Source organism: Scophthalmus maximus, chromosome 12 (assembly GCF_022379125.1).
Source record: "Scophthalmus maximus strain ysfricsl-2021 chromosome 12, ASM2237912v1, whole genome shotgun sequence".
NCBI classification, from domain to species: Eukaryota; Metazoa; Chordata; class Actinopteri; order Pleuronectiformes; family Scophthalmidae; genus Scophthalmus; species Scophthalmus maximus.
In genome coordinates this window covers 21,278,745-21,421,981 of record NC_061526.1, presented here as the reverse complement: position 1 = coordinate 21,421,981, position 143,237 = coordinate 21,278,745, and the positions used below count along the sequence as shown (strand labels likewise).

Here is a 143,237-nt window from a genome sequence, read left to right as displayed (position 1 = left end):
AGATGTCTGACGCAGCGTTTGTAATGATCAACTCTGAGGAGGCAGTTGAATACGGTGCTTCTCTCCTACTCCTTTTTCATTCATCTCTCATAATTGTATTTATCACAATCTTTATTAGTTGTAATTTTAATCCTTTTCCAAAGCAGAAGGACTTCTGTCCTCCTTTTCTTTTTTAACTGGTGACTAGTGAATCGGTTACAACTCCCAGACTTTTGCTTGCGGACACTGATACATCTGAGGAGTGACAGGTTTCATAACAGCATCGCAAGTGTAATGTTGCAAAGACTCCCTACATGCGCGTGTTGTGTTGGAAGTGGGAGGCTGATACGTTTTCTTTTTCTTCTTACTTTGTTGCACTGCACTAACATTTGCCAGGGTTACTGGGGAGACTGTCACACATAACCCTAATTGAGAAACACCACGTAACTGGCACGAAAGTTCGAGACCCTACTAGCGCGGTCCCAAAAAAATCCACGGCAAACAATCTTTTATCCAAAATCACTCACTGCCCCTTTAACACGTCCAAGGCCGTTTGATACTAACCACAGTGTTTTTCTTCGCTGAGATTCTGGTACAGTCACTACGTATTTTCGAGCATGACAACCACAAAAGCGTCAATTATTACTGTCCTGTCAAGTGTACTATCTTTGCAGAGAACGTTATTGAACCAGATCAGAAAAATCACTAAAAGAGAGTCAGTAAGAAACTCAGGTTTTATGATATCTATCAGGCATTTGCAGAAATTGTGAGCACAGTTGGAACATAATGTGTCTACCCCCCTCAAAAAAAGGAATTGGTATGACATTAAAAATCAGCCATGTCATCTGTTTTTGAACATTGTACCACCATTCCTTTAAATCAGTCCATGTATCAGGCCATGTCCACGAGGATATTGGTTTACCTCTGCAGCTACAAGCTCGGTTTGTGGTCGAGTTGTGATTCACTGTGGTTGTCCAGCGGATTCCACAGAACACACTTGGCCCAGCTGGCCTGAGTAATACACCCGGTTTCTCGTGTGCTGAGAGACTAAGCCCCCCCCCCCACACACACACACACACACAAAAAAATATTCCTGGCATTTGTAATGAACTCGCTTTCCTCTACTAACTTCCCATCTGCCAAACCTTTCATAGACAGCAGCCTTCATTTCTTAAAAAGCTGCCCTAAACAAAAAAAATAAAGCCCCAGTGCAGGAGAATGAGTCATGTGTGCGTCTCTCTTTGGGGGGGGTCCCCGTGGGGAATAGCATTATTATCAGCTCTTATTTCCATCATTTGTTTTCAGCTGAATAATTACTCCCTGTGGTGAACGACTCCCCTGCCTATCACCCATTGACTTATATATGTCATTACGGCGGCGTCTCTCAGGAAAAACACACACAAACAGTCATTTTCTTTCTCCTGCTCTTGCACAAAACCCCCCCAACAACAACCGAATGGGTGGCTCCGGTCTCCTAGCAACTAGATTAAGTTCCCCCACACCGTGTCTGTTTTTAGATTTGTCTTTTAATCTATATTAGTTTTCAGTTTATTGAGTTACCTTTTTTCAAAACAGCATGTGCTTTTCACCGTTATTATAGGGTAAAAGAGACTGGAATAGCATAGTCATTTGAAAATATGGAGTTGTCACATTATCTTCAGATCATTTTGGGTTATTTAAAGATTGATAAATTCCCACTGTTGCATGTACAAGTCAGATTATGAGTCAGAGGAAATGAGCGGCGACTGATTGCTCAGAAAGTAGTCGGGTTGTAAGATATAGGAAGTTCAGTGACAGCAACTTTAACCGATATACTTTATAAGATAAATATTTCCCGCCACACCTTAGCTGCTTAACCTCTCCATCCATGGTGTCGTGCCCGTTCAATTAACTTATTTAGACTTCTGTTACGGTCGATAAGATCAGCATTTACTGCCTGTCACTTTCGTACCTATCCCCCTGCGTCGCCCCTGAAGCGTGGAGCCATGGTAACGGCTCCCCAGCCCTTTCCGACCTCAGAAAACCGCCCGCGACACTGCTGGATGTTACTCCCCCGGGTGGGACATACAGTAGCTACTCTTTCCTCGGTGACATAATAGCGGGGATCTCGGGAGCCTGCAGGGGCTGGGCCTGCACTGCACAGTGACTCCGAGCGAGCGCCGGGTGTGAATGAATAATTTTTGTGCTGCCGTGTAGATAGGGAGAGAGCAGCCGGACTAGCATTCCTGCAGCCGCTATCCATGGACACGTTAAAGAACGGGGGATCGCAGCCTGTCTACAGCCGCTGGTCGTACAGGTAGAGGCATGCACGCGTACTAAGTATCTTTCTGCTAGAAGCTGTCGCGTGAATATTGCTTCTGTTGTTTGCCCTTTGAGACTTACAACTTGTTTGTCCAAGTAGCTTCCGTCACTGCTCCATCCATTCCATCCAGACTGGTGAATGGTTGACCTGCAGTCAAAGTTGACCTCTTGCTCATGTTTCCGCCACCAATGTCTTTACTTATTCAGAGCATCAGGCTGTGACTGTGTGTGTGTGTGTGTGTGTGTGTGTGCGTGTGTGATGTAACCAGAGTTGTGATCCGTTTAAATCTTTCTAGCATCTTCTTTGTCAAGGCTTCAGTGAAGTCTGGAGTCTGTTGTAAAGACGGTGTTACCAATGTATTAATCTTAAGCTGTTTTCAGACATGAACTCGAAGAACGCAGCAGGACATTGTGCGGGTTGGACATATTCACACCAGCAGGAAGGAGTCATGACATGAGTCGCTCGCTGGGAATCTTCCAGAGATTTTCCTGCTGAATTCCCACATGGGGCTCACTCATACATTTCGCGAACATTTTACCAGGGGACTGGTTCCCGGAAAATGTCAGCGCAGCCACATTTGTGTTCTCACATACCGCCACAGATACTGTTCTCATCCTTCTTTCATGCATGTGTGTTTTGCGATCACAGGGAATTAAGCATTTGATCTTATCAGCTCTCATCTCATTCTACATCCTCCCTATGTTGGAATTGCCTGTGGCAGAAATTATGTTATGCTCGTTCAACTTTCCAATTTTCTTTTTGAAGTGGCAAAGTGTGGGGAAGGCGGCCTCTAATTAAAACAGACAAACGGAAACAAAAATGAATAATAACAATAATAAGATCCCTCTGGTTTAAGTCGTGCAAATTTTTAATTAGTTCCTCCGACAATGCAGTCCGAGAGAAGCCACCGGTCGACTTGACATCTTTTAATTACCGCCTCATCTTTCACAGCTTTCATAACGATAAAGTCATATTTGTTCTGAATATTTGTATTTAGATGTGCAGCTGAAAAACAATCAACCCCCTCCCACCCTCTCCTCTGTTACTCAGTAAATTACAGCTCAGTGCGAAGGTTCCAATTACAATGGAGCTGTACTGGAACTGGCTGCGGATTTTTTAATCAATGCGCTGTTTGACGGAGACACAATCGCCATGGTTACCTTTGGTCTGACACAAGGACGGGGACAACGGCGTGTGTGTTTCTTCGACTGTCACCCAAGCTGTGACGAACTGATGAAACATTGATCACCCACTGCTGTGATGAGGCACCCTGTGTGTGTGTGTGTGTGTGTGTGTGTGTGTGTGTGTGTGTGTGTGTGTGTGTGTGTGTGTGTGTGTGTGTGAAAGAGAGACAGAGAGTACATCATATTGACCCCCAGCAGATTGAAGTCTTAATGATCTCTGAGTGAGCTCATCATTTATTTTACCGTTGACTGAATTGACATCTATCAACCAATAAATCAATAATAAGTGCTCATAGGAATATGGGTTGTAGTTCATATGATCTTAATTTTTTTACTCTTATTTTCCAACATGTTCGCTGCTTCTGCCGGCTGCCTTGGTGCCCACATTGCCGATTTTGCCAGACCCTCCAGCTCTTCCAGCTTCTCCTCAAACCTAACAGCAAGGTAAACAGCAATACACACCCCAAAACACACACACACACACACACACACACACACACACACACACACACACACAAAATGTCTGTCAATTGTAGTTAACACATGGGTTTGCAGATTATCTTGTCAGTTAATGAAGTTCTATATTATGTAAAGTAAAACGGTTACATCTTCAAATGTCGTGTTTGTTTTCAGACTGGTATTGTGATACTGTTGAATATTGGAATTGGAATAGTCATCGCAAATTATGTGAAGAGGCATTTTAGTTGCATATTTAAAAAGGGTATTTAGTCAATAAACACAAACACCAAATTTATCTGTTCATATTTTAATAATCCTAGTGCTTCAGGTGTTTCGCTGCGGAAACAAGTTTCATCAGTAAACTTCAAGTGCTTCCACCAAGTGGCAGGTCTTTATCTGGGAAAACATGAAAATTCCCAGAAGCACAATTTAAATCACAATATTCTTAGGAAAATTCCCTCATGAGTAGTTTAATGTATTATAAATTAGAGTGGTGTGTCCGTCACGCAGTGGAAAATCAAATTAAACATTGTTATCAGAGTTATTTATGCCTTGGGTCTGATTATTGGATCATCACATCAATTTGTAAATCTCCCAGTCCACCCCCTGTGGGAAGTTTCCTCACTTCTCAACCCTCTTCAGCCCACACACACAACAAACCCGTCAAGACTCCTCACAGCTGTTTGCCGTCTGTCAGCAGTGAGCGAAACACGGAGGAGGATTTACAAGTGACGGTGTGAGACACTGGTACGAGGTGATTCATCCTGTCAGGGAGTGAACAGATCATGACTCCGGCCCCGAAAAGGCCGTTGGGCAACAGATGATTAACGAGGGCTGAGAACCAAAAAGTCCACAAGTTACTTTGTGTGTTGATGCCATTTTTAATAATAAAACTCTCACACACATGGATGACAGTATACCTATTAACAGTGTTTTCCCCCCCTTTCCCATTGAATAACTATTCCCTTATCTAATTAATAACATTTCGCCACATTACCAACTGAACATAGGGAAGAGGAGAGAGAGGACAGATACTTGAGCCTCTTCTGAGCTGATCTCTGAACTCACAGACTGTGTTTACGTCAAACCAGCGATGACTAAGTTGCCCGAGCTGAGGAGGGTAGCAACCATAGCAACAGAGATGTAGTTGCGCAGGGCACAGCGACCCGGAGCGTCGCGGAAAAACCTTAGACGGGGTCCAAGGAACGTTTCTGATGCTCACGCTGAAATTTGAAATTTCACGAAAAAGATTACTTTTAGTGTTGCGCTGTGGCCTTTTAGTAAAGCAACGTCGAGTTGTGTATGTCACTACCTATACTCAGATTTTTGATGAGAGGATAAGCGGAACACTTCTCATCCTATACCCTTAATCCCTTTCTATATAAAAAAAAATCATTCAGCCCCAGCAGAACATGTGATATTTAAAGATTTACTCGACCGGGGAAAGATGAAAGATGTGAGAAATGGAGTCCGTGACCTCTACATTCACTCAGCCGATGTGTGACTGACACTGTAGGTCTCCGACTCCCGACACTGACGGTACAGACTGCCGCTGTTGCCCTTTTTCTCTCCTTACTGTAGCTAAGCAACGCGGGCCCGGTCCCTTCAGATAGGTGTCCAGGGTAAAAACGCCCAGAGGACCCGGAGCGCGAGGCATTTCTCTCTGCTGGAGCTTTGTCCTCCGCTTTCTCTTCCTTTGTTTGAACTTGATGTCTCTTTTTTTTCTGGGTGACTTTATTTTAAGTTCAAGTCTATATAAGGTCACCGTTTGCAGTTTTAATCATACTGTGGGCTCGATATTTTTGATTTAATTCTCTTTGCGCTGCTGAGCTACCCTCTTAAAACTGCTGCCACTATTACTAAAACCTTTTTAACACCTTAAAGGAGACATATGCTCATATTCAGGTTCATAATTTTAATGTTGGTTATTATTTGAAAAAGTTTACATGCTGTAATGTTCTGTAAACACATCCGTTTTCCTCAGACTGTCACATTCCTGCAGCTCCTCTCACCAGCCTTTCAGCTGATTAACTTTGCAGACCTTTTACATGCACAAAAAAACCTCTATAACACTGTAGAGGGAAAGAGAAAAACGGAATGATTTATTCCGTTAAAGTCCAAACAGTGGTGCCACATTGAGCAGGACAATCCAACATTCAGTGTAAATGACTTCAGGCGTTGACATGTGTGAAATCTCCCTCACTCTTTCTGATGTTTTTTCTCCTTTGCTCAGCAGCGGCATCGAGGACGACGGCGCCAGTCTAATGCAGCAGAAGCTGGAGAAACAGGTAGGGAACTAAACGTCGAGTCACAAAGGAACAAGGAAACAACTCGCCTTTCACAATTCAATACTTTTTTCTTGTTTCTTCGCATCCTGGTGTATTCTGGTGTCGTTCATCAGCCGTCGTTATGCTGACAAGACCTCCTCTGTTATACGTTGTGAGCACCTGCGAAGGTTTTTCATAAGACTGGTAAATCAAAGGGGCGACCTTGTTCAACGCTTACTACTCACTCCTCAATCGCAAACCGTTCCCTTTTGTCACCCGCTGCGTGACATTACAGTACAGCCTCTTCCTCTGCCACACACACACACACACACACTCTTGTGGTCTTTTGATCCTTCTCCCTCCAAAGCTCTGTGAGACGCTTTTAAACCCCCAAAACCTGCGCCGTGGAGCCGCGCCGTGTGTGTGTGTGTGTGTGTGTGTGTGTGTGTGTGTGTCCCTGTGACTCCATTGTGCTGCACACTCTCCTGTTCTCTTACATAACTCGTGAGGACAAGCACGGCGTGCTCTTGTGCCCAGAGGGGGGATCAGATGAAAGTTTTGAGAATATGAACAAATTTATCAAACAATAAAAAAGTCACATCCACATTTTTTTCTTTTCTTTTCTTTACCGTGTCTGCCCTCAGTTTTTTCAGCGTCTGCCCACGTCAATTTCAAATCACCACTCAGACAGCGATTCCAGGAGCTCTGTGACCGGGAGCGCACAGTATCTCACTTCCCTGCCTCCGTCTCTCTCTCTCTCAGTTTCTGGAGTGCTAATGACGACCGATTCAGTCCGCATCAGTGACTGCGCACACACCACATACACACACACACACACACACACACACACACACTCTCTCGCGGTCAGTATTTGGATGAGAGTCAGACCCCTTTTTCATTTTTTTTGCCAAAGGAGGCTGTTGGTTTATTGATCCTCTAACTCTCAGCTGGATGAGCGACAGGGAGACGGAGTCGTGCTCGGCAGGAATGCCGCCGTTTGCGGGAGGTGTGCTCAGCTCCGTCTGACCTCCGGACAAACGGGACCTGACGTGATGTTTTTTTTGTTGTCCGACAGAGAAACGTGTTTACTTTGTTTCTGCACTCGTTCAGGATGTCAGGGGAGCGGGTTTGTGACTTCTCGTACTTCTTTTCTCTGATGCATTTTCTGAGACAAAGATTCATGACTTTAGCTTTGTTTTCATCTCGTGTCGGTTATGTAATCGCATGTTATCAGATTGTTCGCATGGACACAGACATTGTTATACAGAATGATTAAGTAGACAAAGGAAGGACTGAATGAAATCACATCCTGGTCTGAGTCTTAACAAAAGAAGGGAATATTACAGTAGATTAGCTTAAAAATAGCACAACGTAAGAGAAGACAAACATGAAAAATTGGGTCAAACTTTGATTATATGAATAATTAGTTTGCAGCGCAGGAAATCTCCCTTTTCATTATAAAAACAATTGTTTGGTTTCACTTAATTCTGTAGTCATTATCCTACTAGTTTTGCAAGCTAAATCTAAAAGTGATTATTGATTGTAAGAAATATATGCGGTTTAAATTCATAAATTCAACGTTTGGGAGGAAATGTGGAGCTCATGAAGCATTTCAGGTTTCTTTCTTCCAGGTCTTTTCTTTTTTTTATGCTCTCTAAAACCAGGAAAAAGATACCATGATATTTATGTTTTATTCATTTGTTGAAAAGCGAGCATGCCAGTCCTGCTCCTCTTTTGAAAAGATAACAAATCCAGGTCGTCGTCCCCCCCCCCCCCCCCCAGGATATCTTCTAGCTCACTAGACAAGCAATCGCTGAACGGGACGGGTTGTTGCGCCCCTGATGCCGCGCTAATTAATGCGCTTACGTAATCCGTCGGCTGCTCATCTGACAACAGAGAGAGCGTGGAGACACCAAGAAGTCGTCACGCAACTATATCACAGATAGATGATCAAATCCTCGTGTTATGGACGTGGTCATAAATTAACAACATACAGCAATGCCATCTTCGTTTCTTTCTTTTGTTCTTTTTCCTTTTCTCTTTACGTTTTTGATTTCTGATTTCTGAGTCATCCCCATTTTTTCTCAGGACATCATCTGTCTGCACCGTCCCTGCAGTGCGGCTGTTAAATCACCGAACTCGTGATTTCAATAAAACAATTTCCTGTTTTCTGTCTAAAATACTTGAGTGAGTCACTCACTGTTACTTCCATCATGTGGATCGATGATCCCGCTGCCCGACAGGTCTACACGGGATGTAGGTTTACAAAAAGATGTGCGAGCGGTTTGAACAAAGTACTGAACTGTGTTTCTATGATTAAAATGTGTCCAAAACTTCGGATTATGGCAAAATAACCCCAAGTCTCATTTCCATCTTTCACCTCACAGAGGGCACTGCTAGAGCAAAAGCAGCGGAGGAAGCGCCAGGAGCCTCTGATGGTGCAGCCCAACACGGAGGCGTGGCCCCGGCGCTCCAGGACGCGGCGCGGCGAGGAGCAGGCGCCGCTGGTGGAGTTTCAGCCCAGTGTCGTAAACAATGTCATCATTGACGGTGAGGGGAGAAACGCCGCCCAGCGTCAAATCTGCACAACTCACAAAGTATTTTGTGTAAAAACGCTGTTTTCTCTGACCGTAGGTATCGACGGCCCGGCGGCCTTCATGGGCTCAGAGGGCCCCGATCTGAGAATGAAAATCGAGAATCTTTCGGCGAGCCAGTCCCAGACCAAGTCCCAGACCAAGTTCCAGAACAAGTCCCAGAACATGTCCGAGTCCAGGTCCCAGTCCCAGTCACCGTCTGAGTCTCAGTCACAGTTCCAGGTTCAATCCCAGTCTCGGTCGCCTGCTCCTTCTGAGGAGCCCGAGAGAGACAGAGACACCGAGTCGTTGCTCGAGCCCAAGACGGATATCCATGAGTTACTGCAGAAACAAGGTGAGTCCTGGGAGAGCGTACTACCTGCGCTTTTGATTAAAAAAAATGTTGTTTCTATGAGATTGACATTGTCCAACATATCATATATATTGTCTATATTATTAGAAGATTATCACCTCCTAAATCAGTGGAGGTGAGTGTAGACTTTACTTCAACCGTAGAAAAGATCTTTATATACGAACTTCTTGGATTTTTGTCCAAGTTTTTAGGATTAGCATCCAGACAGACATTTTCTCCATGTATGTGATTGGACAAATGCCGCGCCTCGCCAGACGACGCCATGTTGCGTTGCAGCAAAAAGTTGACTTGTCGACAGCACGGTCGGAGCAGAGTTTGCTTCGTTACCGAGCCACTGCTTCGTGTCCAGTCCCAGCAACAACGAGCTCGGTGTGACACGAGGTGGAGGACGTGAGAAATGTAAACTCTGTAGAGACAAGAGAAAGTTATTCAGGTGAGGATTAACAGCCATTCTGATGATTCTGTATCTACATTCTAACCGCTCTAATTTAAACCATTAAAAAAGGTTGAAACTGTTCAACCGTCGTCATGTAATTACGGTTTTCAAAAAGTTGCTGTAGTTATCATGTAATATTCGATATATCTCACCAAGGAAAATCTATACTTTTGGCTGCCTATGTCTTAATAAGGATCTCGACCTGCTATGTGCTAATTACTATGTGGATGTTATTTGGTTTTAGGTTGTCGGTTGTATGTCCGCTCTGACATTTCCAGATTGTTGATTTCATGAAGCCTCAACATTGTTTGGTATTTTAATTGGAGCCCCCGGAGGAGTCGCCGCTAGAGAGAGGGACGACGTGCGATCTGAATTTTTTTATGCGATGACGGGGACGGCTCGCGTATCCGGGGTTCATCTCCTTCCCACACCGTCCGACCTCCTTTCAAAATCCGCTGACGATCTGTCAAGTCCAGGCGACCGGCACCGGGAGGAAGTGGCTCAGAGAGCTCTTTATTCTGCCAAGTAGAAAAGAAGGCTTTTTTTTGACTTCCAAGCATTTGATTCACACACACGTTACATTAAATCTGTTCTAATAGTACAAACTCCTAACACATCTCAAACACTTTCCCTCTGCTCACTGAGACGTTTTCCATGCCAGTGGCCTCCCGACAGCTACACTCCGACGGGACTGTCGCCGCGGCCAAGAGTCGCATCCCCGGCTAATAAATCCAATGATCAGCGAGGAGGCAGATGTGTCGAGGGGCCTCGAGCGGCCGCCGCAGTCAGCCAGCCAGACTCGCACGGAGGCGGAGGGTCGCCCGCCCCGTCTCTTGACATCAGTCTCGCACCCCTTTGCAGATAATAAAAAAAGATGCATCGCGTCGCCAAATGCGTAACGGGATGAACCGTGGCGGCTCTTTCTTTTTCCTCTTGTGAAAGAAATACAAAAGAAGAAATACACTTCTGACCATTCCGGAGAAATACAAAAGTATTTTTTTGCTCCGACTATTGCTGAAGTGTTTCATCACTTCTTTGAGAATTTCGTCGTCACATATCAAAGCACACAGATGAACCAGAAAAAAACAAACTTTACACCCCTGGGACAATTTTGTACCAAACTCAAAGAAACCCTCCCGGGGGAAGAAACAAACCTTCGTCTTGGAGGTTCTTTTGTAGTCGTGGGATTAAACACACAGAACCTCAGAGACTCATCTTCTCTCCCCACGGCAGCAGGAAAATGGTGAATACATTTAAAGCTCTCTCTCTCTCTCTCTCCCTCACACACTTCTCCCTCCTCTCCTCTCCCACCCCCACCAGGCCTGTGCGGCAGCATGAACTTCGACGAATCCAGCGAGGACGAGGACGACGTGGAGGAAGAACGGACCCGCTCTCTGTCCCCGCGCGCGGATTCCACCAGGCCCGCCTCCGCTGCCAGCAGCAAAGAGGTCTCGGTGAGTACTCGCCCACATTGACGATATAATCCCAATCCCATCCGGACGACTAAACATTCTGCGTCCCGCTCTCCAGGAGGTAGCGACCTCAGGGTCGCCGTCGGCCGAGAGCTCGCTGAGCGACGTGGCCAATCTGGAGGAGTTCGTGCTCTGTCCGGCGCCGCGCGGCGTCACGGTCAAATGTCGAATCAGTCGGGACAAGAAGGGGATGGACCGCGGCCTCTACCCCACCTACTTCATGCACATGGAGAGAGAGGACGGCAAGAAGGTGAGCGAGGGGCCGCGCGGGCGTCGGGAATCTCTGTATCTGTATTCTCACACGGGCTTATTTGGACGTTTTCAGAAAAAGTCCTAGGCCACATTAGACAAATAAAAAAACGTGTTTTCACGCTTAAATACAGTACATGGTGCCTGTTTTGAATTTAAAAGTGTCAATCTCCCATTCCCAGGTGTTTCTGCTGGCGGGCAGGAAGAGGAAGAAGAGCAAGACGTCCAACTACCTGATTTCAGTGGACGCCACGGATCTGTCGCGAGAGGGAGAGAGCTTCATCGGCAAACTGAGGTCAAAACCACACGTCCTCTTATTTTAAAAAAGTGCCATTTGCTGATATTATTTATGAATTAAAATCGAATGATGTGTAAATCCCACAGGTCAAACCTCATGGGCACCAAATTCACGGTGTATGACAACGGCACCAATCCCTGCAAGAACCCCGGAGCTCTGCTGGAGGAGAGCAACACGCGACAGGAGCTGGCCGCCATCTGCTACGTGAGTGACCGGCAAAGCGCCGCCGAGTTCGCCGATTATTACGCGAAGCGCAACTGTCGTAACACTCTTTGTACCGTTTGGCAGGAAACCAACGTGCTGGGATTCAAAGGGCCACGTAAAATGACCGTCGTCATCCCGGGCATGAACATGAACTTCGAGAGAGTCCCCGTGAGACCTCAGAGTGTGAGTCCAGACACCTCTGTTCCACAACACCTACAAACCTGTTGTACAGCTGTTGATATACGCGTGTGTGTGTGTGTGTGTGTGTGTGTGTGTGTGTGACAGGAGCAGGAGAGCCTCCTCAGCAGGTGGCAGAATCACTCCCTGGAAAGCCTGATCGAGCTGCATAACAAGGCGCCCGTGTGGAACGACGACACCCAGTCGTACGTGCTCAACTTCCACGGCCGCGTCACTCAAGCGTCGGTGAAGAACTTTCAAATCGTCCACGACAACGACCGTGAGTAAACGTCCCCTTTTTCACGCCAGATCTTTTGCGTCAGTACTTCAACCTATAAAAGTATATTCACTGTCTGTTTCCCCCGTCACGCCAGCCGACTACATCGTCATGCAGTTCGGCCGAGTGGCCGAAGACATCTTCACGCTGGACTTCAACTACCCCATGTGCGCCCTCCAAGCCTTCGCCATCGGCCTGTCGAGCTTCGACAGCAAGTTGGCCTGCGAATGAGCCGCCGGCCGGTTTCACCGCACGCACCCGCCACCTTTCGCCTGTCGTCTGTCCTCGGATCAAGTTGACGGCAGCACACCGCGGTCGCACATCATCAGAAACCCCCCCCCCCCAGATATGAGACTGAGGAAAAAAAGACGTTTGTCCTCCATTTTACAGTCATCGGTTTTTACCCGCTGTGTACAGTACAGCTTCAGGTAGGTATATGATCACATAAACAAGTTGAAAAGGGAAAAACAAACACTCTCATCAGTGCCAGACAGACGACTTCTGGTGTTTGGCACCGAGCACAAAAAAGATCCAATGTTAAATGAATGGCCGTTTGTAAGAAAACAAAAAAAATCAATCGTGTGTTTTCTGTCGCTTTCGTCGCCTTAAAGTTTCATTTCACTCACTCAAGTGTTTTTTGGACAATCTACACACAACAGGCCTCTCCTCTGGCGACACCTGCTGGTTGAACTGAGAAACGAAGAAAAGCAAAAGTTGTTTTTTTCCCGTCCGGCAGTTTGGCCACCTGTGTGGATATTTTAAAGACTTTTAAATCCTGTTCACGTCTTCACACGTGACCGTGACGACTTCACCTGCCGTCTACTCACACATGTTGATATCCTTCTTCATTATCATGTCGTCGTCCCTCTTGTGTGGAAGGTGCATTATTCAGACTTGTGTCTCATGTATTTGTGTCATTTTGATCATGTGACTGTGATTTTTTTCCCCCTTTGTCTTAAAAATAAGTTGTATTACCATGAGAGAAAAAAGAAGCAGCAGAATTGCACAATTGAAGAGAAACATTTGTACATAAGAGTCGAGGTAATGCCGTCTTATTTGATCGAAGTCCATTTTAAAATGTTCGATGGAAGTTTATCTTTGCTACAAATCATCTTTGACGAAGTTAGAGGACATTTTGTTTTAGTCCGCATCTTGTTCATCTCAACAACTTAAGGCTTAACATCATCTTCATCATCATGAAACGTCTCTTTAATACTTGTGTGTACTGTATGTCCGTGGAGGACACGTGAGAAATAATTGAAAATATATATTTAACACTTAAATAATTCAGGGTTGCAGTTACTTTAATTCGGCTTTATAAGGAAGTAACGTTGCAGATATTTTCAAAATAACTGCCAGCAGTTTATAGAAATCCTTTTTTTCCATTTTGTACTGATATATAACATTTCGAAGAGAGAGAGAGAAAAAGAAGATTTATTAGAGGATAGTTTTAAAAAAAAAACACGTTTACTTTTACAGGAACCTCTGGTGAAACATTCCAGTTTGAAAATTGTACAAAACATACAAATCAGGATATATATATACGTTTGTATTTCAACAGACGAAACTATGACGGTGATCGCGTTCGAACGTGTGAGAGATGGAACAGTTTATTTTCATAGACAATGTCCATTTGATTCAGAACCTTGGAAGAGAAAAGAAAAAAACATCTAAAGTGCTCGTTTCTGTAAATGTAAAAAAAAAAAAGTTTAAATAACTAAAATAAAAGACACTTTGAAAAAGAATTGAAAAAATTAAAGTGCTTAATTTGTGTCGCAACGCTTTTTCAACATTTCCGAGCAATTATCATTGCGCATAATCCATACATTGCACTGTTTATTTTAATTTTGTGAACGCAAACCGAACGTTTGCTGCAACTTCACCTGATGGCATTTGATGAATTCAGTAACACTTTCAGGTCGTCGTGCGACCGCAACACTCTGACGTTTGAACAGTTGCCGCCGCCGCCGCCGCCGCCGCCGCCCATCAAATGTCGATCAGGTTGGGGATGTCCCTGTATTTGATCAGGTAGTACGGGTAGCACTGACAACTGTCGTACACTACAAACATGGTGGGTCTGTCCACGACGTCCACGCAGGTGTCGTAGAGCTTGTGCGGCCTCGCCTTGGACTTGAGCGGCGGCGGGCGCCGGTAGTTGCTCCGTCCCACGCACGCCTTCCCCACCAGCACTTTGGCCAGGAACATGTGGCGGACGTCGTCCAGGTCGCCCTTGGCCGAGTAATTGTTGGAGCGGGCGGCGGCGGTGGCGAAGTAGGAGCCGAAACCGTGCGACACGCCGTTGGCCCCGGCCACGCGCGGGTCGAAGTTGTTGTGGCAGATGCCGTCGGAGGCGCCTCTCGTCGTCCCGTGGAAGAGGTGCCGCTCCAGGGGCTCCTCGGACGCGGCGTGCTGCTTCTGCATGTGCACCTTGTGCCTGCGACGACGACAACAACAATGCACATGTAAGGGCGACAGAACGTTTGGGGAGATTTGCTTTTTTTAAGACAGAGAGACAACAAACGGTACCTTTGGTACTTGTCCCAGAGCAGGGGGTTCTGGACCTGCTGGACGCTGACGATGTCCACCTTGGTCTCCGGCAGGCTCTCGTAGAAGAGGTTTCGGACCTTCCCGTAGGCCCGCGTCCACGCCGGGACGTCCACCAGCCTGAGCTCCTCCTCCGCCTCCCCATCCGGGGGCGGACACCACACGGGAGGGTACCAGGAGCTGAACTCCTCCAGAGGGTCCACGCTGAAGTTCGCCGGCGGCAGACCGCCGGCAGGCTCGACGGGGTCGAGATCGACTCCTGTCCTGGGTGTGTGTGTGTGTGTGTGTGTGTGTGTAGGGGCGGAGGGAGGAAAGGACGTCAGTGTGATGATGAAGAAGAGGGAACGTGGCGGCGGTACGAAGGTCACGTGTTTTTTTAAAACTACTGAACCGTTTTACGAAGTTTTGCCCTCACCCTTTTTTTCTGAATTAAGAGAAATAATTATGTTTTGTATAATAATTCTTTTCATTTGGTCCAAATTCGGTCATCCGAGAGCCGGAAAAACCTTCAGGATGAGTTACGTTTTGGAGAAACGGAGGTGTGTGGGTGCGTGTGTGTGTGTGTGTGTGGATCACTGACTGCAGGTCGGGCTTCATGGATTCGGGGGAGCGGTATTCCGGCCTCCAGCGAACTTCTCTCTGGAACCCGGTGGTGACGTTGGTCTGGTTCATGGCGGTGAAGTCCAGCTTGTACTCCCGCGGGCCGACGCTGAAGCTGCACTCGGGCTCCTTGTCTCGCATCTTCTTCCGCAGCAAGTCGGACACGTCCTTAAGGGAGGGAGGAACACGAGCAGTGAAAACAGGGCAGGGCAAACTAAGTGCAAACTAAGGGGGGGGGGGGAGGAAAAAGAATATTAACTGAGTTGTATTCTTCCCAGGTGAGGTTGTTCCACCAGTAGATTTTCCATCTGTTGGGGAAGTGAGGGTTCCGGATCGGGCTGTCGGTGTTGCTCAGGCGTCTCACCGCGTCGTACTTCGTGACTTTGTCCAGCGCCATCGAGTCAAAGTTCAGAGTGAAGCGCTTTTCTCTGCATGGCGGGGTGGAGAGAGAAAGATCGCCGTGATGGATTCACAGGCAGGAAACCCTTCTGCACAACAACGTGCAACATGCCGTGGAGGTTTCCTCTCACTCACCCGTCCTTGATCTGAGCCGCCTCCTGGTCGACGTCGCAGTAGAGCCGCTCCAGCAGGACCTGGAGGTGCGGGGGGAGGTTGAACCACTGGTGGGCGCGCACCCACCACAGCTGCCAGTGGAACGGGAGCGGCGTGTGGTGCAGCTTGCACTTGGCCCCCGCGCGACACAGGCCCAGGAGGAACCGGTCGCAGATCTCCACGTCGGAGCCCCTCGTGTGGAAATCAACGACCGGCTTGGACGGGGCTGGCGGCGGGCCGCCCCTCTTGGCCGCGGCGCCGGGCTGACGGGGGGGCCGCGGCTGGGCGATCATGAGCGGCAGGGGGACGGAGACGGCCGGGTTCGGAGGGGTCTTCTGGGTGGAGTCGAGCAGGACGCAGGGGGGGGCGCCGCCCCGGGAGGCGCGGCGCCGCTGCGTGATGGGCTGCACGACCATCTGAGGCTGCAGGACGCACAGAGACAGCGCCGGCGGCGCGGCCCGCGCCGGGTCCGGGCCGCTCCCGCGTTCGCCCGGGGCGGAGGTCACGGGGGTCAAGTGCACGCTGACGCTGTAGGGGTTCACGGTCCAGGCGACGTCGACGTACTTCAGCCGCAGGGCGTCCCACACCGGGAGGCTGGTGTCGGCGTCGGCGGGGATCTCCAGGAGGAGGAGGGACGGGCTGAGCAGCGTGACCCTGGACGTCTTGGGCGGGGGCTCGTTCGAGTCCGCCGCCTTGGTCCTCTTCGCTCTTCTGCTGGACGCCGCGTCAGCCATCTTGAAAACGTCCTAAATCAATTTTTGTAACAAAAAGTGAAAGAATGAATATGCAACATTTGAATTTCACAGTTAAGAACTAATCTGATGTTTATCATGAGGGGGAATAATAACATAAATGCAATAATAATAATAAAAAAATTTGCTCTAATTTTCATTATTGTCCATCGACTGGAGCTCATAATTTAAATATACAACTCACCTTGACTCATTTATTTATTTATTTATTTTTCAACACTCTTAATTAGACCATTAGCGTCGTGCAGAGAATTAGCACCGCAGCTAATAAACTACTAATGAACAAGTGGGAGACTTTACCTTTGAGTCCCGCTCAGGCCTCCTCGTGCGGGGGGGGGGGGGGGGGGGGGGTCGAAAAAAAAGCTGCGTCAAACAAAAATGAACACACCGACAATTGATGAACTCATTTAAACTTTAAGATTCGCACAAGGACGAGGAAGAGGAGGAGGAGGAAGAGGAGGAAGAGGAGGAGGAGAACGAGGAGGAGGAGGAAGAGGAGGAGGAGGAAGAGGAGGAGGAAGAGGAGGAGGAGGACGAGGAAGAGGAGGAGGACGAGGAGGAGAAGGAGGAGGAAGAGGAAGAGGAGGAGGAAGAGAAGGAAGAAGAGGAGGAGGAGGTGCCAGCATGCAAGGTTTGGCGGGGCTGGGGGAGGGGGGGGGGGGCATCATCGATATGTTGTAAAAGTGCCAATTATGCAATTAAAGAAAGTTAAAATTAAAAAGAAAATTAAATGAGGAAATACAGTAATCACACTTACATTTGCTTCTGGTAACTCACAGATTTATGTGACATACATTTTATATTTATATGGACTTAATAGACAAATTCTTTTATTTTAATCTTCACTATAAAAACACCCTGAATTTACCCCAAGATTTTGCAACTTTATTTTGACACAGAAAGAACAATGAGGTCGACTGTAATAAGACTAATAAGGCTGATTCGTCATATATATATATATATATATATATATATATATATATTCGTCTTATATATATATATGTTAAAATAAAATGTATAAATGATAAAAGAGGGGGAAAAGGAAACAGTCATCAGTCATATCATATATCACAGTGACAGATATTCAAATAAGGAGATCCATTCTTGAAAAATTAGAAGGAATTTAAGCTCTGTGGTTGATGTCAGAGCTCAACTATTTGCCCTCTTTACTATTTTTTTTTAAACTTTTTTTGCTGTAAAATATCTTTACTATATTTTGGTCTTTAATCTCCGAATTCTGACTTCTGACCCTGAACCTGCCAGACCCGAGATGACGGGAGTAAAGCTCCATGGCCGAATCCTTCTAAATACAACTTTATAACCCAGCGCAAAACAAACCTGACAGGCTTTTATATAGTTTGTTCTTACCGAAGAGGATTACGGGCCACGCGTGGGAGTTTATAATCTCAGAATTCTGACTTTCGACTCAGAATGTTACACGTAAACAATCCCATGCGACCACTTCACTCAACAACTCCACTCGAATGTCTGGTGGCTCTGGACCACGGTGATGTTTGCAAATGATTTTATTTGTGTACGAGTGCCCACAGACCGCGATGACATCATTGGTATTTGCACATAAAAGACAGTGACATCATTGGAATTTGCACATGAAAGCCATTTGGCGTGTGTGTGTGTGTGTGTCACACATAGCCAGTGGTCTCTAAAACAGACGAAGAGAAGAAGAGTTCAGCCCGCGAATGCTGGATTATTATTGATTCGGAATTCATAAACGTGACAATATAAAGATTCTCTGATCAACTTAGACACAGTGGGACGTTAAAAGTGCAAGTTAAAGTAGAATAACTGATTTTTTTCCGTGCACACGTATACTATAGTAAGGCGTCCGTTGTACTTGGTTGAAGGATATTGCACTGGAACGAGAAAAGAAAAGTAGATCAGATTCTCTCCTCATATACAATTTAAAATTCAAAAGAAGCCCCGCCCCGCCCCGCCCCGCCCCGCCCCGCCCCGCCCGCCCCCGCCCCTCTCAGAAATACTCGACGGCCCTCACGGACACCTCCTGCGGCTCCACCGTCAGGGGACACTTCTGGCAGCCCACCCAGAAGTAGGGGAAGACCTTCTCGGTGACGGCGTGCTTGAAGGTGTAGATGTGCGCGTCGTTGTCCTGCGGGCTGTGGAACGACAGGCGGCCCTTGTCGCAGTCCAGCAGCACCCGGATCCGCCGCGGGTTCCCCCTCAGCGGGAGCCGCGTGAGCGGCGAGGTGCCCGCGAAGTACATCTTGTGGTAGAAGTACACGCACAGGTAGCCGTTCTGCAGCACCGAGGACACCTTCTCCTTGCGGCGCACCGACTCCTTGGCCACGCCGACCACCCACGCCTCGTTGTCGCCCACGTGGACGTCCCAGGCGTGCCGGCCCGAGGCGAAGCCGTCGCGGGCCAGCACGGCCGTGTCCGGGTGGAACCGCTCCGGGTTGTCGGGCAGCCGCCGCTTGTCGTCGCTGTCGCAGACGCCGGCGAGGTCGTCGGACAGGACGAGCCACGGGGCGGCGGTGTTGGGGTCAAGGGTCACCGGGGCTGGAAGACAGAATGTCGACGACGTGTGGTTACGCTCTTTTTTTTCCCCGGCTGCGGCGCGTTCACAACCCCCCCCCCCCCGGGGCGTGCACTCACTGTATTTGACGATTCTGTGCATCTTCTCCCACACGTGGAACGACAGAGAGCCGACGTACTTGGCCACGTCGATGAGAGCCGCCGGCGGCATGAGCGGCGGCTCTTCGCCCGGAGAGTCCGCTCTGTGGGACACGGGGGGGGGGGGGGGGGGGGGGGGGGGGGGGGGGGGGGACATTTTTGAGAAAGAAAAGTCTCAAATTTAGAAAAGGCTTTTCCTACCTTTCCAGTGTCCTCTTGCATTTCTGGAAAAAAAAAAGAAAAGAAGACACAGATTCACTTATATATATAGATATATGTATATCTATATATAGAGATTTGAGTATCCGTGCACATGTTCATCCTCATATTCCAACTCACATGCAGGACGGAGATGTCGTCCAGAGCCATCTCCTCCTCCAGGTCCCGGATGCTGGCCGACACGGTGGCGATGCTCCCCTCGATCTCCTCGATCTTCCGCGCCATCGCCCGCCTCTTCTGCTCCTCGTCCGCCCTCAGCTCCTCCATCCGGCCCTCCTCCTCGGCCCGGAGGAAGCCGCGGAGCTTCTCGAACTCCTCGCGGGTCCGCCGCTCCACGAATCGGGCCTGGACCTGAAATTTGGGAGAGAAAAAACCCAGAGTGAGGACTGGCGCGGCCTGCAGATGGATTTCTTTTTGAGAAATCCGCCCGCTGACCTGGATGTGCGCCACGGTGTCCTCGTAGTTCTGCTTCATTCGCTCGAAAGCGTCCCTCTTCTCCTGCAGCGAGCCGAGCGCCGACTTCATCTTCTCCTGAGCGGACGATCGAGGGACACAGATGAACATGAGCAAGAGAAGACGCGGCGACGTTCAACTTCGGTTTGCTTTTTTTTTTTTCAGGATTGACCTTGGCGTCCGCCGCCGCCTCGCCGACGGGGCAGCAGTCGTGCTGCTTGTGCTTCCTCGACGTGTGGCACACCACGCAGATGGGCACCTTGTCCGGCAGGCAGAAGAGCTTCAGCCTCTCGCCGTGCAGCGGGCACATCTCCCCGGGGGCGCCCTGCAGCTCGGCGGCCCGCTCCTCGCCCGGCGCCGCCTCCTCGCCCTCCCGCTCCAGGTAGGACTCGCACAGGTTCCTCAGGGAGAGACTGGGCACGGGGTCGTCCACGCTCTGGCTCCTGCACAGGGGGCAGTCGCGGCCCGACCCCGGCCCCCGCGGCGTCCAGTACTGCTGCAGGCAGGGCGCGCAGAAGCTGTGGCTGCACTTGAGGACCACGGGGTCGCGGAAGATGTCGCAGCATATGGGGCAGGAGAGGTCGACCTCCGGGAGCGAGAGCCTGCCGGCCATCCTGAACGCCTCGGCAACTGGCCTTGTCTGAAAACGAAAGTGAGAGCAAAGGGGGGAGGCTGTGCTCCGACCGCAAACTCTCACAATTTAGCCACAACCACGTGCACTTTGGACGTTCAAACCTCCCCCATGTGAACACTACACATGGCAAACCAGCGTTTTAAAAACCTCAATTCAGAGATCAGCTGAGTATCCGTCGGAGTTAGAGACAAACATACCTGACGAGCCTCCTCCTCCCGTGACAGCAGGACAGTACGCGCTTGGGCCTGTGGCTGTGAATGTGTGTGAGCCACTTCCTACTTCCTGTTATGCTGAGTCACACACACACACACACACACACACACACACACACACACACACACACAGAGAGAGGAGGCGGAGACTCGGGGGCCGAGGCAGGCGGATTGTTAACTCTTGACCAACCGCAGCGACCCTCTCGTTTACAGTGCGGATCCGTGCGGTTGTCAGAGGGATTGAAGGGTCAGGAAATCTATATTTTTAATTTTAATACAAAATATTGTTAATGTTCTGGGTGTGGTTTTTTTTTTGTATTTTTTGCAGTTTTTCAATGTTTATTTACCAACTTTAGGGCCCTAAAAACTCAGAGCAATGAAAATAAAAATAGATGTATTCTTGATTAAACTGCTCATGACTAAAGGGGTCGTACGTAGATTCTGCTTCAGTTTTAAAGATTCACAAGCCAGAGCATTTGGAAACAACTTATGAGAGCCAAAGCCAGATAATCCATCATCGACATTAAATAATAATGAAAGCGAAAACTCGGAACACGCTGTGAATATAAAAGCTTGACAAAGGTAAATAATGCATTACAGTGGAAGTTGGACACAGCTGATGTTTTTGTGCGCTCTTGGCACATGACGCCATCTAGTGGCCAATGGCAGCTAATGATTTTTTTTTCCCCCAAATGGGGGCACATTATTAATCACTTTATAAATTCAGTCTTTGCTTATTATGAAAGATTGCTATTTTTTATTATTACATCGCCTTTAAATGCAGGAAATCAAAATATGGGGAAATAAAGAAATGGGCGGGCGTCTTTTTTTGTGTTCAATCAATTTATTAATTTGTCGCCGTAATCATTTAAATCAGCAGCTTGAGCATTTTAGCTCTAAACAACTTTAGCCTTTAGCTATTAAACTACAATCGTCGTCCCATTGTGACGGTGAGCTTTTCAAGTTTTTGCTGCTTTTTGATTGACATTTTAGATTTAGTGCAGATCCATTGCATTCAATCAGCATAATATCTACGTATAATTCAAATGCAAATATCTAACACTGCATTTACTTTACAGCCGTTGAAGCTGGTGAAATATTGGGACTCAGAGGCTGATTGATTGATTGATTGATTGATTGATTGATGGAGTATAGCCCGAGCTAAATGAAGTCAGTTGCTTTCTATGAGTGAGCTGGATTGCCTTCAGTCGATTCAGGCGTATCGCAGCCTCCAACGCTTCCCTGACACGAGACCGGCAGCACAGATGGTCTCGTCCTTGTCGTCCATAAAGGAGGGATTTTGAGTTTCCACAGCAGATGTTCGGGTTGTTGTTTTTTTTCCTCCCACTTCCTCTGTTGTTTTTTAAAAAGCACGCTGAGCCCATAAATCATTTTGTCGATATCTACATATGATGGCTTTCACGACTCCGTCCACGATGTCACACATTGAGTGAATAGCACAGAGGATATATCCCACTGTCTTAGTCTCAGAACACAGATTGTGAAAGTTCACGATGTACTTCTCGATTTTTTTTTTTTCCCGATTCATGTACTTTCTTCCAACAATTAAAAATGTGCCACAACCTTTGAAACGGATGAGATGAAACCGGTCGACGCGCGTTTCCCCCGCGTTCCGCCACTAGAGGTCAGGATCTACCCACTTTTGGAAAAGTCAAACCGACTCCGAGGCACACGGACACATATCAGCAGGCAAGATTATAATCTGCGTTGTCCGGCCACGGTGAAGGGGCTATTGAAAGCACCTTGCCGCAGACGATGAAGCGGGCTAAACGTGCACATTCACCTGGTTCAACTTGTCACCGTGTCCCTGCAGCCTCCGGCCCCCTTGCCCCTGCAAATTGGTTGTCAGCCACCGTGACCCCGGGCTAATAGGGATTCATTATGGCCGGTGTTCACAGGGCTGCTTCATCGGGGCAGAAGGGGGGGAAAGGGAAGAGGGTGGGGTGGGGGGGGGGGGTTGTGTCAATCTCTCCCCATCTAATGAGGACAGGCAGACCAACACACGGCAGAGACAACCCCAGTCAGACCTGTCTAACCGCCTCATTGGTTTGCAGACAGCGTCAGGAGTCAGGGCCGCTCCGACTGACGCCGCTTGGATGGAGCTCAGCTGCAAATACCATGTGTGCGCGGAGTTGAGGGGAATGTTGAAGACTGCGGCTGAGGGAAGGTTGCATGAAAAAATAAAATAAAAAAAAAACCCTTAACAGTTTCATATATGTGACACCAAAAAGTCAATAGTCTATTACGCTGCCGCGCTGTGTGTAGCATGTGAGTTACGGAGGGCGGCGAGGGGACGGAAACGAGGGAGGACGGAGGAAAGAGAGGTTTACAAAGAAGAGAGGAAGGATTTTCTTTTTTATGGGTTGATGGTGTTTGTAGGTCGCTCTACGCCCTCCACTTCACGACGGGCTGTCACACCTCTTTATGTCTCTATTGCAAAAACAAGGACACGATGTTCTATCGCGGCCATGATGGATTTGTGAAACACTTAGTGCACATTTACAACATTAGATAGATAGAAAGATAGATAGATAGATAGGTAGATAGATAGATGGATAGATAGATAGATAGATAGATAGATAGATAGATAGATACTCTTTTAGCTCCGAATTTGGTCTCCACCAACTCCTCAGGAAAAATATCCATCTTCTGTGGCTGCTGAGAAATACTTTTTTACCTTGAAAACACAGTAAAGTTCCACGAGTCCCTCCATTACCGGTACTGAGTATAAGCAGTACGTAAGCAGCGCTTTCATACTCTTAAGTATGAAAAGAAAACATTTCAAAGATCCCAATCGACAACTCAAGTGTCCTTTTTCTGAGCTTTCTGGACTTGGACAAGCCCTCGGTTCCTCTCAGTGTCTCGGGGACATTTCTTAGATGATAACATTCCAGCGGATATTGAAATTTCTGCAGTAAAAGAGATTACAGTCTGTGGGCAGCGGCTGAGTCAGTGTGCGGAGGACATTACGAGATTAGTCTCCAACGTTTCATAATTGTAATTGCTGCCGGAGAGAGCCAAGAGAACGGGAGAGGGACAAGGGCACCAGAACGGAATTATACCGTGTATCAATATTTGATCTTTTTTCTTCTTCTTTTTTTTCGATTAGAATACTTGTCACGCGTTGACAAATCATTTTCATGCTCTCAACGTCGTGACTCATGAGTCGTCGTCGTCGTCGCCATCGTCGTCAAACTGGCGAAATTCGTTCCCGTCTCCTCTTTCACACATGAATTGAGTGCTCGGCATCAATTGGATTAAATGCACAATTGGATTATGGGTCTGCAAGGCAATCCAAGCGAAGACCAGGTACCTGTTAGGATTCTTTTTTTTTGGGGGGGGGGCGGGGCGGGGCGGGGGTCACATATTGATTTCTCCATTTCATAACGGCTGAGAAACTCTTGATAGCAATCTGCAAGTCATATGTGATTATATATATAATTTTTTTTTATAAAACTGAGCTGCAGTTCCGGTACGGCCTCCTCCGGTGTGTGTTCGGAGGTGTGCGGGAGGGGGTTTGACTGAGAAGGCGCGCTCGCACGTTGCTCACACACACACACACACACACACACACTAACCCACGCACGCCTGTGCATGCAGCAAAAAAGCCTTTTGCATTAAAACACCCCAGCGTTTTTTACTCTGCGGGTAAAAATTTGAATCTCGCTGGAGAGGCTGCTGGAGAAAAAAAAGGCCTCTGGAAGGTCGCCGGGCCGCCAGGCCCTCCAAGATTCACTGGAACCCCACAGTTGTCAGTGTTTCCCTTCCTCTCCCTCTCTCTCTCTCTCTCTCTCCTTTCTCCACACACACACACACACACACACACACACACCTGCACACACAGCGGCCCAGCCCACTGGAGTTTTAAAAGGAGCGACATCCATTCAATAAGCCCGGCCTGACAGGGGACAGAGCAAGACACCAGCAACGCAGCTGCTCCCTCTCCGTCCCTTTCTCCGACCCCTTTGCCCCCTTCCCTGCTTCCTCCCTTCCCCTTTTTTAAACTCCAGCTCAGCAAAGCAGAGTGATGACAATCTTGTTTCAGGCCGGATGAATCTGCTGCCTGCGATGACCCAGATCTTTATTAAGGGGTTCTTTTACTTAAAACGGTATACAGAGAGAGAGAGAGTCAGGAAATGGTTCACAATCATTTCTCCCGCGGGAATCGAGTCGCCTCTCCACGTCTCCTCGGCGTCTCCAGAATTTCGGAAGGGGCAGGACTTTTATCCCGCGTTATCGGAGAGATGAATCTCAATTCCGAATCAGAAGTGGTGAAAGTGATGGCTGCTGCGGCGCCAGGAGGGCGGGCGGCGCATTGACCGCCTCCTATGTGGGTCATCCGGCAGCCGAGGCCGCGGCCGCCTGTCACCATCGATGTGTCAAATCAGCCGCGCCGCGACTCGTGCCGCGGGGGCCCAACGCCACGTTATCGAGCTCGGGGGGGGGGGGGGGAAAGCCCGCGGCGCGTTCGGGGGGCCTCGGCCACAACGTGATCATGGCGGACGTTATCTGGCGTGTCAAAAGTCCACCTCCACGACTACGGCCGAAGCCAGAATGATATTTTTTTCCCTCCTTCTTCTTCTTCCCGGGAACAAGCGCCGGGCCTTGCCCGCTCATTTCGTCCACTGAAGGGAGGTACGCGGCGTCCCTCCAGGGCTCCGATGGATGTGTGCGAGCCCCCCTTGCCAGTACGACACCCAAAGGGGCTCTTTCACGTCATGTTGCACATTAAAAGATCCAGGGTGACGGACCCCCCCCCCCCCCCCCCCCCCCCCCCCCCCCAGGGCCCTCGCGGGCCTCTGCGTCGTGGGGCAAATACAAGACATCGCATTGCTCGGATGGAGGCTTGCGGGAATCCCCCGTTGACCCCTACAAGTCCTCTGTGTGTGTGTCTGTGTGTGTGTGTGTGTGTGTGTGTGTGTTTATCAGTTGGCTGTCCCTGCTGGGGGTCACAGAAGCGCCGGGCATCCAAAGAGTGTGTGATGCACATATTTCTTTGCTTGATAAACGACCCGATAGCCGCGACCCCGGAAAAAACAATAAGCTAGAACACGGACGCCGCATTAAAGATACATGAGGGCCACCCCCCCACCCCACCCCTCCCCCATGTGTGTCTTGGCAGATGAATCAAATGCATCTTCAGCCATTCAAATATTTGCCCTGCGTTTTTCCTGACAGGCCCCTTTTCCATGTGACCCGAGCGTCACTTAACGTTCCCCGGGAGCTGCACACGCGCACACACACACACACACACACACACACATCAGGACGATTTCAGCCAGTGTCAGTCCAGTCGGATTATATCATATATTCTTTTTCCTTCTTTTTAATCCTAGCTGCGAGGAGGATCAGAATGATAAATCCCTATTGCCAGGAACGCGACTGCATCTTCCGCGTGACTTGGAGGTGTCGAAACGGTCAGCGACAGCCAGTAATCCTGCAAGGGATCGGTGCAGTCAGCAGCGCCCGCAAAGGTCCCTGGTACGGTATGTACAACACACACACACACACACACACACACACACACACACACGGTCCGAGAGACACACACACACCGGGCGGATACAGAAACACAGCTGCCACCACCACCCACATCTTGTCTGTCGTCCCCTATCCCACCCATCTTTGCCAAACCCCTCTGTCCGCAGCATCAGCTGACCTCGTGTTGGGACGGCCCACGGCGGTGCAACACGCAATACAACAGTCAGTTCAACGAGGACGAGGAGGAGAGAGCGATCATTTACCACCGACTGAACGGAACGAGGTGCGACGACGAAGCCTCGGCAGAGTCTTCAGGCCCTGCCCTGGCGGCGGGGGACTTTTTTGCGGCCGACGACGAGACGAAAAACTGTAGCAAGCAAACAACCGACAGAAGGTCAGGGGTGAAAACACACAACCTCCTCGGTTAGTCAGGGCGTCGGTCGCATCAGCACCAGGAGGCCCACGCCGACGTATCCTCTGCGCCGTGACCTGTTAAATAAACTGAGTTCTATGCACGTGCGAGTCCTTTTTCCGACACCAATAACAACGGCAGATGAAACTCACATGCCTCTCTCTCTCTCTTTCTCTCTCCCCCCTTTTCCTACACTCCCTCACGTGCAGGTTAGCAGAAAAGATTTAGAGGCCTCGGACAGAGACGCGGGCGTGTTGCTCGGAGACCGGAGGCGACCCCCCCCCCCCCCCCCCCCGGATGAATTGATTGCATCTTTGCCGTGTAAAAGATGTACACTGAATTGGATTACGGTGGCTGTTTGTACCTTATTAGTCTGACATTTCTACGGGAGGAGGAGGAGGAGGAGGAGGAGGAGGAGGGCCGCGTCCCCAGATGACTCACGGAGTTGGCTGCATTCAAATGTCAGACTACGAGGGGCTAATGATTTTTACGTCTTGACATGTGCTTATGAAAGCGGAGGGGGGAAAAAAACAAAAGGGGCTGGTCTAGGAAGAAAGAAAGCTGCCCGATTGCGAAACGAGCGCAGGGGGGGGGGGGGGGGGCCTGACAAGGGAGTTTCTTTCATCGCCGCGGCGAAGAGGAGACCCGACTGAGTGCATTTGATGATGGCAATTGCATAATGCGACTGCGCCGAGGCTCTGCAGCCTCGAAGAATCGCAGGGTTGGGCGTGGGCGAGACGGAACAATGCCGTGTTTGAAGTCTTTGTCGTGGTCCGTCTCCCCGCCCCCCCGTCTCCCCCCTCCATATTCTCAAATATTAATAACATTTGCCGATGGCCTTAATCCAACGAAAGTCACGTCTAGTCAAAGGAGGATTCTCTCCTTACACACACACACACACACACACACAGCAAGAAAAACATGGATTCCTCTGAACAACAGCATGTTTTTAACAGGCTTATGTGCGAAACGAGAGACAATAACTCGACCCATAAGCCTCCACTGCATTAATAAGATCGCTACGAGGTCAAGGAACGGCGCAAAGGAGAAGTCATCGGACATAGGACTGCTCAGAGAGTCCGACTCTCACTGGGCCACGTCATCACGCGACGGCAGGGTGTTGTTGACGCGCGTCTGCCGCGGTCCGAAACACAGCGGACAACGTTTGCGTGGCGGCACCATGGTTCGTGTTCATGTCTCTCGAATCCTGCGCCCAACTTTAAAGCGACGACGGCCGTGCCCTTTACACCCGTCAGACGTGAATCCAGAGATTCTCACTCTCACGCGTGTGAAGACACGGGCAAAGATATTGTTTGATTGACTTTGACGGATAACTAGCCGGAGATGAAGTCGGAATTGATTTCACCATACGGATCGGCGCTCTCCGCCATTCTGATTCAAGGCCCCCCCCCCCCCCCGCCGTGAATGATTTGCACGATCTTGGAGCCAACTGCTGCCCGTCAGTTATTTGCAATCTGTCCGGTCCCCCCCCCCGCCCCCCGTGACTGATGGTTACGGGAAGGGTTAAAGGTCAACAGACGGCTCCTCCGCGAGCGGTCACGTTCTCCTCTGTACGACAGGGGACACTAATGCAGACATCGATGTGGTCAATGCCCCGAATAAAAGATTTTTTTTTTTTTTTTGAAATCAATGCGGCCGCTTCGCTCGGGCGATTTTCCACACGGTGCCGGTCACAAAATCGAACTTAAGAAATGCTTCAGTCAATACTCATCGAACCAGTGCGGGAAGTTTAAAGGGCCCATTGGAAAATAAAACTATTGCGAGAAGTTTTAGGGGCAAAGTAAAAAGTGTGTAAGCGATGCCGTTGCGTTGTAGTTAAACTCACAGACCCGCCCGCCCAGTGACAATAATGGAGACCATTACGGTGGCGGCGTTGTAATGCATCACATTTAAATGCCCGCTAATGAGAGCGCAGCGTTCGGTTATACCTTTTGTTGGCAGAAAGAAACTCTTAAGCGTGTGTATTCAGCGGCAATGCATCGCAGGGGCTAAATCTTTACACTATATCTCTGCAAGCATCTCTCCATCTCCCTCCATGACAACTTGTTCACTGGAGCACATTTCCATGCTGCGGCGTCGTGACGATCAAAATGGGATTCAAAGTCCCCATTTGAACATTAGTTAAGTTTGCCTCGTCTGTAATTCGAGCTGGACGTCCCGATCGAGCGTCGCCGACTTGATGAATGCGCCTCTCATTCGCAAACAGGCCCTGAGTCACGTTCAATCAGGATCGATCGCTTTTCCGTCACCCCCCCCCCCCCGCCCCAAAAAAGGACTCCATCGATTTTTCTGTTGTTCTGCAAAACCTTAACTTGCAAGGTAGCAACCCTCCACTTTAATTAGGAGGCCGATTTGCTCGCTGTCGTCAATAATGTTCTTTTACGTGACGGGGCGCGAGCGCTATAGTGTGAGTGTAACCGAGGGGCCGGGTAACATAAACCCTGCGGTCTCTGCAGATGGTTCGGGCAGTTGTTGTTGTTGTTGTTGTCGGACGCACTTTTATTATTGACTTTACCCCCCTCCTGGATTGCAAAGGGCAGGAGCCGTCGCTCCGCTAAGCCGATGTGTGTGTTTACACGCTCGGCTGGCTCGGAGAGAGAAGCATCCAGCGACTGGATCGAGGAACGAGGCCTGGGGGGCTCAGGTGCCAATCACACGCACTTTCGGCCGTGTCGCTAAAAGAGGCAGGAGTCTAAATTTTTTACAAGATCCACTGCTGTCTCTTTGCTGAAAGTACTTCTCAGTTTTTTTTGTGTGTGGAAGGCCTCTCTTCCTCTCGCTTGCCGGCGGTAATTTATTTTCTTATCGATCGGGGGGGGTGTGAAGGCCCCTTCCAAAGGCCGATACACTGGTGATCGGCTGGAGTGAGACAGAGGTGTTTTATTATGAAGATATCGACTCCTATCTAAATTCACTTAAGTACCGCGGGTGGGCCGTCCGCGCAAAGCGTTTCGGAAAATGGGGATTGTTTGAATCCGCCCAGTCCCGACAGGAACATCTCCTGTCGTCATCACACAGGCGGCAGGTACGACCTTATGACCCCTCGGGTCAATATGAAATCTGGAAGGTTGCAACCACAGAGCCAATACCCTAAGGGGGAGGAGCAAGAGAATCCAAGCACAACGCCAAGTGTGTTAGACTTCCGGACAATTCTACTTCTCAACGAAGCCTCATCGCTCAGATATGACAGCAGTTTGTCGTCCCCCCCCCCCCCCCCAACAGCTGTGGATGTTTTTCCATCACCGCTGACAAAGTGCAGCCACGAATCCCTCGCCCCCCGTGAACCCTTTTGGCCCCCTGACCGTCAGTGTCTTTCACAAACTCCCCAACTTCTGCCTGAACCACGACTCGCTCTACGCCCCCCCCCCCACACACACACACACGCACCCAGACCCAGGTTTGTAATCTTCGCTTCTGCCTCTCATAGCGTTAAGATTGAAAAATCCATTAATGGGAACATGCGCAGGCCACACCGGCAACACGGAATTTAAGCCATTAGAGATTGATGAGTTTTTTTGGTGGGGGGGTGGGAGCGTATGGAGGCAGATAAACGGTGGGCGGCGGGGCCAGACTGTTGGCTGGGAGATGAATCGGGCTGGTGCTGTTTTTTCGCCAACGCGGCCACGCACCGCTGGCCACGCCGGAGTGTTTTTTCTTCCCGCTCCTTCAGATTAATTGTCAGCCATAAATTAAGTTCCGTGGCATCGAAACAGGGGGCAGGGGGGGCCTCTCGCTGACACGGTTATAGATGAGTATAGGAGGGGACATGTTTGATTTATCCGCTCGCCGTCGCGTTAAAATTCAAAACCGAGGCGCCGAACCCTGCGCCGGATCCAAATTTCCATTGGTTTGAGGATCCCGGCTCCTCCGACGGGAGCGAGCGGCCCGACTAATAAATCAGCATTCGTTAATTTTCAGTCTGATTATCCGGCCAATCAATAGGTTTCTCACTGCCGCGCTGCTGACTCTCAAAGTGTATGATGACTAATTAGCATCAAATGGGTTTTAAATGGAGATTAAATACTGCATTAAGGCCTGAATAACAAATGCGGCAGCAGCAGCTCGCGGACGCAGCGGAGGTAAACCGTCGCTTCTTACTTTGCTTCATCCACAAAAAAATAAAAGTCTCGCCTGAAGAAGCTCGCCATTCGATAGCAGCAGAGAGAGACAACATGCCGATTGTATTCCGTGGGGAAGGGGGGGGGGGGACGGGGACTCCGAGGATGGTCTTGTGGAAAAGTGAAAATCTCTTTACTTTTTATTAGCTGGGGCACAGGCACATCAATATTAATATTCGGCGAGGAGCTTATGCTTTATTAATGAAACTGAGCTTCTCGTGGAATGAAAGGGGGCATAATGGGACACTGTTCATTACCTCATACGGAATAGATGGGAGCCATAAACTTCATCAGGAGATAAAGATTGCGCTTTCATGAGGATTGGATTCGTGATAAGAATCCACTTTGCCGAGGTGTGTGTGTTTGTGTGTGTGTGTGTTGTGCGTCTGTCTAGTTGGAGTTATATAAGAGTGCTTGCCATTGTTTGCATTGATCGCCTTCGCTGAAAAATGGTCCCGAGTCAAAAGACACTTTTTAAATTGTTAAAGCCGCTCTAATCAGCGTTTTTTACAATAACAATGGATCCACGGATCCAAAGTGGCCCAGGGAGAGATTAGTGTTCCTTTCGCTGCTCTCGTCAACTCGGTGTCTGCAGCCACAGTACGAAGCCACAGCCTTCATTAAACGTCCGACAGGTAATGTTGGTGAATAAATGGTCAACATAGCGGGGGCGTCTAGCAGCTAAAGAGCCAGATGCCTGGTGGTGGAGACCAAACCAGGGCAAAAAATCTTAATAATTATTGGACTTCCAATCTTCGGATGCCTAAAAAATGACTAAAAAATAAATCCTAATGGTGCTCTGCGTCGGCTGGGTCCGTGTAGCCCTGGCTAAAATACATGTAGACTTTTAGATATAAAAAATTGATGTGGACACATCAGCATGTAAATAGTGAGGTTAAAATTTTATAATTATGGTTAAAAATACATTGATATAAATAAGGTTAAAAATGTACCTGGAAAGGGTTAAAAAAAAAAGAATTCTAATCTTTACAGTTCATAAGTCAAAGGTTGGAGTTCATGTAAAGTAACATAGTTTGGTTGATATGCACCTGAGCCTGCACCTGTATTTACCATTACAGCCTAACTTGTTTCACCACCTCAGTTGTCAATCTTGGGTTTCCTTTATTTTAATTTGAAGATCCTAAAACAAACAGCCAACCCAATTCCATTATCAGGTAGAGGGGCGGGGCTTAGTCGTAGCTGCTGGGTCCAGACGGAGAAGAAGCCAATCACCGTCGAGTGTACAGAGCTACCGAAGGAAAGCGTTAATGTTCATAACTCCGTGGTTGACGACCAGTTATCCGAAGGGGTTTGGACTGTTATCATCTCCGAGAGGTAAATGCCAGTTCGTGTGTATGTTTATATACTGCGGCTAAATGTTGTATTGCAAAAAAAACGGAGTGTATTGCTAATCGCGACTAGCCGTTAGCCTAGCATCATTGTCAATAGCTTTGCTTTCCGTGTTGATAGCTTTGCAGTGATTGGTTAAGACACGCTTCTGCTAAGTGGACTTGTTGCTTAGCTGATTTATGTGATTCAGGACTTGTTTTGACTGTGAGAGGACTGGGAAAAGCTCCTCTTGGACCACGGTGGAGAACTGCACCCGCGCACCTTGGAATGTTACCGGATTTTGTGAGTACCAAAATTGACCTTGCACGTGCCTTTATATTTTACTGCTTGTGCAAACAAGTTTTTATCGAAATAAAAATCGAGGGTGTTTGAATAGACGGTCTCGTGATTAAGGTCGGGATAAATAAACGTCGCTTGACTCGTTTTTATTTGGTGCGCGACAAACATCTGGATACAGTTTCCCTAATGGGGGGTCATGGCCCCACAGATGTTCACTGTGTGTGTGTGTGTGTGTGTGTTTTGCCTGATATGACTCGGTACATGCCGGGTACATCCTGTGAGTTACACTGTCAGAGACATTCTGTTCCTGCATTTTTGTCCTCATGTGATGAGACTGAAATTGACTGATGACTGAGGAAAGTGCACATCTGTCCACCCAACTCTGGAATATGATATTACAGGGGCGTCCTGTAGAGGACCATATATGTCTGTGTGATTATCTTATACATCCACATCTTGACTGATTCGAGTGGCTGAGACGGAGCAATTTTTCTCTAATTTCCTCACGGCCATAAATTCCATTTCCCATTTCCCCTCGCGACACGTTGCACAAATTGAATACTTCCTTTAAGAAAAAAAATAATAATAAAGGTGTGACTCTCATCTGTGTTCTTGAGACAGAGCGACGGGGATGGAGGTTCAGAGCCGCCGCGACTGACATCGATGGGGGTGATTTCATTTGGTTTCATCAGACTCTCGCCGCAGACGCGGGCCCAGTCGCTGCTGCTGCCACTGGACGTACACTCCACCAACAAGGCTAGTGGGGCTTTTTACCGCTCGGGCTCGCGATGAAGGGAGTGGAAAATAACCAGGGGCGCTCTTGAAAAGATTCCAATTTCGCTCAAACTCCTTTTGTATATATCCGCTGTGCAGAAACTCTTTGGGAGCGGGCCAATCGGAGATGCTGCTTCGTCTTTACTTTTTTCTTTTTGTTCCAATAGTTTGTCGAATCCCGTTTAATCAAATGAGGGGAAATGATGTCATTGGAGAAGCTCCTGGTGGAAGGCAGTAAAGCGTATCGCACACTTAGGGGGAGGGGGGGGGGTGTGCAAATGGATGAACTGTATTATTAATGAGTTGAATATGAGACGGCAGTGGAGGAGTGGTATATATATCGTTATCAGAAGGGGGGGGGGGGTATGAGTCATGCTGATTACTGGCCATCACTGGGGGCCGATGCTGAAAATCCCCCAACCATCAGAAAACATCTGGACCAGAAGGACCTTCACAGGCCGACTTCTGAAAACGTCACGGCCGTTGTTGACGTCTCTCGATTTAGTTCATCTCCTCAAAATCAATGCCTTCATTTCTAGTATTCCATACCTCAGTTTGACGTGCTGTACCTTTCTGGGGCAGATGACCAAACAGCCCGAAGGCTCCATTCATAACTAATACATTATTTTTTTGCTTGCCGGGGCCGATTGCTCAACGCTATTTTTTTCCCTTTCTTTATTGACTTTCAAAACGAGCCTTTCAGTTGCGAGGAGAAAAAGGCGCTTGAGTCTTTTCTGAACTCGACTTGAACTTGTTTCAAACCGTAAGACGTTGCAGTGAAAAGATGATTTCTTTCTTTTTCTTTTCCTTGAGACAGACTTGTTGCATCAGAGAAACAAAAAATAGGTACCGACTCGGCAAACCTATTGTCAACTTTCTCACTTTCATGGTTCTTTTTAAAGAATAAGTGTCATGTCTTTTCATGGGCAATCGTTCAGAGAGACTTGAGAAGATTGACCATCAATGTACGAATTTTGAACTAGGATTGTTGATCCTCAAACTTAATAAATGGCCATTAAAGTACTGGAATAAAGCATTGTAATGTCATTGTGAGTACACAAGTACCACAAGTAAAAAAATAAGAAAATGAAGTGAATTAATGAAGGTAGGCGAATGATTTTCGGACATTATTTAATCAGATGTCGTTCACATGACACAGTAAATGTTTTCTTTTTTTCAGTCCCCCCAACGCTGGCCCACGTGAAAAAAAAGCTGGAAAACAAACCCTGAGTCCGGCTGGTGTCCGTCAATATTTTATTGATCGCGGTGGCTGCACTCCCTTTTCCACGGATCAAACACGATCATTTATATAACCCTCGTCTGGTTCGACTCTCTCTCCTGCCCGTACGGTTGTCTCCCCCCCCGCTCTCTCTCTCTGCCACGCATCCCTGTCTTTGTTTTTATGTATTTCCGTTTGTCGCCCCCCCCGTCCCCACGGATCTCCCGGGCACTTTGGATCTCAAACCGGCTCCCTCCCCTCATCCCCTCTATCTCACATCCCTCTCTCTGGTGTCTCGGAGAGTACCAGGCAAGGGGCGTCCCTGGAGTGACCTTGGGGGTAATGAGCTCCTGATCACGAGTCAGGAAACCCGGCGTTCAACAACACCCACCCACCCTCCCCTCACCCCGTGCTACGCACACACGCACACACACACACACACACACACACACACACACACACACACACACACACAAACACTACACGGCTATCGCATGCTCAGCCCACAAAGAGAAATAGCACTGAAGAGGCAGGGCAGCGGGGCAGAGGTGCAGATGAAAAGAGTCTAGAGAACTTACTTCTTTGAGCTCTCACACACAACTACCAGACCTCCGAAACTAAAGTAAGTGGATTTTGCACTCGTACTGATGCATGTCTTGTTTTGTAGGTTGGGGAAGGTGTTATGGGATCATAAGGTGGTCACAGGGAGAAAATTTTGTGGAGTTTGAACCGTCTGCCGGGGGGAGAAATGGATGCTACACGGACACGAAGGCCATTTATTTTTTTGGCGTGTGTTTCAAGAACCGCCAATGTCAATCCCACTCGTGTTCGAGTTCCTCCCGACAAGAAAACTTTGGGTGAAAATAAGTGAAACTTAAATTTTCATTTTGATTACACACATTGTTTTTGCACTCGCCAATTTTTCAAGCCACTTTTGCCTTTTGGTTAAATGTGAAACGGTAAAAAGTGAAAAGGCTTCTGTTGACATGGTCCTAATCGCCTCTTTGTGGCTCTTCCACCCCCGAGGCTGTTGATGGGAGATAATAAACATATGAAAAACACAAAAGACTTATTAAAGCTTGCAATGCTTGAGAATTACAAGCGCAGATGGGAAAGTGGCTTGTAGACATTTTGGGTAAACAATTGTAAAGTCCCAACAATCCCACGGCCCCGAGGCTGTGGACTGTGGCGTTTAATCACGAAGGGAGCCTGTTTTTTTTTTTTTGTCCCTCCGTGATTAGACTTCAAACATCTATACGCTTTGTTTGTTATCGCTATCAGCCACATATAGCCCGATTAACTATGTCTGTGCATGTGTGCGCTGGTTGGAGTGGGCCACCTTTTTTTTCCCAGGATGTAGTCATTTGGGTCAGGCCTGACTGGAATGACAAACCCCCGGGCGGCCGTATTGTATCGGCGCTATGTGGTCCGTCAGGCCTTCTGCTTCCGTTGCCATGGCTTTCTCCATCCCCGGTGTAGCAACCCGAGTCAGACCAAACAGTGTTCCCCTCTTGTGTTATGGGCATTCCTTGCCACGGACAAAAGCTCCCCCCCCCCCGGCTCATTCTTGCTCGAAATGAGGTGTCCGCTTCATTTCTTTAGAACCAACACATGGTGTGGTCCTAATGAAAGCGCTGGGGGAGATTAAACATGAGGTGGAGATGAGCTTGAGAAAAAAAACAGCAATGGTCCCGCAGGAAGTCGGAACACAATGCGGATTAGGCTGGAGGACGGCCAGCCGAGGGCCCGACTCATAACGCCACTTCATTTCTGCAGACCCTTGGCATTTTGCTTCCATGACGGCCACTTTTTACACATTCTGCCCTTTCCTCTTGTCAAACACTTGCCCCGCAGACGCCACCACGTGATCCGTGCCTATATGTCAAGACCAAGCACAAAAGCCAGTTCATTTCCCCTCTGTGTCTCCACAAATGCCTTGACGAGAATGTTCTCCGCAGAGGAGCCGGAGCAATAAGGCATAGAATTGCGCTGTTAGGGCCCTGAGAAGTCCACTCTGGGGGGGAGGGAAGCGCCGTGAATGGAGCCAATTCTCATCTATAGGGCACAAGTAAGTGAGGGGAGAAAAGGGGAGAAAGAGGTTTAGGGGGGGATAGACACAAAGATCCTCACATTGAGTGGCTGGTTTATTCTCGCGGGGTACGCGCTGACCCCTCACATGTGGGATGAACAGAATGAGCCCGCGATGGGGTCCAGAGGGCCTCCCCAGGGAAGGGAGGACGGGATAAAAGAGAGGAGTGGAAGAAAAGAGGAGGGGAGGGATGCCAGGAGAGAGGCCTGTCAAGGCGACATCCTTCATTACGTCCAGCTCCCGAAAAACATCAGCGCGCGGAATCTGCCGGATTTCAGAGCTGGAAAAAAAACACCTAAAGATGGGACCCGTTCAAGGGTGATCCAGGTTGTAAAGCAGCTCCAAAAAAACACCGGGTCCTACCTCTCCCAGAATGCAACTTGATGGTATTTTTTGTTTAACCTTTCCCTATTATCGTACACTTGGAGACTATAAAGCTCTTTTCAACGGCCAACTGGTACAATCCAATGAAAAGTACATTGTCAGACTTTTGCAGACTGACAAATTTGACCTCTCTTTCTTGCCATAGTTGTATGCATATGCATATTTCCGGGTATTACCCTAATTATTTTGGGGGGGGGTATTCAGTTTAAGTATTGATCCTGTGAAGTTGTCAGCCTGTCTACAGTCTTCCTGATCATCATGATCGACACTTAAATTTAGTACTGTCTGTACTATCTTTCCATTTAGGATTCCTTGTTTTTACATACGTGTTTAATACGATTTCAATGTGTTTTCTTAGTCTAGAAGGTTTTAATTATATCTATCCATCTATCGCCAATCTAAAAATTAGTTGTGACGCACGTACAGTCACATTGCCTGAGCCTGCCCCTGAAATCTCCACCTATTTTTTTTTTAATTTCTTTTATTCACCTGAGGCGGTGAGCAGTGAGTGCAGCGGGACCAGCTCCCGCGAGGCTCTTGGGTTAATAGCCATGTGTGGAAATGCACATAAGTTCTCATGGAGACGTCAAGGAAGCAGCCATCTCATTACAGGCATGGGCGAGACAATCAAAGCTGTCCGGGGGGGGGAAAAAACACTAAGCTGGTGATCAGAGAATGTTCCTCTTGTGTGGCGTTGGCCCCCATTGTGCGAGGGAGCCCACTGCTAATACCCTTTGTGAGGGATTTTCGAATACACAAGTCAGGGTTTGTTCTCCCTGCACAAGTGACAATGCGTGTTTTTTGATCACCATCCGGCTTTGCAGTGTAAATACTGTAAAGATGAAAAAAATAAAGTGCAAAGTTCTTCCTCTTTCCTCAAATTCGAACAGATTTCCAGTGGAAAAACAAATATCTAATCGTGGCCCTCGTGTCTCTCCGCTCCGCTGTTGACTCGATCTGATGTTTGATCCTCAGAGAGCTAGCGAAAACCCGAGGCGTTCCGCAGTAATCAGTCAGCTCATTAGTGTCCCACTCGGTCACACGGCCGTCCCACACACACTCACACACACGTGCACAGATGCGCTGGGACCGTCCGCGGGCCCGCCGGCGTAGGTGACAAGAGGCCAAAGGTCATGAGGCTGGAACTTGGAGTTCTACCGAGAAAGCAAACATTCGGTAATGTAAGACGATTAATTGGATGTGTATGATTGAGTTTCTTAGGCAAGTTTTCCACCTCATTTACGAAAAATTCCCTTCACATCACAACGGAGCATTTTGCAAACCGTATCGATACGTTTTGGAAATTGTTTCTACTTCTATGGTTTGTGTCATTCATTATGAGAAATGAATAGTACTTGCATCTTGAAATGGGTGCTCTCCATCACGGTGCACATTCATTTTTCATTTGTTTTTGTCAAACTTGCGTTGTTGCCGCCAGCATTTTAAATTAACTTCTGCTTAATCTCCACTAATGAAAACGATAATGTAACGTCTGAAGTGGGCTTAACACAACATGAGCGCATTATCACCTCTTGAAGCTAAATAGGCAACGGTCAACTTTCGTACCCCTAGTGGTTGCAGGTGGTATTGTTGTTTTTTTACTGTCGTAAAGACGTTGCTGTAGCAAGACGCCGATAAAGACGCAGGTACTTGTCCTCAGAGCTCTTTTTTCTTGTGAAGTTGGAGTTGCTTTTGTTGATTCGGCTGTTCCATCGTCTGCCATATCCAGTCACTGAGATTGAAATACTGGGATACCGGGAGAACCCTATTCTCTCCCTTGTTTTGGATACGCAATGGGCAATGCAGTTCCTTTGCGCCGTAAATGGAGTCGTCATTTAACATGGTGACAGTAAGACTTATAGGAGACCAACATTTGTGCTTAATGTCATTTTTCTATCACCATAAGACCTGGGAGGAACTGTAGGGTTGGGTAATAACCCCCTGTGGGTTTTGCTCCTATAAGCAACTCCCTTCGCGTTACGCTGAGAAAAATATAGAGCAGTTTTATGTGTCCATGACATGTGATATCAGGAACTAAAACATTGGCACATTTGCTTAGCTGCCACTAAATAGGTTGTGCAGTAGTGTATGATAGAAACTTTGCACAGAGAGACGGCAGTTGTGTATCTTTAGCAAATGTCATACGGGGGAATACAGGTCCCCAAGGGTGCTCCCCTTCCTCTAGTGTGTGTGTGTGTGTGTGTGTGTGTGTGTGTGTGTGTGTGTGTGTGTGTGTGTGTGTGTGTGTGTGTGTGTGTGTGTGTGTGTGTGTGTGTGTGTGTGTGTGTGTGTGTGTGTGTGTGTGTGTGTGTGTGTGTGTGTGTGTGTGTGTGTGTGTGTGAAGCACAAGGGAGAGGGTAGTGTTTGTATTCCTCTAATGAACTGAGGGATGACTTTCGTCGGAGAGGGAGAGAGAATAAGCTAGAAAGTCAGGCAAAGAGGAGAGTTGTTCAAACAAACCATACAGAGAAAAGATCTCTGTCTGCTTATGAGCATTAGCCAATATAAATGTTGTCTTGTTTTTTTTTGACTAATGAACATCTGCTCATTCTTCTTTGACTCGTTCGCCCGGTGATTACTGCCGCAGGAGTAATAAAAGTGAGCTAAGTTATCGACTTGGAAAAACTTTCTCCCCAATGCGGACCCTTGTTAGATGTAAACCCTGAGGGGACTATTAAGTAACGTAGCCAATAGGCTGCCAAAGCTCCCATCTAAATGCTGTAATCTATTGGCGCAATCAATGCAACCTCATTTTATTCAGAGCCGCCTGCTTTGTAGCCGGCAGCGGATTCCACCTGGCCAATAAGAGTTATTAACAATATAATAATAATTTCTAAGGGGTGATTTTTGATCCTTGCGAGGCAAAAACACTGTCGGATTTAAAAGGAACAAAAAAAGTTTTGTTGCAGGTTGCTCGTACTCCCAGGGATGCAAGGATCTGATGTGTTGTTGCTGCCGATTCTGAAGGGAAGGTTAAAACGAGGGGTGAGCATCGCTGCGGAACCCCCATCGGCCACTTAGCGTCGCTATTCTAATCACATTGCTTATTCGATTGCTAACGGTATTGTTGCACCGATGTAACTCCACTGATTAGAAAAGGCTTGTGTTGTTCATTGTGCTATCTAGTCATGTTTGAAGTGCAGTGATCACACGATGAAATGAGATCAAGTGTCTTCAACACTACACTCTTAGAACACCTCTTAACGGCTCATTTTAATTGGCCAAACGATGGTTACCAGGCTGCTTAAAGGGCCAAATCTTCAATACTTAATACCAAAATAATGTTAAACAGTTTATACAGCCCCCTTATGCGAAAGGGGGCGTCTAATCCTTGGTTAAATCTCTGCAGGTTCTAATCTGGTCCAACTGAAGAGTTCCTGCATCTCCTGTTCCTCCGTCAAGGCAAGAGATTACTGAAAAAGCATAATTTGGAAAATTAAACACCTATAAAGGGTGTGGAGAGGATTAGATTAGGGCCCACTCTGTAGTTGCAAACACCAAAGATGGTTTTATGTCCACCCACCAATAAGTGATTAGAGACCAGGATCAGTAAGGGTGTGTTTAAAGCCCCAAGGAAGAAATCTTTCTTTCAGGCGCTTGTTATTTGCCCCGAATTCTCTGAGATGTGTCCATGTCATCATGCCCTCATGTCAGTTGTAAAATGAATTATGCATTTTGAATCCTTGACTGGCGAGATGAAAGTTTCATCCACACAGAGGCAAAGGAAGAAGTGGAATCTTAGTGGGAAGGAATCTGGAGAGGAGGGAGAGAGGCGTGAGAGAATCATTAGTCGTATCCATTAGTATTCCATCCACAGCTTGTGCTGCGAGACAGCCGGTCCGTCCAAATAAACAACCAGCCGAGGGGGGAAGCCTCATTATAACTTGCCCCCTTTTTTCTCACCCGGGGGTTCACATTCCGTCTGACCATAAACACCGGGGCCAGGGCGGTGGACTTTGCCCTCGGCCTCCGCTGGAGTTTAGAGTTGTTAGTGGGGTTACTAAAGCAACATCTCACACGCTGTTCGGTCCAAGACGCGGACAACGCTGCACAAGGCGGCGTCCTGGGAGACGGAACACGAAAAACACAATGTGAATTCATATTGTTAAGTCCCCGAGGGTTTTGGATTTAAGCGCCCAACAACCTGATGTATTGTCTGGTTCAAGAGGCGCCTCTGCACCCTTGAGATGTCTTCACACCACTTCCACAGTCCCCTTCCCAACAGTTTATCAAAGAAAGACCCCAACGCTCCAAGAAGGAGGCACTTGTACTCAGCTGGCGCACACACCTATAAACTACGGAACCTAAAGAGCCATTGACACAGTCTTTCATCCAAGTTTCCTTTAAAGTGTTGCCTAATGCATCAGATACCTTCATGTAAAAAACACGAGGACATCAATCTTATATGATTAATGGAGCATAAGAAACTTGTACATTAAGACACATCACTGCTGTTTCTCAATTATGATCGAACATCTTTGTGATGAGATGGAGTCATGCAAAATTGGGTTGGCCATGAGGTAAATTCAAAAGAAGCGGGCACGTATTGTAACCACAAGGTGTATTTGAAGTTCCCACCACTAGAAATTCTTCTGCATTGGTTCCATTTTCTCGACACAGACGAGGACTCAAATGCAGAGGCAAGAGTTTTCAATCAAACAGTGTACACAGAAGAGCAGGAGTCCTAATCGCGCAGGTTGAAGGCAAAGCTCAATAAACGAAACTGTGTCAATACACAGAGTTAACACGGGGAATAACTGGGGGAAACTCACAGAGAACTGAAGAGAGGAACTTGGCAGAGACTGAGGGGGGCACACATACTAAATACACAAAGGGGAGCAGATAATGACAGGTTAAACTCATCCAGGCGGGTCAGGTAATCAGTGCAGGAAACCAAAGAAAAGACAGGAAGTGGAGATCTGGAACGAGAGACAGTGGTGGCTAGAAAATAAACATGACAAAACCCAGGGACTAGACGTTACAGTGTCACTGTTCCCCACTTGACCAAGTATAAGTCCCCGGGGCGGCATCCTAACAAGTCCCCTTTCAAGTTTGCTCCTCCAACCAATTGTACCTTGAAAGTTCAATTATGCACCAGAGTGACCTTTACACATCGTCAGTGGGGGATATAGAGAAAGTCAGAACTCTGCCTTATTCTGAATGGACAATTTTCCTCCTACACTGCATTTTCTTTCTTTTTTTGCGGGGGGGGGCTCTTACTCTTGGCATAAGGAGGCTGTTGGCAGGACCAGCCAGAAGGACAAGAGGGTGTTCAGACATGATCCCTCACCAGCAATCCACCTGCCAACACTGCCAGTCGGGGGCAAAAGAATTGCACCACCCTGGGAAATGAACCCTCTGTACAGTGGACAATTTACCTTCACTGTACTTCATAGTGACTTGCCCCAATTTTTTTACTCCAAAGTATCGGACTGCTTTGTTGCTATGTGCTAGATTCAAGTCAATGATACAAATAATAGAGGATTTGTTGTATGTTTGTCATGTTGTCCACCAAATTCAGGGGGTGTCTCCTTCGGAGAGCGTGGTCTACGCCTTCGTCGGTCGAGTAGCAGATTGGTCTACGGCAGATTTTCCTATTTACCGTCCCCACGGTGTTCCGCCCTCGCCACTGTCAGTTGACAAACAGTACAAGCAAGTTTGTCACTGACGCCCAATGAAACCTGAGATGGGTTGGGCCGGGAAGGATCCAGCCGATTCGCGCCGCTGTGATGCAATCGGTCTTGAATTCCAACCCTCCGTAAAGGATGGTGGGCCCTGAATTGGGACACAGCTCTTGCGATGTTTTGCAGTAGCCGTCACAAATCAGTGCCAGTAAAGCTAAACACACAATGGTACTTTCCCTTTTTTCAGACCGTGTCTGCTCCGCAGGGACCCACGGCTCCGAAGTTGATTTATCAAGTGAACTGTGTGTCAGTTGGATGCTCCTGTCACCCAAGGTGAAACTACTTTGACTGCAGTGTGGCTTGTGTGACACACATCGAAGTGAAATATGGCGTGGGAGGAGGAGGAGGCGGCGGTGGCGGCCCCGCCACACTGTGCGACGTTGGTACACGAGGATCCGCCGTCTCCCCTTGACTGTTCTAATGCTCAGTGGCAAGTTGAAAGGTCGTGTTTGTGGCCCGGGGCCGTGACCGCGGGCAAGAGACACTTCCGCCCCTCCCACCTCCACCTCTTAACCCTATGCCCACCCCGCAGCTGAACACAGCTACTGGCTTTTCGCACAGCGGCACTGAGTTGTGTTTTCATTTTGAACTGGAATGATTGGATCTGTCCGCGCAGCAAAAATGGGCTCCCTTATTTATTTGGAAATTGGGTCACATATAGTATCTCCACAGTTATGATTTGGTAAATAAAGCCGAGGGGCCAGCAGTGTTTTGTGCAGATGGTTGTAGACAATGACAGCATGGAAAATCTGCTGGGTTGTTTTTCCTGATGGATGGAAATGGCTTATTGCAGAGGAAAGGTGATGGCGGATGGGATGGATCTGCGAGGTGGACTGTGTGCGAGAGGCAGGACCAAATGATTTTCGGTTGGAAAATGGGTTTGTGTTTTAAAAGGAGTGAAGAAACGAGAACATTTTCTCTCTTTATTATCACGCAGCATCCTTCGCGGTGCAAAGAGACACTTCCTCTCTCTCTTTAGCGTACATGACTTATTCGATTATTGGATCTCTAAATGTCCGACTTCAACAGCCACTTCGTCAGACAACACAGCAAAGCGGTCATTTGTGTCTCGAATCAATGGCTGTTCCCAAGGGGGCGTTCAGCACTTTAGCTCCGGAATCTCTGGTGAACTTTTTTTTTTGCCCGCCATCAACGGAGCCGGAGACAAACAAGCCGCGGCCGATTTTTTTATTGTGGAATAAATTAGGCGGTTGTGAATGCGGTGTATCGAATTCCCATCAGCCTCCCCGGCTGACGTCAGAGGACCTCAGGCGGCGGGTCTCCGCGGCGCTGCCGCACATGCCCCCCTCTCTCCCTTGACTGCTCTCCACGTAAAACACTCACACTGTTCTGTCACCCCCTGGGACCTGGATGCCAATTATATGCCAATTATTATCTCCCCCCCCCCCCCCCCCTTCCAAGTCAAGGACATCACATATACAAAGTTATTCACATGTTTATTAAGTTTGGCGTTGAGGCGAGATTCGCGAGGACTCTTTGGGAAAACAGGTGTTCAATTAACTTCCAGCCAGCTGGTATCAGAGATGTCTTAAAGCTGACTGATTAAGTTTTTTGCTTCCTTTTTTTCCTTCAAAATTTTAGCTCCTAAGTGACTGATGCCCAGTCGATGCATAATTTTTCACCGGCTGCTCTTAATGATTGTTAGTCCCAGATCAGCAGGGCCAGACTTTGTGGAGAAAACCGCTTTAGCGTTTTTACGGACTCTGCAGGTTTTTCTTTAGATTGGACTTTGTCTCTGTCCGGGAAACTTGGGACAGTGGAGGACGTTGCTGGATGAAAGCAATGCACCGCGTTCGCCTTCCAATCCCATCTCCCCCGTGCCAAATGGCCCCAAAGACAATGCAATAAAGGGTGACGGATTTGCCTCGGCCAAAAGTCATGTCCTTGACAGATCGGGGATGTCCAATCTCCCTCCGTCCACCGCTCTCGGTAAATAACTCCCCATCCCCCCATCCCCCCATCCCTGCTTCCTCGATGGCTGGAAATAAGACTGTCACCGGGGTCGCGGGATGTAGTGCGTCGCAAGCTGTGTTTGATTCATTGAGGGTCGCGTGGAGCCTGGCAGCGCGGGGCCTGAGCAACACTATCATTGCGAACCGGAGTAAACAAGTTAAAAAATAGGGTTTCAGTGCCGCTCTCCCCACAGACTGCACGGAGAGAGGCGAGCCGAGCGGGCGATTATATTCTAACCGCAAAATATTAACGACACAAAGAACGTACAAAAATATTTGTACAGTGCCATGATAATTAGTTGAAGCCCCTCTCGTCTTAATTAGCTCGTGTAACTCCTCTGCCTCTCATTGGGGCTCCTCCTTATCTCCTATGTTGCAGAAACCATGAAAATGAACGAAGGAGAACGACTTTAGCCCGAATTCTTTCTAATTTCACGAGAGGCCGAATCTACAAATATCATTCGTGCCTTAATAAGCTAAAGCAAAAACAATTGAAAAAAAAAGGTATCTCTTGCAGATTATCTCTGATAAGAGAGACCTGAGCAGTAAGTGAGAATAAAAGGCTGTGAACACAGACACGGAACAACATGGTTGGACATTATTAACCTGTGTGAGTTGAGTTTCTGGCCCCCATGGCAAATCCAGAAAACTTCAATATCAACTCTTTTTTTAATCACTCGGATTCCGCTCTTCACCGGCTCCGGCCAGAAATGTTTGGCTGTTTGTCTGCCGGACACTCCGGGCGCCAGGTAGGAGGCAAACAATGGGCTCGCTGATTGGAAGCGGTTTTCGGGGGAGGTTAGACCTTGAGGGCAGAACCTGAGGGCAGAACCGAAGAGTCTGGTGATAATCCGTCCCTCTCGACGCGCGTGCAGTCGTGACACACGACTTGTAAACCTTCCGTTTCCTTTTTTCGTTTTGCGGAGTAAAGTGGAGTAAAGTTCTCATATGCAAAGTGTACGTCTTTACGAACTGTTTCACTGAATGAATTTGGATGTGCCGCCGCGGACCGGGCTTCTTTAACAGGCCCGACGAGCCCTTGTGGCTTTCTGTTGCATCAACTTCTTACATATTTGAACAATTTAGGCAGGGATGAGTGCCAAAGTGATCCAAAGTGCGCCAAAGGAGTGTGTCTTTTAAAAATGAATCACTAATGCACTGTCGTATCTCCTCCGAAAGCATCGCTGTCCCTTTCCTTCAGCCTGCGGAGGCCGGTTGACGGGGGTCGTTCCCTCGGCGCGACATCTGCAGTGGGGAAATAAAGGCTCTCGATCACCTTTTCCGCGCGGAGGTCGCGCTGAAGAGAGCGAACCGTTGGATGCCACTTTATTCAGGCCCGAAGGGGAGAATTGAGCGGATGGGAAACAAAGACACAACGTGGTGGTTTTGACGGCGAGTGTGAGGGCAATCGGCCCCTATTGTTTGAGCGGAAAAGAGAAAACCACCCGGTTCAATATTGCCATGAAAGGATGTTGAGGGCGGGGGTGATTGAATGCGGTTACGGCGTCGGAATGCAGATGAGAGGTCACGGCCACTGTGGATAGATCATGAGAGCCCTCTGCTGACAGCTGACTCAAAACGAAAAAAACAACATCGCCCTGAAAAACAAAACGTCTCCTGTTTCCAATCCCCGGCAAAACATTATAAAAATAAAAATCTGACTTCACCGAATAAGCCTGATTATTTTTCTGTGGTTGAGTTCATTAGAAAGCTGCTTTTTTCTTTTCTTTTCTTCACCCTTCATGAAGTAGAATTGGCAAATTCTAATCATCATTTAGCACTGATTTCTTATTTCAAACAGCCACCTCCCGCTGTACAGGAAATGAAGCAGGCATCCAAAGTGGAGGAGATGGAAGATAACGGTGTTATCAGCTTTCAGGAGTGACTGCTGAGTTATATTTAGATTCACTCATTTAATAATGATGACAACAAGAATAATAAACTTTTTTTTATTTGGCACTTTTCAAAACCAGGTTTACAGTGCCTCACAGACTCCAAAACAGAGAAAATGCACAACCGTTTCGATGCAATTAAGAAATGGAAACCAAATATGAATTATAGAACAAAAAGAAAAACTCTAATCAAAAGTGTCGTCCATGTCCGAGGAGAGGACACTTCAGGAGCTTGGGCCGATTCCCGAGGGAAGATTTATTCAACAGTTTTTGTCGGACAAGGCTGCAGCGATATTTAATTCAGAATTTTAAATTTGAAAGTAAATTTGGCTTCGCTGGATTCGAGAGAACTTTTCTCATCACATTAAATAGAAGTGGGTTTTTTTTGTTTTTTTCAGAAATTCAAGAAAAGTTTGATCCGGACATTTTCAATTAACAATTTAAGAAACTTATTCGTAGTTGTTGTTTTACAACCGCTGGCCATTTCATCTGAAGAGCCGTAAATCTGCCATTATCTCGCTCTAATGACGAAGCGACCATCTCTATGATTTCGTCCGCAGATTTTGCGAATAGCGCCGGGAAGAAATAACTTCCCCCTCTGCTCCGAGTTCGCCTCAAATCTGTCGGACCGTCTTTCAGCTTCAGACGGGCATCTGGGCTGTACTTGAACCCGAGTGAATATCAATCAAACATGAGGGTTTGTGTGTTCGCCGATGAGCGGTGCATCCACACCTGCCCCCCTGCGTTTTTCAGGGCGCGCACACGGTGCGAAACCGAAGGGGTCACCGACCTGTGCAGACAAATAGCGGGGGGAAAAATGACCGTCGATGATTGCCTTGCGCCGAATCACGCAGGCCAGTGATTAAAAATGGCCCCCGAACTCGCTCGGCTGCAGTCAAGCCTGAAATTGGACGGATATATGGAGGTAATGCCGCCTGTAGAGTCCAACGATTACTGTTATTTTAAGAGTCGAGGGCGTGTGACGTGTGTCTCGTAGATGCTGGACTGTGTTCCTCTCCGATCTGAGGTGCAGCTTCGGCCTGGAGGGAACTTTTACCCGCCGTTTTCCCTCTGTGAGGCTTTTTCTCTATGAGCTTTGTCTCCACCACCACCGAGGCCGCAGGGGGAAACCAACAGGACAGCCCGTGCCTCGGCGAAACAGAGGCGCCGCACTGTATCTCTTTTATTCCGCATCAGGCACCACGCAGACCTGCGACACCCTATTTCAAGACGGCACACAAAAAAACGCACAACGAAAGCGCCGGTGATTCATAAGCGCGTGGGCTCGGGAGGAGAGCACTGGTTTAAATGCGGTGGGTGAATATGTATCATGAAAGTACTGTACTTATTCTCCAGGATCTGTTCCAGCGAGTGTGACACTGATACTGTAAACCTGCCTTCCGGATGTCGGACGGATGGACGCTGTCTCGTCGGGCGTGCGTCCCCCGTGTCGACGGCTCGCATCTTGTGCCGCGGCCGTCGCGCGGCATCTTCAGGATAGTGGAAACACAAATGCTATCGAATGCATGAAAGCAATGTATGACTGCAGGGATCAGCACATGTACTGCATCCACGGCACTTGTACATTTCCAACCGCTGACCTTGAAGCTCCATGGTATTAAATTAGGTGGGAGAGTGGCGTCGATCCTCGGACCTTGTGCGCTTCACACCTTTTCCTTGGCTCACAGGGGTCACACAAACATCCGGCGTTGGTTTCACATTCCGCCTGCGATTGCTGCGTTGAAGGCCCAGTTATACATCCCCAGTGTTTTTCTCAACAAGCTCTTCGCGCAGGGGTCACGCCCTCCTGTGCAACTTCGGCTTTTTGCGGCTGCTGTTTCATATATTTTATGAAACCCAGACTCACTATGCCACACGTAAACGCGTGTACATTTGTACCCTGATGTATTTATCATAAACCCAGGGGGATTTATGATAAATACATCAGGCGGCACCGGGGGGAAATAAACAAAGCTCCTCGCAGCACGTGCGTGCGTGTACAAAATGCGGACAAAATAATAAACTGTGAAATTTGCATATAAACACGTTCTCTGTCGTCCCGTGCGTATGGCTCCTGGGAGCAGACGTGTTGCTCTCTGCTTGCAGATAGTCAGATACGGTACGTCGGTTGCCCGGGAAGGAATCCAAACAGGTTAAACAATAATAGTGCGAGTCTGGTGTTAAACCAGGTCCCAAACTCGTCGTGGGAGTACAGGTAACCGCAGTCGCGCTACGTCTCAGGCTTCGCCACGTGACGCGCCTGCTTTGGCGGGAGGGTGAGTGAGAGAAAAACCTCTGTGGGGGAAATGTTGGTGTGTGTGTAGGTTACAGTACGTCTCCCAGACTGGAATTGTGTGTGTGTGTGTGCGCGTGCGTGTGCGTGCGTGCGCGCAATGTGGAGCCCCGTGCCGGGTGTGAGGTCCTACACTGTTTTTCAAATGAGCACCAGAGCCCCGAACAACCAGGGATGTGTCGGCGCAGAGTAAAGCCCGGCCACCAGGGGGCTCCAGGATCAGGTTCTTATTCCCCCGGACACTTCTGTCACAAGTGAAGTAGTTGTGGACAAATGGGATTGGATCACTGCAAAGCAGGAAAAAATATAATAAGGGATAGTGACAAATACTACACTGAGGTCATAATACCAGTTTTAAAAAAATTGCTTGCACAAATCTGTTGATTAAAATCATTTGGATGGTGATAAAAGAACATTGCGAGACATGAGGGCACAATAACAAACAGTTATTACACCAAATTAAAGCATTTTTGAGATTACGAAAAAATGTCTGGATCCACCAAAGCAAAATGTGGAATTCGGCTGTAACAAGTCTGATGTTTTAAAAAAGACAATATAGAATAGTTTGGAATTATATTTAACACTTTTTCGGGATTCAGTGTCACCATAACACTTTTAAGATCATAGCAAATAACAGTGTGTGTGTGTTTGTGTGTGTGTGTGTGTGTGTGTGTGTGTGTGTGTGGGAGCTAAAACAAATGTTACTGCCAAACTAAATATTGTAACTAGGCAGCAAAACTTTTTTTTAGATCATGAAGTGCTTTGCCAAATTTCGAGATATTTGAAAAGTTTCATGATATTTTGGATCAAAATCCACTGAAATAACATATTAATAATGTTGTAGAACGGTAGTCACTCAGTTATTCATCAGTTTTTCTTCAGAAAATAGAAATACATTTTTTTTTTTGCTGAACTGACTTAAATAAGCAACATTGCTTCCTACTCCGCTGTGAGAAAGAGACTGCAAACTATTTGCAGTCATGTTTAAACTTACCAGGAAGGAGGAATATCATCACTTTTACACCTAGGGGGGAAAAATAAATCAGTAATCAATGCACGTCTTTCTTATTGACTGCTTAATCATGTGCAGATTGCAGGTTTTTCACGCGGTTGAAATAAACCCTTAAAAGAAGCTGTCAATTACGTTTAACTTTATAAATCAACATTTTCAATTTCATGTATAAATACAATTTCTCCTGTAATATTTTCCTGAATTATTCATGGGGGTTGTGTCAATGATTGGCAGGCGTATATCTGCCACGGCATTATTCTCCGTAGTTCACGGCACATTAGGGGCATTCTCGATTTCCAGAAGACTGTGATTTCAGGGCTTATTTTTCTTTTCTTTTCTTTTAATAAGCTGTCACTGCCTTTCCCCTATACCCTATAAGAATTAAAATGAAATTCCACAGTGTTGTTTACAAGCGAAATTAACACAGGCACAGAGGAATGCGTCAAGTGGACAGAAATACAAATTCTCTCCATGTCTTTCGGCTAAATGCACTGAAGAAGAAGAAGAAGTGGTGAGAAGGACAAACGAGAGAGAGAGAAAAAAAGGAGGGCAGGACGGCTTAATCAAAAGGCGAACGAAACTGCCCACGCTGTGTGCAAAGGGCCTCCTCGTTCAGCATCCTTTAATGAACAAGTGGCTCAAGGTGCTTTCAGTGAGTTCCACACACACATAAGATAAATGTTGCCCATTAAATTGGACACACACCTCTAAGTTGGGGCCTTTTGGAGAGGAGGCGGGAGGGGGGGCGTCGCAGAAACCTTGTAGCCAATGCGGAAGTGCCTGAAGCCTGTATTCTCTGGGATGAACAGCAGAGGGCGACTTCACTGGTTGCGAAAACATTTTCTTATCTGTTTCAAAGTCGCGGAGAAAATGATTCGTCTTGTGACCTGATTTATAATGTCGGTCAGGAGTTTCTGGTTCAATCGCTTGTTTCAAATTTTTTATTTGGTGACTTTCTTTTTGTAAAAGATTCTATAAAAACACGGTAGGGTTTGGGGACATGGAGTTTGTGTTATTGACAGCTAGTACCGTCCAATGGGTGCAGGTCATAGGTGGAGGTGGACGGGCTGTCAGTCAGGCCCCACCCACCCCGCTCCTCCAAATATGGTTACGTCTGGTTTAAAAAAACAAACAAGATGGAGCTTGACAACATGTCAAACTCGAGGTCAAACCTCAAGGTCAAATTCACTTTGTCACGGCAAAAGACTCACCCTCGAAGGAAAAGTTCAAAATAACTTTTCAGAAAGTTTAAATAGTTGGCAACAGTGGTTCGTTTCCACACGATGGAACAACTGAATCCACTCGAGATAAAACTTTCACGAACCTTATTCCCCCCCTTTTAATTTAATACCAGCAATCTCCCAAACTTCTGCGTTATCGCGTCCGCGTCCTCAGTTTGAACAGTCTTTAATATTTGTTTGAAATGTTTACCCCTTGAGCCAGTGATTAAAAACATGTTGTCTTTTTTTAATACCTGTCTCCACGGAGGTGTTGAAAATGTAATCCTCTCGCGTCCCCCCCCCCCGGCTCTCTTTCTGCGGCCTTTAAATATATATTTTTTTCAGGTGAAAAAAATGGCTCAGATATTACAATGAGCAGACTGAATGGAGATAAAGAGACGAGAGGCAAAGGGCGCTCTTTGCTCTGCCTTTACTCGTGGCATTGCAGTTTTATAATCCTTATAAAGGGGATGGGTAATTGATAACTCCTGGAGTACACTGTAGCGGTGACAGCATGGGGGGGGGCTTATAATGTCCTCATACGTGTCCTACGAGGCAGAGGGGGCGCGGAGTGGCTTGTGTGGAGTCGTGGATGTAATGTGATCAGTGTAATGGAGGAATTCATGTGTACATTTTAAGACTTCGATTTCGCTCCTACAAAGCTTTTTGTTTGTCATCCGTTTATTATTGTGTGTTTTTTTTTATTATCATTAAACAAGCCCGTCATCTTTGCACCGCTGTTCTCGAAACCGAGCGGCGCTGTTCCCCGAGACTTGGCCTCAAACAGGACACACACACATCACACACACTCACTAACACACACACACACTCACTAACACACACACACACACAGTACCACGCATCATGCTGCCTTTGTTCCGGAGCGTGGCTCCCTGGGGTCTCCTCCAGGGGCTGTTATGAGAGATAGCGGGGACACTCTCCACACACACACACACACACACACACACACACACACTCTCTCTCTCCCTCCCCCACCGTCTGACCTTTTTGCAAAAACACAAGTCAGAGAATGTGTGGCACTTCCCTCTGATCATCGGCACCTAAGCACGTGAGAAAATGGCGCCTCCATTACGACGTCCCGCCGTCCCTTTCAATGGCGGTCGTTATCTGGCCCGCAGGTGTTATTGCCCTCGGCGGGAACTTCCTCCGCTGTCCGTCGTGCCATTCGGCTCGCAGTTCTCCATATTCCTGCTCGTGACCCTTTCGACGCAGCCCATTTTACGCTTTACATTCCACAAGCTACAGTTTTATTCGTGGCGGCATTCCGCCGTGATAGGTGCTTGACTTTCCACGCCCGGCGTCTCCCCTGCCTGCCTGCTGTCTCTTTTCAAAAGGCCTCCCTCCCTCCCTCCCTCCCTCCGTCCTCCAGTCGATACACTTCTCATTTCATCTGCGCCGGAATCTCTCAGAAACTAACAGAGCCAGAAAAAGAACCCTAAATAATTCCTTTCAATATGCTCGGTGTCGAGGTGAGCCGTCCGGATTTTCTCTGCCCCCCGACTTTCTTCCCAAGGACACACACCGCTCTGTTCTCCGTCCACAGCTGGCGGTAAACGAAACAGTGAACCCGAGGGAAAAAGGACATTTGTGAATAAAAGCGTTTGCTTTTGAATATTTTAGAAAATGACTCGATGGGAACAGAAGTAATCGTCAAGACATTTTCTCTTTTGCCTTTATTCGATGTGAACTTATTCAAGCGAAAGGTCGGCGATTCTACAGCGAGGACAGACGTGCTGTGATCGAGGCAGCAAGATGAAACTGAAATATTAAAATACTGCAACCTCTTAACGTCAACGACTTACAGAGAGTCCAGCCACGTGTTTTGTTATCGTGCCCAGCTACAGTCACACCTTCAGCAAGGTAATAACTTCTTCTACCACTGGAGGGCAGCAAAAAGGGAAAATAGATGCGTGCGCTTATCCTCTGCATATTGCTAAGAGTGCAGTCCAACAGTGCATGCTCCAGTATGCATTTGTGAATCTGGCTCAAAGCGGGAAGGTCAAACAGCTTGATGGACATGAACGTGAGGGTTCATGAATATTACGTGAATACTGCGAGTCATTATGAAGTGTTTCATAATCAAAGTGCAGGGCACGAAAACATGACGAGCCCTGATCGTTAAAAAAAACACCAGGCATCATCATTCCATTCCATAACCCAAATATTAAGCTGTGGCTACTTTATCACAGCAACTACTATGATGATAACCAAACTTATACTATGTGTGTACTTTACCGGTAAATAACTCTTTTTACTGTAAAAAAAAACAGTAAAAAATCGAAATGTGAAACAATCATTAACAGACGCCAGGAGTTGTGTAACTTAAGAGTCACTCAGGCAGGAGATGATAAGTAAAATTAATAAATTAGATGAAAAACAAACAAACAAACAAGACCCCTCTCATTATCTCTAAACAGAGCCGGAGAAGACTTGACTTGGGGGGAAACTTGCAAGTCTTTGATTTGCGATATGCCTCCAGGGGGCAGAGTTTTTAAAAGACATGTATAATTCATGTACAGCTAAGTGATATTAAAAGCGTACATGTGTCTTATGGAAATGTTTGTGCTTCGCCATTAACACGACTGCAGAGGAGCCGCCGCTTAGCGACGTGCTGTATTTTTAGTTCTCTGATTAAAGAATGGTTGTGTTTCTTTTAAATCAGAGGTTAATTGTTTGATTCAAAGAAACCTGAAATCCATTCTCCTCAGAGCGGTAACGTTGGAAATCTATTTTTCTTTTCTTCTCTCCACCTCTGCCAAGACACAGCTAATAACCCAAGTGACCCCCCCCCCCTTTTCACCTCATAATCGATCCATTAAACCGGTTTCTCTCTTATTGCAGCACCGTCGACTCCCGTCACCTCGTGCCTCTGTATTAGACGCAGGCGGGAGCATCCGACTGTAGAAATAGATTCCCTTCCTTATGTACTCGGGGATTACGTCGGTCCTTAATGAGACCTAGAAGAGAGATGGAGGAGGGATTTGCATGTTGGTGGAGGGTCCTGTGTGTGTGTGTGTGTGTGTGTGTGTGTGTGTGTGTGTGTGTGTGTGTGTGTGTGTGTGTGTGTGTGTGTGTGTGTGTGTGTGTGTGTGTGTGTGTGTGTGTGTGTGTGTGTGTGTGTGTGTGTGTGTGTGTGTGTGTGTGTGTGTGTGTGTGTGTGTGTGCGTGCGACACAGCCACGAGGGTCCATTGATTTGTGGCCAGTATTGGCCTTCATCCTCCTACTCCTCATCCTCCTCCTCTTCTTCCTCCTCCTCTTCCTCATCCTCCTCCTCCTCGTCCTCCTCCTCCTCCTCTCCCCTCACCAGGAACCCACTGATGTGTCTGATACCATGAGGCAAATGGTCGGTTTGATAAGATGTCCCAACTAAAGTTACTCCCTCCAGTGAGAGGTTTGCTGCTGACCCCATCACGGCTCCAAGGGGAGGCAACTGCACTTTACTTTTCCCTATGTCCATCCCAGTCACAAAGCAGTTGCTCACTGCGATCATATTTGACTCCAGACATTCGTCTGACCCTTCAGCGGCCGGCCGGGAGGCTTCCGACCGCTCCTCGCTACCCACCGGTCGGCGGCGGGACAGACAACTCGCGGTGAAGCTGGAATCCAGTCCGACTCTAAAACTCATCGCGCGTCTTAGACGTAAGTCGTACGCCGTGTTCCCACGGTTGACTAAGTTTGTTTTTTGTTCTTGTTGTTGTCTGAGGACCCTCCATTCAAATCATTGAACACAAAAACAATGTATTTTCTCCCCAGGGTTGTTGTTTGTACGGTCCATTATTGAATTGGCTTTTATATTCTGAATTTGTGACACGTCTGGAAATTTATAAAAATTGAGAACATAAAAACTAAAATGTAAAGTCTCCCCATCATCCCCCTGGACCTGCCGTCCTGTTCTCACACACCAGATGTTCCTCTGACTTCTCCTACGCTTTCCTGGTTCACCTGAATGCTCCAGCCCGTCCGTCCACTAGGCTGCATGTTCCCTCTTGTCCCGAGCGCTCCCCAATCTGCACCTCATTCATCAATCCCCCTGCTCTAAATATATAAGGTCACTTCTCTTTTGTTCCTCGTCGGTTCCGTCTCGTCGTCCTGTTTCGGCTTTTTTCTTTTGTGTTCCCTGCACACCAATCTTTTCATTTTTGTCCGTTTGTTGTAAGCCAGATTTTTTTTTTTTTTAAATAATTAAACCATCTCGGACTTCAGAGTTTTTGGAACCAACCTGCCGGTGTGTGTGATACCAGACTTTTGGCAAGCGCACGGAAACACGTCCAGGAATATTACGGGATTCTAAGAGAGCCAGAAACACAAAACCCCTCCTCTTGAAAATGAAAAAAAGGACTTACAGTGAACGGAGCAGGTATAAAAGAGACTGACTCGTGGTCAGGTTGCCCGGGGGGCTGAGAGTTTGGCCCCGAAAAACGGCAGTGATTTATTATTGCTACTGATTTTTCAAAGCTTCTTTTATAATGGTAAGAGAGAGAGAGAGAGAGAGAGCGAGAGAGAGAGAGAGACAGAGGGGGTCGGGGGGGATGCATTTATGGAAAAGCATAAGTGGACGTCCTTTAGGTTGTTCAATCCCCAAGCGTTGGAACAGGCGACGCACATCCCGCCAGCTGAACGACACTCGTCCATTAACAGGCGCCGGAAATAGGAGCGCTTCGCCGTTTCGTTTAGTGACCGCAGGACAGCGAAAAGGAACCTGTCGCCTGGCGTCAAAAGGGAAATTTAGTTTAATCCCGAGGTCTTTAAACATACCGTGCGGAGAAACTCATTCAGAGATCATCCACCCTGTCCCCCACCTGCACTCCTGTGACTCACCGAGGGCGAAAAGGCTTTCTTATCTTTTTGAAAAGGCCGCGACGCCCTTTCTTCTCTGGGGAAAAGAAAGGATCCTTATCGCGACGCTTCCACTCTCTCGGAACTCTTAGGACTCATTGTTGTGCGCTGCTCGCAGTTTTGGATTCAACGATTTATTTCTGATGAATAGTTTTCGGAATCTCTTAAAGAGTCAACATTCAAAACTGGGTTCGTGCCACAGTCTGAAAAGTATTATTAAAAAAAGAAATCGTGCGTAGAGATTCAGACAACGTTGCCGCGCCGACAGACTGTGCGGCCGCTGCCTCCAGGCTCATTATGAGTCTCGGAAAAGTAATGAACCACATTAAGTCCCAGATAAAACGCTGCACCACAACTATCTCATGATTGAACACAAAGGTTGCGGAAAACCTGATTTGAATTTCAGAAGGCGTTCGCCGTCCTCCGGCCCCGATCCAGACTCCAACTTTGTGTGCGCCAAGTCTCAAGTTGGGATGAAATCATCGCACATCGGGGACGGAGGTTTTCCGAGGAGCCGGCTCGCAGTTAATTAACAAATGACAAACACCTATTATTTTCCCTGCCAGACCTTTCCAAGAGAATTTGAAACACAGAGGATTATTGTTTTTCCCCCCCGCACACATCAGTGTGTTCTTAAAGCTACAGTGTGTAATATTTAGAAGAATTATTCGCCGAAATGGAATAGATTGTCCATTACTATGTGTTCATATATGTATAATCACGATGTTTTTCGTCCCTCTGAATGAGTTAAATGTAGCTACATGGGGTGGACCCGACCTCCGTGTGAGTCGCCATGTTTACTACGTTGTGTGGAATGCGGTAGTCACGTAGAATTCTCAGACGCTGTCCGAAACCGGAAAATGGAATCCGCCATAAAGTGTCCCCGGTCGGTCGCTCGGCCGGTTGCGGTTTTGCAAACATTCTCTGTTTCAATTAGAGATCCACAGATCCAACTCATCTCTCCAAGATACCCGATACCAGGTCGCTCTTTTCCTATAATCTGAAATCAGTCAATTCCTGTGTCACAGTAAAGGTTGGTCTAAGAGGCCGGGAATTGCTCCGCTGTGCCTCGGGCAATCCAACACCTTCATCTCTGAGAAAATTATCTAAACGCATGTTACAAGCAAAGAATGAGAGAGCAAGGGCTTCTTAAGAGACTTCTTCTTTTTTTTTTTTATCGCTCCCCAAAGCGACGCCCATCCGGGTCGAGGCAGACGGTCTTCATGGAGTTCTTCTCTTTTGCAGAATGAATGGACAGAAGCTGTGGACGCGGGTGGCTCTGATGGCTCTCCTGGTGCTGGCGGCGATGGCCGCCGAAGGAGGCAAAGCGGAGAAACAAGGTGAATGCGCGGACGATGAAGGGGAACGCGCTTCCTGTCATTCTACCTCTTCGGCATGCAGCACAATGCAATCTGTCCTCGCAGGCTGCTCCGTTGACAATGTCCCTCGCGACAACTTATTTTACTGGACACAACTTTTTCAAAAAACATATATATACATATATATATATATATATATATATATATATAAATAAATAAGGAAAATGCCTGTGAGGTTAAAATGATTCGGCTCCTTTGAGAATTTACCAGAAACAAATGACAATATCTCGCAAAAAAAAGAGAAGAATAAGTCTGATAAATCCCTCTCGGGTAAAAGAAAACAACACTTAGCCTCATTTAAATTCAATGGGGGGGAGACAAAATAAGAATAAGTTCATTTGCATTGGAAATTTTGTGCAAGCACCAAAACCAATTACAACTGCCTCGAAATATTATTAAAAAAAAGTCCCAAGAATAAATGCTTTTACAGACATTGCGTGTAGCACTTAATGTTTTATAATTAAAACATTGTTGGGTTTTTTTTTTTGCCCGAGCCGAAGATGTGAGGCCTATAAGACATGAGTGTGTGTGTGTGTGTGTGTGTGTGTGTGTGTGTGTGTGTGTGTGTGTGTGTGTGTGTGTGTGTGTGTGTGTGTGTGTGTGTGTGTGTGTGTGTGTGTGTGTGTGTGTGTGTGTGTGTGTGTGTGTGTGTGTGTGTGTGTGTGTGTGTGTTTGGCTGTGCAGGAAAGAAGGAGCGCAAGTCGGACTGCGGCGAGTGGCAGTGGAGCGTGTGCGTGGCCAACGAGGGCGACTGCGGTCTCGGCACCCGGGAGGGGACGCGCACCGGCACCGACTGCAAGCAGACCATCAAGACCCAGCGCTGCAAGATCCCGTGCAACTGGAAGAAGAAGTTCGGAGGTCGGAGTTGCTTTCAAACTTGAGTCTTCGGTCGGGTAGAAATGGTTTCCACAGGCTTTTCCAGATTATCCCTCAGAGACGCCGTGACATGACCAATGTAAAACGTTGACCTTTGATTAGAATATACATAATCGACGCCCACTAACCCAGAAAAACTTCCCCCTTTTTTTCCCGTGCGAGCGCCTGTCGCCCGTCCACCTCGCCCCACCACCTGCACGTGATGCACGGCGGCCTGTCGCCTGTCGCCCGCACAAACAATGGCCCCCATTTCCCCACAATGGGGGGGGGGGGTGAGAAAGCTCGCTAATCAGACAGAAACCGTCTGCCGAAGACTTGATACGTGGTCGTCGGAGAACAAGGGGGTGGGGAATAATTGTCATTTGCCTTTTTTCAGGGGTGGGGGGGCTGGGGTTTGTGAAATGTCTCGCGGTGACAAGCCTGAGGGACTTTTGTTCCCCGCAGTAAGGCCTGTCAGGCGGCGCCGCAATGAGCCTGTCACGAGTGATGAACACGCTCGCAGGAAGTAACGGTCTGGCCGACTGGCTGTATAGATTATGGCGGCCTTTAAAGTTATGGAAAGTTCCTCGAGTAAAGAAAAGACTGAAAAGTAAAACAAGAGACCTGATTGACCTTCCTAAATTTTAGAGGAGGGGGATTCTTGCAGCCTGGATCCAGCGTCTTTTTCGAGGAGTTTGGTTCAGGTTTGACAAGTTTGAAGTCGGACGGATGAGCGGACAGACAGACACACAGATTTGTGCATTAATGATGTGAGGTGGATACAAAATTTGCAGCCTTATTTGGACTAACGGATGATAATAATCCAACTGCCGGTGGAAGACGCTTTCATCGTCTTCAGCGAAGGCGTCGAAACTTAGTTTCTACATTAGTCATCATCAAATTCGTAGCGGAATCGGGCTGGACGTGGGGATTGTGGATTGTGTTCACAGTTGTGCGACCATTGTTTTCTCTCTCTGACCTACTTGTGTGTGACACCTTGAAGAAGACGTTGGCAGGACGCTCCGTCTCTCTCTCAGAGATAAATTGCGGAGGCAATTATCCAATAACTAAAAATCTTCACTTAAATATTCTCATCAAAAGCACATAAATGTATTTATTATTATTATCACTGATGCCTCATGATGTGAGCAGCATTTTAAGGGATGCTCATGAAGTCCCCTGTAGGATTCTTCGCGACAATGGCTCCTGTCACTCCCTCTCGCCGCTCCCTCCGTCCCTCCATCCCCTCCACCCTGGGATCTCAGAGGAGGCAGTGACAGGGCGTCCCGACGCTTTCATGCGAGAGGAAGCCGGGGCGAATGAGTGTCGCAGCCCCGAGGGAGCCCCGGCTCCAGAGTGGCAACAAAATAATGGCCGGGGGGGGGGGGGGGTATGGGAGACATGGGCAATACAGTGTACACAAACACACACACACACACACACACACACACACATACGTGCACACTGGGGAGCAATCCGGCCCTCCTCCGGGGTCCGAGTTAAAGATGGATTCAATTCAATATCGAACGGCAGCATTTATTGCAGTTGCTGCTCACAGAGCTTTCACTCCCCTGCTCCCTGAGATTCTACCCGTCCCGTTACTTTCCAGGGGCCCGAAACCAGCAGCCGCGCTCTGTGCTTTTTTTCCGATTGCACTCATCCGCGTGGCGCGCTTCATCCGACAGGAGGTGTGAGATCGATGAATGAACACGCCATCTGCTCCCTGTTGGCAAACGCCCAATCAGCTATTTTAATTTTGTCGTTAATAGGAGCAGCTTGAGCAGGACTGTTGATCCTGGACAAATATATAACGGCTCGTCAAACGGCCATTCAAATGTAGAAGCTGCAATGTTTTGACCAGGTTTTCTGAACAAAGGCGTTCTAATTAGGTATCTGCTCTCTCTCTCTCTGTGCGCTCGTACAGGGGAATGCAAGTATGACTTCCAGGCGTGGGGGGAGTGCGACCTGGCGACGGGCAAGAAGAACAGGACGGGCGTGCTGAAGCGGGCGCTCATGGACGCCACCTGTGCCAACACGGTCACGGCCACCAAGCCCTGCGGGAAGACCCCCAAGACCAAGCTGCAAGGTGAGCAGAGCGGAATCGTCACGAGATAAAGTGCAACTCTCGACGGCCGCGGTCGATTTCGTAACGCCAGTTAACATTATCCTGAGGAGTTTATGGTTCGATCAGTGGTTTCAAGGCTTCATTTTTGTAAATCGTGGTCCCATTAAGCGTCAAATAGACGATAAAGCACCGTAGGCGTTTGGCCCTAGATCAGTCAGGCCCCGCCCCCTGCTCCTCCTCCGAAATATGGTTACCTCTGGTTTCCAACGAACAAAGATGGCGCCGGCCAAAATGCTTAATGCTTCAAAACGGAAGTTCACAAACCAATGGGTGACGTGTCGGTGGGTCGCCACTTGGTAGGTAGTGAGCACAGTTTATTCAGATTGACCGATGAATTGTCATCACGTGGTTTAGATAGATGACGTCACGATGACGTCATCATGAAATGGAATGGGTGCAATACGAAAAAGTTAGCGTTGCCTGATTGGGCTACACTAAATAAAGGTTAAGCGTCGCCCCCTCTGGCGCTTTTCTCTCACAATTTTATTCTCATCGACACAGATTTAAAAATGTACAACGTGATTAGCGCAATGCATCACGGACTAACACTGATCGCCAAGTCAGCACTCGTTTGGATTGACGAGGGCGAGGGGCTTCTCCCGCCGAAACACATCTCGCCGCAATAACATTTATTAAAAGGAATCCATCACACTGTCCCGAACCCAACCTCAATAAAATTTTAATGGAATCAAATCAAGCCGAGACAAACACACAAAGAATTTTATTTTATTTTTTTTTCACAATCCAAAGTTGAATTACATTCCAGACAGGAAAGAGGTTCAGAGCCGTGCAGGGACTGGAAACGTTTCTATTCACTCTCCCGTGACATCAGATTGATTTGGATCCCCCCCCCAACAAAAGTTAAGCAAACTGTTGATTTAAGAGGGGAATTATTCCAGCACTGTCGAATTATTGTAAACAGTTGCCTGGGGAAAATTAGATTAGTGGGTTTGTTTATTTGATCACGGCTGCGGGGATGTTTACCAGTCGGCCGCCTCCGTCTCTCTGCAGCTGAACTGCTCGTCTTCCCGCCGACGAGCGCGCGTACCTCGCAGCGTTTGATTTTTTCTTCATAATAATCATAATAATAATAATATAACACTGGTCGAAACAGAAACAGAAAGAAGAGAATTTCAATTGAACTCTGACAAATCAACCGCCGCCGCGACCTTTCTCTCTGCTCCACAATTATGACTGTGCCCCCCCCCCTTTCACAAATGATTTTAATCTTGGGCCATGATTCGAATTCACATTCAAGACGCAAGTCGGCGGGACGGAAATCCAACCTACTTACGTGCCAAGTGGAAGCCGGTGAGCGACGGCGTCGAGGCCGGCGGGGTCAAGAGGTCAACTCGCTATTCAGCTGTAATTACACGCTTTCACCTTTTTCCCCCCGGCTTGTCAGAGGCACTGGAGTCAGGGGGCTTTTTTTCTTTGTCTTCCCTGGGAAATGGGAAGCTGTCAGAGCTGACACAAGAGTTTGTGCCAACGGGAGAGGCAGCGAATGACCATGCGGACGCCAAAGTGGAACATATCGCGGCGTTGCCCTCGGTGGGATCGGTGTTGAGATTTCATCCCGAGCGAGTCAATCCAACCCCACCCCCCCCTCTCTTTTTGTTCATTTTTGTTGCAAACACGGATGTGGCAGACCTCGCGGCGGGCGTCCCGTTGTCCAAACAGGATGATGATGAGTGCATGAAAATGCTGCCAACGGTCGTAAAACCGCGGCCTCTTATCGCGCCCCGGCAGATGACATGCACGCGTGGGGGGGGTTTGCGCTCGCGGTTTGCTTAACCTCGCTGTCACTTCGTCAAACAACCGCAGTCGGCCGAAGCCCCCAAATTAGAAGATAAGCACTTTTTTCCGGACGGGCCTCCAGGATGTCATGCAGTGCGACTGGAACACCTGTCCGCCTGCTCCACCTTTTGTCTTGAGGGTTTTTATGTGGCCCCGTTAGTCGAGGGAGCGCCGCCCGTCCGTGCCATCTGCGAGACGGCCGTGGATTTATGGGTCAAACATGTGCAGGGGTGGCGGGCCAGTGTCCTTTCATTTTGTGTGACAAGTATTTGCTTGAACGTGAGACGGTCCTCTCGAGAAACCAACGCGTGTTTAGGAGTTTTAGAGGCAGAGCAAAGGGGGCACAATCCATCCACATTGATTTAAGTTGTTTCTGAGCTGTGGGGGATGCAACCTGTTCCCACTATGCAACGCGTGAGAGTGACAGGTTATCCAATCTATCGGCGTCCATCACACTCAAACTCAACACCCACAGCCAATTTACTCCACCCGGCTGCCACGTCTCTGGAAAAGGCATACAAGCATTAAATTATATATTTGTTTGCTTCTTAGCAAATGTATAGAATCTCATCTGAAATGTATTGATTTAACCCCTCAGACACTTTCAGTTTCCACTGTATGGCCTAAATGTAAAAATATATAGATATCCCCGAAGAGAGCTACGGGCGGTTATTCAGCTTTTTCGAATTTAATTCAGTGTCGTGATGCAGGTGCATGTGTGGGTCGTGAGCTCTCTGTGTCGGAATATGTGAATAAATATTCCCAAGTGCGAGAAAATGTGTTTTGGTCCACGGCCGTACCTGCGCGCCTCCGCTCTGATGAAGGCCGGATTGCCCGGATGCGGAGTGACAGCCGGAGAGGCGAAGGTGCAAAAGGAAGAAGGGGGATGACAGCGGCAGAGACGCAGTCAGGATCAAGGGGGCTTATGGGAGCAAAACAACACCAAACAAATGTTTGGCTTCGGAGGGACTGAGACGGAGAGAGGAGAGGAGGGGGGAGAGGCTACCTAAGCCCCGGGCTGGGAGGCTGAGACGTGCCCCGGTCAAATCTGCAATTCCGAGCAGCATCCTCAGGTGGGGTCCAGGATGGGGGGGGGTCGCTGTCTGTCGTTTGAAGATTTTTCCAGGAGTGAGACAATGGCGAGAAGCACCGCCGGGAGAGCGATTGGAGAGATTCAGAGATGCGTGTCTTGGCTGTCTGGTCCAGGTGATCCACACAGACAACACCCCCCCCCCCCCCCCCCCCCCCCCCCCCCCAACCCCCCCCCCCACCCCCCCACCACCACCACCACCACCACCCCACCACCCCCCCGCAGGAGGCGGAGGAGAGAACAAAGAGTGACAGAACTGAGACATCGTGAATGCCTGTAGAAAAAACCTCAAGGTCCCCCGTCTTCTCTTTCAGCGGCGGGTGTTTGGGAGACGCCAGAGTTGATTTTCAGCCTCAACGAAAGGCTCAGGTCCAACGTATTACATATTTATGAAAATGTACTTGAAGTATCAAAAGTACTAATTAAGGTGATTTGTTCTTATTTTATGAGCTGTTTGGGAGTTCAATTGATGGCGGGAGCAACAATTTTTATAACGGATCCAAGGTTTCGAATGTCGGACCCTGCGAAAGTAACATGGGAGAAGCGTTTTTTCTCTACTCCACATTCGACTCGTCTGAACCACGTTCAGCAGTGAATGTGAACCGAGGCGAGGGATGTGGGAGGATCTGAATTTAGCAGCGAGCGCAGTTGCTCTGGACCACGTCGAAAACAAAAAAAGGGGTGTGGGATTAGCCGGGGATGACGTCTCTCTCTCCATCGTGTCATAAGACGAAGAGCTTGCCGCTGCCAAACATCTAGATATTTATATATTCTTTTTTAATACATGAGAAGTGCAGAAATTGTGAGCATCCTTTTTTTCCCAACAGAAACTGAGGCGGATTCATAAATTGGACCATGTGTAATATATGATATATTTTATTATTAATGAGAGATGATAAGATAGCATTTTTCCCTTCCTGACACACACACACGCACACGCACGCACGCACGCACGCACACACACAGTATAAAAACAGTATAAAAACACAAATATAGCTCCAGTGAATCATCGGCGGTCGATGTCTGTGAGACGGTTGCTCTTTCATTTCTTCTTTCTTTTCCGACCACACCGGGCGTTTGACCGAGACGATCAAAAGCACGAGCAGATGTCAACTTATGCAACAACAACGTGCATCCCACTGCGAGCGCAGGAGGGCGGGAAGTTACGAGACCAATTCGGTCACGGATGCTTGGGTATTTTTTCCCTCTTCGTCCCGCGAAGAATTTCAAAGGCCCGTTTCTTATTTCACCACCGCTGCACATTTGTAAAGACGGAAAAAGATACAGAGACGAGACGGTCGGACTGAGAGACGAAGACGTCTGGTCGGGAAGAAACCGCTGCGCCAGAAAGTCTGCAGGTCGAGAGAAAGGGGACGCAGCTGGTTTGCGGGAGGTTGCTGAATCATTTTTTTACACGTCGCGCAAAAACTCTGCATGTCTTTTGTCTTTCCTGCAGATGCAAAGAAGCAAAAGAAGGAGGGCAAGAAGCGAGATCGCACCCAAATGGACTGAGGAGGTCGTGGTCCGCGAGGGAGGAAGAGGATAAAAACATGGCCGCCGCCGCCGCCGCCCCTATTTCAACACAGCTCCTCCTTTGCGTGTCCTTGTAGGTTGAACAGGAAACCCAGTGGAAATACGACTTCTAGTGACGACGCGTACTCTTCCCCCCCTTTCTTCTCTTTCTAGCAGCTGATGAGATGCGACTTGTACGAAATAAATACAGTAGGAGATGATAATGCACAGCGGTGTAGGGACAAATAATGAATACGGAGATTTGTTTACTAGTGTTCTCACCTAATGATGTTATTGCTAGCGAGGAATTCTTTTTTTTTTTCTTTTTCCGTTCTTTCTTTTTCCCCAGGAACAAATTGGACGGGATTTGTTTCACAGATGCGTTGGTCTCACTCTAATTTGGGAGGGGGGAAAAAAAAGAAGCTCATTGGTCCGTGCGGCGACATAATGAGGCAGTTTGTGAAAAGTGAAGCTGGGAAACATCTTCACTTCATTAATTTGAGCAACAACAACAACAAGTCGAAAAAGAAAAATAAGTTGTCGTCCTTAGCAATTTTTTCCGCAAAGTGACTCGAGTTAATTATTACTCTTTCTCTTCCGATGTGCTATGATATATTATTTCCCCCCCCCGTTTCCAATAAGAATAAACCAGCTCGTTCTGTCTGGAGGCTGCATGACGTACCCGCTCCACGTGTTTGTGTAACTGTTTTTTTAGTTTGTCTTTTTCCTCCTGCTGCTCTGTTGTACCTCAATTTATACACTGATTTTTACTCTCCAGCCTCCTGGCTGTAAAAAGGAATTATTAAAAACCCCTCACAATTGTAGTCCTCAGTTGGACGTATAACCTTTGCCCCTTTGTTACATTTCAAAAAGTAAAAAAAAAATGAAATAAAATCGTAGAGATCCCCACAACGTGCTTCTCTTTCTATCTCGTGCACTGTAAAAAAAAAAAAAACAAGCCCTGCCACCATTTCAAACACATTTCATATATTTTTTTATTTGAATTTCCATTCTGAAGAGAATATGGCACAACGTCACCAACCTCACGGTCCCCCGTCTCACAGCGTCGTACACTGCGGGCGGTCGGTGATATTAACACTCATTGTCCCGGACCAAGAATCAATAATCCATTTAAAAAAAAGAAGAAGAAAAAAAGGAAAGGAAATCAATACGGTTGTTACTGTACGGGGGAAGTATCATAGTGGGAGAGAAGGGAATAAGTGGGGGAACATTCAGATAAGTAGCTATTAAACACGTGTATGTACATTTCAAATGTACGGCATCCGAATTACATATAATGTATTATCGTATATATATACAGTGCAAACAATAGACTGTTCAAATGTCGTTCTTTTTTTTCCTATTGCGAGAGAAGCCACAAGCCACAGTGGATGAATAATACACAATGGACATCTACGTACAGAAGTAAATGAAAAATGAACACTGTTGTATGTACATTGAACACTTGCAGCAGGCTACTGAGTAGAATTATTTATTTTTTTCTTCATTTTGTTTCAAAAATCCATAACGTTTATCGTGACCCCCTAAGAGTTCAGATCAGGTCAAAGAGCTTAACCTCCACAGAAAGAGAGAGAGAGAGAGAGAGAGAAAAGAAAAACCATCTTCTCCCCCGGATGTTAAGAATGTCAACGGCGACCAGCCTCCCTCCGAGGTGAGGCGGAAAGCCTCGCAACAAATGTACAGGTGAAATCAAAAATCCAGCTTCCCGCTTCCTGAACAAACTTTTGAGTTTCTCTGTTTCTTCCTGGCAACAAAAGTCTGCTCCCGAGGTTAAAACCTGTGGATCCCGGGGGGGGGGGGGGGGGTCTCTGCAAATCGATTCCTCCAGAAAAACACATTTATACTTTCTACTTTTATAATCACTTTTCGAATCCCATTAATATTTTATATTCATCTTCATAGACTGTTTTTTTAAAATCCCCCCCCCCCCCCCCCAAAAAGGAAAACTCTCTGGCTGTACACTGATAATATTCTGATTTATAATCATACATTTGTACTTTATACAATGATAGAGAGGAAAGAAAACAAACAGATTTTTATAAAAAAAAATGTACAATATAATAATAATAACGTATTTGTATGAAAACCATGTGGCACGCAAGGCCGCAGTGTCTTGTGAGAGTGAGTCTTTGGAAGCTTGTCGCTAAAGAAAGAGATTTTTTTTTTCCGAAAAGAGGAGAGGAGCGATGATGACGGAGAGAAACACAGACAGTCGGAACACGTGTGTGTGTGTGTGTGTGTGTGTGTGCATCTTCCCCTGATGTGTGCAACAATAGCAATAGTTTCATGATGTCTTCACGCTGAGGATGCCATTGAAAAAAACACAGCAAGACGCACGCACGCACGCACACACACAAATGATGGGACTGATCTCAATATAATGACAGAAGGTTTTCAGGGAATAGCACAATTTCCCATATGATGAATATGAAAACACACACACACACACACACACAAACGTCACACATACACATTTGTGAGAAGAAGAAGGAAAAAAAATAGTGCAACGCCGTTTCTGTCGGATCTTTAAAAACTGTGACTGTACAGTTTTTGAGAAATTGAGAGAGAGAGAGAAAAAAAAAAGGGCGCAGAGACGATGATTGTGCATCGTTCGGTCCAAACTTTTATTACTTCTGCAATCAGGCGGTGGCTGTTAAGATGGACATTAGGAGCCGAGAGCTGAGGAAAGCGCATTATCTTTGACAAAAAAAAAGAAAGAACGAACGAAAGAAAGAAAAGAGCAACTTGGAAAGGCTGTGTCGCACGCACACACACACACACACACACACACACACACACACACACACACACACTAAAGTTGGGACAGGGGGTTGGAGGATAAAAGAGCAATTTGTTTATGTCACTAAGTAAGGCACTGCAAATTGCTCTGTACAATCTGGCGATATACTGTGTATATATATAGATATATATCTATATATATATCTATATCTATATACTTTTCCGCCCCACAGCGTCTACTCGGCTGCTGCGTTCTCAAGATTTGTTGGGATCCTTCTCAGCGAGAGAGAGAGAAGCCCGGAGAGAGAAAAAACCTTGAATTCCTTTTTCGAGGCGAGTCTCTGATTCAACGTTCACGCGTCATGCGTGTGTAACTCCGTAGAAGGAGCGTATAGCCCTTTGACGTAAGCCGTGTGAAGAGGGAGCCCAGCTAGCTCTGACGGCACGTGGTGACCGCGTGGAGTCACGCGATGGAGACGGTGGTCGCCCGGGACGGACGGACGGACGGAAGGAACACGACGCGCACAGGTTTTGTGATCGCGTGTAAACAAAGGAGAGCCGTGGAAGATGAGATGCGGTGAGAGAAACGGCGCCACGCTGTGTCCACGACCCGGCGGCAGGTTTGGTCTGGGACGCTCGGGGCCCCTAGGCTGACCTTCGCCGAGCGGCTGTGACTTCTCCAAACATGGTGCACGCGCAAAGAGCAGGATCCTGTAGCTCCTCCATCATCCCCCCCGGTAACCATGACTACAAAGACAAGCTTATCTGTTTCACATGTACAAAGTGTTCACCTTGGGGCTCCCATCAGCCGGCTTCCTCCCTCGCATGCATGTGACAGCCACTCTCTAAGCCCCCCCCCACCCCCCACCCCCTTGCGCCACGAGAGAAACACCTGATACACGAACAAACGTTTTGTTCTCGTCTCTCTCTCAAGAGGGAAAGGGCTCGACGGGAACTTTGCTCCTGTTGCTGAAAGTGAACGGCGCGGAGATAAACACGCCACGTCCCCCCTTCTCCCAGCAGGTGATAAACTGCCATCACCTTCTCGTCAGACACCCAGGCAGCTGCTCAGACCCGGGACCCCCCCCCGCTGGACCACCGCCTCGAGCCACTCACTCCGCTGCTGGTATCACTCAAACGACAGCTTTAGCGAAAGATTAATCCGATATTCCGAGAGGCTCTTAACTGCCGCTGAGATGCGAGACAGATGTCGGACAGACGCGGCTCTCCACTTATCGGCGCGACGGATTGGTGGGACGCCCGAGTTCCCGTCCAAGCTGCTCGGGTAGATGAAAAAATATGGGGCCGTCCATGTGACAGTGGCGGAACGAAACGAACAAGCGCTGTACTTATTACTTAGATGTTTCACTTCCTTCATACCCGTGCTTCTGTAGAGAGTTTGGAAAGAGTGACAATCACTTACGGTTTGATTTCTCAATAAATTGCCAGAAAATTGGGAGAGGAATCAAAAATTCACCTCGAGATGAAGTCGGCCAACTTCATCTCCGCGTCATGTCTTGTCCTGTCGAACCAACCAAACCTCAAAGATGTTCAGTTTATGATATAATAATCAGAGGGAAGCAACAGATATTCCTCATTCTGCACTTCTAAAATGTTGTGTGGGAGTCAAATTAGACAAAAAGGTACGGAGAATATTTATGCAGCAAAGGACGAAATATCACGAATTGAAGTCCATTCACAGGATTCAGGCTTTTAAAAATCCTATAAAGTTTTTGAATTCTTTTTTTTTTAATCCTATTGTGAGCAATGGAAGAAACAATAAATAAGTTCCCATGAGAAACTTTCTTTTGTTTCTTCCCTCGTGGCGTGCAGACTGTTTGCAGGGGCTCAAAACTTCCCTTGCTGCCGCGAGTGTGATTTTCTCAGCCTTGACAAATCTGTCGAGTTAAAACTTCGCAGGACCTTTTGGAAAATGTGTGATTTTTTTTTTTCAATTTAACTTAACTGAGGACCTGAACGCTTCTTCCGTCAGCGATGCGCAGCTACACGCCGGAGCTACTGTACGTGGAGGAACCATCCAGAGCTTCAGGATATCTGCTATTTTAATAAAGCATGTACCATTTAGCTGAAACCTAAATGCCAGCGTGCGAAACAGCTATGACATTTGAATGCCAGGATGTTTATCCTGGCATATAAGTTATCCTCGCCAGTTAGTGCAGGACAAAGGAAAAGAGAGAGAATTAATTATAGAACAAGCTAATGAGTGCATATGTCATATTTACATTTCATGACCTCAAATGAGGCAGAAATGGGGGGGGGGGGGGGGGGGGGGGGGTCGTCCCGTCATCTGATCATGAGCCTCACGGGGAGTTTTCATTGCAGGGATCCGTCCCACATCTCGCTGTGAAGGCGGCAGGCCTTGAGGAGCTCCTCGGTGCAGGCCCCTCCCCCTCACGAGGCACCGCTGGAGACCTCCCGGTGGCAAATGCACATCTCCTGCATATTCATAAATCCAGCTGGGGAGCACACTGTACGACGGAGAGTTGTCTAATAGTGCGAAATGATGACATGACGCGCGCGAGCAGACAGAACGGTGGATTGATGTTCTTTTTCTTCTAATTGAAATATAAGCACAGCTATTTATTACTTTTAATCTAAGAATATGGACTTAACTCATACTGATTGTTGTTTTTGCTTTTTGAAATAGAAATGAGATGGTTTACAAAAGATGTAGAGACGCAGAAGTAGCCCTTATTGAAATCACTAAGGTAGAAACCTGTGATCAGAAGTTAACTCCACTCTTGGAGCACACACACACACACACACACACACACACACAGGCCTTCAGTCACCATCAGTACACTACGGCACACGCTGTGGCATCACACCGTTAATCTCTCCCACACACACACACACACACACACACACACACACACACACAACCTCCCCAAAATAATTCATAAAGGAAACAGTATGACTGAAACAACGCTTTCCCACAGCTCTGAGCTCCGACCACCTGTTTCACTCGCTGCAGTAGGAGGCGCCTTCCTCGCAGCGGCCAACGACTTGACAGCGAAACATTAACATCTGAACAGCCACCGTAACAAACAAGCCGGCGTCCCGTCGGCGGACGGACGAGCTGAGGCGATGATGTGGAAGTCATCATTATCGAGAGAAGTGAACAATCGCATTTCCCAAAATGGTGAAATGCTCCTTTAAATTCAAGCTGGGACAGATTTCATCTGAGGGTATTCACGGCACACCTCCACCCAACGGACACATCTGTGCCCCTCCTACTTGATGGCAACATATGGATCGGCATCCTGTATTCATGTCAAATTTAGTCGTACATGGTTCGAAAAACAAACAAAAATGAATTTTCTCACTGCCAACTGAGAAGAAAAGGTTGTACCAATGCATGTGCTCAGTGAGGTTACGTAACCGGGACACCGTTAGGATCGGCTGCTGAGGATATTTTGTCTTTTCTTAAATGTCATATTTTGATTCCACCCAATTGTTCTGGAGGCGGAAGCAGAAAGTTGTTGACAGATTTAGTTGTTTTTTTTTTGTGCGATTTTGGCAAAACACTCTGAATTCAAATTCATCCCTGGTGGCCTGATCGTCCCACAGCTTTTATAACTCCTAGGCTTCGTCCACGTCGGCGGCAAAACCACCACACGAGGCCCGGTTTTAATTCTACATGCTGCTGGTTGGGAAGTGCCAGGGTGATGATCGCAGACGGACGGAGAGACAGGGGGCACACACACACGCACACACACACACGCACACACACACACACACACACACACACACACACAGATCAGAGGATACACAGTTATGTACAGTTATGTACAGGTATCTTCACTGAACTTCAAACTTTGGAGGTTTGTAAATTCAGTCAGCCCTATTGTCCCCAGTTTGAAGTTGTCTTGTTTTTTGTACGGCATAGATCTTGTTCCGCTTTTTTAAAATATATTTTGTCCTTTCACTCAGTGTCACTCTGAAGTGCTCTCCGCTATACACAAGCTTGATTTGGTTCTTTTTTTTAGTTTAAAACTCCACCGAATCTTCCACAACCTTCCTGCTTCTGCACAGCGCACCTCAACGCAACCGGTGTCGAGTGCTGCAAGCGGTTATTGAGAGAAAATCTGAAAAATTATAGTAAAATGAATGGACAGTCATTTCAAATATACTCTTACGGTCCTCTACCATGCACACAAACGTCTTTCACACGCACATAAACATAAACATGGACGGCACACACACACACACACACACACACACACACACACACACACACACACACACACACACACACGCGCGCACAGACACTCGTACTTCAGGCTCTTCCGTGTCTATCTGGCCGATCTGATGTTCTTATATTGGCAGAGGAGCAGGTGCTTGAATGTCTTCTTGAACGTGACATTGCACAGGGCGTAGCAGGCCGGGTTGATGGTGCTGTTGATGTAGCACAGCCAGTAACCGATAGTCCACACCGTGTTGGGGATGCAGCTGGAGCAGAAGGTGTTGATGAGCACCATCACGTTGTACGGAGTCCAGGTGGCCACGAAGGCGACCAGGATGGCCATTATGGTGCGGGTGACCTTCTTCTCCCGCGACGGCGGCCCCTTCTTCTTCTTGACGGGCGGCTGCTTGGTCATCTTCACGATCTTCCGCGCCACTTGGTTCTGCCGCTCCGACGCCGGCACGATCTCGACGGTGGCGTTGGACGGCGTGTAGCAGTCGCCCTTGGGCGACTTCGTCTTGATCTTGATGCAGGTCAGCTTGGAGGCGCCCGCCTTGGCGCGCTGACGCGCCGGCGGCTGACTCGTCCCGAGGCTGGAGTTGGCGGCGGACGGCACCGTCTCCTCTTCCTTCTGGTTGGACGCAGCCGCGCTGCCAGACGTGGAGTCGTTGGAGCTCTCCTTCTCTTCCCCGGCCGCACAGTTCTCCCTCGCTGCGTCGTCGCCTTCGGCTTCTCCCTCGGCGTTTGACGAGGGGCCCTTGCCGTTTTGCAGTTTCCCGTCGTGCTCGTTGGCCCCGGCGTCGGCGCTCTGGCTCTGGGAATGCCCGGCGTCCTCCCCGGGCACGTTGTTGTTGCTAGGTTTGGGCGTGTTGTTCCTCCTCTGGACGGGCGACAGGGGCTCCGGGTTGGCTCCCGACGGTTTGCGGGGGTCCTTCTTCACGCGGCTCTTGCTCGCCCTGGAGATCTGCCAGTAGAGCTGGATCATGATGATGACGGGCAGGTAAAAGGCGGCGATGGCGGTGCCAAACGTGACGGCAGCGTTGGAGAAGAACTGGATGTAGCACTCCCTCTCGGGAACCGTCCGCCCGCCGACGATGAACTGCCAGAAGAGAATGGCCGGCGCCCAGAGGACGAAAGACAGGACCCAGGCCGCCGCAATCATCATGCCTGCCATCTTGGTGGTCCGTTTGACGGGGTAGCTGAGGGGCTTGGTGACGCAGAAGTACCTGTCGAAGCTTATGATGAGGAGGTTCATGACGGACGCGTTGCTGACGACATAGTCCAGGGCGAGCCACAGATCGCACACCACCGGCCCCAGGGGCCAGTAGCCTATCACTATGTAGACCGTGTACAAGTTCATGGAGCACAGTCCGATAATCAGGTCGGCGCACGCGAGGCTGAACAAAAAGTAGTTGTTGACGGTCTGTAGGTTCCTGTTGACTTTGATGGAAAGCATGACCAGGATATTCCCAATGACCGTGACCAAGCTGAGGGAGCCGGCCACCAACACGATGAACACCACCTCCACGGTCTTGTAGGCGCTCTCGCTCTCGCCCGCCGCGTCCGTGCCGTTGCCTTCGGAGGCGTTCCAGTAGGTGAAATTGAATACGTCCATGGCATTTGGTCTTTTTCGTTTGCCACCGCCTACTCAGATGGCACCTACAAAGGAGAGAAGAACAAAACAGAAAGAGGGGAATTAGAATGAGGACTGTGTCATGATGTGAGTCATTTTTTATACATCTTTAGTGGCAAACAGAAAGTTAGAGTCTCATTCTGGACTATTCTTCACGACTCACAAAAGATCTCCCCACTCTTTGCACAGACGCACATCCAAGAGGATGATTCAAAGGATAAAATCCTTTAATATGCATTCATTCATTTTAGCCACATTCAATAAAAAGATATTCAATATGCCAAAAAAAATGCAAAGTTCTTCATGATGTGATTCGGGGGAAAGACTATTAATGATCCAGTGGTAGATTATAAAATATAAATACATGCCAGGACGCCCTTTTCTGCGTAACGTCAGCTTTTAGTCTAAAAACGAAAACGGTGGCAAATTTGAATATACACTAATTACATTGGTAATTAGAAGCACAGATATCTGGCACAGATGTGTTTTTTCGTAATCAGTGCGTGTTTAATAATTTCCCCATTAAACACCTACTGTACTTCATTAGGGGCAGAAGAAAACATTAAAAAGGGAGCTGCGCATTAGTGCCTGATAGTGTCACACAACCGCAGCCCTCAACGCGGATAAAAGCACAACTTCCAATTTCCAACCAATCGCTGTTAGGAAGATGTTGTTTTGCAGAACGGACAAAGCCCGTTTTTTCCGTGACATGATCCATTGGTTTTTTTTCTCAAATGCAGAGTTTGAACCCGTGACGGCAAACAAATGAATCTCCCCAAGGTTCAAATACCGCGTGATGCATATGAAAAAGGTCTTTGCCGTCAGCCCAAAGCATGTTGCGTCTCCACTGATGTCTATCTCAAAGCTCGCCCGTTGTCCCAGGCTCCTGCCACACAGCGCCTCAAGAGAGGCTTGTGGCTCCAGTTACTGTCTTTCCATTTCTTTCTGTCTGGTGCATGTGTTTTTCTTTCAAAAGCGTGTTAAGATCAATCTTCCTCCCACCACACGAACGAGAGAGAGAAAAAAAATCTTTAAAAGGAATTATTGACAAAATTGGAGCGGACACTTTATCTTCAAAAGGGTCTATTTCCAACTCGCACTTAAACATTCTCCTCGTGCGGCGGGTTGTGGAAGAGTTCTTTTGATCCCGGAGTGGCCCGCCAGTCCTCGCCTCGCTCTTAACCGCGCTTTGATTCACAAACCGGCCTCGGTCTGGGCGCCTGGCGGCCCTTTGATATCAGGAGCGGTGTGGTCCCACCGCTCTGCGTCCCGCGGACGGATACTGCCCACCTGGTGCCTTCGGCACTCCTCGGTTCGGACATGACGGGCGCGCGCGGCCTTTTTTCCCCCTCGGGCTCCTTTTATGCACAAATCAGACTCACGCTCGACCCCCCGTAGGTTTTTTCGAAAAAGATGTCGATGCTGACTCATGTTGTCACTTGAAGGGGAAATCTGTTCAGGTAAGATGCGGAGTTCAACCATGTCCAATAGGATTTTAGGAGATGGATACTAAATTTGAAAAAGTGTAGACACACTGAATACATTAGTTTGACTCATTTGCCTAAAAGCACATACCTGTGAAGATTATATCTATATCTATATCTATATATATTATTCCAATAGAAAGTAGAATTCTATTGGAATATTACATCACCATGGAGAAGTACATATATATATATATATATATATCGTTTTTCATGTACTTCTCCATGGTGACGTAATATTCCAATAGAATTCTACTTTTTCTTCCGTTCTTCTAAATTCTCACAAGGTTTTTTCGGACAATCTCCATCGTCGCATTGTGAAAAGTTCAAAAGTTGGGTTCTTCCGTGAAACATCGCAGCGAACAATCAACGGCGGGCGCTGCACGGGGGACGCACCGCGCTCGCTCCGAGACTTTGGCCTTCTTCCGGCTTGCGTCGCTGCGTAGACCGGGGGAACATTCACTTATCTGCCGCGCCCAGAAAAAAATCCCCTAATCAGTGCATTAGGCATGGAGCTAAGCGGGCCCCTAATCCCCATAAACACGCTCAAGTCCACCATTTCACATTCAAAAGCACCAACAGGGCCGATGGGACACGCTCGCCGCTCACTCGGGACCAGTGGATTAGAGAGGCGCAGTGGATCGGTGCTCTTCGTCCACCTCCGGCCGCCGTAAGCCTCGTCCCGCACCGGCGATCTCGCAGCGGGGCCCGGCCCGGCCCCTCGAGGTCGACTGCAGCACAGCGTGGACAGCTGGGGTTTCAGCCTCGTGACGTGCCTCCTTTTCCACCAACCGGCCGTCATCTCCTACAGCCTCTAGCAGGAGTCCCGCTGAAACGTTTTGATGGCATCGTCCAGGACATGGTCCCGGAAGTTCTTTTTGCCATGTGAGAATACGGTGCCGAACGGATTTATCCTCATGTCCTCCCCCCTGCATGCTCTTAACCCAGACGCCACACAATGTTCTGGAACTTTGTTTGAATGCTCAGACAACCTCCTGCCGCGCACGCTGCCCGATAAGTCAGTGCCGACATCGCGGTTTCACAGTTTTCCCGTCGCCACCGCCTCAAACTCTTTTGTTGTGCGTCACTGGATCCCTCGATCCGGACGTTTGCCCCCTTCTTTGAGTTCGGCGTGTTAGAAAAAATAGAACGAAAACCAGAGACACGCCGGCTGCTGCCGCGGGAGGAGGTGAACAAATGGGCTCGAGCATTGTCGAGTGCTCAGACGCAGGTCTTCACGGAGCTGGCTCGCTAGAGCTGAAAATTGCTTATGCCCTCGTGGGAAGCAGCGCGGGGGCGAAACCCCCTCACCCCCTCACCACAACTTCCGTCCTCACTCTGTCTTTTGCAGGCGCCTCGGAGGGGGTCAGACGTCGACGGGGCAAAGGCAAACAACAGAAATAAAGTTAAAAGGAAACGGAATGACAATAGCCGCTGTGGCCCAACCTGGAGGGGTCAGCACTTCCGCCCAGGGACAGTCCGCAGGTGCGTCCTTCTTTTCTGCCGATGTTGCCTCGGGAATAAATATGAGGAACATTGTTTTCAGATGTGGCAGCTGTGTGCTTGGACGCCGACGCCTTCGGCCGCCTGAAACCCATTCCCCACACTTTGAGCACTGGTCCAAGGTAAAGCCCAGGGCACCTGGCATCCAGGTCAAAAACAACTGGCTCCCTTCAGCTGAAAAAGTGCAGGCGGTCTACTGCCCCCCCCCCCACGCTTTCATGGTCTGTGTCGATGTCAGTGAACAGGAGAAGGAGCAGATATTCCCATGCAGGTGCAATGTGACTCTGCATAAAGGCTGCAGATCAGCAGGTACATTTGGAGCTTAACCTCCACTCGGGTGCAACAGTCCAGTGTTAATCTCTCGCTCTGTTTGACCCTTTGGAGAACCAAACACACTTGTGCCGCTTCACTCGAGGGCAGCACGTTTCCCCGTGGAGGCACAGCCGGCTCCAGCTCATCGAGAGCAGGCGGGCTCTCGGTGAGGTCTCTGAGATTTACTGTGAGCATCTTCACACGTCGCTCACGCCTGTCGCCCTTTTGCAACTCGAGCACCGTCCAACATGAGCGTACGATTCAAGAGAAAGTCGAACCCAACGGCGTTCCGCATGGAAGGATGTGACCACTGTCAAGACCTCTCTCTCTCTCTCTCTCGCTCTCCCTCTCTCTTTCTCTCTCTTTCTCTCCCTCTCTCTCTCTCTCTCTCTCTCTCTCTCCCTGTGTGCAGGTGTGACAGCGCCACACTCAAACCCAGGGCTCTCGCGTTCAGTTGGGCGCCAAGCGGGAGCCGCTGGTGGCGGGCTAACGAGCAGGAAGTGTTGCCTCCGAGCGGGGCGGAAAAAAACAGCTGCGATAACCTGCTGAGAGCCGACGGCTCGGGGGGGGAGCCTGTGGGTGGCCACGTGTCCCTACTGCAGAGATGTGGGGAGTGGGTGCGAGTACAGGTATCGGCTGGACACTCTCCCGTCTCCCGAGTTAAAGAAACCTCCCTCCCCTCCCTCCCTCCCTCCCTCCCTCCCTATTCCTGATGCGGAGGACTTGTCTGGAGCCTTGACAGCAGGAGCCCCTTCGCGGCTCTTCTCATGGTGACCCTTCGCACGCCACTTGGCAGAATTTATATACATGCTGATTTACCGCAAATTGTCTTCAGCGTTGCAGGAGTGTCATGTTGAGGTGCCCTCTATCCATCTACCCACCCCACCACCACCTCCTCCTCCTCCATCCTCCCCACCGCCACATAGAGATCGGCCCATTGACACCGCAGCGGCTCCCATCAGAGCTGGCAGTCGAGAGAGCCGCACTGTCTGGACTAAATCGCCTGGCTTTCTCTCGGGGGCGCGGAAAAAAAAGAGAAGAAGAACACTGGCGCTCAGCCAGCAGTCAATGGGAAAGAAGAAGTCCTCAAGCAGACTGGCGAAGGTGAGGCAGACGAGGCAATTTCCTCCCGTCATGCGGAGACGCCCCGCGGCGGCGTCCAGTTGACGATCACGCTCACCTTCGTCTTTGCCTTTGCCGCTCACTTCACGTTGAAAAACGTTTTCCTCTCTTTCCGACAAATTATTTACCGGAGACTGCGGTCGCCGATGTTTTCCGATATCAGCGCAAAAATGGGCCATTATCTTCGGCCTCCATCTGCCGGGGAAAAGAAATCATGGTTCTTTAACTCGAATTTAAACTAGGAAACAGTACGGCTTGTGACACAGCTTCACTTTTGTTCGCTCTTCCCCCTCGTGGACATTGTCCCATTTGTTTGTTAGCTGACACAAATCTGTTTTTCCTCCGCCGGCCTCCGAGGACGGGCAATAATCAACACACAGACATGTAAGGCAACATCTGGTCGGCGAGCGATTGCTCCGGTGAATAATGCAATAAGACTATCGCCAGCTCACGACAGATGCGTGTGTGTGTGTGTGTGTGTGTGTGTGTGTGTGTGTGTGTGTGTGGGGGCTGAATGTTGTTCAAGGAGTGATGTGAATGTGTCCTATGGACACGAAGAACTCCTTTGAGCTCGTGGAAGTGTGTATTGACATTTTTTTTTTTTAAGAAATACGCTCACTTTTTGGATTATCTAATCTGTGTCTCATGTGGGGCAAAAATAGAACACCGGGTCGTGGCTGTTGTTCCTGCGCGCGACACGAGTGCATGCCTTCTCCCTCCACGCCTCGTCTTCCACGGACCTGCCGCATTCCACTTCTCTGATTCAGATAACGCCGGGGAAATGGAGCCACCGCTAAAGCTTTCGCTTGGCCGGCGACTCCATAATGCACCGCGTTGTATCTGGCAATGTTGTGCCGCATTGTTGCCGGAGCATCTCCCAAGTAATGTACACTATAGCCTGTTTCCTTTTTCTATATTGCCTCTGGGACTCCCCCCCCCCCCCCCTCCCCTCCCGCCGTCCCTGCTTCTTCATACCATGCATGGGAATGAGGTGAACCGCTCGTCTCTCCTGGCTGGCACTTGCCGGCTCATTACCGAATTCACACAGAGCATAGACATGGATGCGCTCTCTCTCTCTCTCTCCAGCGAGCCTCCGCATTCACAGTGGCTCGGTAATCGCCTCACGCAGGTGCGGCGGAGCTCCGCTGGCGCTGCTCTGGGACTCTACTCTCTCCGGCTTTGTTCAATTAAACCCCGCTCTCGGCCGCCACCGCCGAAGACAAGTGTGCAGTGTCACACTTATGGAAATTAGTTGAAGTATGGAAATTGAACGGATCGAGTGTTAGAGAAATATACACACTTCAGGTCTGATCGAGTTGGACGAGAGGACTTGGAGATAGAATGCGCGGCAGGAAAAACAAATGGAGAGGTCACCTGTTAATGTGGCACAACGGCGCCTTTGAATAATGAGATTGTGTTATGCAATCGGGGCTCTCAAGGCTTTTGTACGTTGAGTGGTTCCGATCGTGCCCCCGGCTCCGCGTAGACTGACTTTTTTTAACGACCAGACATTTTAACTCAGGCCAACGAGCAATTATAACTGAACCTTTGGACCGGAGTGTGTTTAGTGGTGATAACAGAAGCCTCCGTGTGAAATACTTTCAATGTGAAATACTCAAAGAGGTTTAAAGGTGTCAAGCACAGTTGAGGATCGGTCAACTAAAAGTCACATTACACACCCTCAGTTGTAGTACTTGTTAGTTGGCTTTATTTAAGTGGTTCAACTGTAAAAACCCATTGATATGTTGAATAGGTTTCATGTCCTTGTCTTTGAAATTATTCTGATGTTGCCAATTTATTTCAGTTTTCCTCTCCTGACCCATTTTGGACAACTGGATTTAGTTTTGGAGCTCTTTCAAAGAAGTCTTGACAACTGCTCTGCATGTGCGCCAAAAAATTTCAACAATTTAAAAAATCCACCAAACGTTTTCATCTCGAAGAGATGACGGATGCTTTCTGCCATTTCCCCCACAGCGTGACGGTGCTATTTTTTTGCTCACAACTCTCTGAATCAGCATGTCAGCCCCTAATCGCTCTGCCTGCATCCCCGTCACCCTGCCACCGTCCTGTCCTCGTTCCCCCTGTATAGTTCCCGCCTGTGATGTAATCACGTCGCTGCTGCTGCCGCCGCCGCCATCCCTCGATAGAAAGCTGTGGCGCTCATTAAGATGGAGAAAGATAGGAGAAAAAAGAAGAAGAAAAAATGAAGGGAATGAGATAAGTGTGCCTGTTGGATTTGTTCCACTTCATTGTTTCTGTGTTTCACCGCACATCCCCCCACACACTCGCCCGTCTTTCTCCTATGAATCAGAGTTTGGTGATTAAAAAGCAGAGCTATGTTGCCCTTGGACAGGTTGTTCTATTTACAGTACCTGTTCCATTTTTCATGTTTCAGTAAACCAGAAAATTATGCAACACACATTATAAAGCAGCATCCAGTGAGGACAATGGTAGACTTTATGCTATGCAGATGATACCCAACTATACCTGTCCCACCAGATGATCTTTGGCACTTTCTCTGAGACATGTCCTGATCGATAAATGGCCGCTACCTTCAACTTAACACGTCTTAGACTGAACTCTTGGTCATCCAAGGTTGATCGATCTCAATATCAACATCAGAATCTTCATTTCTCATCCCAACCAAGGATGTGAGAAACATGGCTGTAATGTCATGTCCGATCAGTCCACAATTTGGCAGAACGCCTGGTTTCCAATCAACCTAAAAGGGCACATGTCATTACGCTGCCAGTCTCACGCCAGAGTGTTACTATTTGTGGTTTTAGAAATTGAGGGGAACTGTGCTTCCTCCAAGGATGAATCTCAAGTGTTTTCCCTCACTTGTAAGTCACTTGCGATAAAAGTGTGCCAAATGAGAAAATGGGAGAAAACTTATGTAAATTCTTTTTTGCTGGTTTAGAAGCATTCCTCATCTGCAAACTCTGCTCTCCCGTGTTCTTTAAATGCAACCCTCCGAACCAAAAGCCAGGAGACTGTAACAAACTGTCTAATGCAAGTGCAGTGTTGTGGGACTCGCGGTCCGAGGACCACTGATGTATGAAGGCTCTCCGTGGCCGCTCACTTGCAGAGGGTATCTGTCTCACTTGCATAGAGGCAACTTCAGCCGTGTCAGATAAGACGGGAACGCAATGTGCCGCAGCCACAGTCACAAGTGGCCGCCAGCGTCCCCCCCGGCAGTAATCTGCGCTCTTGGAACCCGGTGGTGTCGCCGAAAATAAAGCCGACAGAGGCTAATCCACGGAAGTCAACCTTGATCCAAATGACAGATGCGCCAAGACCAAAAATCCAAAGCATTCAAACCTGACAGCCTGTCGAGGCCATCTTGTTACGGAGACGGGCGATTTCGACAGGGCCCACTCGTGTGGCTCTTCCCCGATTTGATTACCTTGTCACTGCTTCTCATTTTCTTCCCCTCATCTTTTATTAGTTCACCTCAGTGGCCCCGCCGACGGGGGTCTGCGATGATTTAGACAGTTTTCACAGAACTCCTGATAAGGGTAGTTAAAGGCTTAAATTTATGTAATATTCTCACAGATAGGCCACAACTAAGCTCTTTTCAAGGGTAAAATTAAATAAGCTTCCACCGTCCAAATCTTAACTTTACTTCGCAGCCATTATCATCAATTATACATGTTGCACTGTGTATTAAATACTCCCGCTTCGCTATCTGCCCTCCCCTTATTTGCATTGCCTCGAGAGGCTGTCCCGCCTGGAATAACCGTTCCGTAATGGCGAATGCTTAGTCAAATTATGTTTGTGAATATGACAGGGTTTAATTTTTCTGAAAAAGGGCGAACACACAAGAAGAGCCGCCGGTCGGGCCGTGAGAGGAGTTTTTTTTATTCTGCTGCTGGAAAAAATGCACGAGGCGTCGCGAGACACAAGAGGCGTGCTCCTGCATCGCATTTGATTTATTTAAGCCATCTGTCTTTCCTCGTAGGCCCACGGCACACGTAAACTGATCGCACCGTCGGAATGAAACAAACAACACCGCGTCTCGCTCATTGCGATAAAGAAGAAATGTCCTTTAAAAAGGAGCTGAAAAAAGAGTTTTGAAGGCGAGAGGTGTCAACTATGTAATTAGCCTCTTTACGTCTGTCCTCCCCTCGCTTTCAATATGTCATTCCCTCGTGCGCTGACTGACAGCTTCATATTTCAAGAGGAAGCATGTGACTAGTCTTTTTGTGCTAACGCCATCTCTACCATTAAAAATGTGACTAATTGCTGTTTCACGTTTGCTGGAGCAACAACAGTGCACCTGACCCAACATCTCGTCAAAACATTGTGCCCGGAGTCCATCGGATCCCTCCGACTACACGTTCATTAGCAGACCTGGCACTAATGATGACTATTTCGCTGACATTAGGAGCGCGCAAAGGGAAAATCGGCCCGAGGGGAACTCGCTGTCATTTCTGATTCTGGTAATTGGTACATTTTTGATGTCATTTTGGCTTGTGGCCTACATCCGTTACAAAGGCCAATCTCTGACCCAATGTTTAACGGGTCAAAGACTGTGTGTTTTTTTTGTGGTACAATTACCCCAGTAGCTGGTTCCTCTGATCAAACCTATTGCAAAACCCGATCAAAAGCAAAGACTTATTCATGGTGAATAGTCTGAATTTTGCTCTAGTATAAATGACTGACAGTTGGCTTAGTGTAACTGACAACTAGGTGATAACAGGAGCTCTGTTGTGGAGTTCTAAGAAGGTCTGTGACAGCATGGATCATCTGTTACCGTTTTAGAGTTGGTAGAAAATGATCATGAGAGAAATGTTTTACTTTCAGACAAAAACACTGCAGGGGTACCTCAAGGAACCTGCATCTGTTTTTACATTGTTCTCAATCCATGATTTCGTATAATGTCTGCATTTGTGCACTGATGTACTTTCTGTAAGGCTAGTTCTTCAACTGCTTACTTAGATATCAAATCTGTGAATAAAAAACATTCTTGACCTTTCATTTATTTGGTATATGGTTGAATTTGTCATTTACAGATATGTAATCTTGATATAAATTAAAGGAACAAGGACAAGATACCAATTAGGATGTAAGTCCTTGTCTCAAAATTGGTCAGTAAGGTTAAAACCAATAGGAATACAATAAATCATTATGCAAATGGTCTATTTTGATAGATTTGACCAAATCCTAGATTCTATACTGCATCTGTGGACATGCATGTTAACGCCATAGTAGCATGGTGGCACACACACACCAAGCGTTAATGTAATAATAATAATAATAATACATTTTATTTATGGGCGCCTTTCAGGCTACTCAAAGACACCTTAGAAGATAAAAACAGATGCAGTACAGTATCAATGTAGTAATTTCAAGAACAATTTCCATATTATCTGAAATGGTAATTTGCGATATTCATATTTCAGCACCTTTTAATCACATTGTTTTTGCAGATCGGCTCCAAACAAGGTTATGTTTCACTAGACATGATATACACACCGACAATTCCAACAATTGCTGTACATGTAACTACCCCAGGAAACCCTGCAACACCACCAACCCTACATCTAAATTTCACCAGTGTGCAGAAGTTTACACTCAACGGGCGACCGAGTTTCAAAGTGCAACTTTGCACTATGAAATCAGCAAAAGTTAAGGTGCCAACCTCACCCCCACTGCCCCCACCATGTCGGCCCCCCATGAGCATTTGTCACTCTTCTTGATGAGCCGTCACTTTTTCCACACAGTATTCACACATTACTCCGTCTGCAGCTGAGGTGACATCATCTGCACCGCAGGCCGGAGAAGAAGCTTACAGAGAATTTAGTCAATTTGGGGTGAAAAAAAATAATAAATTCATGTTCGGAGAGTCCCTGCTGCCAGATTACAGCAACATTCATTCAACATAGCCGACAGCAACTTGGAATATTTTGACATTTACGTAGGAAGATTGATAGATAACACTAGATCGGGTTTTATTTAAGTAAAAATAAGAATACTTTCTCTAGATTGATAAAAACTGATCTAGTAAAGGCAACCCGTGATCATAAAACTTAATTTGGCACATGATAAGTTTACACAGTGATTACCACACTGCAAGAGAGCACGGGCGTTGTTTGCAGTGCTCCCATGTTAGTTTGCATTGTTTTGTTTCCCCTCGGTGCAATTCCCCTTATCGTGATTGGAAACGTGCCAGTTAATGAAGCCGGCGTGGATACATGGAAGGGATTATTTGCCCACAGGCGGAGGATAAAACACTGTGGCAATCAGCCAACGGCAGGTAACAAAAGCCATTAAGTCGCGCAAGGCAAGACGGCGCCGGTAGCTAGATCGGTACCACCGCGGATGTATTATAGGACTCGTGACATGTATACGCGGTAAATGATGCTTTGCAGTGGATCAGCAGGGACGCTCAGCGGTAGCATGCAATGCAAGCAGCGGGCCGGCAGCTGATCCAACAAGTGCCATCACCTGGAGGCGCCGCGGAAGCTTTAGTTTGCACGTGGTCCACCTTCATTCAAATTCCGATCAGGGTGCTCTTGATGCCAAATTTCTACTTAGTACAATTTGCTCCAATGAATGAATCGCTGGGACAAGTTGTTCCTGAGTGAACGACGGCGGAGCAGGAGGGATGGTCGCCAAGACCAACTGAGATACTAAAATGGAGATTTATTCCGAGTGATTCTTTTTACAAATGGGATAAAGCTTCCCCCTTTTCCAGTCTAAAGGGGGAAATCAGATCTTAAAAAAAAATACAAAAGGGAACTTCTTCAAAATGCTTTTTCAAATTGTGTCTTTTTTACAGAGACCGGAGCTGCAGGTTCTGGGTGTTCTAGTGCCCGCGACAGTGACGACGATGAATTCCGATTAATTCCGATGAAATTCATCGCACACTCCTGCTCAAACTTTGTCACGGCCCTATAATTTACAGGAAAATGGCAAATTCCGATCCCCCCCCCCCCTGTAATTCGATTCAGACGACTGCCGGTTTACACGGCGGGGGGATAATTGACCGGCGTGAAAGGGTGCGAACATGCTTGTCTCTGGAGAATAGATTAAAATCTGCCTCGGCTCATCATTATTCCGCAATCACGGTGTCAGTCAGCCCAAGGAGGTGAGAGTATAGGAGAGCAGAAGAGGAGGAAGAAGAAGAGGATGAAGACGCCGCGGCTCATTATGTAAAACGGGAAAGACATGTGCAATGTGCTGCAGAGCTACTCTGATAGAATCCTGTTTCCTGCACTTGTTTAACCCGAGTGACGAGTGCAGCATTTCCCTCCACGCTGACCACAAAGAACATTTTCACCCCCTTTCAGTGTGACTCACTTCTTCAAATCTTGTTTCGATCTTTGCTTTTCACGCCACGTGCACCCGTACGCTCATTCAACAAATTGCACAATCTGCACACGGACTACTACCGGGCAATAAGACAGAGCGAAGGGGGTCTTCAGACGGCGCGGCGTAATAGAACTGTGTCAGTGTTGCAGGCCGTTTCCTTCAAAAAGCCACGAGCCATAATTGTCTCGGTTTGGTTTAGGAGGGAAGAAAAAAACGTTCGCGGCGAAAAAGACATGATGAAATCCTGGGAAAGGGAGGATTGCACTACTCTCAGGCCGGTGAAAATGTTCCGTGAATATTCATCTTTTCCTTCTTTTAATCAAAAATCAAGCGCAATGCAATAAGTGAGCCCTCAAAAATCGGGTCACGTCAACCTCTGCCGCAAATGGAGCCCGTTGATTTTCTGTGATGATCCGTATTATCGTCTTTCTAAATGTACTTCTCAGTTCCTATGCACCATCCCGAAAGCACTGGGGGCTTTTTTCTTGCCTATTTTTAGACGGCAACCTTCGCGATTTCTATGGCCACTTTCTATCCATTCAGCTGAAATGTCAGCGTGGACTTTGCACTCGCTCAGAGAGATTTCACGCGGAGGCTCGCAGGGCACCGGTCAACGCCGACTGGAAGTTTCACAGGAGATTGTGATGGATGCGGTGTGGTGCTCCGGTGAAGCAATGGAGAGGAATTATAAGGGGGGGGGGGGGACTAAAAGGACGTACAACAAGGGCCCCAGAACGCCTTGCGTCGAGTGAATCAGACTAAACAGTGTGCCGCCCAAAAGCAAAAAGAAATTGGTCTTACACTCCCACATGGTTTCGACATTGTTGTGAGCAAAGGCTGGCGGCTTCTTCAGCGTGCAAGATGGCTCACCTTTGACCTGCAGGCTGCAGACACTCGGTCTCAATTAGAAGATAAACGCTACCGGAGGCAATCTTGTGGTTATTTAGAACAAATACACACAGCTATGAATTCGCCGCATCTCCACTTTTATGCGTCTCGGTGTGATTATTTTTGGCGATGGATTATTTAATGATCTGGAAAGATGCAAAACAAATTTGAGGGATTATTGAGCTCACAACAAAAGCATGCCCTTTACTAAATTATCTGCAGACAGCTGCCACCCGACACACTGGGTAAAAATGTTTACCTGTCACAGTGGAAAGTGGCGCGGCGAAAGAGCTGGATCGCATTCGCGAAAATGATTTACAGATGGGCATTTCCAAAATAGCTCACTTGAGCACTGGAGAAGGTCAGATTTAATGGCAGGAATTACTCTTAGTTATGAATAATTACGGAGTAAAGGAACAGGTTCTGTGACATTTTATGAAAGAAATAAATTGTGGGAATGATTTGGTTTGATTCGGTATTTAGACAGATAGTAGTTTGGTCCACATTTTGGACTGTCAACATTTTATGCAGATAATATAGACCAAAAAGTAACAACATGGCCTTGGGAGTGGCCTGTTATTTCATAATTATATTCATACTGTCTGCAAATTATACTGATGGATGATTCTGCTACCAGGGGCTAAAATGAAATGTCAAAGCCGTAGTCTGGTGGTAGCATTCCACTTCCATGAAGCTGGTGGACTCATGGTGGGAGAGGCAAATCTGATAATCATTTTTTTTTTAGCAAAAAATATATATCGCAAAAACAGAGCCATAGCTTCTTTGAGCTGCTAGCATGTGCAAGACTAAAACAAAAGGTGGATCCTGGCAAATCTGATGTCACAAGATATTATCTTAAAACAGCTATGTAGGCCGTTACTGATACTTAAATCTGATAAGTATTCGAGTGCAAAAATGAACCATATTTGCTCAACAAATGCTGTATTGACATGTTAGCGTTAGCAAAACTGCACACCCAGTTAAACGTTACCAGTGGCGGAGGTGGTGTAAAGTAGAATCTAGTTGGACTTGGACTTGAAAGGAATGCTTGGACCTTTTTTTGGAAATATAAATTAGCTTTCTTGTCAATTAAGCTAATTAGAAGATTGATGCGGCGGCCATGTCTATTCATCACGCTAGGGCCCGGCCTGTTAGCTGAGCTGGGCGTAGCTTAGCAAAGAGGACCAGGCGGAGGGAAACTGCTCCACAGCAAATAACCTGTCAAACAAAATCATTTATATACTTCTGTATTTGCACAGGTTAAACTAATAAGATATAAAATGAGTTGAACAAGGAGATTAAGGGGGGCTAGCTATAGCCAGACGGACTGGCTCCGGGCTGCCGGCCGCAGTTATATATTTACGTTACAGATGTACAGTAAGAAAAAAAAAGAAAAGCATAATTCCCAAAATGCTGAGCTAATACTCGACCGACTAAACAACGTTGTATTTCATTTAAATGATTTAAATTGATTTAAAATGCCAGTGTGAGCCGGGACTTTGTCTGCGCCTGTAACCCAGGCTGTTGCAGACGGTGACCCCCAGCCTGATATAAGCAGCAACGTACGGCCGTAGCCTACTTGTATTTCCGCTGCGTATGCGTGCTTGTGCAATCTCATCTGTGCATGCAAATCTGCGATGTGACGACTCCCCTTTTCCTGAGTGAAGTTTGGCGCGGGTCGACGTAGTCGCCGTGGCTCCTCTTTGCCCTCCAGGCGGCCTGCAGCATCTAATGGGATCATCTGAAGACCGAGTGCCTGCAGCTGTGAGCCGGTGGGCGTGGTTCTACTGGGTAAATTTAGCCCGCAGGAGTTGAGACGCACGTCGAGATGACGCGTTTGTGAAGAAAGGTTGCAAAAGGGAAAGCATTTCGGCGCCCTGTTTTAAATCCCGCCGATAAAAATGTGAAGCACATTATTGGGGGGGGGGGAGTAAATACTGAAGAACTGCTACTTTTGGGGGTTAATTCTCCATAAGAAATGAGAAGAGGTTTCGATAAGATTAAATGAGATTAAAGTTAATACCCAGTCTATCTTCTTTTTAAGCTGCCGCCACTATTGGCAGCCAGGTTGTTTATTCGCTTCTGCAAAACCTGTGCTCACCACGGTCATACCCTCTTACAGAATGAGAGGAGTCTACTAAAGAAGACATTTAATTTAAGGTGGATAATGGAGGTTTAACGACCCATTTAGAAAAAAAAACCCTCCTATGTTGTGTTTGATTGGTTTAATGCTTTTGATTTGTTTGTTTATTCCCTCTGTGTGTGATTTCCCCTGGCTCCCCCGTGGAGCAGTGCTAAATGAAGTGTGATACACACACACACACACGGCCCCCAGCCCCAAAGTGGCACTGTTGTCTCGCAGCAGGCCGGGGGGTGGTATCCATCACCGCGGGGTTTCATCCCAGAGGAAGTGATTGATTTTGGGTTAGCCGGGATCATTAGGTACATTTTCCGAAGCCAATGTGCTCTTATTTTGTCTCTACCGTTTCTTTCAAGAGTGGGAAGATGTATTTATTTTTTCTCCCCATGTACAGCAACCCATAATCCAAACAGCACTGCTCAGGGCATTCACATGAAGAAACACAAATTGTCCTCAAATCAGGGCAACGGTGGATTTGAATAATTAGTCGTCCCCCCCCCCCCCCCCATCTCAACTGAATTGAGAACTAAACAGACCTGGTTGTATGCCGTTGCTAGATATGGTGTTTACAGTAAATGACTAAACATAGTATCCGTCTAATCAGCTTCTTTCTTCTTTTTTTTTTACTCCGATTTGCAAATGAGGCAATGTAGGCCAGTAATTGCGGATTACTTTCTCGAGTACCTGTGCACGCTGCCAGTTCTCTGCAATTCAGCCCTTCAGATACACGCACGGAGAAAACCCTCCCATCTCTATTAGCCTGTTCCCTCTTACCGTCCATTCTGTCCCTCTCCAGCTCAGCTGTGTCCATCTCTTAATCTGATTAGGACCTCAGGTTGTTGGCATTAATCCACGCAATAAAGGGTCTCTGAGAGCATTTCTGCCCATTAGTGTCATTAGGCCGCAGCTGAAAGGAGAGGCTTTGTAGGATCTGCTTGATCACTGCTGCTCGGAGGAGGTGTCCATTCATCTCTCAGGTGCGTCTATTGATCTGTTTACTCCCCGTGCGAGCTCGCGGGACTCGAAGGCGAATGGCCGCCGCACAGGAGCTGAAAGGGTTGTGTTCTCTCCTGTTGCATCATCCCAGCTGCTTCTCTCTGGTTAAGGGAAGCAACACAGTGCTGCTGTAGGGAATGCTCCGCTTAATAAATGTCCCGCGGGTACATTTTTAAAAGGACCCATTTGTCAGAATAAATATCACTACATCGCCAAAAGCTTGAGCCGTTCACAATAAAAGATTATCATGCACCTTCTGCTCGGCCGCAACGGTGACTTGGTGTTCGAAAGTGAGGACAAGTGATGGGCCGCACCGGGACTATAGCAAACGTCACATGAAATACAAGATGAACTTGAAGAGGTGAGGTAACGTTTCCTGGAAACGCTTCTGCTCTTGTTTGTGCATTTAGTTGTGTTGTAAGTATTGGCCCATGCATTTGTCTATTCAGTTGTGACATCACATTGATGAAGATGTGTTTGTTTCGTCTATTTGAATTGTGTTTTCCTAAGTTGCAGCAGTGCATTGAGCTCTCAAGGCCACTGTAGACAAATAGGACTGTCTGGATCTGCTCCGCTTTTGTATGTAATGAGTGGATGTGTGTTATTGTTTAATCAGGGATTGCGAGATCCAACAGCCGGGACCAAAACTCAGCAAATTTGGATGAGCCGTCGGTGCTCGGGGAGTGAATATCATTATTTATTTTTTCCCCCCAACATATGCAAACAGAATGGACATGATAAGTTCATCAGGCCGCGATGCGGAGCTGTGACTATTTGTCAAATCTGTTGTCAAAATGTGTTGTGCGTTTCTTCGAGCAGCGACAGAGAGACGAGTGGTTTTAATCCGCGGGCCTCACGCTGTCACGCTTTCATGTCACAGTGGGTTTGATAAACCACTGCTAAGCACCGTGTGCCGAACAGAGGCACTGCTAGGCGTCGGTCCAGCTGGACGGTCGCAGCTAGACTCCAGGGGCTGGCATCAGTATGCTGCACTGAGCTACACCGCCTTTACGTGGCGAGGCTGAGAGGGAGTGCCTTTGCCAATTTGATTTATAGCCCCAGATTAGCAGCTGCATAGGAGGCTGGAGGTTGTCATCCTTTTGTGCATATACGGAGACATGCTCTTGGGGAAAAGGGGAAGGTCTTGAGCAAATTTCCATATTGAAATTCATCGAGGAACCAGTGTGTGTGTGTGTGTGTGTGTGTGTAGAACCTCCATTATGCACATCAAATTCCTCCTGTGTATCAATATGTGTATGGAAATTCACAACCATATGGTCTGTGGGCACCGGGCAGCTCTGTGCTCTCGGAGACAGTCATCAAAGTACCATTATCAGTGACCCCTGCTGTAATAAAATCAGCAGCTGTATCCGTGAGAGACGTACTGGGGAAGCTGCAGCGAGCAGCCACAGAGGCCAGTCTTCAGTAACGGGTCACTGCACACCCTTAGCGGAGAGCTCCGTCAAGTCTTTTTTTCCGCTGCCAGCCTCGAACCATCCAAGGATGTGATTCAAGTTTTCCTCTGTTCAGATTTCACTGATGTAATTGCAGGAAGTTCAGCAGTTCCCATTTTGCAAGTTGTTGGGCCGGGTCTAAGGGGTTTTGGATAAAAAGGATATTTACAGCATATGTCTCAGGTCGCTTACTTTGTAGGCTAACGCTACGGTATTTGTTGGTGTGATAACGACTTGACTCCTGCTTGCTATATTATCTGCTGGTCAAAGAGTTCTGGCTCTGGTAAATGAATTCTGAAGCAAACAATGATTGGTATTGATAAAGTGCCAATCAGAAACAATTATTCAAAAATAAATGTCCTTCCTCCTTTAAATATCGATCAGATTTGAAAATGGTGGCCTTCGCCCTTTCTGTGATGAATGGGACTGTGGGGTAATGGCTAGAGTAACAGAGTAATTGTGTCATTATGCCAGAGTCAAAGTGAAGGGAGGGAGGGCGTCCGAGGAATGAAAAATATGGGCAATGTTGATCCCATCCAATTAACTCAAAGAGCTTAACTCTCTTGGCAATGCCTGCATTGGACAAACCCCAATAATCCAGGAAACATGGACTGCACCAAGCAGCTCCCAACAGTTCCTGGTATTCATGCCGTCTTCTCGTCATTCTGTGATGTTATTACATTGTATAATGTCCAGGAAGTATTGTCGTCTAAAATATTCCAGTTAACCCTCTGGGGGATGTAAGATATAGGAGCTATACTAGCCTCATACCTATCCGTTGAATGATGTTGGTTAGCTCAGCATGAAGGGAAACTGGATACTTAGGCTCTGGTCAATAGGTTACCACTGCTAGGTGACCTGCCATTACAGAACGTCAACCTGTCACAACTGTGATCCTCAGATTGTTTCATGAGATTCAACTGGGAGATTCCATTCTCCACCTTCACCGGCACCCAGAGTCCTGAGTGATCCAAGTCCAATCTCTGTGAAATGACTTCATTACATGCAGGCCCATGAAGACATTTCACGCTTATGGGGTTCAAGTCCTTCCTTGTGGCTGCTTCAATATTGCTACATTTACAGTTGATCCCTCGATATTCAAATGCAATATGAGGCTTCTGGTCCAGAAACACAGAGCATTAGCTTCACGGGGGGGAAGTTAAGCTGTGAATTGTATTCTGGAGTGGATTAGTCATTTCTTTCCAGCTCTGTATTCAGCTCATTGAATGACTACAAATTGTGACTCAAGCTAACAAGTCCCTCAGACCAGATCAAGGTGAACTGACATTCAGTAGTAAGAAAGAGAAAATTTGTACGGTGGAACAGAGATATGTCTGGCCTGCTGCCAGCCTAAGCATCTATGAAAAAGTTCTTGAACAATGTCCTCCTGCTACAATTCAGTCATGGGATTACTTAATACGATTACCAGTGCCGGTAAATCAAGCGTGGTGAATGCAGCCCATAATTACACTCGGAAGATGGAGAAGGTGTACGACGGAGATTAGAAAAGGTAAACTCCAGTGAGCCATAGCAACACAATACAACACACTCACCGGGTTTACAGCTAGAATGTTGCTTAATTACCAGACCCCTTCTTTATGCCCCTGGCCCCACTGGTTTTCAGTCACGGATCACTGCATCCCAGTTTCAGTCATTCCCTTGTACTGTAAGACATTAGGTAAAACTACAGACCATCTCACAATGACATCACCAATCGGATGCCTGTCAACAAGTTGATGTTCCCCCATTTTGACTATTTAAGTAATCTGATTAATTCACTTCTTTTGGTCACTTGTTAACGGTTTGTGAAGTATCTATCTACTGACACATCTAGCAAACACGGATCAGAATCGAGTGTTTACTTGGAGTACATGATTGTGTCCACCCAAATAATGCCCAATATTATCTATACTTTTAACATTTATTATCCTTTTGGCTCTATTTTGGACTCCTCCACCTGCTGATGGGAAACAGCTGGCTTTTAAATTGCCATAAGCACACGGATGCACTGGGAAAAAATGTAAACTTAATAAGGCAAGATGTGAAATGTGTGTCGGTGATATGGACGACCTGTCTGAGAGCACAGAGTGGATTTTACTTTAATCAGTGAAGTCCTCTCTCACCAAACATGACAGCCAACTAGGCTGAATTTACTTTTACCCCTTACTGTCTCGCCTCGCATATAGGGTACCATTAATATTCATCGCGTCACATAGATCTTGACATTTCATTTACTCGAATCCACTGGGAATCAACTCAAATCAATCGCGTCCATCTAGAAGATATGGTAAATCTTCCTAACAGGCGTGCCCTTATGGTAAATTAAATTGAATGTGAAAAGCCTCTTGAGATAAATTTCCAGAGACTGTAACATGTTGAACATGCACATGGAAATGAGACCCAGGAGATGTTGATTTTATTGGTGGGAACAGTATTCTCTTAATGAAACATGAACTTTCCTCCCAGGTGCTGGGTGCTTCCAAAGCCAGTGCACTGGGAGGTGAGAAGAAATATGGTAATCTGTTGTCTGTACACTTCCAAGTGTTCGGGCCTGGTGCACATGTAATTGATCACCAGTCCACTTGCCGGGGCTGTCCTAATCATCATCCATCTAAAGTATTGATTAGGTTCTATGAATACAATCGACGACTGTGATTTAGATGACACATATGTCTTAACTGTCAGTATCGAGGAAGTAGTTCATCAGGGTAAGTATGTGTTTATTAAATACCTTTCAACATGAGTTTCTATTCGTCAAAACCTGTGTTGTACAACGCATATGTTATAGTCTCTTTAATTTCTATGAAATTTCATTCGTGTCTGTGTTGTCGTTGTTTTTTTGCTCATAAATAAACCATAGGTAAACCGAACAACACTCATCCCTGAGGGGAAATTGATTCTGACACCTAAATGTTAGAGCGACCAATGTTTCGTGTGACGCAAACAAACTGATTAATCATTAATGTGCCCATGTGGTACCTTTGAGGCCCCACTGCACACCAGGTTGCCACTTAAATGAGATATCACGTGTGTCTCAGTATCTGGCATCTTATCATTTGGCTCACTTGCAAGAAACGCTTGTTGGCCTAGAAAGCTTTTCTATTCCTTAGGCCAAAGTCCGAGCCCACTTCATCAAAAAAGTGCACAAAGTCAAGTCTATCTTGTTGCACTTGGTCGACTACCTAAAGACGGTAATGAGATCCTCAATGTGATATAGACAAGGTCTTTAATGTCAAAATAGAAATCTGTCGTTTTTGTATTGCCTATAGTCCCAAGGAGAGAAACAAGCCTTATCTCGGAGGAAGGTGGCCATCCATCAGCGATTTCTCTCAGTTTATCAGCCAAGAGTCGAAACGCACAGTGGTGTCAGACATTAATCAAATGCTGACACCTCACATTCAGGACTTAGACATGTACCCTTTTCTCCCCTGCCCAAACCTGGTCATTATCCCGATGGGGCTCTCTGGCTGCAGATTCAAACGCTTCATCTGTTGCTTTGTGCCAACATCAGGGAGCTGGAGGATTGTGTGGGAGTCATGTTGACAGAAGATGTGTAAAGGGCAGTGAAAATAGTCAGAAAATGCCCACAAAATGTGGAAAAACTCTCGTACCTCAGCCCCCTTCGTTACGGTTTCATTCTCACAATAGTGTTGCAGAAGTGCTCTTAGAGGCTTCCCCCCCCTTGCTAAGAGCGATGACAGAGCACGTTACATGCACAATCCTGTCACTGGAAATACAGCGGGACAAGGAGAAGGAGCTTCTTGCCGCGGACTTTGTAGTCTCTCCTTCTAGACTCCCCGCTGACCGTTCATCCATTCTGTTTCGAAATTCCTGAGAGCTATTGATGTACTGAAATCGAAAAATCCTCACAGGGGCGAGCCTTGAGGTAAATTGAACATCTTAGACAGTGTGGCTGTCTGAAACTCTCTATGGGGTTATATTCTTGTCAAGGCATTGATCCAACACAGGCACCCAAAGGTTTGTCTTTGTAGCGCAAAAAGGTAGGGAGAGTCGGTCACTGATTTAAGTGCCTGATTCATCCTCGGAGAGGAAATTAACTCCTGCCGTTGATCATGAGACCCCTTTTTTTGGAGGATTTGAAGTTTTCAGACGGATTAATATCTGGATACATAACGACGGGGAGCCAGATGCGACCCTGGAACGCACATTCCCTCAGTACGGTACGAGAAATAAGATGAATGTTTTGGATTCACTATTGGTTGAACTTGATTCCTCCACCTTTTTTGTTGAACTCATCGACTGACAAAGAGGGGATCCGAGGTTATACTTCACAAACAGAGTTGGCATCTGTCCTGCTGTACATACCTTCTGCGTATGTTTTGATTTGTTTGTTCGGCATCAGATTTCACCCACTGATGGCACCGCCATCCAATGAGATGGATGATATCCTTAATGAGCTAATATCAAGCTTCAATTATGTTCATCACTCTGCGTACAGTAAATTGTTTCGTTAACTTTGTGATATACTATACATAGCAAACGTCGCGTTCGGTATGAACGCAGCATAAACTCAATCATCACACAAGAAGGATATTATACGATTTGTGGAAAAACTCCGGATTGCACGATTCAAACTTTAAGGGAAATTACCATATGATTGATTATAGGGAAAGATTGAGGTTATGGTTAATAAAAATGCAATCCATAATTGCAGGTCTGTCAGACATCCTACACACCCATCCACCACCACAACCTCAACACCTCAACCATGGTGCACACATGGCAACCTAATAAGTTAACGTTGCATGTTTCAACTGGGCACAAAGAGTGTGGAATTGTCTGACACAAAACAAAATTTCTACGAATACTGGGCTGTGTCGTATCGGCAGCCAATACTCTAGCAGATAACTGATATATTGCAAAAACTGAGGCCATGTTCTTACTTTAAAGACTGCCATGAGCATTTTAAGGAAAGAAAGACAGTTACCGTAAAGTATTTCTCTTACTGACATTAGACCCTTTTCAATAGCGGTAACTTTAAAACCTTTTGCACCAGCAGTCAAATTCATGAAAAGTGTCAACAGCGGTGCCATTACAGGTGGAACACACTCTCTCTCTCTCTCTCTCTCTCTCTCTCTCACACACAGCTGCCAACCTGAAGAGTGGGAAGTCATGCAGAAAATTGCATTTTCCATGTTACCCACACGCAGACCGGCCGCACCACGTATGCAAATTCTGGCGTCTGAGAATTCTTTCCGTCGCTGCAACGTGAAATGGCTCGTAATGGAAGATTATGCGCAGTGTATAATGTCTATGCACCGAGGGGGTAATGTCTAGCTTTTATGAGAGTATCTATTCTCCGGACAATAGCTGTGGTGAACGGTAATGACGCGAGAAAGCAGCCCTTATCGTGTTGTGCACGTTCCCATTGCTATCGTCACATGACCGGCCTGCTGTTTACAATGTCCCCCCCCCCTCGCAGATAAACAGTGCACGCAGATAATTCAATACCTTTTCGTCAGTGCGGTACGACAGGGGTGCTGTTTAAAGATTGACACAATGCTAATGTGCTTCCGCGGTTGTTGTAACATAACCCTACCCCCCCCCCCCCCCCCCCCCCCCCCCCCCAAAGACAATCGAGAGACTTGGAATAGGAGAGTGTCCCCTGCGCAGTTAAATTAGAAGCTCTTTAGGGCAAAGCCATGTTAGATTCCCCCTCTGTGAAAACAGCTGTGACTTGAGGGCCAATATTAACAGTTAGGATATACAAGCACGGACTCCGATGTCAAAATCACATTTAGTTTGAGATCTTCTTCTCGAGGTTTAAGACGTTTAGGAGCTTTGAGGGTGAAAATCACAGGAACATACTGATATGAGGAAGGTGCAGGGGAAGTCTAATCTGGACCTTGAAGAGACGACAAACGCAAAAATGACGATGCGCGTCACGATTTAGTCCAATGCCTGTGTCAAGCAGGGAGTGGTTTGCCCTACGTGTTGTAAAGGTAGACGTAGAGGAGACGGGGTTGGGTTTGATGGATGAGTTTGTAGCGGGAACAGAGAGCAGAGGTCAAATCCCGCTCACAGGCTCAGCGTTAACATTTGTCTTTGTTTGATTAACCACGTGCCACGACCTTTCCTTAACCTTAACGTGTTCGGGTTGCCTTACCTCGATCATTATCTCTTTGATTTGCCACTACCACAATCTGGCCATGTGCAGTGATGTGGAAAGAAATTTAAATGTTGGACGGTGATTTGCATCCGTCTAACAAACATCCGTCTAGCAAAACTAATTTCCAGCAATTGGAATGAACATCCAACGGTTCCAAAGGTCTCATACAACTCGTGAACATCCAACGGTTCCAAAGGTCTCATACAACTCGTGAACATCCAACGGTTCCAAAGGTCTCATACAACTCGTGAACATCCAACGGTTCCAAAGGTCTCATACAACTCGTGAACATCCAACGGTTCCAAAGGTCTCATACAACTCGTGAACATCCAACGGTTCCAAAGGTCTCATACAACTCGTGAACATCCAACGGTTCCAAAGGTCTCATACAACTCGTGAACATCCAAACGAACACACACTTCCCCCCTGTGTTGTTGACCCACTGGGACCGACCCCCTCGCTCTCGGTTCGCGCTTTCAGTTGTGTTGCAGATTTTTCGGAATAACTTCCCATGCTTGATCTCCGCCTAACGCACCGGCAGCTTGCGCGGTCATGTCTCTCCCTACGTCTTCACACGGGAGGTGAATCCATACGACATGCATTATTCACGCCGCCGACACGGGCACCACGAAGACATTAGTGATCGATAAATGATGGAGTGTGAATATATCCTTAGTGAGGAGGAGTCGCGATCAATCACCGGGGGCCTGAATAGAACTGGATTCGGGCAACATGCGTGCGGTCATAAGCGGCATGAATAATACTCGATGCAAATTCGGCCGAGATACAATTGATTTCGTAGCAAGCCAAGAAGGTCACATGTTGCTATCAAGTACATATTTGGAGATGTTTCTGTGCTTACGAATCCCCCCGCGGGACCAGTCAAGAGACGGAAGTGTAATCAATGACCTGGCTTCAGTAATTACTGTTTACTTCAGCTCATTATTCTCTGAGCTTTGATTAAGCAATAGGCCCTCGTGTCAAGGATACATGGCCTTAATTGGTGGTTGCCGGGACGCTTCATCTCCCACGTCTGTTGTGAAGCTATTCGTGTCTCTGCCTTTGAGCCATTCACATTCTCTAATTGTCCGACGAGTCAACAACATACGACAAAAGATGCACAGCGCTCGTGATCAGCGGCCGACAGAAAAAAAACCCTTTTCAAACATGCCTCGAGCATGTCGACATTTACAACCTAATGAAAACCAAGATCCACTCGCCGTCAGATGCTCATTACACGCAGGCGGCAGAACACAAAACATACACAAGTATACAAGCGTGCGCACACACACACACGCACGCACACACACACACACACACAGACACACACACACACACACACACACACAGCCCGATCTTACATACATTTCAGCTAAGCACTGCTAATCCCTCACAGCTGGAAAAAGCTGGTCATCCGAAATCACTGAAATCCTCGGGTGATTAAAATATATTACCATGTCGGAGAAATCCATACTCATAATATTAAAAATGTATGTATGCACATAAATTCCCCACTGGCTCTTGTGGAGTTTTTTGTTTTTTTTTATTGGAAGCTGAGAGAATAACGTAGGTAACAAATTACGTTCATCAATGATGGACTTTTAAACAGGACAAAGTTTCTTGTTTGAATACATTTGCACATCCCTGCATTTATGTTGTTCCAAACGCGCACCCAAGGCTGAGCAGAGTCAGCTGCCACATCGAACTTATCAAGCGGGGACGTGCCTCTCAGCCACTCGCTTCAGTCTCGCTGGCGAGAGTGGACATAAGCTGAGTTATGGTCTTCAGGGTGAGGCGCCTCTTTTTTTTGGTTTATGCGGAGAGCATGAAACGCACGGTTGTGTTTTGCTCATATGAAACTTAAATTTGTGTACAACTTGCAAGTCGACTAGGAAAAAAAAAAGATATTAAAACTTTGAAATGAATGTAATTTATCAAATAGAGATCCACATCAGAAGCAATATATATTTGGCCTCATGCTGTGACGGCCCGTCCCACTGAAGTCCCCAAACTCAAATTCATTAAAGTGTCCTTCGAGTCCCTTCCCTGCAAGGAACAACTCATCTAGAAGATTCGGTTTCCCTCCCGCACCACCGCCACCACCGCCGACCACATGCGCAAAAAAGACCCCTAGCACGCTGTGCAGACTCTCCCGTTATGACACTCGGGTAAAGTAAAAAATAAAAAAATCATCCAATAAACCCGCTCCACGGTTCATTGCTGCTCGTGTGTTGTCACACGTAACGCGATATTAGGTGAGGCGCAAAAAGAAAATGTGTTGCTTTGATTAAATGCTGTTATATGACACAGTAATATTAAAAAAGCTTCAGCCCCCTGAAACAAATATACCAATAAGCCCCGTTAAAGGAAAAAACTGATATTGAACTACATTTGTCTTTTCAGTGGAGTTTCCTGCATTTTTTGCTTCTCAATCCAATCGTTGTTCGGTGTGTGTGTGTGTGTGTTTATCACTTGCAACTGCCCCCCCCCCTTAGTTTCATGTGTAATTGGCTATGCTGCGCACACATAGACCTGCAGGCGACACACAGGAAAGTAGAAGACTGGAATAAACTGAGATCACTGGAGCAATGATGAACCCTTTTTTTCTCTCCCTCCCCTCTATCCTCCGTTCAATTACTGTATCTTGTTGTGTACTTATTTATTTTGTACTCCGCCCCCCCCTCCCCTCCACGACGTACTTCATGAACCATACTCTCCACAACCATCTCATATATTTTTTTTTCAGATTTCAATATATCCATCTTGAGCTATGCAGGCCTTTCTTCCATCTTTCTTGCCCCCCCCCCCCCCACCCCCCCCCCCCCCCCCCCCCCCACCTCCTCATTCTCGCTGCTGCTCGGGTCCGTGAGTGCGCCCGGCCTGTGCAATTTCCTGGAAGATTATTTTGATGGATTTACACCATATCAATCAGAGGAAAAATGTGTGGCTCGAAATAGCCCCCGCGCTATTGGCAAGAGACATATTTTTAGCAGGGGTCCTGGAGAAACGTGGGTGATGTGAATGCGTTTCATAGACTTTTACGCGCGGGCAGAACGAGCACGTAGGTCGTCTGCGCGGGCATCTTGAGTGGCGACTCGCCGCGACGTCAGCCGTTGGTTGGTGGAGAGGTACGTCTGCGACAGAGGACACGGTACCGAAGACCAGACCAGAATGAGCTCGTTCATTGGTCCACCGCTTGCGCATGCATGTTGTCACGTCTCCTGGAATTCAACAGATGGTGGGCAACAACGTAACGTCTCACGGATTTTCTTTGATTTTACACTTTGAAAGAATTTGAATGCAGCGTTTGATTTGGTTAGAAGAAGGTTCCTTCTAACCAAAGAATGCGCCTATGAAGCTGGTTGCCAACTGCCATTAAAAAAGACGAAGGAGCGCGTACAACCGATCGCGTTGCGATCTCTTAGCTGGTTGTGGCCCAAGAACACGGCATTTGGGCCAGCGCCATTTTGTTTTAGTTCCAAAAAACAAAAACAAAAGTAACCATATGTGGACGAGCAGAGGGGTGTGGCCTGACTGAGAAATCGTCCACTGCACGTCTTACCTACATCTTTGAGTTATTGGACGGTACTCAATGTACAATCACACAGTATCCACGCCCTGAAGTAAGTACGACGGTAAAAGTATTAGAGTATAATCCTGGTGACAATAACTGTGTTTGTTATTGTTACTGTCACACTCCTGTGGGCTGTACTGTATGTGAGGGTCGGCACAATAGACATGTAAGATTGTATTTATGGAAGAGGCCAAATTTTATGATCACTAACATCATTGCGGTGCAAATTACATGTTTTCAATTACGGCGCTTTCAAAACAGACATCACAGCGGACGTAATGCCTGACCGCCGGCGCCCCCGCCCCCCCCCCCCCCAGATGAAGACGAACCATTCTCCCCCGGTGACTCCTCGTCTAATGTGACCAGTATTTCACTTGCCCCCGTTCACCGAGCCGCTCCGAATGAGGTCACATTCCTCTGACCTCGGGGGCGTTATTACACTGTAATCATGTGTTGCTCTGCATGGCTACATTTGTTATTCCCCCTTGACGGCCCTAATGTTAGGAGAAGAAGAAAAAAATAGAAGCAATTCTACCTGATGGACGACCATAAGAGGGGGAGAGGTTATATCAGCTTTCCTCGCCTTCGCCCCTAGTGAATTATGCAAAACAAAATCCCACTGATGCCCCGAAACCGGTTGTCCGCAATACCTGCCTGCTGGAACACACCACCAGTCCGCGTCGCCGGGTTATTACTGCCAGAGCTGCGAGGACTCCCCCCCCCCCCGTCCCCCCGTCCTGTCAGAATGTGCATGAAGCCTATTCATTACCGCAGTATTTACTTGTCCTCTTAAATCAAATGGGCTGTCGGTCCGTACATTACCGCAGTGCCATGAAAAATTGTTGACTTATCTCCGGGGCAGCGCAGCTCGGACAACTGATTCATAGGTCTGGGGGCCCCCTTCATGATCACGAAAGAAGAAGAAGAAAAAAAATCAATCGGCGTCGCTCCTCTGGCCCCGCACTCTGTCTGTTGGCGGCAACAGGGATAACGTGTCAAAGTGGGCCTCCTCAATCTTGTCACTTTAAGTGCAATCGATACTGCTTCCCAGCCAAACGCCTCTGAACACCAGCGCCCCCCCCCCTCTCTCGTCACACCGGGCTGAACATTTCAGTCAATATCTCACCGGAGGCTAAAAACATCTGCACAAGCAACGGCGAAAAAAACAGAATGAAATGCTTTTGCAACAATGTACAGAAGACGACAACGCGCTGCAGGAGCGTCTCTGCGAGTCTCTCTGTCCGTTAAGCCCTGTTTGTTTTTCGCGCTGTAAATGTCAAAATTGTTCACGACTCAACAGAAATACATGTATATGTTTTTTCTGAACACAGACGCACGCTTCGCAGAGCCGAATGTGCGTTATCTAAAAAAAAAAAAAAGGGGACAGTTCGGTGATTTTGAGGTGGGGATGTATGAGTTACTGATGCATAGTCGACATGTGACCTAATGGAGATGGTGATCAGTGATGTCATTTAACGGAGTTTGGAGGAGAAGTGCGGCCAGCGTAAGTGGGAGTCCCACTGCTGCAGAGGGGACCACCCTCTTTTTCCGCCACATTTTTTAAATGCTTACCTAAAAATTCAATTGGACGCCAAAGGATGTATTTTTTTCACTGCTTCAGTTTTCCGCCGGACAGCTGTTTTAAAATGTGGCGAAAAAGACTCTTCCACTTCCACTTCTCCTCCAAGCTCCGTTACATGACGTCGCTGATCACCATCTGCATAAAGGTGACAAATTAACCATGCATAAGAAACTCATTCAACCCCACTTCGATATCCCTCTAAGCGCAGCTTTTTTCCCGGGCGGGGTTTTCCACGGCCAATGTATTGGCCCCATACATCGACGTGGACAATTGTCAACGTACAAGGCTGCAGCCGCTGTCGACTCCCCCCCCCCCCCGATGGCTCCGATCCATAAAAGCGAGCCTCCGGCCAGTGTACCTGTACATTAGTCCCACCTTAAAAAAAATTCAACAAGCCGGCTCGGGGAGAGGTTTTCATGTGAGCATCTAGGAGCTTAGCCCCGGAAAAAAACGATGGTGTTAATTGCCTGGAGGATTAGACACAGACCTCCACTCCCTCATGCATATTTGACACTTCGAGCAGCGCGCTCGGGCCCCTGGTTGCAGCTAATGGACGGTGTTTGGCGCGGCGTTGCATATGCATTAGGTTCCCAAGTTATGAGTGGGTGTGCGGAGAGTGCGTGCCCCGCCGCGTACGCCCGTGCCTATCTGTCTGAGCATGTGTGCGCGCGCGCGTCGACTCTGTTATCTCGAGCCAGCCGGGGTTGGAGCGCGCGGCGCTGGGTGGTCGAGGTTGTCGGCTGTTCTAATTGGTGCGACCGCTGCCGCTACCCTCGCCTCTCAAAGGCTGGCGCTGCCCTCTCCTGTGGAATCTGTGCCAGGGATTTGGCGCCGGCATGACACAGATCTGACCGGACCGTCCGTTGGCGGTGTTCTGCGAGCAAACCACGATGAAAGAAAAAAAAAGGAGAGCAAAAAGTGGACGGATGAATATGCAGTCGATTTAGCACAAGGACAAGAGTATCGAGTATGCAGCTTGGCGGAGATACGCGCACACACACACACACACACACTCATTGGCACAATCTCAGTTCAAAGAGCCAAAATTCCTTTTGAGAAATGGTTCTGGACAGCGTCGCTGTGATGAGGAGGGAGAGCACTTGACGGCGTTGTCGGCGGAACAGCGCCAAACACTGTTGTGTGTGTGTGTGTGTGTTTGCAGTTGCCATGTCTGCTGATAATGTTAGCGCACACACACACACACACACACACACACACACACACTCCCCGGGTGAATAGCGAGGTCGTTGACTTTGGGCGCTCCCGCGTTTGCTTTGCATGACGCCCTTTTTGTTTGTCTGCAGGGATTGTGTGGCAGCAAAAAAAAAAAGGCTCAATCCAAGACTGAGATGAAGACGGACAGGAGCGCTGTCCCAACCCCTAATCAGGGGGTGGCGTCGAGAGCAGGGACGCATTTGCTCGCCAAAGTGTTTACTACACTAATGCGCATTCGAACGGCATTCAGTCATTTGGAGGCTGAGAGCTGCATTAATAGATTTTCTCGGGGGCCAGGGGAATAATCTGCAAACACAACATTGACATATCACCACTTTACAAATGGCTGCTTGTTATTTACACGTCCAGGACATTCGTTCGGGGAGGGGGGGGGGGGGGGTTCTGTTTATGGCGTCCTCAAACTCCCCCGGGGGGGGGGGGGGGGGGGGGGGTATTATCTTGCTCTTTAGCTGCTAAATGTTGCGCCATGATCACCAGCTAGAATTTATTTGAGCGTTTTTTCAAAACAGCCACTTACCGCTGCTGAGGAACTGCCGAGGTTGAAATGGAAAAGTAGGGAGTAAAACAGAAAAACGATAAACTCGCAGAAGCTTAAATGCTCTGACGGTCAAGTAGGCGCTGTTGTAGTGTATCACTGCAGCGTTTAAAGAGACAAATATTGATTAGAGCGGATTTGTTTTTAAAATATAAAAGCACATCTTAAATATCTTTGAACTAAAGTGGATGAAAGTATTCAAACCAGCAAAGTGAACATTCACTCTTCTAGAAGGCGCAATATTGTAAATGCAGTGCTGTAAAGTTCAACTGATAACCAGTATATACTATATATATATAACCTATCTTAAGGCAGTTCAGTGCGCATTGCCATGACGACTACTTACCTGCGATTATTAGAATTTGCCTCGTGTAATTATCTCCGACCGACTGGCGCTCGAGCCTCCCGACTGTGTCTACGCTCGAGGTCTCGGCGTGACGGTGGTCACTTGGCTGATATATTAGAGGAAAAATTACCGTGCCGAGGATACAACCATTAAAAAAATTAAATTGTAAAAAGAAACTACCAGATTTAAAATGACAGTTTACAACGCATTCGGCAAAAATCGCCTGTGTGCATAACGAGCACATTATTCCACGCGGTGCGATGAATACATTTTAGAATAATTAATGCTACCTGCCAGACTCGGCGAGGTGCTTCTGCTTTTTGGAGGAGCTAACGCAATATATGCAGATATATCATTTGCGGCGCGCATAAATTTCGATCCGCCATAAAGATTCCGGAGACAAATTGAAACTCATTACAGGCAATAACCCGCACAGCAGGGGCGGGTAATAAATCAGCGTCAGACGTTAACTGTTTTCAAATAAAACCTGTGATCCATGTGTGCAGAGAGGAAGTGCGATACCTCACGACGGTTTTGGGAATGAGTCTTTCAGAAAATCAGGGCGGGTGATGATGAGTTTCTCTTGTGGCGTTTGACTTGATGCGATGTGTCAAAGCAGTGAAGCCGGCGGAGTCGGAGAGCGGTCGGTACTCACAGCAGGTGCTAAGCAGTCCGTCGGGCCCGCTCGCACTCGGGTGGCATATTTCGGCGAGCGTGTGTTCGATGTAGCGCCGGCGAGGCTCTTTCTGACCGAGGGAAGCGATGGGAATGTTAGGCTCCAGCTTCATGGTTAATAGCCATGGCCACTGTACGGAAAGGGGAGAAAAAGGGTAAATGTGAATGAGACATGGACACATGGGTGGTGAAGCGCTGCCTTCGTGCCCCTGCAAAGAAATTACAGCATGGTTAAAAGTCTTTGTTAAATAATCAGTGAAATAAATGTACTTTTAGTTCTTGCCAAGATTTAGATATGAGGATATCATTGTTGTCAGTTATGTATTTGTCTGTTGAAAACATAGACTGTATATAAAAATGGACGTAGTCACCAGGTTTCTGAAAAAGGAAGCCAAAGTGAAAGTGCCTGAAGGCTGTATTCTCTGCATTGACCAGCAGAGGGCGACTCACTGGTTGCAAAAATAAGTCAGTCCCTCTAGAAGTCTATGAGAAAATGACTTATCGCTCGATTTAAAGCGTCAGTTAACACTTTCCTGAGGAGTTAATCGTCGTATCCAGCCTCCTGCATGCTCTCTACCCACACGCCGCAGAACCTTCTGGACATTTTGCTGCTGATGTCCGGCGTTCGGCGAACTCCCGAAAATATCCGGGGGCGCAATCGTGAGATCATGTCGGAAAACGGCTTTGGTCTGCACATGAAACTAATGCGGACCAAATCACCGTCCGTTAAAAAAAACATGTGACGTAAACTAGGGACACCTAATTTCCTGCATAGCAACTGAACGTCGACGTCAGGTGATGTAAATCGTGCAAGGTGGAATCCTCCATCGCTACGCTCCGTGATCACAAACCCGCGATTCCGTTTCAAGGGCATGGAGGCGTCTCGGCGCTGGCCTGGGATTTCAGTTTCAGTCCTCACGTCATGAATTATACAGTCCTCCGTCCCTGGAGGACCTGTAACCAGCAGCTGCTGGGAGGGATGAAACCCCCGAGGCTCCGGTGTTGTGTACACTGGGCCGGCCTGCGCCGGCGAAGGAGATGTAGTGTCATGATAACGACTCGTGTTTATGGCGCGCGGTCTCTCGCACTCGCCGACGCGTCATCCGCTGTTATGACTAATCACAGAACGGAAAAGAGGGCGGCGGAGGGGGGGGGGGGAAAGGAGCACCCTTCTGAAACGCACACGCAGCTGGCTCGAAGGAGCGAAGGTCGTTCTGCAAACGCGAGCGGGGGCTTCGTCGCGAGTGAAAGGGGTTGTGGGAAAGCCGTGGGTTGAAAACACGCGCGTGTGGCGCGCCGTTGTCGTCTCGCATAGTCGGACGATGCGTTGTCCAAACGATTCGTCAGGCCTATACTGTATATGTGTGTGTGTGTGTGTGACAGTGAAAGAAATGTCCATCAAGGTAATAAGGAGCGGTGCACGCTCTCTCCCTGGGCACAGCTTGACCCGTGCCGGCTGCCTTTTGTCCGCACTCCATCACCTCGATCTCCGCAGAATGACCCCTTATCAAATGAAGCGGCCGAACCTGCGCGGGGACGCTGTCGTCGCCGTCTAAGCTCACGCAGTAAAGACATATGGGAACGATGCATTGTTCCGGAAATGATTTGCGATGAACAGTATTATTGTCATTTTGAGACCATTTTTTTTTTGATACCGAATCACGCGAGTCCTAAACGATTTGTTGGTGGCGCGGCCGAGGGAAATGTCACCCAAAGTTTGGACTTTTGCGTTCAGGCCGAACAACAAGCGATTTGAAATAGGAGAAAAATATTAAGAAATCCATATTTTCTGTCATTTCTAGACCAAACCATGAAACACACGACGAGAACGGACGAGAGGACAGAAGCGGCGACGCTTCGCTCTCACGTCGACAAACACGCACGTAGACACAACGGCCGTTAGCGAGGTCAATGAAAATGATTGAGTTCACATTCATCTATCGCACGATGAGTCGACAATGGAATTAGCGTGACAGGCCTGGTTTCTACTTCAATCTTTAGCCGCATAAATATCCCAAACTTCATGTTTTGTGTCTGCCGTCTCAGAGCTGAGCAAATGTATTCCAATAATTTTTGTGGATAATTTTATTTTCTCTTTATCCACGCAGGTACCTTCAAGATACATATCAAATTAGATGCCTCAGAGCTTCGCCGGGCGGCCGACTAAATTATAGTTTTCATCTGATTACACTACAACAAATTTGAATACATATTTTGTTGCTGCAGCCCAGGATGATCTGTCTTATCTTGAAATGCATCTCCCAGATTTATGCATTGTTTAGCCAGAAATTGTGAAATCTTGGTTTTTCTTCTCCGTCTGATGCATTTCCTTTGTCTGAAAGAGGCTAAATAGACAAGTCTATCAATTGATAAGTGGACTGACAGAAAACTAATACGTTGTTCTGACCATTTATTCATGATTTCGCGAATTTTTGAAGCGACTGTGCCAAAAAAACTTTTCCAAGTTGTGAAGATTCTGAGCTTTCCTTTGTCTCGTGTGATGACAAACTGAATATCTCTGAGTTTTCATGCAAAAAACACGAGACATTTGAAGACGTCGCCTCGGTTTTGTAGCGGTCTATAGATCAAACAGTCAATCAACTTATCTGGAACACAATTCCAGTTATTTAACCTATAGCAGCAAGCGTTTAGCCATTAGGGGCGCCACTGATGGATCGCTTTCTCTTATGATGAATATGATTCTCTGAGGGTCACCTCTGCATAGCAATATGAAGAAAAGAAGAAAACAAACGGAAGACGCGGCATCAAGCCGACGGAAAATGAGAAGAGGGTCCTTGCCAGGGAAGATTTGATATCCCCCCGAGATTAAAGCGTTCATATCGCATTTTTCTCTTATCACAACTTCACCTCACAACGCCCCCCCCCCCCTCTTTTTTTACGTCTGACGAGTCCTGCGCCGTGGAGAGAGACCCCGTGGAAAAGCGTAAGCGACAACACGGCCCCTTCCAGCGTTTCCATTTTTAAATACTCCAAGGGGAGAGTCGGTAATGCAATTTCCTAGTACTTGGTGTTCCCTGACTGCGACGCCCCCCCCCCCCCCCTCCTCCTCCTCCTCAAAGCGTGGGCTGCTGCTGCTTTGCTGCAACATCAGCGTTATGGCCTCAAGGAGGGAGGAGATGCTCCTCCCAAGTTCGAACCTGGTTGTAGATCTCAGCGGACACGCACACTGACTCTTCGTTATCCAACATCCCAGCAGGGAGGCGGGGGGGGGGGGGAGGGGCATGTGCCTGGATACATTTTTTTTTTTTTAAAAAGAAGCCTCGGTTATGTAACCGTCTGCAAGGCTGGCAGGCCGACACCATCAATCTCCCTCCACCGACTCTCCAGCGTCTCTTTTGAGAATATCTGCGACTCGTGCTTCCAAACGAGACGCTACGCGGTCGGATCCATACGCTCCATTGACCATTGTGTCCAAGTGGCAGATTTATCCATTGATGAGATCTATAGTAACAATCTGCCCAATGTGTTAAGCCTGAGACAGCGGAATTCACCAACAAGGCCGAGCGATCAGTGGGGGGATGTCCCACCTCCGGGAAGAGGAGGGGTCGTGCTATTATTACCAGAGAGTTGACTTTAGACGTATTTGCACCGCCCGGCTCGCTGCGTCCCCGACACTGTCCCGCTCAAGAGCCGACAGCGCTGATTAGGGCTTCTTCTAATAAAGTGCACGAGGGGCTTGGCCACTGCGATGTCTGTCACGGCCGCTTTGTTCCAAACCGACGAGCGCCGCCGTGATCGCAAAGCGGGGAGACGTATTTACGACAACCTGCAGAAGTTCGGCACCAATAAATACTTTTGATGCGTCAGAGATTTAAAAGGGATTTAAAATGACTATTCATCTGTATTCATGCATCCATTCGATCTACCGTTCAAATCTATGGTGTCTGTGATATGCTTTTACACCAGTTCTGTGGAATACGATCAGAATTGTACAAAACGGATGAAAAAGACTTGGGGCTTTCGGATCGCAGGGAGGTTTTTCAGAGAGAATTAAGCAAAGGTTACAGAGGACGCGATTTGAATAGATGGCGGCGAGGATCGTGCAAAGGTTAGCTTTGCACATTACAGCCCAATGGGGAGCTCTGAAAAAGATTCCCTCGTCGGGGAGATTGGATGAAATTCCGCCGCACTTTGATTCAACGGTGATCTAAAGCTCGAGTCAAGAGGCGGAACAGGAAGTGTCACAGGGCCGGCCTTTATTAGAGGCGTCAGCGGCCTCCCTCTTCACTGTACCATAGAAGACAGGGGGGGGGGCGACAGGATATTCCGCCGAGACCCATAATTAAATTCACAATGGATGGTTTTTCGTCGGGGAGACTTACTTGAATTACCAATTCCTTTTTTCACGGCAAGCGAAAACAGCGGGGAGTGTGTCTGCGGAGAAGAGGCACAGAACTGTCGGCTAAGGGAAGTTGTATTTGCTCTTTCTGGGGGAAAGAATCCTGTTGGTGGCTCACAGAGAAGCAGGGATTTCATTTGTCGTCCCTTTTGTAATTGTGTCGCCCGTACGTGCACATCGCGCTCACATGAATATTTGTGGGACATTCAGTTGGCTTTTAGGACAGCTGAAAGGTACATCTACGTCCCATTCTTGGTCGGAGGATTATGAATATAAATGTTGAATTGGTCTGAACTTGACGTGATGTCCGGGGCTTTTCAAACCAAGCCGACGAATCCCTTCATCACACGTTATAGTATTTGCTTTTGCAGACATTCTATCTAACGGCAGGCAGTAAAATCCTTCCATATTTTTGCTGCATATGCAGCGAAGGACAGGGAGGATTAGATTACTTCTTCCTCCCATGAGGGAAAGACACAAGCACTTTTATGTGCACTCCTTCTTGAACAAGCGTGGATAAGGGAAAAATCTGTTCCGCCAAAATTCGGGACTGTGCCCGATTGAAAATGGTCAACCAGGTTTGACAAGAGAGAAGCAGAAGTAATTAAAGAACTCGTGCAGCGTGACTATGACAGATTGAAAGTCGGGAGTGCTTTCATTTTCCTAGAAGTTACGGCTGATCATTTTAATTCTAATAATGAAAAAATAAGAATACTAAAATAATAATAATATACAGGAGACTTCATTTTACGGGATCCTTATGCCTGTACACAGAAGTGTGTCCACGTATCGCAGCGGCGCACCGATGGCGAATAACTCATCGCCGTTGCAGACGATTTGACTTCATAATTGTGAGCAGAGCCCCCAGGTTGCGCATAATCGTTATACAGATTAAACAATGAATCAAAAAACACGATAGGATATTGTGCTTTTTTTAAAAAAATAAAATATTGGTATATCATTTTCTCACAGGCGGTGAATTTATCCGCTAAATCCCGCTGCAAATCATCTCACGGCCCTCGGGGAGGCAGCCTGCTCTAGATTAATACCCAGGCATTTCTATGGAATTGATTATTCAACTTGTTTTCTCTTTGGGTGTTATGTTTTATCTCAGCCCGGCAGAATGGCCCGGCGCCGTTACAGGCCAATTGAAATCCTTCGGTGCAGGTGTGGGGTGAAGAGGCCCCTTCGCTCCTGCACTCGACTGATAACTTGAACGTTTGACCAAGCATTGTGTTCCGGCAGCTGGTCTCATGAAGGCACGCGGCGACGCTTTTTACCCCTTCAAAACAGATTCACCTGTTTGTTCTCACTCGACTTGGACTTTTCAAAAAGGAAGGGGGGGGGACGGGGGACTCTCGAGAGGGAGAGATAGACGGCGCGCGGCCTCAATCGCTGCAAGGACGTGATTGATGAGCATTCCTTATCGGCAATCTGCTCATTCCGTCGTGCTGAGTCGCGAAAAGTTTGGCGGCGGCTTCAGACGAACGGAGCCTGCTCCCGCCGAGCAGGCGGCGAGGTGAACTTCCTAACAGCAACAACAAAAAATGCCATTTTGCAATTACCTCCGATGTGGTCAGGTTTATTTTGGAACACTCAGCTGTCCCTCTCAGGTGCAGCCTGTAACAATGGACAGCGGCGACACTTAAATGGCTCCACAACGAATGAGTCAAGCTTGCAAATGAAAACTTCGGCTGTCAGCCGGTTCGCAGTCAGACCTGCTCTCACAGAAGAAGCTGATTTCGTAACTAGGTTATGGGTCCCCCCCCCGTCCCCCCTCCCTCCTCTCACTCTTCTTCTTCTTCTCTGCCATACTGTAAGTCTGTTAGCGTTTGCTGGATGTCAAGTTTATCAAGTGCTTTCATATTTCCAAAAGAAACTTTGAAATGATAATGATAAACACATTCTCTTGATGGGAACATGACATCTTTCGTTTTCCCTCCATCCTCCATGACCTTGCTCTTGCACTTGCTTTCGCTGGTTACATACACAACCAATGAACCATTTCCATGCAACCCTCCGTTTCTTCCCCCCTCCCTCCCTCCCTGCGTCGACGATTCCCGTCTTCACACCGCAGACATTTTCCAAAGCGATTTCAGGGGATAATAGCACTCACAAATCATCCGCCGGGCAGTGGAGCCTGTGAAATTGATGTGCCTTCATTTCAAAACAATGGAGGTGCCTTATGAGGGGCCTCATGATGTCATAACTTTCGCCAGCTGACAGGCCGGGGCAGGTGTATTGTGGCCCCGGGACGGGGCGACGGGGCCAATGAAAACCGAGTTGAGACAACTTAATCAATCGACGCATCGAGGAGGGGGGGGGGGGGGGACGGCAAGACTGTGGTGTGAGCGGCCCCCAGACACGCTCAATCACCTTCTCCACATACTGAGCAAACGGACAGTTCTTACTTTGGAGAGCCAGGCCTCCTTATCTCCCCAGAGTTGAGCGATGCTTCACTGTCTGTCCGGGACTATCGCTCCGCGGCCCGAGCAATAAAACTACCCAGAGACAATGAAGACAAGAAAAGTTCAATCGAAATCGACACAATAGTTGCATGAGAGAGATTGAGTAATGAATTATTAACGTGGCCCAAGTGACATGACACTATAAATCTGTGAAATGGAACCGTGAATGAGCGCGTTCGGTGTCAATGGAAAAGCCATTCTGTTTTTTAAACGCAGATTAGATTAAAATGAATGAAGCTTTTTTTTTTTCCCCCCCCCCCACTGGGAAAATCCTTTTCCCATCCGACACATTGCCTCCGTTTATTAATTTCCTCCTGCCGCCGTTGACGTTTCCTAAGGACTTTGCACGGGTTAAGCACACCTCCTGTATGAAAAGATTAAAAAAGCCACTTAAATGCTACAGAAAAAAAAAAAAAGAATTATCGATGACCGAGAAGCAATTTAATTAGAAATTGATTGACTTGGCCGCGTTGCGCCTGGTCTCCTCACACTTCACATCCCTCACGCGCAAAACCATTCCTCCAAGAGGCGGCTCTGCGGCAGCAGAACCTGCTCACGCTGGTGTCTCTCTGCGGCTGTTTCCGCTCACCGGAACTCCTCCCTTTTCCACTATGGACGCCTGGTGTCATTCTGCGGAGAAGCACCGAAGAGAATCTTCACATTTCACATACGATAGGTAAGTATTTGCACATTGCTCAATTCCCTCTCTCCTGACGACAAACCGGCACACTTGCGGCACATGACGCCAGCGCGCACTAATCTCCAATTTACGAGCAACAGTCACTCGTGAGACGGAGACCAGATGTTTTTGGTCTGATTCTTTCCCGCCAGCTGTTTCGGCAGTTTCAGCGGCGAATGCGAGACGCGGGGGTTAAGACATTTCCCGCAGCAGATGTCTTTCAGAGGGATGAGCACACAAGGAGCTGAAACGCAACAGGACTGGCGCGCCAATACATAACAAATCCATTCGCCGGAGGTTGTCAAACTGCATGCGGCGTGCCCGTTTTTCAACTTGGGCAGACACAGAAGGACCGGAAGAGGCGAAAGCTCCGAGGAGAAACCACGACGGCCATTTTTAAATATTTCCGGAAGCCTCCATAATGCTCCCAAACATAGGATCATTGAGGAATAACCCAGATGGCCTCGATTAATCTGCATATCATTTGATTTGCAACATGGCCTGCTCATTTTAAAACAAATGGCATATTTGGGATCCGAGCATCAGCACAAATGGCTAATTCATCTGTAATTTGCGAGAGATTCATTTGTGAATCCCGGGGCTGCAGACTGATACTGGGGCCTTGGAACTTTTGCGGTTTGGCTGAAGGGAAGTTGCTGTTTCAGCATGAAAATGTGACTTTCCTCACCCAACAGTAAACGACCCAGCGTCAACTGAAACGTCCTGTCAGACGTCCATGGGACTGGAGAGGTCACAGGCGGTTTCTACAGCCAGCGTCCATATCCGATCTCGTTCATCTTCTTTTATCAGCGGATCTAAGCGGACAAACCAGGTTTGCTTTTACATACAAGCATCCTTTACACCAGGGTTCACCCTAGGAGAAGAGCGGGACTAACATAGTTTGCGAGGTTCCTTAAACGGATTACACATCGAGCTGCGGGAGCACGAGCGGTCACGGCAGACAGGAGGCCGTCTTCGTGACGGAGGGGAGGGAAGGGAGGGGATGGGGGGCACGCATGGCTGCTCCCCAGGACTCCAGACAGCCAGAGACTGACAGGAGAAACGTGGGGGGGGGGGGGGGGGGGGGGGCTGGGACGGCAGCCAGGGGGAAACTCCTCTCGCCTGCCCGCATGTACGTCAGCCAGGGTCAGCGGCGCAGCAATCCTCGGATGTAAGCGCTGTGCACACCTCTCTCGGCGAACGGAGCCACGTCTCCGTCTGTCAGACCGCAAGCAAAGGAGGTTAAGGGGGGTCGGGGCGGCGGAGCAGGCGCGGGCCGACAGCTCGTCGAGGCTGTCGACAGTCCGGCGGATGAGCCAATACGTCGGGGAGCCGCACTACTCTACTTCTCCTGTTTATCAACACATCACACTACTGTACTGAGACATGGCCCCAAAATGCTGAGCCCTCTTTCACAACGAGTGCACGCTGCATACAAGAGCTCCCTAGGACGTTCTCCGGAGAGCACATTTGAATTTTTTATTCATATCCGTAATCTGTCTGCAGAGCATCTCTGCTCCCGGTTTCTCGCTTCTGCTGTTTATTGAGCTTGGTCGGCTCACACTGACACGTTCATTTGTCACCGCCGTGTGTGTGCGTGTGTGTGCGTGGGTGTGCGTGGGTGTGCGTGGGTGTGCGTGTGTGTGTGTGTGTGTGTGTGTCTTGGAGCAGCGGCTGATCCCAGAGTCAACATTAACACGGCTTTTCTAGGGCAGCAGCTTCATTATTGAGCCGCAGCAGGGTGGACCAGACCATTACTGCTCTGGAGAGAGAGAGAGAGAGAGAGAGAGAGAGAGCACTGAGAAGGAAGGAGGAGCGGAGATGGACAGATGAGAGGTGCTGACGATATAGGATAAGCAGAATGATGAAGTGAGGAGGAGGGGCGTGTGAATGACGAATGCTGGTATGAGGACGGAAGGGGAAAACAAGTGACCAAATAAATCACCGGCCTGCAGATAATTGGAGGAGCCGCACTCGAGAGACAGTCGCCGCGCCGCAAAAAGTGACACCGTGATTCGCAATTAACTCCGGGAGAATAAAATGGGGGGGGGGGGGGGGGCGGGGATTCGGTTCCCTTTGGATTAATTCCGGGGGAATGCGATGCCTGCGACAAGACGGTCGGCGTGATGAATGTGTTGGGCCGCGGCAATCATTATCGTCATTTAGCTTGTATGATGGCGCCGCCTCTCCGGGGAACAAGTCGTCTCGGATCCGGAGAGGCGGCGGTCATATTTGAGAATTGCACCTACGGGAAGAAGCTGGACGCTTGATGAGCCAGAGCAATTAACACGTACGACCGTGACAGGGCCTCATTCGGGGGGTGAAGTGTTTTATGTTTGTTTGGCGAGCACTTTTCACAGCTCGCGGCTCTCACACTGAGGTCTTGTCCTTCTCCCCCCCCCTCCCTCCTGCCCCCGTGCAGAAAGCGAAGTGACCTCAAGGGCGAGATGATTCAGCCGGGCTCCGAGGCGACATTTAGCCCCTCCGCGTCCGGCCCACCTCTGAGCAGAGGCTCTTTTGACGGGGCCATAATTACGCCGAACACGCGGCCGCTCGCTCACGCACAATTGGGAGAGCAATTTCAAGATAAGCAAAGGCGTGCGTTCGTTCAGCCACGGATTGAAAATGGAATTCCTGGCGACTCTGAAAAAGCGCGACGCCATTCCTTTCGCACAACGGAAATACAAAGAGAAGTTGACGAGGGGCCGTGAGTGTTGATTGCTTCCCCTAATATCGAGGTTGCATCACTTATCTATTGTATTTGAGTCTTCTCTCTCATTGCATTTGCAGATTTCAGTGCAAAGGCTCACACCATTATGAATCATGGAGACAGAGGGGGAGACATAAGTGCAATGCCCGATATTTTTCAGCGTTTTCAAATCTGGAAAAAGTTTGAATTTGACCTTCTCTCGTGTCTTATTGGATATTACCTGGACCTAATTGAACATGGATTAGTCCTTAATCACTCTGATTAGGCACCTGCGGAAACAAACCGTCTCGCGGCGAGTGCACTCGCAAGCCGGTGCTTTCAGCAAACTGCCTGACCTTTCCGGAGCGCGTCCCTTTTAATAAAGCGCTGATTACCGCAGGAGCCTCATCAGGATCCTGAGAGCGACGGTCCCTGTAAATATGAAAGCAGACGCGCAGCGCCGCTCGACGGAGGCAATGGGTCGGGTCGCGGCGCCCCCCCCCAAAGAAGTTTGAGAGGTGAAAGTTCTTCTTACAGAGGAGATTTCTCCTCAAATGGAAAAAAAAGAAGAAAAGAATCAAATGATCGTTATTCTCCCTTTAAGCGCAGTGAGTATAGTTTTAATGTGTGTGCCCCTCGGCGACGTGAAAACTCCGCCAACTCCCTCTGCGATTTTCCTATTCAAGGGGGTTTTTTTTGTAAGTCTGTGACGAACCAAAGTGGAGGATGAGAAAGTGGCGCTTTCGCTTAGAACATCCAACGCTGCAGCTCTAGTTTTTTGGCATAAACCAAATCGCTCTCAGTCTGGTTTTCCTTAAAAAAAAAAGAGAAGAAGAAGCAAAGATGGCCGAATCCAATTGATACCCCCGTCCCGTCTTCTATGCTAACGGCTTCCAATCATCAGGCAAACGGGGCAATGAGACCTCTCTGATCCAGCAGTGTTGGGCAGTATCGATTGGACTGGGAAACTGTGTAAAACTGGAGAGGAGTGGGATGACCTTGTCTCTGGTACTCATCCCCTGATTGACAAACAGAGTCCAGACAGCCGCGGAGGCGTACCTGCATGGCAATGCTCCCCTGCTCGAGTTGTCACACTGTCAAGTTGAACAGTGAACCGACGGGGCACTTTCACGTGTCTTCGGGCCCTAGACCGTCTTTAACAACCCCAATGGGACGTACATCGGCACGAATGCGCAGGCAGGTTATAACTTTGACAATTCTATGCCATCTTGGTATTCGGGGATTCCAGTTCAGCACTCCGAAGGGCGCGACTTGGCCGCATCGATTCCCTGGAGAACCGCGGCCATTTGAAGTTGTCGGCGACTTTGACACTACCCGCCCCTCCCCGGAGCGCACCATTACATCGAGGGGCTGAGATTATAGAGCGCGACTGCGCTGCACACCTCGGCGAAAGACACGGACACAATTCCGAAAAAAAACAATGACGGTCAGCAAAAACAAGCAGTGCAGCAAGTACAGAAAAGAGCAATCCTGCATATACAATGCTCAGAAATGCTATCTGACGCACGCTAAGTGAGAGCCAAACAGTTTTCAGCAAGCTTGGAAAAGGATTATTTCTTATTTCACTGTGTCTTTAAGCTGCTTCATATGATCGGACATGTCTTTTCTCCGCCATGACTGTCAGAGAGGGCCGTCAGAGAGTTTGAACGCAGGGGCGAGGGGGGGGGGGGGGTTTCGCCGCACACAGGGAACCCATCCCACAGTCTGTTTGTGTTCCGCTGACACACAGTGCGGTCTCTGGACTCTGTCGGCAGGCCTGTTCCTGTCAAGGCGAATAACGGCATTTCAAACGGGGCTCCTCGCTCTGACACTCGCGCGCCGGCTCCACGGGGACGCCACACGAGGCACGAAAATATAACAATTTGACAAACGTGGTGGGGAACGTGGTACGGAGCTCGGCCCGCGTGCCCCTGCGTGCAGAATGCAGAAGAAGCCCCACGACACATAAACCCAAGAAGTGGCCAATTTCCCTTCTCTCGCTGGCATTTCTTCCAAATGTCAAATCGCTCACCTGAACGAGTTCACGCAGACCTTCAAGGGGCTTCTTTCGATAACGTCAAACAGAAAACCGAACCAGACCAAAGCTTTGGATTTGGTTCAGTGTCCACCGTCTCATAGTGAAGCCTGAGGGGGAGGAAGTAGGTCCAGGTCTCAGACGCCTCAGTCACGCTGCACTGATCAAGTGAACGTGTAATCTCGGGCTATGTTTTGTCTCTTGGATAACCCGGTCATGTTTATACTATGGAAGTAACACATGACCCCGTTTCCTGTGCAACTTGGAATAACAGTGCATTCTCCAGTAATTTCCTGTACCGTCCCCCAAGGTGCAGAAAAAAACAAGACAGTTTGGGGGCGGAAAGAAAAGACAGCAAATGCCATCAAATGACACAGTGGTATTTACTACAACTATCTGGGCTCCGTCACACAATTTACTTTAAAAAAAGGAGACAGTGTCAGACAGAGTCCGTAAATTAAACTGGCAGACCAGAAGAAAACTGCCATTTAACAAGGCCTCGGGGCATTGGAAGCAGCACAGGACGAACCCGCTGAACACCTGAGGCGATAAACAGATCTTGACTCGCAAAGGAGCAGAAATGAACCGACACAGAATTCAAAAGCGATAACAGGCCGATGATTGTCACCGGCTCGAGGTCGGGATGAATAGCAGCCACCAATCTTTCAGATTTTCCTAACAAGCTTATGATCTCAATCGCTAGTTTCAGGTCTTCTTCAATAAAGCATGATGTTCATTTTGTAAATTATGTTCCAATTTAGAGTAAAATAGACAATGAAGTACAGCTGTCAATCCCACTGTGGATACAGTGGGATTGACAGCTAGTACCGTCCAGTGGGCGTACACGCATTAGACAAGCTCTCGATCAGGCCACACCCCCAGCACCTCCAAATATGGTCACTTCTGCTTTCAAAAAAACCCAAAACAAGATGGCGCTGGCCAAATTGCTTAAATTTGAGGCTGCAAAATGGCAGCTCAGAAACCAATGGCTGATGTCATGGTGGGCTGCCACTTTGGGTAGAAGACGTCCTCCATAGTTGGTCACGTTTTTTACTCCACAAATAACGTCCAGAGCTGAGGATTAGTGTTTACCTGCCGATGAATGCTAGCCGGAACAGTCGCGCACCATTGCGCACTCCCGAAACTGCGCATTGACATGCGTCCCTGGCCACCTCCGGAGGACCAATCGGGTCGCAGTCCGTCCTCCTCGCGTCGTCGGCGCGCTATCCGGCCGCGATCCGGTCACCCAAAATGCATTTCAGTGCCTTGCTGTGAACCGGGCCACAGTCGCTCTCCTGCCGCGGAGAGCAGCGTGTTTACCTTTTGATTTGATCCGCAATATCCAGGGTCAAGACCAGGGTTTATCTGTTGAGAGTGTACACAGGCGCTGAGCTTTGTGTCGCGCCATCTGTCTTGGAGGCAGCTGTAATTCCGCTTTGATTTCACACACAGGGTTTTTTTTTTTTTCTTTCCCTCTGGGGGAATGTGACGAGGATAATCCTTTCATACGGTTCTGACAACGTGTAGACTGCCTGGACAAATTTTTCCCCTATTGTCGCCGTGCGGAGGAGACGTTCGCCGAACCTTAGAAAAACCCCTTCAACCCTTTGAGTAAATGTTTTTCTTAAATGAGCGACGTCTGGTGAGGAGGACAGTCAGCGAACTTGTGGTTTCGAATGGCCTCCCTTTTGTTGGCATGGAGTCGAACTGTTGGTTACATTAGAGCCGATTTCTTAAATTCACAGCTAAATGTGTTTGCAAAGTGTGAGCGAACGATAATCAACCGCGACCCCGGGGCTAAATGTGAACTTTAGAAAAAACCTTCCGCGCGTTTTCCAAAAAGGAAATTACAAAGCATTTTCCTTTTCTCTTTTTCCCTGCAACGGCTATATCTTCCGGCTCGAGCGAACGATAAGGCAGAACTTAATGCTGAATAATGGGATCTGCAATACAGGTATAATCGTGCAAAGATGCAATTTTTAAAGTTATGATCCCGTTGGAAAACCTGCACCCAAAAACATAAAGCAACAATCTGTGCCGAGCTATTTCAGTGTGGACCAAAGTGGTCCAATTGGACATAAAGTGTACGCGGGCAAAAACAACAGAATGACCACAACAAGAGGGGGCAGTGATTCATAACTGACATGAAGTACATGGTTCCCCCCGTTTGGCGATCATTCCCGTTTATCAGCTCCGGGCAGGTTTGTAATTAGGACAGCAATGCCTCCAGGGGTACACTTTGACTTTTATGGCCCATTGAAATAGAAGTCCGCTGCTGGCAGCTCATTGACTTGCGCCTAAAAAGTGGACAGATTGATGCTCGGCGGCTTCTAATGCATCACACGTACACTGTAGCGCAATCTGTGGCCGAATCTACAGAACTCGCTCTGCGGGATATGGACGGCCTTTTTCCTGACGTGCGTCCACATCTGGTGCTTTGGCCACTATCTGCTTCAGGTGTAGAAAAAAGAGAAAAGGTTCAGACGTTCCACCCCCCCCCCCCCCGCGCCCTTTCTAGTCGGTCGGAATGATTTTTAAGCCTCTTTGGTATCTGCGGCGGCAGATTTGTTTCCCGGAACAAGCAAATCCTCCCGTTTAAAGAGAGAAAGGAGAAAAGGAGACAGCGGTCTGAGACTTTGTAAGCTCGGATTTTCCGTCCCCCTGAAATGCCGAGCGCTCTTCCTGTCGGCTAATTGCTTGTTAGTGCCTCCGACCCGCGAGGAGCAAAAAGTCACACAGGGCTACTTGAAGAAACACCCACACGAGCAGCATCTGCAGCATCTGCAGCAGCACAGTGAGATATTAAGATGCCCTGTTGTGTTGGCACCGATTACAAGAACGTGACGCACCGGCCTGGGCTGTTTCCCCCCCCCCCCCCCCCCCCGGATGCTGAAGTTGCCCGCACCTCTTCGTCCACGTCGCCCAAACTCTCTGCTCACAATGTCAGCATTCCTCTGTATGGCACCCTAACTTGTGTGTGAATGTGAACGCTATAGTTCAGAAGGAAAGCTTGATTCAGCCTTTTTTCTTCTTCTTCATCTCGCAATCTCCCGTCGTGGAGGAGAATTGGGCCCCGCTGGCAATTACAGTGACTCCTCCCCGCCAAGGTCCAATAAGAGCAAACGGGCGAAAATGAATGTTTCATGGAGCCGATGATAACGGCGGAGCCAGGGTTTGAAGTGGCTGGCTTGGAATTATCTGGTACTGAGGCTTAGAGTAATTAAGAGCAGGGAATGGTTTCGCCCCGACATTATTGCTGGATGAGCGGCAAGGACTGGAGAACACCTGGGGCTTTTGGAAGCGGAACACACTCCAAGTGGGATCTCCAGAGATTGTGGGAGTCGTACTAAAACTGCTGCTGCTGCTGCTGCAACTCAGCTGCTGCTCAGATTTTCTGCTGGCATTAAAAATCCAATAGTGTAAAGTTGGAACCCGCCAAAAGGCAATTTTTTTTACAGCTTCCAGGCTCCTCTGCCGTGGCACCAGGTGAACCAGGTCCATGACGCAGACGGGCCCCTCTACGACACAGTTCTGGCTCAGGCTCGCCCTCAACCATCCCTAAGCCGCGTTGCTGTAGGCCTAGGCGGCCGGGTGAACTTCCCATGATGCACCGAGCTCCTCTCCTCTCCCTTTTCATCTGCACACATTCATATCCCATTAATGCATGATACCAATTTTGCATCTTCTCTGTCCCATCATTTTGTACCTTATTATCACTATCATACATCTCTATACGGAGCTGGCGCCGTGCTCTGTTACAGCCACAGTAACCAGTTTCAATGCTGCGGCCTATCAAGTGCGTATGATCAATATTTTAGCTTTAACGCGATGCTGTAAGTGTATAGCGCCTAGCCAGCATCGATCCCAAAGCCTTTTGTTACGAATGCAATTACGCCCGTTTGTTTCGTCCCACTCTCTCTCTGTCTGCTAGATAACGACCCTCAAGGAGGAATCCCCCCTCATCCTCCTCCCATCCTTTCCCAATCAATGCCTCTTCACGCGGTGGTTTTGGTGGCACTTCATATTGTAAAACCTCTGCAATCACTCAGCATCTGCTAAGTGTGCACACTAGCCATTTGTCGCCACCGTAGTGGGGATTCAGTATCAGCATGTGAGAATGTGTGGGTACTATTACACCACGTGGACAATCTTATAGTCAACGACATCTTCATCCCGACATCTTTGTCCATACACACACTTGTACACGACGTGTTCACTGCTATGCATATAAAAAAAAAACAACCTCCACAGAATCTATTTTCATCTCTTCCGGAACATTTCCACACATTAGCAGAACCATTCGGCTGTTTCCGCTCAGTCCTGCGATGCCGCGTCGGACTTCCTGCCTCGTCGGCACGGAGCAGAAAAATAACATTTTAATTGCGGCGGAAAAAATTAAATAAATAAGTGGGCGCACAGTGACAGCATAAGGAAGCGATTCGGAGCAGTGGCTCAGTGCAAGTGTAGGAGCCCACTGTGGTTGAAAGCGTGATAATTAGACATTCCTTTCTGCGCGTGCCAGCTACACAGATTCACTAATGTGCACTGTGCAGTCGGCTCTTCGACTGCGGAGCTCTATGTCCACGGAACAAGGCGCCCCACCGGCTAAATTTAACTTTTCAAAAGCAACCTCGTCTCTAGCACAGTTTCCACCGCTGCCGGGAAACATAGATTTAGCGTGTGTGCAATGTGCATTTCGTGGTAAACACTGTCATGATTCCGACGTGAACGCAAACAGCACGCGAGGTTCGTACCTGCGCACGTCCGGCTCTCACCACAAGGGGCAACGAGCGTCACCTACAGACACGACAGCGACAAAATGAGTCCAGTTGACCGGCTCTGGGAAATCCAGTAACCCCAATAATCAAGTTTCTCCCCCGACACATCATTTCACTCTCATCGGCATTAACCAACGTGCCAATAATGGATAATATTCATGCATAATCGCTGGCAGCCTGCAATGCACGAATCAATGCGCGCCATCCCCTTATATAACAGTCAAGTGCTTCGACAGCTGCGCTGAAAATTATGCACGCTGTATAATATCTGCATCTATAATGTAATATCAATAGTTAGGGAAGGACATGTTAAAAAAAAAAAAGCCACAAGTCTGACCTCGATGATCCCTGGGGCTGGCAGAAATTGGGAAAACCCATCGAAAAGAAACAAACTGTTCAGTCCCAGTTCATCCAAACCTCATCCATCATCATCTGGATGTCGGACGGGATGATGAGTGGAAATTGGACGGCAACAAGTCAGACGAGAGAAACTTCTGAGAAGTTGCACGGAGAGAGTAGCAGACAGGTGGAGTACAGAAGATGATGTCTGAAAATATGTACGTTCCCTGAAGAGCCTTAAGATTCTCACAAACATGCTTCGGTTCTTGTAATAATATACCAAAAACATTATGTCAAGGTAAATCTAATGTACTGTGAAAGTTGTAGTTGCACCACAACACGTGAGGAGCAGAGCATTGTCACATCAAAAGAATGGACTGTTTTCCCCCGGCTGCACTTGATAATCACATTCTCTACCATAAAACAGGATCATAATGTGATTACTGAGTAAAAAAAGAAAAAAAAAATATGACTCCAGAGCGTCTTTGCTTTCCGAATAGAAACTATTAACCGTGAGTTCACAGACGTTACAAGAGGAGCAGTTCTTCATTCTCCGCTGCGGGTTTTAAAAGGTTTTTCTGTGATTGTGCCGAGTGATTTATGAAACCTGAAAGGGGGGTTTCTTTTTTCTCTTCTCCTTGTGGCCGCACAAATTGTTGTTTTTCTTTAGTGACATAATAGGCTGTCAAAAAGCTTTATCTGCGGGTAAACAGATGGCTCTTCTGCAACGCCTTTGGTTCAGGTGTTGGAGCAGAAAGTCATGATGAAGTATCCAGCACAAAAAAAAATGAACATTAACTGAAAATACACCAAATTGTTTTTCTTCTCTCTCTCTCAAGGTGGAAATTCTATCTGTGGCCACTGGTTCTATCACTTTTTCATGTGCAGTTGTTCCCCTGCAGGGTTATTTCAAAAACAACAACAACAACTTCAAGTCTGAAGGAAGAGAAACTTTCTAATCCATGACTGGAGCAGAAATGCTAATCCCTGTCTCTCTCTCTATCTATTCATTTTTTTTTGGGCAAGACACCAAATCAAATTTTCAGTTGGAGCTGTGCATGACCGTGCAAGAACTAAAGCAGCAGCATCGACCCCGGAGGAACAGACTTCAACAATAACAGAAACCGAAGGCGACGTTTGTCCCTTTTTCCTTTTTGTTTACCTGCCACCTCTTCAAACAAAACCAATTACTGCCGGCGACTAAATCAAGGTGAAGGCGCAGCGCTCGTTCATACGCTGCACCAGGCGGCACAATGCCAAACGACTACATAGTCTGCACAGATGCTGGTGCATACGTATTAGCTCTATCTCATCATAAAGCCTTCATAGAGAGAGCACACACTTCTCTCTGCTCCAGTGCACCACCCACATCCCTCCCCCCAAAATTTAGAGGACTCTAATGATCCATATCTAGAAGCTCATAAGAAGACCGTTGTTCCACTGCACTGATTGAAACTGACAAATAATAGGTGGACTAAAAGACTAAAACGTTGAAATTGTCATTTTCATTCTGATTTTGCTTTTTTTTATGCAGCCCACAGGTGCAGCATGGTTCCATAAATAACAGTTTTACCTCTCAATATCGTTTTCCTCTATGTGGATTCTGGGCAAGAAATAAATTAAAATCACTGCACGCCGTTCAGAGCACGACGTGGAGGATCAGCTCTGTGCGTAAAAGACCCACAGTCCGACACAGTCCGACACAAACCTGCGCAACCATCTCAAGTCTCCTCTGCGCTTTTACGCACGTATACAGGCGTTTGGCTGCGATCCCGGATCACCTCTCATTCAAGGTTGGCAGAGCTTAATCTACATTTATGATTACATCACGTTGCTGTTTTGTTGACAAAAAACCCGTCGGGAACATAGAAACGTGTATTTTTTTTTCATTTTCCTTCTCGCGATCGGACACGCTGACATCAAGCGCGGGTTGATCGAATCGAGGAGACGGCAGAGGGAAGCGCTTCTGGGCAAATGTGCGCGCACACAGATCTGCAGCCGCCGAAACGCGCAAGCAGACATCACTGGTTTCAGAACAGACGAGGGGGGAACCTTTCATTCTGTAGTGATTCGCTCGATGTTAAGACGCCGAGGACCAAAGCTCGATGGAGCGCGACGGGTTGCAGAAATCACTAGTTTAACCACTTTTGGCATTGACTTGGAAGAACATAACCAAAACCCACATTTGTTGGAAGCGTTTAATGGTTGAGGGAGAACAAAAATCCAGAGTAGGGAGGGAAGGTTAACGGCGCGTAATTCACCGGATATTTGTCGAGGCTGCGCGCAAGCTGCACACTTTCTACTGTAGATGTTGGAACGTTTTCGGTTGGTGATGACATTACACTGAGACGAATTCACCGTGTGGAACAAACCGACAATAAAGTTCCGCGCTCCGTCAAGGATGCGCCATATGGCACAAACAATCCGACGTGGCGCGCTTCGTTCGCCCTCGTTCTCGCCATGCAAAAGCTTCCCCACCAGCACATATTTTCCGGACACATTTCGTGCAATTTGCATTATTGCCACGCAGAATTCTGTAGGTCAAACATCTTTTTCTCCCATTTGCTGATTTAAAATAAACATTAGAGTCTAAAAGAAAAAAAAAAACACTGATTGTCTACTTTTCGCGTTTTGGCGCTTTTTACGCACTGGTTTTCGTGAGCAACAGTTACAAGGACACAGTCCCCGTATATCTGAGCAATCTCAAGTTCGATCCCCGGTTACGAGCTGCCATCCTCCAAGTGTCCTTTAGGAGCAAGACGTCTCCACTTACAAGCTGCTTTGAAAACGAACGCTCGATCTCCTGGTCAGGGAGCTTTAGGTAGGTAAACCCGCTTGGGGGAATAAAATATCTGTACACTTCTTGGGTGCAGCAGGAGGACACATTTGCCCAAAAGGACAAACGCCATTCATTCATTCATTCATTCATTCATTCATTCATTCATTCATCCATCCATCCATTCACTCGGTGTCCGGTCTTACCTGCTTTCATGCGGTCATGCTGGTGGCGTCTCTCGGTCCACTTCATCGCACCGCGGCTGCGTGTCTGGGGACATGCTCCTGGAGACGGGCTGTGTGGAGGCGAGGAGCGCCTCGGCTGCACGAGGGGAAGTGGGGAGGAAAGAGGGAGGGAGGGAGGGGGGTGTGAGTGCGCGTGGATGTGAGAGAGAGAGAGAGAGAGAGAGAGAGAGAGAGCAAAGAAAGAAGTGGGCTGTCGTTTCTTTTGACGCTAATGACCGTCGTTATTTGCCTTTTTTACAGTTGGGGGGGGGGGGGGGGGGGGGCAGCTCGAGCGCATGCAAAATTGGTATCACTCGTCAATGCGCCAATTAAACCATGAACCAGACATAAACTGTACCACCGGGCGATCAGAGGAAATCAATTCGATTCAATTGAGCACATTGGGACTTGCATGGTCGAATGGCACGTTGGAATTTGTGATAAACTGCACATTAATGGAAATCACCGCAGCTTTACGCGCACTGTCAGGTTTCAGCACCGAGGAGAGAGCTAATCTGGAATCTGGGGGAGGGGGGGGGGTCCCATTATTAGTCGCAATTGATTCAATAGCCAACATTTTAAAACTGTAATTTAAGAAAGAAAAAAAAAGAGTGCAACTCAATCTTCTCCTTTCATCCAAAGCTCAGTGCAAATACGCCGAATGGAAAATGTCTGCGGAAATTCAATATTCATTCTTAAAAAGCCCCATTGCCAGTGAAATGGGGGAGGGGGAGGGGGATGATGGTGGGGGGCGGCAAATCATGTTTTCGGAATATCTTGCAGCAAGACAAGAATACATCTCTAAACATTGACGCTCAATTGAACACACATTTGATGAGACTAACTCAAACTGGATTCTTAAAAGAAGACACGAAAAACTACCCCCACAAAAAAACTCTCACATTTGTGTTTTACATGCCAAGATCTGTTCCATGAACTCGTTCCCTGCTGAGCAACACGTGCTTCGAGAAGAAGCTGCTCTTTGTCATGTTGTGTATAAATTGTACGCCCCCCCATGCCCCCGGCCCCTCACTCTCCCTCCCTGCTCCTGAAGCAGAGTGACTCCCTTTTATCATGACTGATTTGCACTCATTGAGATTTACCCGCCCGCTTCGAGTCTTGTTTGACAGGAGAATTCTTGTCTGATTCATTTACGACGCGGCCACTAGAAAACTGGGGCTGCCGAGTGGTATTAAAGGCTTAGTGCGGTTTGACATCGTTCCATATCTATTTTTTAAAAAAAAGAAGAAATACCTGCCATATAGAGAGAGCAAAGATTGTTTGGGGGGAAAACAAACAGATGATGGGGATGTTTTTACTGACATCTACTGGGGAAGTAATCTCAGAAGACCTGCTCTCTCTCTGTGTGTGTGTGTGTGTGTGTGTGTGTGTGTGTGTGTGTGTGTGTGTGTGTGTGTGTGTGTGTGTGTCAGGAGGCAGAGTTAAAGCATAAACCAATCAGCCGTCTTCCATCAGGTCCACTCACCACACTGATGGACAGGTAACACACCAACTGCGCTCTAATGGCTATGCTTCCATAAGTAATAAAATATATATTGCAGCTTCCAACTCTCTTCACTCCAGATTCCATCCCATCACCGATTAGACTTTGTTATTAGAGAAGAAGCCATTAGGCCCAGTTTGAACGAGCGCCATTCTGAACTTTGACTGCCAATTAAAATGTATCAAGTTTGGGACACACACACACACACACACACACACACACACACTTAACGTAACTGTACTTGAATTATTTAACAATGTGTCTCCTGTAGGAGCATAAATTGGTGCGCTGGAATGTGGAGACGTTGCATACAAAGCAGCCGCAGGCTCTGTGAAAGAAAATTTGTAAAAAAAAAGGACACAGGGCTCGTTCTCAGCTAGTGACAGTTGTCCGACAGTTTTACATATTAGGTATACGGCGATATATTATCAGCATGGCCCATCTGATGGGACATGTTGGGTGAGGGTAAAATCCACCACCACATGTTACAGCTATTCCTGTTCGCAGTGCATCATTCTCAAACACATGACTCACACAATATGCACTCATGATGCTCATTGCTCGTGTGTGTGCATGTGTGTGTGTGTGTGTGCGTGTGCATGTGACTGTTAACAGGCACCTAAATGGCGAGGGGCGGATCAAGTGTAGCATATGCACCTGTGTCGTGCCGCTGGTGAACAGCAGAGCCTCAAAGGCTGGTCTTGAGTGCACCGCAATTAGTTGAGGTGGAAATCACCGCTTTTAATGGACTCGCTCCTGCCAAAGTAAAAGAGAGGGGCACAGTGAACAAAAAGGCGTCCAATGCGGCACCAGCCTGTTAAATGGAAAATACTTTAAAGTGTGGATATATAAGATTGAACACGGACGTGCTTGTGCCCTTTTGTCACCTGTAGCAGCTGAAATCCTTCTTCGTGCATTCCCGGTTGTGGTGCTCGTGACGAAAACGCTCGTCTCATCTGCTGCCGCGAGTGAGTTCATCTCTCGCCGTCCGCGAGCCTTTTGTTTATATCTGCTGGACGAAGTGTTTGTGTGTTCTGCAGGACGGTTGGGTTTTTTTTTTTTTGCACATCTGGGTCGGATCAAGTGAATCACTGAAAAACAACAGAGACAATTCAAAAATGATTTTCATAACACTTTGAAATTAGTAGTGGAACAGATTGGGTTCTTATAAAAACACAATAAATTCAGCCCCAGTGTCAAAACACACACACACACACACACACACACACACACACACACACACACACACACACACAGACAGACAGAGTGAGAGATGCTCTGTTTTTTTATTTAAACATCTCATGTAAGATCCTCCCAACAAAACACATTTCACGTCACCTTTTGACATATTGTGAATATCATGCATTTATTTTGGTTCGCGTCGTAGCTTTCTGGTCAACTATCATCCTTTTATTCTGTTGCACGTAAAGGGACTGTTTGAAAATTATTAGGGTGGGGCATGTTTCATATTAAAAAAAAACATACAAATTCAAACATTTACTCAACGGGGTTAAGCATGACTTTTTATTTTTTAAACCTCAACATTAGGTATCCAGGACTTAATCCATTCCATAATAAGAAAATGTTGTGACTTTGCTTTAAATGCAGCCGTGCTATTAGCGAAGAATCATTTTTGATATTTGAAAGAGCAAGTCGTTATAAAAAACTTTTCCTTGTAGATTTATAATGTTTTGCATATTTTTTTGCATAAGTTGGCTTATTTACAACAATATTAATCATAACATTAGTATTTTAATGAAATAGCATAGAAAACATGAGTAATGTAGTCTGTTATGTACACAACCAGTGCAGTTAAAGTGCCGTTATAAATAGCTCCATTTAATAAAGACGGTAAAAGTGCAACAGGTCTCAGACCTTAAGTGCATCCATTGATTCGGCTTAGTGGCCAAATGGTGTCTCTCTCTCTCTCTCTCTCTCTCTCTCTCTCTCTCTCTCTCTCGGCTTTAGCTTGTGGGCGATTCCTCCTCGCCACTTTGTTACAGTTGAAATCCTGAGCAAATTCCAGCTCGTTGTCTAAGATGCCAGAGTTAAACGTGCCTATTGATTGATTGATTGATTGGACTGTCAAGGGGAATGGCTGGGAACTCGCTTAAAAAAAAAAGAAGCAGAAAAACAGAAACATGAAATAATTCTCCTCACGCTTTTCTGCAGACTTCCACCGTGAAGTCCTTTGTAAAGTCTTCTACCCCGAGCTGGGGAGCAGCAGATTTAGGAGGGTTGATCCCTGTGGAAAGTCGGGGTGGTTCTCGACATGCAAGAGGCTCCATGTGCACCTCTTCATTGCTCCATCACATGCAGACAGAGGAGAAGAGTGCGTGACATGCGGCGAGTCCTCAACACAAAATCCAGGACGTGTTGTGGTATCAGGGGATTGAGCTGCAGCAGTGGGACCGGTTTCGTCTTTATCGGGTTCGGCGAGAGACACTGACAAGCCGCAGGTCCTGCAAACCTCACAGAGCCTCCGGAACAAAAGGCAGAGGAAGCAGGAGAAGAAATACAATTTGCACAGATCAATAGAGACAATGGCGAGGCAATTTACTCCACCTGCAATCCGGGGGAACGGGTCAAACAAAGTGCCACGACCGTTTGACGTGCAGGCAATTTGCTCTCGCAAATCAGCACGGAGGGATCGTTTCGTCACTTTCCGTCTTGGGAGTGTACGTTGGTTCCTGAAATTTTTTTTCATGTCGCTCAGCCTTAGTTCTCCATGCTAATTTTTGCTTGTACTCCCCTTTACAGTCGGGCACAATTACGAGTGAAGAGACTGTACGGTGTGCGTCAGCGTTTTGAAGTATGTTTCACAAGAGTCTGGTGACCCGCCTGCGTGTGTTTTGCCGAGCTATTAGTCGCCGCACTCGGCAGTGCCATTAGCACGGCAAATCCGCCGCTTCAGCACTACCCTGCCTGCATCACGGACAGAAGCCCTGCGATGTTCGCTGCTAGGTTCCTCCGTCTCACATCTATGTTCCACCAATCACTATTTCCTCTGTATTACATGTGTAACGTGACAAATGTCACACACGGACGACAACAAAAAAGAAGAAAAGAAGAAATCACCCAACTCTGCAGTTCCCCTTCGCTCTACAGAGAATTTAGCGACTTTTTTGCTTATGGCTTTTCATTTTACGGTCCACAAATTCTGTTTGCAGCAATAGCAGGCAGCCATTTCAGCACAAAAAGATTTGGGGAGAAAAAACAAAGATATGAACCACCCACATGACAAAGCTAGCATCTAGATTGGGAAGAAAGGCCAACATCTCGCAGTTTAGTTCTCGTCTGCTCGATGTGCTGAGCTTTTTTTTATGCCAATGTGTGATTTAGCAGTTTAGCTTAGACTTGTGGCCAGGCCCCCGCAAGTCAAACCTCGTGTGGTGTGAAAGGTTCCTCGGATCATGGTCCGGACCAATGACCCAAAATTTGGTCCGAGCAAAAGAGGGTGGTCTCGGTCCGGATCGAACTGAACCATTTGTTTGGATGGTTCTGACTTTCACACCAATGACAGGAAGTTAGGAGGAGGACGAAAGCGGAGAGAAATGGCTACCCGCCGAATTGTGCGGTTCAGACCTTGGTGTGTGAAAACGACCTATGTTGCGTCACGGGTGCGGCGAGAAGAACCGGCAGACTTTATTTTTATGTAAACATATTTTCCAGTTGACATCTCATCAATGCGATGTTTCATGTGAAAGCATGGGCATTCTGGATCCACAAGGTTGTGCACCTAATCATGCGGTCGGCGGAGCAGATATTAATCTGCAAATAATGATTGAGCTGTCGTGCATTTTAAGGGGTGGATTTTCATTTTAAACTCACATTTTCTCTCCGTATAAAGAGAGGGGATAAGGGAGTGAAGGGGCTTATCGTGCCAGGGGTTAATTGCCCTCAATCCAAGATCTCCTTTTGAATGTTTCCACGTCTCCAAATGAGTTCATTAGCAATTCTTTGCAATTCTTTTATGGTGTCTTAATTGAGGGTAATTAAGTGAAGTGATGGCATTAGTGGATCGGTGGACAAAGCATCAAAACCCCTGCCAGGGGTTTTCGCATAGGCTACATGTCATTAATGGTGACACTCAAGAATAAACCCTACAACCTCTTATTGTGCTAAAGCTTTAGATGAGCAGTGTGTTCATTTGCCTGAAACGGGTTTTTTTGTTATTTAGATAAGTGGGATAATTGGACCAGAGACGGATTCTGTACCAGAGTGCAGATTTGCGATTCCAGCTTCTGCCGAAATAGCGCGGACCAGCAGGATTTGGCCCCGTGTGTCACGCCTCGGGCGCCAGAACCCCTCTCCGGCGAACTGGCTCAAATCTCAAGAGTTGTACCATCTGTGACACAAAACTGAAAGGATGTACTGAAACTGGCATATGCTGCACATATTTACGAATTTGAGATTACTTTAAAGGGTTTTCAATTCACCTCTTTGGTATCAAACCATGCAGATGGTTCTCTCACATAAGATGAAGGAAAGGAAAGGAAAGGAACTCTACCCTTTGTACTAAGTTCTTGAGGAGTCCGAAGCAAAAGACACTGAGCCCAAAAACGTCTCTGTTATCAGACTGTAAATGCAAAACATGCAATTGAAATTAAAAAGGGAATAGTTAAATATGTAATTATATGCTAACCCTTTACAGTAGCTGGTTTTTGGTTTTAAAGTCAAGGTTTTGAGATCTCTCTCTGAGATTTCTTTGGTTGGATTTTTTCAACATTTCTTCTAGTGTCAATGAGAACCGCTCACAGAACACGGCACAAAAGCAACACTATTCTGCCAATCAGATCAGAGTATTACTTGGTAAAATTCCATTTGTGTAATTGGGTTGGCGGCAGAAATCTGAATGGAGGACATCCCCGAACTTGGGCAGCTACAACCAAAACCAAAACAATCTCTATGGCAAAATGCATCTAGTGGTAAGTGATAAAACATTGGATTTCCAACTAAAAACTACTAGAATAATAATAATAATGATGATAATAATAATAGCAGTCTCAGATTCTGACTCTGCAGCTCGAGGCAAAAAAAATATACCTGTAGAAAGCGACTAGGGGAAAGCGACGAGAGGCAAGAGATGAGGAAGCAGAAAACTACAGGAGAGAGTCAGCAACAGGCATTAATGGGATATGAATGTGTACAGATGAAGAGGCGGAGAGATGAGCCTAGTGCATCATGTAATGTCCCCCGGCAGTCTGGGCCTGCAGCAGTACAACTAGGGGATGGTTCAAGGCGAGGCGAGGCTGAGCCCGCCGTTAATCAAAAATGAACATTTAAAGCCTGCTCTTGAACGTTACGCAGTGTGTCTGCCTCCCGGACCCGAACTGGCAAGATGGTTCCGCAGGAGAAGAGCCCCGGTCGCTGAAGGCTCTGCCTCCCACCCTGCGTTGGGCGCCTGGAGGAACCCCGAGTCATTCTGCATTCTGGAAGTGTTTAGGTACTGTGAGGCTGCCTGACCATTGAGGGCTGCGCAGGTGAGGAGGAGGATTTTAAATTCTATTTTGGGTTTTTGCAGGGAGGGAGTCAGTCAGTCAGTGCTTGCTTACACTGCAGCAAGTTTGGACCAACTGGAGAGTATTTAGATAATAAGTCATTGCAATAATTCAGCCTGGAAGTAAAGATATGCATGGGCCAGTTTTTCCTGCACCTTTTTGATACAGGAAGTGGCTGATTTTTGCAATGTTACAATAATAATAATGATCATAAAGCTACATAAAGAACTAAGAGTGCAGTTTGTAAACATCAAGACACGTGCTAGCGGGCGGCGCTGCAACTCCACGGTTTTGGCCCGACAGTTAGTGCGTCCGAGTCCCACACCGGGAATTCGCCAGGAATTCGAGCCAGGGTGATGCCATCCCGGGCAACTACATCACGCGTTTCTTCAGTTTCGCTTTGACGATGCTGGTCGTCCACGTCTTTGTGAGCTTTGAGGCAAAGAGAAAAAAATACTTCTCTTAGCTACACGGGCTGTTTGTTATTGGCGTTGCTCCGGGTCTGTTTTGTTGAAGATACTCAAGGCCTTTTTTTCCAAAGTGATGCCTCCGTGTGTGACTGCATGAAAGGGAACAAACACAGGCATTTGTGTTCATGCTGAGGTTATTGCGGCGTCTGAACGCCTCACCAAGTGACTCACGAGACTAGAGTTGTTTCGCCGTCGCCATAAGAGGCAATTTTGCCTTCTCCGACTCAGAACAGAGAGACAAACACTCAGACTACATGTTTAAAATCGCTCCGTTTCTGGCAGGTGTTGAGCTCATAATGGAAACTTTGCCTTCGGGAGCAGACAGGGGATATTTAAAAGTGTGTTTCTCCTCTGTGTTTTAGTCTTTCCCCATCTCCCCCCCCCCCCCCCCTTACATCTTTAACTTTTAAATTGTCTCCTGCCTCGACAAGGCCGTGCCATTTCGTTGGGGAGACAGGTGAAAATTACAACAACTTCCCCTGAAAAGGGGGGAGCACGCGAGAAAAAAAGACAACAAAAGATCGCAGACAAAGCAAGGCTCACCGAGAGCTGTGTGACGGTGACAACGCTCCCCTAATTATCAGTTAGAAATGATTAGAGCAAAAGCAAACGCTCTGTGACAACGCGGCGACGCCACCGGAATGAAAAATTACTCCGTGGAAGATGTGGGCAAGCAGCAGCCGCGGCTCTGGGGAAAAAAAAGAGTTTGTCATTGAATTATGAACTGAAAAGAGGAACTTCTCCCTAAAAATAACCCCATCAACTCCTGTATTTCTGTGTGAGCAGTTGAGCGTAAACTCTTGTATTTGCTCCCGGGGTGTCATTAAGTTACAATGCCACTTTCGGAGTGACTTCATGGGAAATGACAGACAGATAGTGTGAGTCATAAAAATGCTAATTCTTTTCTATTGGACTTTTTTTCTCCGTCGTCTCCTTCTTCATTTGCTTCCATGCACTGCAGTCTCATATTGTGCGAGCAACAACAAGCTGGAAATTGGAACCGCGCGGCACATCGGCGAATGGCCCCGGCCGCGTACAGCTGTGTTTGCAAAAGCGAGATTTGACTTTTGGCTCAGGACTTCTCACTGTTGTAATCAAATCTGACCCCGCGATGAGCTCCATCAGGTGAGGTAACTGCATGAAATGAAGTGGGGAGCGTGGGGGAAGGGCTGGAGGAGGACGAGGAGATGGTCGGCGACGCCAGCGGTGCAAATTATGAGGGACTGTGTGGCAAACTGGTGCGAGATCAAAGATTCTCAGCCGAGCGTGGCTCCGCTTGTCTCTAAACAATGAGAAATTGAAATTGATTATGCCAACTGAAGCAAGACAGTGCAAAGGAAATTGGAAATTATAGCTCGTGACTGGGAAAAAAACGAGGGGGGGTGCGCTAAGCTTGTACTGGTGTACACTTGGTTTAGTGGTTCCAGATCAATAATACTTGTGACCATTTACAATAAAGTAAAACCCCTTATCATGGGGTTATGGTTATTAAAGCTGTCTCTTAGCAATTTCATTTTGTTACAACATTTTTTTCTCATTTTTGTAGAGCAACCCTGGAAGGGACATGGAAGGGAAGAAAAAAACATTGAAGGTACAAAAAAAAAAAGAAAGATGGACCATTGCGAGATCACGCACTTCTTTCAATGTGCTTCCGGCTCAGTTCAGCACGGAAACAAACCAAATACTTGAGTACTGACCTGGCGGTCCTGGTTGAATTCATTAGCAACCAACTACGTTAGTAATATTACAGCTTTTGCAAAGGTTTTGCAGAATCTCGCAAAAGTACATCTTTGATTTTTTTGCCCCCCTACTGTGTCCCTTCCAGGCCTCCGTAGAAACATAATTGTTCTGTCCTTACCACATTTTTGTTTTGGTCAGGGCAGAGTCACAGGTGGGTGGTCGTGGTGGCGCGAAGAAGGTTGTGGTTTCAGCTTAATGTCAAAGTCTCTCTCCCTTCAAGTAGCTTTTTGTCCTTTTCAATATTAAACAAGACCTTGATCTTTCCTGCATGTTAACCAAGCGCTGCGAGTTCCTAAACACATCCATTAAGAAAGAAAGATGACACATGCAATACACTTGCAATGAGCAGAAATTGTGTCACAAATGAGGAAAGGCTTCAATTAAATTTCATGTTCATACTTGCTGTTGCAAATATGTGTTGAATTTTTTGGGGGGAGGGTTTGACTTTGATGTGGACGTGAGGTGTATGCAGTTCAACCAAAAACAGTTTAATTTTAAGTGATTAAAAAATATTCATATTTCACTAAGATTTCCATCCATCAAACTTGGCAGCAAAATCTACCTTCAAAGATTTAATTACACGTTGCTCAGTCCTTTATCGACCAAAGCTTCTGAAATCTAAAGATTCACTGCAAGATTTATGCAAAAAGATATTTCTTGTACTACTTGTTTTTTTATTTACTAATGTATACTGCAAATTCCCCGTCCCACCGGTGAGTACACAAAGTTCAAGCCTACGCAAACACCACATCACCTCTGGCCCTTTGTCTCAGGGAGAAGTCGTTATTTCTACCTTTTGTTTTTAGGGCTAAATAATCATCAGTTTCATTGAATAATAAACCCCAGATTAATCAGATCTAACTGACCATGTTTTGAGCTGAAACAGCGTCACGCCACTTGTCGTTGTAGAACTGGTTGCGTCCCTTTCAGGTGGGGGTCTGGAGAAGCACCGTTGCCTTCGTCTGAGCAACTTCCTGTCCTTTGCATTTTGTTCCGGCGTCAAGAGCACTGGAATTTTATGGCCACGGCGAAGTTTAGCAAATACAGTAAGCGGCAGTGTAATTGAAAAAAATGGCAGCTGAGAAATCCGAAAGACGTTTGTGCTTAAATCACTTTCCGTGATGAGGGGTAATAAGAGACCACCAGAGGAGGCGAGAGAAATAGACAGAGAGATGGACGCGCCTGATATTTTCCCACTAATCGCAATGTAAATTTGAGTGGTTACATTAAGAATCGTCGACCGAAACTGAAGGGAAATTATGTGGCGCCATTAATTAGGAATCGTGGAGATGGTCAAGCTCCCGTTGTTTCATATTGATGAGTATAGTTGGTTTAATTCTATTGGAGCTGATCATTACTACCACATGGGTTTAATAGCGCCGTGAAACAAGCAGGTTTACACAGCAGCACTAATAAGCCACACGGGACAGTTACCTGTAAATACATATAAATAAATACAAACATGAAAATAAATCCACGGAGAGAAAGCAGTAGAGTAACGAACACGATAGTGATTATTCCAATCAACAGTACGTACTAATTTAGTAGATTTAATCATTTAAAATTCACGCTACACTTTGATTTCTTATTAGACAGTCGACCCCATTTGTTGGGTCTATGACTAAGTTTGTCTTGGATTTTGCAATTTTTTTTTAAAAAGAAGTTGTGCCCACCATTACAATCTGCCTGAGATGGGGGGGGTGCACTGTGGGAGTCCGTCGATGCTCTTTCACAGCTCATCAGAAGTCTATGGGGAAGAAAGAAAGAGGAGAGGAGAGGCAGGAGTGTGAAGAGTGAACTGGCAAAGAGCCATCACACCGACTGTGGCTTAGAAAAAGAATGAGAGGGAGGGGAAAAAAAAGCCAACTCGTATTTTTGGCAGACAATGGGGGGATGTGGCAGTTGGATGACACTGGCAATGACTGGGAGCTGGAGAAAAGTTCTGTAGCGAAGAAGGTGTTCATCTATATGTGAATAGGACAATCAAAAATTCTTTTTTTCCCACCACGGACAATAGACACTTCAGAGCTTTATATTATTTTAATGAGCTTTTGTAGGATTTGGAAGTGACTAATCTTAAATGTCACCTTTGTTGCATGTACTTAAATATAAATCATAAGGACTTAACCACATTTATTGATAAACCTGAGTTACATTTTAAAGGGCAGCATTCTCCTTCACAGTCCTGATGCTTCTTGGGGTAGATTTAAGAAAACTGCAACATTTTCTTTTCTTTATTGTGAGTGTATTGTTATGATTTCTCCTGAAATCAGACGCTGCAGATGGAAAGCAGACCTGCTGCCTTCACAAATCTCTAAAAACAAAGTTAATCACCTGCAAAGAGAGACGTCACACAGGCAAGCTGTTGCCATAGCGGTTTCCCAAACCTTTCCCTGTGATGATTCATATTGTATCTGACAAGTCGAAAGAAAAACTAGACTTTAGATTATTTAAGATGAACTAAAGAAGCCCATTGGATGTGACCTCTTCAATATTATAAACAAAGTCCAATTAACTTGTTCTGGATTGTAAATTACATTTTTGTTTTGGTCAGTTAACTTGAACCAAAAGTTGCAAAAGTCAAATCTTTGTTGGTTTATTAAATATTACAGGTGCACGGAGCAAATGTTATGTAAAATGTGTGTTTGAATCAATGCAAATTGTTAAGTAAAACGTCATCTCATTAAGACAATGAATAAATAAACAGTAAAGCCGGGAGTCTGATCTGTCCCACTGCGCTCGGAGCACTTAAACGCACCACACCGCGCCACCGGGAAGACAGTCCGGAAGTAAACAAAGCTTGTTGATAAGCTCTTGATGAGCTCGCAAATAAAGTTACGCAACAATGATGAATCTCTTTCTTCAGAGAGGCAGCCGGTAAGAGAACAAACGGTTAAATGTCACTGGACTTCTTTTTTTTTCTGTGTGTTTGCTGCTTATTGAAGAGTCTCGCGTGCTAATGCCGGTATCACGTCGGGATCTGCTACGAGGGCCGGACCGGATGCCCGCGCGCACACGTGACGTGCCTATTTGTACGAGAGTTTGTCTGTTTGGTCAACAGTTACAAAACATCATATTCAAAATTTCTTTCGTGTCCGGGTTCATGTAGTCCAGGTCCGCGGGAACATCCAAGGCCATTTCCTCACGGCAGGACCCGTGACACGATCTCGCGAGACTACCACGTGGGTTTTATGTTACCGATATTATATTTCCTAAAAGTCAATATAAAATAAATATTTTCCGAAACCATCATTAAATGATCAAAAACAGTTAACTCTTTAATTAAAAATGTACAGTCCTTGGTGTTGCTTAGCAGTTGCTAGGGCAAATGACGGTGTTGCTATAGCAATATACTATTGAAATTGTGAATGATTAAAAAAATTATTGTTAAAGGGTCTGTACAACTAAATAGTTTCAATTAGTTATAATTACGAAAAATGGGTTGTTAAAATAAAATGTGAAGAAAAATATAAATATAACGCCTGATGCTGAGTAGATGTTAAGTTCATACTGTATTTATGCTGCACCTATCTACCGTTATTTTTGATAGAATATGTGTATGTGTTTCTTTTTTATTTGAATGGAAATATGGAACTAAACTATAACCCTCTGATTCAAACGAAAAGCCATCTCATCATTGATTGAAGTCCAGTTCAACCATCTGAAAGATTTATCATTCCCTCATAATTCCCACGTGTAACTCATTATCATTAACTTTATCAATATCGCTGCTATCAAATGGGGTTCAAGAAGAGTCCATATAAAAAACCATGTGATGTCATTTTCTTATAGACATCAAAAAGAAACTGACTTTATTTTGCAACCAGCGGTGTCGCCCTCTGCTGGTCATACGATAAAATACAAGTTCATCATGAGAGTGTCCAATGTACATGACGTAAGCCACCTGCTAGCTCGCTAAATCGCTAGCCTCTGCGGCATGATGCGGTTGCCTAGCAGCAGTCGTCTCAGGACCACTTGAACTCCATGGACACGACTTCCCATGTCACGATAACGACCTCAAGAGTTCCGTATCGCAGCTGCTCATGTGCTCCTCTAGTGTGATATCATGCATGTCCATGACAGTGTGACAGAGAAATGGAATTCAGCCTCAATTTGTCAAAATATCGTTGTTGGAAAGAGGCCCACTGACGGACAGCGCCGCGGAGCTGCTGATTTGCATGAAGGCGATAAAGGGCACGGTGGCTAACATTTGAGAGGATTATGGTTTTTATGCTCAGTAATGGCCATTTTGGGAGGCGGGAGCGTTCCGGCAGTCAATATGCTACAATGACAGAAAACAGCTGCACATCCAGCTGCAGTCGCGCGGAGCAAGATACTGGTGATTGGGTAAAAAAAAGCCATAAATATTTAAAGCAATTATAATGAGAGGCTTACTTTTGCGAGGCACTTAATGGTCTCTAAGTTATAGATGAGCGGTCAAAAGGTGGAAGCCGATGTGTGAGCCCAGGAGACGCTCGTAACTCTTGTAGCAAGTTAATTGGTATCGCGCCTATTGTCTCCTGGTACGTTTCCAGCACCATTCCGCTTGCTGTCATATCATCTTTTTCCTTGTTTTCATGCCCCCCCCCGCCTCCTCCTTCTTCTTGTTTGTTGTATGCCCTCTTTTCTTTTCTTCTGCTTTCTTCACTTCATAATTACGTATGATCAAGGATCTTTCATATTGAACTATAAGTGCGGCGCGGTGCCAGCCAGGAAAACGGCAACAACTTCCTCTTGTCATGAAAACGGGGGGAACATTGGCTCTTAATGAGCTTTGTGCAGTGACTCTTAAAGTGAGAAGACAGAGCCCCCCCCCCCCAGATATCAATGTTTAAAATGGCGGTGAAACTTATACAAGACTTTTTGGTTGCTTTCGTTGGGAACCGTGAGGGGAGATATCAAGAAGCGCTGACTTTGTGCTCGCTCGGCAAACTGCTCGCAGAGGAAAGTCAGGCCAGGCCAATATTCGAGACCCTCGGAACGGGTTGCGCCGATCGATCCAGTTCACACTTTTTCTGGAGACAAAAAAATAGAAAAGGGGACGGAGCATGAAAGCGCGTTGAGACGCTTCTCCGGGGCGGAGGGCGAGCGAGAGAATTCGACTCAATTCCAAGGTTTATTTTCTCTGTTTTTCTTTCGTTGTGCTGAATTCAAAGATGTAAACAAAACAAGGGAAAAGAACTTTTAAGTCCTAGTCGAGCTGTCGAGGACTGAGGCTTCTGTGGCCCGACCGGTAAACGGGCTCTCTTAATTAAAAACTCCATGTTTACGATGGAGTTCGTTAAGGGTGTCTTTATAATGTAGCAGCTCGACAGTTAAATAAAAGGTAATTACAGATGGGGGGGGGGGGGGGGTTTACTTTGCTTCCCTGCTAAAGATTTACTTTTTGTTTGTTCACCACCAGCGCTGCTGCTCCCAGTCGGAGCAGGACCAACACCGCAGAGGAAATCAAAGATCCTTTAAAGCCTCTGCACACTCGCACAGGTATGTACAATTACCCAGGCTGATTGGACCTGGCTGCAGGTTGAAAACGGGTGGGTCCATGTGGGGCTGCAATTAACGATTATCTTCATGATCCGTGATAATCTGTTGATTATTTTCACGATTAATCCATTAGGGGACTTTGGTTCATAAAATGGTGAAAAATGCGGATGGTGTTTCCCAAAATCCCAAGATGATTTGTGTTGTCCACACACCAAAGGGTTGGGGTAAGAATTGGGTTAGGGTTAGGGACATAGGGCTGATGGGGGTTAGGGTGTAGATTTGAGGGAACATGGAGTTGACGAAACATGGACATGCTCCAGTTTTCCTCGGTGCATCTTGTTAAAATCAATTGGACAGATCATTTCGACGTTTTAAGGAGGTTCCCAGATGGCGGCTCCTCTTTGCGGAACATCTTGCAAGTGAATGCAGCATCAGAGCACTTCAGTTAGTCAGCGTTAGAAAACTTCTGTTATCAGAAGTCATTCAAAATTAAGGAACTCCGAAATGGGACATTCATGCTGGCTCCCCCCCGGGCAGCATGTCTCTTAGTCAAATTGTTCAAATCTGTAAAGCTCAAGTCAAGTGAAGTAAAAATAATGAAAAAGGCCAATTTAACATGCCGTCAAAAAAGAGACGAGGAGGAAAATTACTCGTATTATTTGGATAAATATTAATATCATTTTAAGCATCATCGTCTGTTGCTTCCTTTGTTCCCCAGGGCCGTGAAAGTGTTTTCAGCTTACTTTGTTGAAAAAAAAAATCTGTGACCTTCTTGTCCCACTGTTCGCCGGGGCCTTTTTGTAACCGTGTCAAAAAAGGGTAACGGGGTCATTGTTGTGTCTTGTTTGCATGCTGCGCCTGTTTGCATGCTGTCTCTGGCATTGGCATTTGTCAAATAAATGGCTTGACATCGTTGTGTGACAAAATAAGAAATTCGAAAGGGAAATATGAAACCAAGCAATTATAACAACCGCCCATGTTTATTTAGTTTATGTGCTTCATAAAGCAGCATGCCGACGCGCACGTCCTCCGCCATTTTCACCCTCCAGCGGACTCATTTAGCAGCGTGTTATTTCTCGCAATGTGTTAAATTATGCTGCCTTCCATTTGAATACAATCCGGGGAGCCTGTTAAATAACTCCGCCTCAGTTGGCCTGTGGTGTTTTCACCTGAGTGTTATGAACACGTCCTCCGCATGCTGCGCGAGTCGATCGGCTCAGGAAGGGAAACCCCCTTTTGTCTGATGTGCACGGCGACTGGCTCGTTTTCCCTTCTTTTTAGCAAAGCGTTAATGTTCTTAATGTCATTATCATTAATATCTCTATTCTCAAGGATTTTTGTCAAAAGAAATTGCATCGCACGTTGTCTCAACACATTTTATCCATCCAGCGGATTGCTAAGTCCCTCTGTGAGATAAGGCGTGAATAGTCTTCCATAGTTCTTCAATAATTATTTATTTCCAATAGCACATTTCCGAATCCAATTTTTTTCCTTCTTCTTCTTTTAACACTTCTGTTCTTTGTTTTCCCTGCCAAGCTTTCAGACACCGAAGAGAAGCAGGAGTTAATGCTAAGTCTCGCTTCACACGAGGAATCAACACTCTTATCTAATTTCAAAGTGTGGAACTCTCGCTTTCTTTCCCCCCTTCTTCCGCGCACCCACTCATCACACATTACAGGTTTTTTTCATTTAAGCTGGAGAGGGAAAATTGTTGTGATCCGCAGAGACTACGACCTTCTCAGCGGAGCCGTCGGTAGCTGCTGCGGTCCCCCTCTGCAATCGCGGGTCTCTACGGACACGTACGCCGCTTTCCAGGGACAAATCCTACACAGTGATTAAAAAATGTACCGTAGTCTCATTTAAATATATCCATCAAAGGCAGGGGTTTTGTTTTTTTTTGGTGCCTACGCCTGCTGAGGTTGATACAAGACACAGAAGAAAATCTGTTGGAGTTTGCTTCAAAATGCTTCAAGCGTGTGAAAAAAAACGACTATTTTGTGTCTGTTCTGTATTTACACGATAAGAGATCTCCAAAAAAAAGAAGTTGTCGTCCGATGTTGGCTTGCGTCTGCGGCGGACGACGAACCCTGACCCGATTGAAGTTAAACGCAGCATTCACAGATGATACATGAGATGTTGGTCGTGGTCGGCGGCGCCCTCCATCTCCCGCTATCACTGCTGAGCACCTGCAATCAATCATTCATCTTCTCCTCAAGACTCAGCAGTTTAGAAGGAACCGCTCCGAGCGCCCATTCTCTGCCCGGACGGTGTTCATCCTAGATGTAGAAATGCCGCAGTCCAACCTTGAACTGGTCTTGCATGTCTTTTGAAGTTAGCCCAGTCAGCACAACCTTTTTGTCAGCACATTATCATTCACGTTAGAACACTTTTCTTGGCTTTTCTTGCACATTGAATCCAACCTTAACACGTTCTCTCTCTCTCTCTCTCTCTTTGCCTTTTGTATATCTGGATACAGTTTTTTGTATCTGCTCTGCTAAATACCTGTTTGCCTGCCAGAGCTGCCACGTCCAGTCAGACCTCATTTGGATTGGAATCTGTTTGTATGCCCGCCCGCCCGCCCTGCTCTCCGCAAACAAATTTGGCAAAGGTGACACAGAACACAATTCGCAAAACCAAACCACACGTGCGCAGCAACAGGCTGCGATGAGTTAAAAATCATTACATAGTTACATCACATCTGTCTGTAGACATTTCTTCTCGGGAATGAAATACTTAAATTGTTGTAACAGCTGCAGTAAGGATAATCTTTGTCAGGACTACATATATATTTACCTCCTATTATTATTGTTGATGTACAGAATATCTCGCGCACACACTCGTGTGCAGTATTTGCTGTTTAACCACAGACCTGGCACCCTCCTATTCCTGGAAAACCTCAAAAACATCCTGTGGGTCACCAGCCTTTTCATAGCCCGACGCTTTGAATGCATTAAACCATTAAACAAATCTTCACACGGCACCAAGGCGGAGTACACAATGGAAGACATGGCGCAATTACCTGGAGACATCGCGGGCCGGGCAATATTTTCATATCAGGCCGGAGTTTCTCCCTGCGGCATCGTCATGAGGGTGGATAATATCACATTAATGCAGTTCAACACTTGGCCATGATGGCCTCATTGTGCCGCGGCATCTCAGCGTGAAGGACAGTTAAAAGAGGAAAGAAAAGGGAACGTACATGTGCATATCAAACCGCCGTGATTGAATCCCCAGCAGCCGAACCTCACCATTTTCTGTGGCGAAGGAATAAAAAAAGAATAGAGGAGTCAATTTCAGCGCTTTAACTCACATTCATTCTCGCAGAGCTCGGGGGAAAAATGGATCCCAGCCAATGTTTATAATTCATATTTCCATCTACCAGCTTTCCTCTCAGAGGCCCGCGGTGAACTACCGCCGCAGTACATCTAAATTAATTTTAATAAAAAAACTAAATGAGTGTATGTTATTGAATTAAAATACTATAAGATTTGCTCGTCCTCATGTTTGGCTATAGTTTAAAATCATTTTAGCTTTTAAAAGCTTCTTCATGCTTTTTTTTTTTTTCCGGAGAAGTGGGAAATTGCGGGTTT

The 143,237-nt window shown here is 47.3% G+C and overlaps 5 protein-coding genes across 17 annotated transcripts in view; 2 read left to right on the top strand and 3 right to left on the bottom strand.

Moving 5' to 3' along the window:
- tulp3 (TUB like protein 3) overlaps window positions 1–14,009 on the top strand; it is a 16,019-nt gene extending 2,010 nt beyond the window's left edge. Inside the window, exons 1-12 of one of the 5 annotated variants that reach the window (XM_035603728.2) lie at window positions 1,815–2,275; window positions 3,868–3,909; window positions 6,158–6,212; window positions 8,579–8,741; window positions 8,826–9,119; window positions 10,894–11,027; window positions 11,104–11,295; window positions 11,477–11,589; window positions 11,679–11,796; window positions 11,881–11,979; window positions 12,082–12,253; window positions 12,348–14,009. In XM_035603728.2, coding sequence (XP_035459621.2) covers window positions 2,220–2,275; window positions 3,868–3,909; window positions 6,158–6,212; window positions 8,579–8,741; window positions 8,826–9,119; window positions 10,894–11,027; window positions 11,104–11,295; window positions 11,477–11,589; window positions 11,679–11,796; window positions 11,881–11,979; window positions 12,082–12,253; window positions 12,348–12,481 — 1,572 coding nt within the window. In that variant the 5' untranslated portion in view covers window positions 1,815–2,219 and the 3' untranslated portion in view covers window positions 12,482–14,009. Of the gene's footprint in view, window positions 1–1,759; window positions 2,276–2,642; window positions 3,687–3,867; window positions 3,910–6,157; window positions 6,213–7,037; window positions 7,318–8,578; window positions 9,120–10,893; window positions 11,028–11,103; window positions 11,296–11,476; window positions 11,590–11,678; window positions 11,797–11,880; window positions 11,980–12,081; window positions 12,254–12,347 lie in introns of those variants that run through there. The other 4 variants (XM_047336159.1, XM_047336161.1, XM_047336160.1 and 1 more) reach the window with 4 other exon arrangements.
- Window positions 13,667–18,204, bottom strand: LOC118282536 (protein mono-ADP-ribosyltransferase TIPARP-like). Of its 2 annotated transcripts, none has more exons than XM_035603715.2 (7): window positions 18,067–18,204; window positions 16,999–17,061; window positions 15,929–16,692; window positions 15,654–15,822; window positions 15,375–15,562; window positions 14,777–15,058; window positions 13,667–14,684 (listed from the first exon to the last, which is right to left on the bottom strand). In XM_035603715.2, the coding sequence occupies exons 3-7, from the start codon at window positions 16,678–16,680 to the stop codon at window positions 14,237–14,239; spliced, it is 1,839 nt and encodes a 612-aa protein (XP_035459608.2). In that variant the 5' UTR covers window positions 16,681–16,692; window positions 16,999–17,061; window positions 18,067–18,204; the 3' UTR covers window positions 13,667–14,236. The 2 variants fall into 2 exon arrangements, with proteins under 2 accessions (XP_035459608.2, XP_035459600.2); XM_035603707.2 differs by having other exon boundaries at window positions 16,999–17,017; window positions 18,067–18,196.
- Window positions 18,205–18,206: 2 nt separating this feature from the next.
- trim35-14 (tripartite motif containing 35-14) lies at window positions 18,207–20,996 on the bottom strand. 4 transcript variants are annotated; one of them, XM_035603751.2, is made up of 8 exons: window positions 20,854–20,996; window positions 20,195–20,662; window positions 20,005–20,100; window positions 19,690–19,920; window positions 19,552–19,574; window positions 19,333–19,454; window positions 18,713–19,236; window positions 18,207–18,572 (listed from the first exon to the last, which is right to left on the bottom strand). In XM_035603751.2, the coding sequence occupies exons 2-8, from the start codon at window positions 20,633–20,635 to the stop codon at window positions 18,531–18,533; spliced, it is 1,479 nt and encodes a 492-aa protein (XP_035459644.1). In that variant the 5' UTR covers window positions 20,636–20,662; window positions 20,854–20,996; the 3' UTR covers window positions 18,207–18,530. The 4 variants fall into 4 exon arrangements, with proteins under 4 accessions (XP_035459644.1, XP_035459635.1, XP_047192119.1 ...); XM_035603742.2 differs by having other exon boundaries at window positions 20,195–20,694; window positions 20,854–20,964; XM_047336163.1 differs by having other exon boundaries at window positions 20,195–20,927.
- An 11,119-nt stretch (window positions 20,997–32,115) lies between these two features.
- Window positions 32,116–65,392, top strand: ptn (pleiotrophin). Of its 5 annotated transcripts, none has more exons than XM_035616652.2 (7): window positions 32,116–32,256; window positions 32,462–32,553; window positions 33,172–33,306; window positions 57,194–57,288; window positions 58,012–58,185; window positions 60,107–60,268; window positions 64,651–65,392. In XM_035616652.2, the coding sequence occupies exons 4-7, from the start codon at window positions 57,195–57,197 to the stop codon at window positions 64,704–64,706; spliced, it is 486 nt and encodes a 161-aa protein (XP_035472545.1). In that variant the 5' UTR covers window positions 32,116–32,256; window positions 32,462–32,553; window positions 33,172–33,306; window position 57,194; the 3' UTR covers window positions 64,707–65,392. The 5 variants fall into 5 exon arrangements, with proteins under 5 accessions (XP_035472545.1, XP_035472554.1, XP_035472537.1 ...); XM_035616661.2 differs by having other exon boundaries at window positions 33,168–33,306; XM_035616644.2 differs by lacking the exon at window positions 33,172–33,306.
- Window positions 65,393–66,641: 1,249 nt separating this feature from the next.
- chrm2a (cholinergic receptor, muscarinic 2a) lies at window positions 66,642–125,049 on the bottom strand. The gene is made up of 3 exons (XM_035616627.2): window positions 124,931–125,049; window positions 104,581–104,731; window positions 66,642–73,332 (listed from the first exon to the last, which is right to left on the bottom strand). The coding sequence occupies exon 3, from the start codon at window positions 73,286–73,288 to the stop codon at window positions 71,783–71,785; it is 1,506 nt and encodes a 501-aa protein (XP_035472520.1). The 5' UTR covers window positions 73,289–73,332; window positions 104,581–104,731; window positions 124,931–125,049; the 3' UTR covers window positions 66,642–71,782.
- Between the last annotated feature and the right edge of the window lie 18,188 nt (window positions 125,050–143,237).

Coding starts and splice junctions, on each gene's coding strand:
- trim35-14 (XM_035603751.2), bottom strand. CDS start 20,635: ATGGCCGGCAGGCTCTCGCTCCCGGAGGTCGACCTCTCCTGCCCCATA. Junction 19,921..20,004: donor ACACCGTGGCGCACATCCAG/GTCAGCGGGCGG, acceptor CCCAAATTTCAG/GTCCAGGCCCGATTCGTGGA. Junction 18,573..18,712: donor TGGAGCCGCAGGAGGTGTCC/GTGAGGGCCGTC, acceptor TTCTCGTTCCAG/TGCAATATCCTTCAACCAAG.
- chrm2a (XM_035616627.2), bottom strand. CDS start 73,288: ATGGACGTATTCAATTTCACCTACTGGAACGCCTCCGAAGGCAACGGC.
- ptn (XM_035616644.2), top strand. CDS start 57,195: ATGAATGGACAGAAGCTGTGGACGCGGGTGGCTCTGATGGCTCTCCTG. Junction 57,289..58,011: donor AGGCAAAGCGGAGAAACAAG/GTGAATGCGCGG, acceptor TTGGCTGTGCAG/GAAAGAAGGAGCGCAAGTCG. Junction 58,186..60,106: donor CTGGAAGAAGAAGTTCGGAG/GTCGGAGTTGCT, acceptor GCGCTCGTACAG/GGGAATGCAAGTATGACTTC.
- LOC118282536 (XM_035603715.2), bottom strand. CDS start 16,680: ATGGCTGACGCGGCGTCCAGCAGAAGAGCGAAGAGGACCAAGGCGGCG. Junction 15,823..15,928: donor GCGGCTCAGATCAAGGACGG/GTGAGTGAGAGG, acceptor CCCGCCATGCAG/AGAAAAGCGCTTCACTCTGA. Junction 15,563..15,653: donor CCTGGGAAGAATACAACTCA/GTTAATATTCTT, acceptor CCCTCCCTTAAG/GACGTGTCCGACTTGCTGCG.